Source organism: Phocoena phocoena, chromosome 20 (assembly GCF_963924675.1).
Source record: "Phocoena phocoena chromosome 20, mPhoPho1.1, whole genome shotgun sequence".
Classification (NCBI taxonomy): Eukaryota; Metazoa; Chordata; class Mammalia; order Artiodactyla; family Phocoenidae; genus Phocoena; species Phocoena phocoena.
Window position 1 is genome coordinate 12,514,101 of NC_089238.1, and position 142,991 is coordinate 12,657,091.

General features: G+C 47.8%; 3 protein-coding genes across 6 annotated transcripts; all 3 read left to right on the forward strand.

Annotated features, from left to right (window-relative positions):
- The first annotated feature begins 8,152 nt into the window (after positions 1 to 8,152).
- Positions 8,153 to 47,791, forward strand: FCGBP (Fc gamma binding protein). The gene is made up of 19 exons (XM_065898916.1): positions 8,153 to 8,207; positions 12,663 to 13,012; positions 16,927 to 17,497; positions 19,506 to 20,110; positions 22,612 to 23,179; positions 26,520 to 27,112; positions 28,021 to 28,606; positions 28,714 to 28,913; positions 30,142 to 30,283; positions 32,535 to 32,872; positions 34,248 to 34,821; positions 35,153 to 35,780; positions 36,235 to 36,767; positions 37,846 to 38,417; positions 38,725 to 39,298; positions 40,402 to 40,601; positions 43,503 to 43,886; positions 47,240 to 47,511; positions 47,633 to 47,791. Exons 1-19 carry the CDS (start codon positions 8,153 to 8,155, stop codon positions 47,640 to 47,642), a joined length of 7,755 nt encoding a protein of 2,584 aa, XP_065754988.1. The 3' UTR covers positions 47,643 to 47,791.
- Positions 47,792 to 53,736: 5,945 nt separating this feature from the next.
- Positions 53,737 to 63,671, forward strand: FBL (fibrillarin). 2 transcript variants are annotated; one of them, XM_065898786.1, is made up of 9 exons: positions 53,737 to 53,761; positions 58,533 to 58,718; positions 58,804 to 58,905; positions 58,995 to 59,089; positions 60,105 to 60,275; positions 61,176 to 61,308; positions 62,409 to 62,521; positions 63,335 to 63,480; positions 63,567 to 63,671. In XM_065898786.1, exons 1-9 carry the CDS (start codon positions 53,752 to 53,754, stop codon positions 63,589 to 63,591), a joined length of 981 nt encoding a protein of 326 aa, XP_065754858.1. In that variant the 5' UTR covers positions 53,737 to 53,751; the 3' UTR covers positions 63,592 to 63,671. The 2 variants fall into 2 exon arrangements, with proteins under 2 accessions (XP_065754858.1, XP_065754857.1); XM_065898785.1 differs by having other exon boundaries at positions 53,752 to 53,761; positions 58,533 to 58,772.
- Positions 63,672 to 64,753: 1,082 nt separating this feature from the next.
- On the forward strand, positions 64,754 to 72,507 carry DYRK1B (dual specificity tyrosine phosphorylation regulated kinase 1B). Of its 3 annotated transcripts, none has more exons than XM_065898633.1 (11): positions 64,754 to 64,895; positions 66,147 to 66,310; positions 67,358 to 67,477; positions 67,567 to 67,755; positions 68,141 to 68,288; positions 69,157 to 69,443; positions 70,170 to 70,316; positions 70,398 to 70,538; positions 70,850 to 71,165; positions 71,565 to 71,671; positions 71,767 to 72,507. In XM_065898633.1, the coding sequence occupies exons 1-11, from the start codon at positions 64,820 to 64,822 to the stop codon at positions 72,130 to 72,132; spliced, it is 2,061 nt and encodes a 686-aa protein (XP_065754705.1). In that variant the 5' UTR covers positions 64,754 to 64,819; the 3' UTR covers positions 72,133 to 72,507. The 3 variants fall into 3 exon arrangements, with proteins under 3 accessions (XP_065754705.1, XP_065754706.1, XP_065754707.1); XM_065898634.1 differs by lacking the exon at positions 64,754 to 64,895 and having other exon boundaries at positions 66,248 to 66,310; positions 70,850 to 70,885; positions 70,970 to 71,165; positions 71,767 to 72,132; XM_065898635.1 differs by lacking the exon at positions 64,754 to 64,895 and having other exon boundaries at positions 66,248 to 66,310; positions 70,970 to 71,165; positions 71,767 to 72,132.
- The last annotated feature ends 70,484 nt before the right edge of the window (positions 72,508 to 142,991 follow it).

The window sequence follows — 142,991 nt, forward strand, 5'->3', positions numbered from 1 at the left end:
ACCTCTTATTTGACACAGTACTAGAAGTTCTAGCCAGCTAAAGAAAGCAAAACAAAGATTAAAAAAATACTGATTGGAAAGGAATAAAATTGTCCTTATTTTCAGATGACATGATTACATAGAAAATCCCAAGGATTCTAAAAAAAAAAAAAAAACAAATAATAAACACACAAAAATCAGATGCATTTCTATACACTAACAATGAAAATGTAGAATCCAAAATTGAAAACACAATGCTATTTACAATAGATCCAAAGAAAAATAAAGTATTTAAGTATAAATCTAACAAAACATGTTCAGGATCTGTGTGTTGAGAAAACACACTTTTTGGGCTTAGAATAGAAATGCATTGTCTCACAGTTCTAGAGGCCAGAAAGTCAAGACCAAGATGTCAGAAGGGTTTGGAGAAAGGTTAGTTCCTTTGTGAGGAAGAATATGTTCCATGCCTTTCTACCATCTTCTTATGGTTTTACTGGTAATTTTTAGCATTTCTTGGCTTGTAGATGATGCATCACCTCAATCTCTCCCTTTATCTTCACGTGGTGTTTTCCCTGTGTACATGTTTAACTCTGTGTCCAAATTGCCCCTTTTTATCAGGACACTAGTCATATCGGATTAGGGGCCCACCCTACTCCAGTATGAGCTCATCTTTACTAATTATATCTGCAGCAAGCTTATTTCCAAATAAGCTCACATTCTATGGTGTTGGAGATTAGGGGTTCAACATATGAATTTTGCAGGGACACAATTGAACCTATAACTGATCTCATTTTTCCTTATTAGAAGAGCTATGTGTGTGTACATATGCATATGTGTATATAAGTATATATGAATATATAAAGGACTGAATGGTATACATCAAACTGCTAACTGGAGTTATCCTCTGGGAAATGATGGGGAATGAGGAGGGTAGGTGGGCAATACTTATACTTTTTATCTCCACACTTTGAATTGGTTGAAAAATGTTCAACAAGTATGTATAACTATTGCAAATTTAAGCAAACAACTTAAGAGCCTTTAAGGCACCTTATAGATGTCCTTCAAGGTAGATACTGGGCTTCCTTGGAGAGAAGTGGGAACTACAACGATTAAGTGATCCAGAATTGTTCGACTAATTTTCCATGTGCAAAACAGTAATATTTTATATGTCCCCACCAAAAGGTCTTGTGAGTCAGTGGCAGAGTGGAAATAGCACTGCACCTGGAGCCCAGAGAGCCAGATGGAATTCCATTTCTGGCACTAGCCGGCCAAGTGACTTTAGGTTCTTAACCACCAGGGCATTTGCATTTTTCTCTTTAAATATTTCTGTAAATTTCGGATATGTAGTCCTATGGTCTATATTTATTCAGATCTGGCTAATATATACATGTTGTGTGTCACAGCAATATATGACTAAGCTTAACAATAGCCAACATCACTTTTCCTAGAAAAAGATCTGAACACAGAGACCATTGATCTGAGCTATGTACTTGAAGTACAGCGTATCCATGTTATATGACCAGGCAGCCTGATTCTCCCACTCTGCCTCTGCAAAGTGTCTATACCACCCTCCATTATCGCTATGGGAAGGACAACTTCCACCGAAGGGCCATACAACAGACAGAGCTGAACCCCACAAACCTGTGTCACCCCTCCAGAGCTTCTCTTCATTTCTCCATTCAATCAGGAAATAATTATTAACTACCCACTACGAGCCAGGACTATACCAGGCCCTGGGGATCCACTGATCAGCAAAATGAACACATCCTTATTCAGATTAAGGAAGTCAAGAAAACAATTACAAGACAATGTGAAATGTGTTTTGGTAAAGGAATTACAGGGTGCCAGGGATGGAGAACCCAGCTCTCTGAGTTAGGGTCCCCTAACTCAGTCTTAAAGGTTTTCCAAAAGCTTCTCTTCATAGAATTGCATCAACTCAGCTCTGAAATCTTGAGTTAGATAATTTTGCCCACTACCTGCTGCTTTTCCTTTTTCCTTTCAGTTCCATCTGTGGTTGCTGGAGAAGGGCATGGCTCAGGCAGGAAGTTGTCAAATCCCTGTAGTTCACCTATTCAAGGAAGAGAAAAATGGCATCTCTGACTGGGAGGCATTCTTTCAACTTCCTGGATGGTGTCATGTTTTCACTCTAGGTAGGAGGATCCACTCTGCAGAGTCCAGGTGTAAAAGGGTTTGATCACAAGTCCTGAGAATGATGAGAAATACCTATTCATTCCTCATCAGAGTCAATATCTACCAGAGCCCACTCACTCTCACTAACCATTACATCAAGCACAAAGTGTCCCTTTGAAAGTCTTCAGAGTGCATGTTTATTAGTTTCTTCAGACACAGCACATGCCAAGGTGGCAGGGTTCACATCACTTTTCTATTTTCTCTAAGTCCCCTCAGAATTCTTACTTCCTGTCCCCATAATATTTCTGAAAAAAATTTAAATACTGGTGAAATAAATCCAAGAAAATCTACATAAATGGGAAAAAATAGAATGTTTCTGGATTAGAAGAAAAAAAAAAGGCCAGCCATGAAATGTTACAGATTGATTAAATGAACTACATTAAAATTAAGAATTTTTTCATCATTAAAAAAGTAAAAAGGGGGACTTCCCTCGTGGTCCAGGGGGCCGGGGTTCAATCCCTGGTCAGGGAACTAAGAGCCCACATGCTGTAACTAAAGATCCCACACACAGCAACAAAGATCCCACACGCTGCAACTAATACCTGGTGCAGCCAAATCAATCAATATATTTTTAAGTGAAAAAAGGGAATTTCTTGATGGTCCAGTGGTTAGGACTTGGTGCACTTTCATTGCTGTGGGCCCAGGTTCGATCCCTAGTTAGGGAACTAAAATCCCACAAGCTACACAATGTGGGCCAAAAAAAAAAAAGTGAAAAGATAAGTCACGGAGTGGGAGAAAAAAAATTGCAAAACATTTAACAAAAAATGACTTGTATCCAGAATATATAAAGAATTTGTACAGATCAATAAGAAAAAAACCCAGACAACCCAATTTAAAAAATGGGCAAGAGGGCTTCCCTGGTGGTGCAGTGGTTGAGAGTCCTCCTGCCGATGCAGGGGATGTGGGTTCGTGCCCCAGTCCGGGAAGATCCCATATGCCGTGGAGCGGCTGGGCCCGTGAGCCATGGCCGCTGAGCCTGCGTGTCCGGAGCCTGTGCTCCGCAACGGGAGAGGCCACAACAGTGAGAGGCCCGCGTACCGCAAAAAAAAAAAAAAATGGACAAGAGACTTGAACAAATAGATTACTAAAATGAACAAGTACATTCTTGATTTTTTTCACTAAAAAATCAAGGAAGTGCACATGAAAACCACAGCCCAATACCACTACACCTCTAGAATGGCTAAAATTACAAAGTCTAACAAGGCCAAATATTGGTGAGGCTGTGGAGCAACCAGATTGGTCATACACTGATCGTGGGAGTTCAAATTGAAACATGTTTGGTAGTATCTACTAAAGCTGAGCCAAATGACCCAGAAATGACCATTAGGAACTCCACAGCACATCCCAACAGAAACTGTGCACGTGTGCGTCCGAAGATAGTATTCATTAGCCCAAAGTGGAAACAGTAGAATGGGTAAATATGTAGTGATTTTTTTTTTTTTTTTTTTGGCCGCGGCATGAGGGATCTTCGTTCCCTGACCAGGGATCAAACCCGTGACCCCTGCAGTGGAAGTACCGGGTCTTAACCACTGGACCACCAGGGAAGTCCCTGTAGTGATTTTTAAACAAGCAAGTACCATATGGCAACGAAAATGAACTATAGTTATGTACACAGGATAACACTGAGTGAAAGAATCCAGTCACAAAACAACATAGACATATGATTCCATTTGTGTACAGTTCAAAAACAAGCTAAATAATCTGTGGTGTTAGAAGCCAAATAGTGGCTCCTTATGGGAGGTAGGGAGTGGATAGTGATTAAGAAGGAGAATGAAGAGGGCTGCTGGAATGCTGGAAACATTCTCTTTCTTGACCTGGGTGTAGGTTATAAGGATGTACTCATTTTGAGATCATTCAGTGAGCTACATACATTTATGATTTGTGCACTTACTAACGTGTATTTTATTTCAAGAAGACATTAAAAATATTCTCATGAATCAGAATTAGAATGGTTGCCTACAAGGGGGCCGGGAATGTAAAAATGGGTATAAAAGAGAATAGGTTGGTAGGTGGGTGACAGACATATAAGCAGCTGACTAGGTAGATTAAATGGAGCCTGGGCTAGCAACAATTCTAGAGTTTTGTCTTGTCTAATATGGACACAAGTTACAGGTGGTTACTTTAATTTTAAATGGGTTAATGAAATTAAATTAAAAATTCAGTTCCTCCATTACATTAGTCACATTTCAAGAGCTCAGTAGACACATGGAGCCGTTGCCTTCCACACTGGACAGCACAAAACACAGAAAATTTTCATCATCACAGAAAGTTCTATTAGACAGCATAAATGGACATGGATAAGATCTCCTGGAGAAAAGAGGTAGTTAGAGAAAGAAGCAGAGAAAGAGAATCTAGGACCACCAGTTTTTAAAAATTGCAGTATAGTTGATTTACAATGTTAGGCCAATCTCTGCTGTACAGCAAAGTGACTCAGTTATGCATACATATACATTCTTTTTTTATATTCTTTTCCATTATGGTTTATCACAGGATATTGAGTATAGTTCCCTGTGTTATACAGTAGGACCTTGTTGTTTATCCATTCTAAATGTAATAGTTTGCATCTACCAACCCCAAACTCCCAGTGCATCACTCTCCCTCCCCCCCTCCCTCCTGGCAACCACAAGTCTGTCCTCTATGTTTATGAGTCTGTTCTGTTTTGTAAATAGGTTCATTTGTGCCATATTTTAGATTCCACATATAAGTGATATCATATGGTATTTGTCTTTCTCTTTCTGACTTACTTCACTTAGTATGATAATCTCTAGTTGTATCCATGTTGCTGCAAATGGCATTATTTCTGAGGACCACCAATGTTAAAGGGGTTATTATAGGAAACAGACCGAAGTAACACAAGATCCAGAAGAAAGTGACATCATGGAAACCAAGACATTAGAAATTTTTGAGGAGGAAGCATTCATGTCAAATGTTAAAGAGGAGCTAGAATCAAGTGGCAAGTAAGAGGTGACGAGGATTTAGCAGGACAGTTTCAATGCACATGGAAGTCAGATTGTGGTGGGTCAAAGAGAGATGGGTGGGGAGGTGAAGAACAGGAACATAGCTGTAGCAGGTCTGAAGTTTCAAGAAGGTAAAACAAATAAAGGGAATTTCCATAAAGCAAGGGAGCAGATGGCCAGTGCCGTATAGGAGGAATAAAAGAGATAAGAGATTAGCCTCAGCTCGGGTTCTCAGGAAATGACACGTGCAGAAAATGATGTCTGGGTTCCAGGCATGGAGTTAGCAGGTAGAATATGAAGAAGAGTGTTCCAAGTGGAAGGAACTGCACAGGCAATGACAAGGTGGAAGATGCAGGAAATGGAGCATTAGGGCTTGAGATAGTCCTGCCAAGAGCATGAACTTGCTTTCACAGGGACAGGGAAGCATGGAATTTCCTTGAGCAGGGGAGGAAAAAGATCAAGTTTGAACCTCAGGGAGGTTAGTGGCAACTTGTGCAAGATGAAGGAGCTCCCCAAGGGGGTCCAGAGACCCTTGTGGGATCCAGAGCATGAAAGAACAAAGTTCAAAATTGCCAGAAAATCTGAATTGAGCTGCAGAGTAAATTGTCCCCACCTGTACCCTGGATCTCTAAAACCCAGACAAGCCAGAGGGTCCCAGGGGTCTCAAGTCATATGACCAGTACAGATCTGTCCCCTACAGATCTTGTCAGCAGGGAGAGGATAGAGGGCTTGGACACGCAAACACCCCTTGTTTGAGCTCAGAGCAGGGCTGCCAGTGGCAGGATGGATGTGATTTCGCTGACCACAAGGAAGTGTCCCCACAGGTTATCTCGGGGGGTTCTCAGTGGGGTTTCTGAGAATCGATACGATATGGAGTAGGGTACAGGGTGCGTCATACCATACCCACCCACCACACTCACACCCCTTGGGCTCTGAAAGGAGGGAGAAGGTCCCAGGGGTGTCAAATATTAAATTGTGAGGTTTCCCACCACCGCCGCCCCACTTCTGGGGACTCTGGCCGCAGAATGCAACAATGGGTTTTGAGGAGGGGGAAGGCATCTCTCTGGGGTCAACCAGGGGAGACCTCAAGGCTCAGAGATTGGGGGGCAGAATCACCTCTCAGTCTTACTCTAATTTTCTGCTCCCTCATCCTTTATTTCTCTGAGTGTCTCAGGCTAAACAAGGTGTATCCGACAGAAGATTTTGACATCTTGGTTTGCAATAGCTGTTTCCTCCTTAGGAATCCCAGCAGCCCCTCCTCCCAGTCCTTTTCCTCAGGTACTCAGGCACCACTCCCCACAAAGCTCTCACTCCCCATTGGTCCCCTCACCCCTGCCTTTTTCTTAATATGTCTGGCTCTTATCCAGTCTCTTGTTTACTCACCTCATTTTCCTGGTTGACCTTCTGGCCCGTTCAGCTCTGAGCCTTTCTCTCTCCCTCTGGGAACCTGCCCTGGGTGGGGCTCTAACAGCCCCCATCCACCCCGACCATGCAGAGGCCCAAGCCTTGTGATAAGAGAGGAGAAGTCCTGGGGGCAGCAGCTGCTGGGGTGTTGTCCAAGAGGACACCCAGGCTTTGCAGCTGCTATTTCCAGGGGAGACTCCCCAGGCAATGAGTCCTGGGGCTGGGCGGAGGAGAGCAGGGCCTGGGTCAGGTCAGCCCCTCAGGAGGAATGGACTCCACCTCAGAATGCCCACACCACCTCCCAGCTGTCTCTGCTTCTGCTCCCTGTATGTGACCTACACCCCCAACTCCCATCCCAGGCAGATTTTGGGGTGATGGGGGCACAGAATCACCCAAAACTTGTTCAGCGAGTCCCGTCTCAGGAAAAAAAAAAAAAAAAACACCTCCCAGAAAACAAATTCTTCAGAAAGTGAAGCCCAGTGTCTGCGTGGAACCAGGAAACAGGGGCCTGCATCGTTCTTTACGCACAGCTCCAGCCCCCAGGTGCCACCTGCTCCCCACCTCGAACCACACCAGAAGAGCCTGCCTCCCACCTATACTCCTTGAGAGTTTACAGAGGTCCCTCTGGGAGACAAGTAAGCCCAGTGAAGCTAGTTTTGATGTTCCTATTTTGCAGATTAGGTACCCAGGAGGCCCTGTTGGTCTGGGGATGGAGGTATTGTGTCCCACAACAAAGTCCTGAGTCAGGTGCTCAGGTTCCTGCACACCTCAGACACCTGCCCCCCACCCTGAGTGGTTGGAAAGAGGATATGTGTGGCTGGGGACCAGGGAACAGCTTGTGAGGGGTGGGGACCCGGATGTGGGTCCTTCACTGTTGTTCCTGGCAGGAGCCAAAGGAAAATAATTTAGCCATTGAACCAGCAAACAAGACCAAATGCCACCTTCGACTCCTGCTCCCCACCCCCTGGGGACCCAGCTCCAGGCCCTCAGCACCCTGCTCCCCAGCTGTTTCTCTCAGGGACACCACCCTTCCAGGACTGAAGTTTCCAGCAGGCTCCCCAGGCACAGCCACCAGCTGTTCTCACACCCCTCTCAGGACTCAGGCATTCAAGCTTGCCCTCCACCCTTCTCAGGCCTTCAGGAGCCCCATTCCAGCTGGCCCTGGGATCAGCAGCCTCCTCCAAGAAGTTGGCATCATCTGCCTGGCAGGTGGCCCAGGGCGTGGCCTGAGGAGTCCAGAAACCCCACTATATAGCCCAGCCCAGGGAACCTGGGGCTAGCCCTGCAGCTCCGGGAACCTGCAGGTGAGAGAGGCTGCATCCCCTTTGGAAGTGGGACATCAGGTCCCCTACCCTTGCCCCTGGCTCTAGGCCTCCCCATCCCACTCCCCCCAGACCCACTGGACATCCAACTCCCTATCCTACCTCTGTCCTGCCCTCCCTGCCCAGCCCCCAGGCCCACCAGATGTCCAATTCCCCTTACACACACACTGGCCCTTGGATTCAGCCCACCGCAGCCTTCCTGGTGCCCAGGCAGCCCTTGTCCTGAGACTGGGCCTTTTTGTCCTCTGGCAGGAGGGGCAGACCGCCTCCTATGACCCCCTCTCTTTCTCCACTGCAGACATGGGTTCTCTGCGGAGCTGGTGGATGCTCTGGGCCGGAGCAACCCTCCTGTGGGGTAAGTCAGACCAAAATCCCATCTATGTCCTGGTTCCAGTCTGAAGAACTCTACCTGCCTGGGTCAGCGCCCTCCATTTGAGCCCCCTCCACAGACACATCTCCCAGTGTCACCCCAGGCTAGCTGAGATGGGAGAGGGACCCTTTAAGTCCTGCAGAGAAATGTGGTGGAATTCACCCATTCTCTCTCTGTTCCAGAGGGAAACAGGTAAAAACTTTAGTCCCCAAATTCAAGTAGGTAAGAACTACTACTTTCTTGATTTTCCACAACTCAACTAAAGTTTTGACTTAGAGCCTCATTCTGCTGAGGTGATGGAAAATTTCACTAAAGTCTTTCTTGGCGGGGGGGCTGGGGGGATTTGGTGCCCAATTATCTAGGGTTATGTCCAGAACTAGAGTCTTAGGTAAAGCCAAAGTTTGGGGGGAGGGATGGGACATCCCGGCCCTCTTTACCAGTGAACATCTATTTAGGTTACTTTAGAAACATTCATTGCCCCTGATCCCCTGGCCCCATGGGACACTGGGATGTCCTTTAAGGCTCCCCTTATTCAGCAGACAGTCCTATAACCACCACAACTCTCTCCAAGATCCTGTAAAGTGATCTCTCTCCCTCCCCCTCTCTCTTCTCAGCCCTGGAGAATCTTTTCCTAGATTGAGGTGTTGAAAAGTCCCCACTCCTCTCTATTTCTAGGAGACATTTTGTCCATACTCCCATAATCCCCTTTTCCCCTTCACATACACCCCTAATCCTATGAAGACAGAAATCACAAACTGGCACCTGAACCCAGCCAGTTTGGGCCCCATAGTGCTTACTTAAAACAGTTTTGGATTGGAGATTTCACATGGAAATTCAGATATCCAATTTCTCTTGAAAAAATGGTAAGATCTGACATTTTTAAGAAAGAGCCCATAAGCCATCATCATAACAACAGATTAAAGCTAATAGCAACACCCCACTTTCCATGGCATGTGAATGCTCTAGCTGCACAGTTCTGTTTCACACATTTACATCACTTGCCTGGCCCCGTCAGCGTTTGAGTTTGAGATCCCTGTCTGAAGTGTTCAGGCTTTTGGAAGGCAAAAGCCAGAAAGGCTGGTAGGTGAACACTGCATGAATAAGGGGAAAGGAGAGAGAAGAGAGAGAATAGAAACCCACGTTAGTATTTCAACATGCGACCCAGGCACAGGGTATGAGGTTACTTCTCTGATGGGGAGGATTGGATAAAGCAGACCCACAGCTGCATTTTCTCACCCCAGGTTTGACCCAGGAGGCCTCAGTGGACCCCAAGAACAGCGTGGGGGAGGAATTCCTCACGGCCTTCCTGCAGAACTATAATCTCGGGTACAGCAAAGCCTACCTCTACCTCCTCCTCTCCAGTCTGTCGGACAACCTCACCTCAGTCTCCATCCTCAGCCAGGTAGACGGCACCTCACAGAAGGTCACTGTGGGGCCCGGGCAGTCAGTCATGGTCAACATCACTGCCAAGGCTGAGATGGTCGGCAGCAATACCTTCCAGCGTGCGGTGGTGGTCCACTCTGACCGCACCATCTCTGTGCAGGCAATAAACGCTAAGCCCAACACAGCAGATGTGACACGGCTGTGGCCTGTCCGCGCCCTAGGCACTGAGTACTTTGTGCTCACACCCTCCAGCGCTTCGTCCCAGAATCTCGAGGAGTTTGCTGTGGTGGCGGGTGCAGCCGGTGCCTCTGTCAGTATACAGCTGAAGGGGGCAGTGACATTCCAGCGCAAGTCCTACTCAGCAGGCAGTGTCCTGAGTGTGACTCTGGACCCCTACCAGGTGGCCCAGGTGCAGAGCACAGCTAACCTCTCAGGGTCAAAGGTCACCGCCAGTAGCCCCGTGGCTGTCCTCTCTGGCCACAGCTGTGCCCAGAAAAACACGAACTGCAACCATGTGGTGGAGCAGCTGCTACCCACATCTGCCTGGGGCACCTACTACGTGGTGCCCCCTCTGTCCTTCCAGACCCGCTCCGACCTGGTCTATGTCGTGGCCAGCCAGGCCACGAAACTGACCTACAACCTCGGGGGCACCAGTGGCTCCCGTGAGCTCCAGGCAGGTAACGTGGCAGAGTTTGAGATCCAGCAGTCCCAGCCACTCTACCTGTCTGCAGATGTGGGCATCCAAGTCCTGCTGTTTGGCACGGGTACCACCAAAGATGGAGTGACCTATGACCCCCACCTGGTCCTGATCCCAGACGTAGCAGCCTACTGCCCTGCCTATGTGGTGAAGAGCATGCCAAACTCTAAGTGCGTGGCCCTGGTAGTGGCACCAACAAAGGCTGCTGGTGAGCTGACCATAGATGGGCAGAGGCTGGGGGCCAATCTCACCTGGGCCGTTGTGCCAGGCAGTGAGTTCTCATATGCTGAAGTGGACCTCGGCACTACGGACAGTATCCATGTGGCTGAGGCTACTACCAACTTTGGGCTGCTCACCTTTGGGCTGAACCAGGACATGAGCTTTGGGACAGCAGCTGCTTGCGGCCGGAGTAAGTGATCAGAAATGACCTCTGGCCTTGTCCACCTGGGGACCCCTTTGCCAGCTCCCTTGCCTTTTCCCCTTTCCCACCCTCTCTGTGCTCATCTGTGGCTTCCTGGCTCAGCTGGGCTGTCTCCCACTCACCTGCATCCTCCCTGCCATCCTTCTTTTCCTTAAGGCTTCCCAAGCCCTCCCTGTCCCCCCACCCCCCTGCAGGAACAATACTCTAAGTGTTTAGCAACTGGTATGATCCAGGGTCCCAACCAGTCTGAAGAGATGCCAGTCAGAGCACTGCAGCAGGGTCCTAGAAGCCCCCAGGGTGTCTGGCATCAGCCCTTTGTCTGTTGCTTTTGTGGGGGGTGGCATTGGGGAAAGGTTCCTGCGGAGAGCCAAGGTGCCAAGAGGGAGGGATCTTTGTGGGGGGTCGGGTCAGGTCAGCAGCTTCTCACCAACCAGGTTGGGAATATTTTGTTATTTTACCTACTGACACACAACCATACCAGTTGCTAACTGCCACTCCCCCAATACCTCATATAGGAATGCCAAACTCAGGAGGTCTAGAAGTATAATAATGATGGCTACCATGCGGGGGGAGTATTTCTCAACATACCAGGGTCCACTCTAGGTGCCTTGTATGTGCTAACATAGTTAATTTCTAGGACCTGGCCCTGTGTGTACTTTTGGGCCCAGCCTGTCGAGGAGTTGCCTCCAAGCAGTGCAGCATTTGAGGGCACAGATGCTAAAGCCAGACTTCCCAGGTTCAAATCCCACCTTTGCTTGTGTGACCTTGGGCATGTGACTTCACCTCTGTGGACCTGTTTCCACATCTGTAAAATGGGAATCATAACTGCACCCCTCACAGGGTTGTTAAGTGACAGTGCAGTGAGTTAACATTTGTAGCTCATTTAGAGGCTATCGGGCAAGTGAGTATGGCTACATAAGGGTGAGCTATTATTATGAGCAGACAGAGGGGAAGAGCTTCTGAAGACTAGGAGGCAGGGGAGGAAGAGCTGTTTCTTCCTACGTGGATCCCCTTCCCGAAGCAAGGATCCTAGACAGTAGGGTTCCCAGCACTGGCAAAAATGCCCCTCCCATCTATCCTCCAGGGCATGGAAGCTACCCAACTTCAAAGGGCCACTTCAGGCTTGAATAGTAATGTGGAAGAGGTGGGTGATTGATTGTAATAGGTAATAATTAACCTAATTAACACCTGGGATCAGTTCCAAACCCTGCTTATATTTTAGCTTATTTAAGCCGGGCCATTCCCCCCTCCCCAACTATCCCTGTGAAGAAGGTATTATTATCACCCCCATGTCACAAGTGAGGAAACTGAGACATACAGAATTATAAATTACTTTCCGGTGTCACACAGCTAATTGACTGTGCCAGGATTCTAACCTAGGCAGCCTGACACCACCGTTTCCATTCTATTGAACAGTCTCTGTCTTCCATTTTCTATCTTTAAAAAAGATCCCTTGGGGAATTCCCTGGCGGTCCAGTGGTTAGGACTCCACGCCTCCACTGCAGGGGGCATGGGTTCCATCCCTGGTCAGGGAACTAAGATCCTGCATGCTGTGTGGTGCAGCCAAGAATTTAAAATAAATAAAAAATAAAAACGATCCCTTAGCCTTTTAGCCTGATTGGGAAGGTAGGGGCAAGGGGGAAACAGGGAGAGAAAAGCCACACATTAACCTTTCCATGACTGTTCCTGCCTGGTGGTTCTTCACCACCTTCCAGTTCTTCTGGGCTGAGCTGTGTTTTCTGGGGAACCAGAAAACCTAAGAGAAGTCAGGCCTGAGCAGCTCTCTCCCTCTGAGATTCCAGACCTCAGTCCCCCCACTTCTAGAATGGGTAGTTGTGAGCTAACTGCCCAAACTCCCCCGGGTGGGAGAGCTCCAGGATTCCTGGTAGGGTGGACACTCCTGACTCTTTCTTTGTGGCCACCCCTCTTCCCTCCCCAGCCCTGCTGACCCAGGGGAAGCCCTCCTGCGAAGGCAAGCAGTGCGGTCCCAAGCAGCTCTGCAAGGTGCTGGATGGGGAGGCCAGGTGCTTGGCGGACTCCGCGGCCACCTGCCGCGCCCAGGGTGACCCCCATTACACCACCTTCGATGGCCGCCGCTATGACATGATGGGCACGTGCTTGTACTCGATGGTGGAGCTGTGCGGCGACGACCAGACCCTGCCTGCCTTCAGCGTGGAGACCAAGAACGAGCACCGGGGCAGCCGCAGCGTCTCTAACGTGGGCTTGGTTACCGTGCGCGCCTACAGCCACGTGGTGTCGCTGGCCCGCGGGGAAGTTGGCTTCGCTCGGGTAAGGATCCAGAGGAGGCATCCGGGTTAAAAAGAAACCCATGAGCCACCCAACAAGCAGAAGGAGGAGGCAGTGCCTGGGTGTCAGGCCCCAGACCCCAGCCCTTTGCCAAGGGGTGGAGGGTGCAGAGAAGTGGGCCGAGGGCGTGGGGGCTCGGGAGGGGGGATTTGAAAATCAGTGGCAGAACCTTAAACCCCTTTTGTCCAGCAGTTCGATTTCTAAAAATTTTTAGAATGCTCAGAGATATGGTTAGGGGAAAAAAGTTTATGCCGATGTGTTTATAATAGCAAGAGGAGGGGGCGGGCAGAGAGAGAAAGAAGACAAAATGTCCAACAGTGGGTAATTTCTTAAGTGACCAAACACTAAAAATGTAGTGAGCACCTCCTATGTGCCGGGTTTGTCTCTTAGCACTTTCCATGTGTTAACGCATTTAATGCTCACAGCAATCTATGGGGGTAGGCGTTATTATTATTAACACTTTTGATGAGGAAACTGAGGTCCAGAGAGATGAATGACTTCCCAAGGGCTTAGGGCTAGTAAGAGATGGAGCTGGGAACGCCCCCAGGCTGGCTCCTGAGTCTCTGTCTTAACCTCTAGGCTATTCTGCCTCTGGTGAATGGATTACTACTCAGCCAATATAAATTACAGAAATATAATAACAGCAAAATAAATAGAAACAATAATTTCCCTTTTTCCTACCGTATTATTATGAACATGTTCAAACACCCAGAAAAGTTGAGATCATTGTACAGTGAACACCATTTGCCAATCACCTGGATTCTAAACATTTTACTCTGCTTAGTTCATCACACATCTATCATCTGTACATCCCTCTGGCCACTCAACAATCCCTCTTACTTTTTTTTTTTTTTTTTTTTTTTTTGGCGGTACGTGGGCCTCTCACCGTCGTGGCCTCTCCCGTTGCGGAGCACGGGCTCCTGATGCACAGCCTCAGTGGCCATGGCTCATGGGCCCAGCCGCTCCGCGGCATGTGGGATCCTCCTGGACCAGGGCACAAACCCGCGTCCCCTTCATCGGCAGGCGGACTCCCAACCACTGTGCCACCAGGGAAGCCCACCCTCTTACTTTTTATGCACTTTAAAATAAGTCCTAGACATCAATACACTTCACCCCTAAAGATTTTAGCAAGCAGACCGTTAACTAGAATACAATATTTTCACACTTCTTTTTGCTTACTTTTGAAACAAAATTTAAATGTAATAAAATCTGCAAATCATAAATAAATCCACAAATCAAAACTTAAACATAATAAAATCCACAAATCACTGTTCACTGAGTTTTGACCAATGTGCAAACCAAACCTCTGTTAAGATATAGAAGGTTTGCATCCCTCTAGAAAATTCCCTCATGCCCCTTCCCAAACAATGGCCCACACACTCCTAGAGGCAATCACAGTTCCGATTTTTTTCCACCATAACTTAGTTTTGCTGGTTCAAGAACTTCATAGTAAAGGACTCATCCAGTGCAGGAAGCCTTTAGCGTAAGGCTTCTTTTGCTCAGCATGAGACTTTCGAGTTTCTTCCATGTTGCTGCGATTAATTTTTTTAAATAGGAAAAGAAGTTACAGCTCAAAACAAAAAGGCATGTTGTGAAAGATCCTGCTTTTACGCCTATCTTTACCTGCTTTCCCTGCTCGCCACAGGTAACGGCTTTTACTAGTTTCCTGAGTATTCATCTAGGGTTTCTTTATGCCAACACAAACAATACATTCTTACGTCTCCCCTTTCTTAGCGAACAGTACCGTACTTGTGCTCTGTTCTGAACTTGACTTTTTGCACTGAACAGTGCATTCTGAAGCTGTCTCCTTGTCAGTAGGAAGGGGGCCTCCTCTTTCCTTTCTACAGCTGCACAGTTTGTCATCGGCTGGATGCATCATAGTTCATTTAGCTCAGGCCCCTGTGATTGGACGCCTTGTTCATGCTGGCAAGCAGTACTGCCATGAATATTCTTGTATCTCCCTCGTTTTGTGAGTGTGCAGGTGGATCTGTGACGTTAATAACCAAGTGGATTAAAGTAGTGTTCTTGAAGGCTAGAGAGGTTGAACACAAGCTCAGGGGGACCTCAAATCCTTTGAACTTATGTGCAGAATCTTGCATATGCTGTGTAGTTTTTCAGGGAGAGGCTCCATTACTTTGTCAGATCCTTACAGAGGTCAGTGACCTGACAAAGGTTTAGAGTTCCTGGTAGGATCATGGTAGGATGTCCACAAGAGCTTCTTAGGAGAAAAGAGTTCATGAAATGGTCACTTCAGCATGGTCTCATTATTTTTTTTAAGTATAAATATATTTAAAGGTAGGAAAAAACCTGGCATGATTCATAAATGTGAGTATTTTTTTAACATCTTTATTGGAGTATAATTGCTTTACAATGATATGTTAGTTTCTGCTTTATGACACAGTGAATCAGTTATACATATACGTATATCCCCATATCCCCTCCCTCTTGCGTCTCCCTCCCACCCTCCCTATCCCACCCCTCTAGGTGGGCACAAAGCACCGAGCTGATCTCCCCGTGCTATGTGGCTGCTTCCCACTAGCTATCTATTTTACATTTGGTAGTGTATATATGTCCATGCCACTCTCTCACTTCGTCCCAGCTTACCCTTCCCCCTCCCCGTGTGTCCAGCAGTATGGGTGATTTTCTCTTTTCTCATTTTTGCTCGTGCGTATTTTGTAAGTTTTCTGTGCTGAACAGGCACTACTTGTGTCATTTAAAAATGAAGATCACTGGACTTAGGGGAAAGACAGATTTGAACAGTGGTCCCTGGACTGAGAGCCTGTGAATGTGGACTGTCTCGGTCACTGCCTGGCAAAGACTTGGACACACAGGAAGGCTCATGGAGGCGTTGCTGACTGAATGAACGATCTATCTTACCTTTGACCTTGCTCATGCTGTCCCCTCTGCCTGTTACTCCTTTTTTCATATCCCATCCTCTTGGCTAAGACAAGACTTTGTAAAGAAAGTATAAGAAAGACATGCTTAGGAAGAGGAAAATGGGCCCAGGGGACAGAGAGAACACACTCCTTATCTCCTGGCTGGACTCTCTCTCCACTCAGGACATTTGCAGAGGAACACCACTCCCCCTCCTGGTTTTCGTGGCTACTTCTCACTGGTCCTTTATGGCTCAGCTCAGCTATCTCTTCTTCAGGAAGCCTTCCCTAACCTGAAAGTTTGGGTCTGGCTCTTTTTCTAGGCTCCTGCAGCCTCCTGTGCCTCCACTATCCCAGCCCTGATCACTCTGATCTGTCATTGTCTAGTGACAGGTCTGTCTCCCCTATTGGACTGGGAGCCCCATGACAGTAGGGTCTGGGGTTGTCTTTGTCATCAGTGTATCTCCAGGATCTCCCAGGCCAGGGCCAGGCACAGGGTCAGTGCCCAGTGGATGTTTATTTAATACAGCAGGGGCTTCATTCACTTCCTGAGCACCTGCTATTCCACCAGGTACAGTTCTAGGCACTGGAGATGAAGCAGCTGCCCTGTCTTCGTGGAGCTGACAGTGTAGTCAAGTTAGAGAGGTGATAAACAGATATTTGCAGATGACATTTTAGAAGGTTAGACACTATAGGGAAAAAAGTAGAGCAGGGAAGGGGAAATAGGGAGTCGGGAGGAGTTGCCATATAAAATAAGGTGGTCTGGGATGGGCTCCCTGAGACGGTGACATTTGAGCAAAGTTTTTGTAAGAGGTGAGGGAGTGAGCCAAGTGTATATCCAGGGAAAGAACATTTCAGGTCACGGGGAAGGCAGGAGCAAAGATCCTGAGGCTTGGTCAGTGGCACTAATGGGAGGAAGGGATCCTCACGCAGCTAGAGCAGGGGAAGCAAGTGGGAGGAGATGAGGGGCTGAAGGCCAGACCACATGGGGATCTGACCCTCCTCTCCCGACTCCCTCTGCAGATCGACAGCCAGCGCTCACGCCTGCCTGCCTCCCTGGCTGAGGGCCGCCTGCGCGTGTACCAGAGTGGGACACGGGCCATGGTAGAGCTGGACTTCGGGCTGGTAGTCACCTATGACTGGGATGCCCGGCTGGCACTGAGCCTGCCCGTGCACTTCCAAGGCCAGGTGTGCGGTCTGTGTGGCAACTATAATGGTGACCCCACTGATGACTTCCTTACACCTGACTGGGAGCAGGCTTCTGATGCTGTGGAGTTTGCCAGTAGCTGGAAGCTGGACGACGAGGACTACCTATGTGAGGACGGCTGCCAGAACAACTGTCCCTCCTGCCCCCCAGACCAGGCCCAGCACTATGAGGACAGCCGTCTCTGCGGCATGCTGACCCAGCTCGATGGCCCCTTTGCCGTCTGCCGCGATGCCCTGGACCCCCAGCCCTTCCTGAAGGAATGTGTATACGACCTATGTGTGGCCAGTGGGGATCGGGCCAGCCTGTGCCGTGCCCTTAGCACCTACGCCCAGGCCTGTCTGGAGTTTGGCATCTCTGTTGGGAACTGGAGGTTGCCAGCCAGCTGCCGTGAGTGATACCCTGGTGGGGGCTGGGAGCACATGGTGGGAGGCAGGGGACCCCTTGCATCTGCTCAATATCTGAGCATTTACTGTGGTCCAGCCTGGAGCTGGACCATGCCAGGGACGGAGCAATGGCCAAGATGGCCAGGCTGTGCCCACAGTGAGCCTAAGGTTGGGGCAGACGTATCACACTAGACAGTGACAGTCCAGGGCTGGGATGGGGGAAGTTCAGAGGGGCTATGGGAGACCAGAGAAGCTTCCTGACTCAGTCTGGGGAATCAAGTGGGATCTCCTAGAGAAAGGGATGCCCAATCTGAATCCTGTAGGAGGGATTGGAGCTAGATAGAAAAAAGGGGGGGCAGGAAGTGGGTTCCAAGCTGAGAGAAGGGCATGTGCAAAGACTTGGCATGAGATGTCCCAAAGCAGACATGCGAACATCTCTTCATTTATAACTCTTCCGTGATTCCCCGATGTCTTCTGGATAAAGTCCCAGCTCCATAGCCAGGTATCCATCCACTGAATCATTCATTCACTCATGTATTCATTCATTCAACATGCATTCCCTGAGTCCCTATCTGGCCCCACCCCTGTGCTGACAATGAGCACAGTGGGGACCAAAACACCTGTCTCTGCCCTTGTGAGGCTCCCAGAGAAATGTTCAGGAGGCAGAAAGGCTAGCACAGGAAGGAGGAGGAGGCTTCCAGGCCCAGGCCCATGGCTTGGGACAGGAACTCCAGAGAGGGGTAAGTCTAGGGGAGACACTGAGGCCATTTGGGGATTGTCTGGGTCACTGCTGTGTCCTCACTGCCCAGTAAACACCACTCCCCACCACCGCTGAGTTCCCCAATGCCTGGTGCAAAAGAAGAACCAGTGCATTCACTTATCTACCCATTCATTTTCGAAGTATTTACTGGGCATCTCCTGTGGGCCGGGCCCCGTCCTTGGTGCTGGAGATTCAGCCATGTTTGAGACAGATCAGGTTCCCACTCTCACAGAATTTATAATCCTAGCAGGGGAGACAGAGAGTAAGCAGTAAACTGTGGAATAGCTTCAGAGAGCAAAAGAAACAGAGTTCATGGGATAAGAGCAAATGGGAGACTCATGAAGAGAGCTCAGGGAAGACCCTTGGGAGAAGCTGCCATTGGAACAGAGACCAGGATTAGGCAACAGTGTGAGCTCATAAGGATGCTCTACATGGGGTGTCTCTACATAGACGAGCCTCCTGTGATATTGGGACTATTATTATCCCGTTCTACTGATGGGGAAACTGAGGCACAGAGAAATTGGAGTTGTTTGCTCACAATCACACAGCTAAGAAGGGGAGAGCTGGGATTTGAACCCAGGCCATCTACATTCCAGTAACCTTCTCTTAACCACATGCCATGTGAGGAAAGGCTAATACAGGCACAGGGAAAAGCCAGTGCAAAGGCCCAGAGGAGGGAGTGTGAGGACCAGAGACGATGCCACTGTGGCTGGGGCGGAGTGAGCCAGAGGGAAAGTGAGAGGACATGAGGACAGGGAGGTGATGGGGGCAGATCGTGGATTATGGGAAGCCTCATGGACCAATAGGAGGACTCTGGCTTTTACCCTGAGCGAGACAGAGCCACAAGAGGCCTCTGAGCAAGAGACGGATGTCATCTAACTCAAGTGTTCACAGGATCCCTCTGGCTGCATATGAGGAATAGAATGGGATGCAGGATGGGAGCAGGGGGGAGACCAGGCAGGAGGCTGCTGGGGTGAACAGGACAAGGGTGGGGACTGTGGTGAAAGGAAAAAGGGGCAGATTCTGGATAGATCTTGAATGTGGAGCTCACAGGATTTACCGACATGTTGGTTGTCCAGTGAATAAAGGGGAAGGAATCAACTATATCTCTGAGGTTTGGGGCCTTCGCACCCAGAAGGGTGGAAGTGTCATTAACTGAGATGGGGAGCTCTGAGGAAGGAGCTGGGTTGGGGAGGGAAGTCCTGGCACGTTCTGACTGCGCTGGCCTGACCCCGCTCCCGTGTCCCCGCAGCCCTGTCCTGCCCCGCCAACAGCCGCTACGAGCTCTGTGGCCCCGCCTGCCCGGCCTCCTGCAACCCCGCCGCGGTGCCGTCCAACTGCTCCGCGCGCCCGTGCGTCGAGGGCTGCGTGTGCCTCCCGGGCTTCGTGGCCAGCGGCGGCGCCTGCGTTGCCGCCTCGTCCTGCGGCTGCAACTTCGAGGGCCGCCCGCTCGCGCCCGGCCAGGAGGTGTGGGCCGATGAGTATTGCCGGCGGCGCTGCACCTGTGACGCCGCCACCCAGCAGGTGCGCTGCAGCGACACGCAGGGCTGCCCAGCTGGAGAGCGCTGCCGCGTCCAGAACGGTCTCCTGGGTTGTTACCCCGACCGCTTCGGTAGCTGCCAGGCGTCTGGGGACCTGCACTACGTGAGCTTCGACGGCCGGCGATTCGACTTCATGGGCACCTGCACGTACCTGCTGGCCGGCTCGTGCGGCCAGGCCGCGGGGCTGCCTGCCTTCCGGGTGCTGGTGGAAAACGAGCATCGGGGCAGCCAGACGGTGAGCTACACGCGCGCCGTGCGCGTGGAGGCTCGTGGCGTGAAGGTGGCCGTGCGCCGGGAGTACCCTGGGCGAGTGCTGGTGAGTGATGGGTGTCCAAGGCCGGGTGGAGGGGCAGGGAATTCCCCTTAAAGAGTAGGGGTCTGGCCACTGGGGGAGGGTGGGGGTCTGCTAGAAGACCTTGTGGCCAGTGATTAGGCTTGGGGCCCCCCAGCGAGGCGGTGCTGCCTCTCCCTGGCTGTGTGTGACTTTGTCTCTCAGTGCCTCAGTTTTGTCCTCTGACAAATGGGATAATAAGATGGTGCCTCGCCAATGCGAGCCGCTTCACAAGGTGGTTGTGGAGGTTTGGAGTTACTATTTGTAGGATGTTTAAACTGTTTTTTATTTATTTATTTTTGGCTGTGTTGGGTCTTTGTTTCTGTGCGAGGGCTTTCTCTAGTTGTGGCAAGCGGGGGCCACTCTTCATCACGGTGCGTGGGCCTCTCACTATCGCTGCCTTTCTTGTTGCGGAGCACAGGCTCCAGATGCGCAGGCTCAGTAGTTGTGGCTCACGGGCCTAGTTGCTCCGCGGCATGTGGGATCTTCCCAGATCAGGGCTCGAACCCATGTCCCCTGCATTAGCAGGCAGATTCTCAACCACTGCGCCACCAGGGAAGCCCTGTAGGATGTTTAAAAGAGACATTGGTGCCCAACAAGTGTTCAGTAAATGTTGACTCAATGTTTTATTGTTATGAACCCTCCAAAGTTAAAGATTGGTGCATTTTCTGGAGGAAAATTGATATTCAGAGAGTAAGGTGACATGTGAAAAGTGGGGAACAAAAGGTGTTGGGGGGGTGTTAAAGGGGTGTGGGGGTACTTACAGATAGGCCCACAGGGTTCTGGACAGAGGGTTCTTACAGGGTCCACCACCCAGTAAATTTTATATATATATATATATATATATATATATATATATATAATTTACTTCTATGTGTTAAATGCTTGACATACAGTAACTCATATGTTAATCTCTGTAACAACCTTGTGAAATAGGTAATCTTGTTAGAGGAGAAATCTGGGCACAGAGAAGTTAAGTCAACTATTCAAGGTCACACAGCTAATGAGTGGCAGAGCAAATATTTGAAGCCAAACTGTCTGGCTCCAGAGTCCATACTCTTAACCTCTGCATTCTATTGCCTTTCCTGAAGAAAGAGATGGAACAGGCAGGGATGGAAGTGGATGGAAGACTGTTCCAGGCAGAAGGAACAGCAACTGAAAGGCTCTGAGGCAGGAACAAACATGAGGGGTAGAGGAACAGCATGGAGACCAGTGGGCCTGGAATGGAGAGAGGGAAGGGAGAGCGAGGTAGGAGATGATGTAGGGGATGGCTATGATAGAGGCTTTTGATTTAATCTGAAACCTGAAGGATGAGGAAGAGACCACCAGGTGAAGAGTGGTGGTTGCTAGGCAGAGGGAACAACAGCTGCAAAGGCTGAGGCTGGACTGAACTTGAAGAGTTCAGGAGAACAGCACGGGGCCAAGGAGGCTGCACCTGAAAGAGTGAGCCTGGGGAGATGGGATAGAGAGGTGGGTAGGGGATGAAGTCAGAAAACAGGGGACACGCAGGGCCTAGTGGGTAGAGGATTTGATTTTAAGCTGAGATGTGAAGGGTGATGGGGAGGCAGCCAGACAAAGAATAAAGATGTGGAAGAGGGTAGGTATGTTGCAAGCATAGGGTACATAGCGTATAGCAAGTGCAAAGGCCCTGAGGCTGGGCTGAGCTTGGTGAGTTCAGGAGAATATCAAAATGCCTGCATGGCTGGAGTTCCAAGGGTGGGGAAGGAGGCAGTCCTGAAGAATTAAATTGGAGAGCAGTGAGGCTCAGATCATGTATGGTCTTTTAGGCCATTGTAAGGGGTTTGGATCAAAGCTGATGCCTAGAATACGAAGTAGAGGTGGCCAACTAAAGAGTGATGAGAGGTATCCCGGGAAGAGGTCACAACAAGTGCAAAGGCCCAGAGGTGGGAGTGCACTTAATATGTTCTGGGAGACAGCAAGGAGACAGCAGGGAGCCTGAGTGAGTGATGTGGGAGGTGGTGCATGCACAAAGGTGGACAAGAGCCAAGGTTAAGCAGGATGTTCTAGGGAAGGGGCTTAGATTTAAGCCAAGTCCTAAAGAATGAAGGGGAAGCAGCCAGGAGAAAAGTGGTAGGCGGTGTTCTTGGCAAGGTGAAAAGACCCTAAAGTTAGACTAAACTGGGAGAGTTGGGGGAATCTCAAGAAAGCCAGGGTGGCTACAGCAGAATGAGTGAGGGGGAGAGTGGCAGGAGGTTAGGTCAGGGAGGTAATAGGGAGACAGATCCTGTAGGCTTTGAAGGCCGTGGGTTAGGGATTTGGATTTAAGCAAATACTTGAAGGATGAAGAGAGGTGGATGATTTGCCAGGCAGTGGGAACAGCGAGTGCAAAGGCCCTGAGGTGGATCAAGCATAATGTGCTCAAGGGGATAGCAAGGAGCCCAGAGTAGCCAGAGCTGAGTGAGTGAGGGGTGAGTCACAGGGCCTTGAATACCCTGACCTCTTGGTCCTCCCGCATCTCTACCCAGGTGGACGGCATCCTTCAGTACCTGCCCTTCCAGGCGGCAGATGGGCAGGTGCAGGTGTTCCGCCAGGGCCAATATGCTGTCGTGCACACAGACTTTGGCCTGACTGTCACCTATAACTGGAATGCCCATGTGACTGCCAAGGTGCCCAGCAGCTATGCGGCGGCACTGTGCGGGCTCTGTGGGAACTTCAATGGGGACCCAGCTGACGACCTGGCTCTGAGGGGTGGAGGCCAAGCTGCCAACGCACTGACCTTCGGGAAGAGCTGGCAGGAGGAAACAAGGCCAGGCTGTGGAGCAGCTGAGCCAGGTGACTGTCCCAAGCTGGACACCCTGGTGGCCCAGCAGCTGCAGAGCAAGAAGGAGTGTGGGATCCTTGCCGACCCCAGTGGGCCCTTCCGGGAGTGCCACCACACACTGGACCCACAGGGTGCTGTGCGAGACTGCGTCTACGACCGCTGCCTGCTGCCAAGCCAGTCTGGACCACTGTGTGACGCATTGGCCTCCTATGCTGCCGCATGCCAGGCCGCTGGGGCCACTGTGCACCCCTGGAGGAGTGAGCAACTCTGCCGTGAGTACCGAGAGTGACAACTGGGGGACTCAGCCTTATGTATATTCATTAATGTATAAATATCATTAAGTCATTGAATTCTTATAACAGCCCCATGAGGTACGGGCTATGGTTATACCCATTTAACAGATGAGGAACCAGAGGCTCAGAAAGTTTGTTACATGCCTGGGATCACGACAGCTAGGAAGTCACAGATGCAGTAAATATTTGTAAGATGGCTGAATACATCTGGTGGCCCCAGGTCTGATTCCCATTTGGCAGCTGTCATTCAGAGATGAGCTCCTAAGGATCCCTGCCTGCACATCTGGCAGTTGTCAGGCTGGTTGGTTTGGAGGATCTCAGTCAGGACTGCTTGTCTCTGCTCTGCTTGGTCTCATCTTCCAGCCGGCTAGCACAGGCTTCTTCACACAGTGGTCTCAAGGTTCCAAAGAGCAGCAAGGGCGGACAGCCCCCAGTGGGCAAGCACACTCCAGGCCTCTGCTTGACGTCACATTTGCTAATGTTCCATTGGCCAAAGTCAGTACCATGGCCAAACCCAGAGTAAGGGGTGGCCAGCGTCAGTCTGTCACAATCCCCATCATACATCTCTGCCACAAACATATGCATGAGTGAGCAACATTTAATAGGTTTTAGAAATGCCTGAGACCATAGACTCTAAGTGTTAAAAAAAAAAAGGATAGAGTGAGTTATCATTGCAAGTCTCGTTAGTACACAACTGATAAAAATATTAAACATGGGGCTTCCCTGGTGGCGCAGTGGTTGAGAGTCCGCCTGCCGATGCAGGGTACACGGGTTCGTGCCCCGGTCCGGGAAGATCCCACGTGCCGCGGAGCGGCTGGGCCCGTGAGCCATGGCCGCTGGGCCTGCGCGTCTGGAGCCTGTGCTCCGCAACAGGAGAGGCCACAACAGTGAGAGGCCCACGTATCGCAAAAAAAAAAAAAAAAAATATATATATATATATATATATATTAAACATGTATTGGAAAGACATCTCTTAATGAGATGGATGGCTTTTTCCCCAGTAGTTCATGTCTGTTGTTGGAAGGAGACAGGGTGTAGCATCAATTCTATTTTTCATTTTGTAGATATGATATTACTAGGTGGATGGAAGTGGCAGGAGTTCTGCTAGAGCAACATCACTCCGTTCTTTGAACGCCTTTTGAGCTGCAGGGAAGTTAGTCACACTGAGAGATGCCATAAAACTTACTTTTTATGACTTCTAAGCAGCTGATTCTATGAGGCCCTCCTTCTGTTTTGTCGGGAGCAGAGCTGGAACTGATTTGATACCAGTAATGATTTGTCACCAGTAATGATTTGTCATCCATTGTCTCCATGCTTATGGTAATATTTGAAATTGTCCCTTCGTGTCCCTGGAGGTTTTCACATCCCCACGGCAGCACACTGTGTTAAGATTCGGGATTGTTCTCTTCTGTAAAGTGGGAGAAGCACACTTGCAAAAGGGACAGTGGGAAAGCAGATGCAACTCCATCAGAGGCACATTCTCAGGCTGATCGTTTTTAGGAAGAACTCACATAATTAGAGCCAGGACTTGTGTGGCACACTTCCCACTGGGCAGGTTCTGTTCTAAGGGCTTAACAGCTCTCATTTCATCCTCACCACCACCCTGTGAGGTGGGATCATCAAGGAAATGGAACCGCAGAGATATTAAGTAACTTGCCTGGGGTCACACAGCAGGGCAGCACGATTTGAGCCCAGGCCAGTTGACTCCTGAATTTGTACAGTTAATTGTTGCATTCTATGGCCTCTGTAGTAATTGAGAATCTCTTATTTCCTTAAAACTACTCTTGCCCTTGGACCCCTTGGAAGGTCTAGAAGACTGGGTTGTGAGGACTCAGACACCAGGCAGAGGGAGGCCTGGGGGGTGCCTGAACCCATGTGCCCAGCACCAGCTTCAGCTCTTGTGGGTATTTTGCTATTCTCATTCATCTATCTCCTCCACCACCGCCCCTTTCTTTTTTTTATTTTGTGGAAATATTTTAAAGCAAATTCTAGACATGAATTTTGCCACAAATACTTTAGTAAACATCTCCAGCAGATAGGACTTTTAAGCAACATGACCACAGTGCTGTTATTACCAACAACAAAAATAACACTAATTCTTTAACATCCTCTAAAACCCAACCTGGGTTCGAATTTGCTCAATTGTCTAAAAAATGTGTTTTTTTCACTTTAATTGAATGAGGATCCAGACCGAATCCACACTGCACTGGGTTGGTTTGTCTGTATTCATTTTTATCCTGTAATAGCCCCCTCCTTTTTTTCTCCATCATATTATTATGAAAATTTTCAAATATACAAAAAAGTTGAAAGAACTTTACAGTGAGCACACATATACGTACCATCTAGATGCTACAATCTGTGTTTTACTATACTTGCTTTATCACATGTCTATCCCTCTATCCACCCCTTCCTTTGTTCGTGGAAAAAACAGGTCATTTATTCTACAGAATTTCCTACTTTCTGGATTTGGCTAGTTGCTTCTTCACAGTGTATTTAATTTGTCCCTCTGTCCCCTGATTCTCTTGTAAACTGGATATTAGATCTATAATGGTGCTGTCCAATAGAACTTTGGTGATGGTGGAAATGTTCTATACCTAAGCTGTCCCATCTGGTCACCACTAGTCACGTGTGGCTATTGGGCGCTTGAAATCGAGCTAGTGTGACCAAGGAACTAAATTTTACTATCAATTTTACTTAGTTTTAATTAACTTACATTTAAATGGCCACATGTGGCTATCGTATTGGATGGTGCAGATAGAGGCTTGATTGAGTTCAGTTTTAGGGGGTTTTTTTTGTTCTTTTTTTGTGAGGAACCCACCTGTTTTATAATCTGGGATGACTGGAGTTTGGAGAGAGAAACAGGGATTCTTTTTCATTTTTTTCTTTACCACCTGGCCAAATATTTTAATTTACTATAGAATTACTACCACTACTACTACATTACTGCTTTAGAGTGAAGAAGCTAAAAATACTGCATTCACAAATACACTGCATAGATTACACACACACACACACACATTTGCATGGTTAAAATATGTACCACAGATCCACAACTTGTTACCAACTTGAATAAGGTCATTAAAGACATTACAGATAAACCCAGACCACCGTTAAATTGGAATAGTATCTTAATTATCAGGAGTAGATTAACTGTGATATGTTTGCCAGGCCCCACTGAACAGAGGGTCTCCTTGCCGCTGTACCACTTATACTTGTGAGTGTGTGTGAGCATGTGTGTGTGCATGCGTGGGGGGGGGGGAGGTCCACGGTGTCCCCAGGGAGCAGGGATTCTTGATCCTGATGGCCGCTCTCCCTGCAGCCCTGAGCTGCCCGCCCCACAGTCATTACGAGGCGTGTTCCTACGGCTGCCCGCTGTCCTGCGGAGACCTCCCAGTGCCTGGGGGCTGTGGCTTCGACTGCAAAGAGGGCTGCGTGTGCGATGAGGGCTTCGTGCTCAACGGTGAGTCCTGCGTGCCGCTGCCCTCCTGTGGCTGCGTGTACCAGGGCACCTACCACCCCCCCGGCCAGACCTTCCACCCGGGGTCGGGGTGCAATTCCCTGTGCCACTGTGAGGAGGGTGGCCTGGTGTCCTGTGAGCCCTCCAGCTGTGGCCCACACGAGGCCTGCCAGCCGTCCGGTGGCGTCCTGGGCTGTGTGGCTGTGGGTTCTGCCACCTGCCAGACATCGGGAGACCCCCATTACACCACCTTCGACGGCCGCCACTTCAACTTCATGGGCACCTGTGTGTATGCGCTGGCTCGGACCTGCGGGACCCAGCCTGGCCTGGCCCAGTTTGCCATCCTGCAGGAGAACGTGGCCTGGGGCAATGGGAAAGTCAGTGTGACCAGGGTGGTCACTGTCCAGGTGGCCAACTTCACCCTGCGGCTGGAGCAGACGCAGTGGAAGGTCACGGTGAGAGCAGGGCTGGAACGTGAAGGGAAGGGGCCTGGGGTAGAGGGTGATCTGTGGGTGGAGCATGTGTAGCACTCAGGCCAGGGGCAGGGGGCACAGAGCTCTGAGTAGATGTGGGAGGCATGGGGTCTGCAAAGAGAGGGGGTGCCAGTCAGAGCCTACAGTGGGGGACCAAGACCTTCTCCCATGTGGCTCAGTCTCCACCTCCCTGCCCCTGGATTATCCCCTCCAGACATTTACCCCTTCCACTCCATCTTCCCCTCCTTCCTGGTCCCTGCTTTCATAAGGGTGTTATTACATTGAGACCTGTATTCATTTCCTGAGGCTGCTGTAACAAATTACCACCAACTTGGTGGCTTAAAACAACAGAAATTTATTTTCTCACAGTTGTGGAGGACAGAAGTCCGAAATCAAAGTGTTAGCAAGAGATGCACCGCCTCCAAAGGCTCTGGGGGAGAATCCTCCCTTTCCTCTTGCAGCTTCTGGTGGTTCCAGGTGTTCTTGGCTTGTGGCCACATCACTCCAGTCCCTGTCTTCATTTTCACATGGCCTTTTCCCCTGTGTGTCCCTGTATATTCTCCTCTTCTGTCTCTTTTAAGGACACTTGTCATTAGATATAGGGCCCACCCTAATCCAGGACGATCCCATCTCAAGATCTTTACCCTAATTACATCTGCAAAGACGCTTATTCCAAATAAGGTCATATTCTGAGGTTCTAGATGGACATATCTTTGGGGAACCACCATTCAACCCACTACAAGACCCTATTATTAGGCCCATTTACAAATATGGAAACTAAGACCCAGAGAGGTGAGGTCACACAGATCTTCAGTGTCAGGCAGGGGCTTGATCTAGGGTCTGACCTCTCAAAGTGTACCCTCTGAAGCACGGCATCTCCCACCTCCCAGGTGAATGGTGTGGACATGAGACTGCCCGTGGTGCTGGCTGAGGGCCGGGTCCGCGCCTCCCAGCATGGCTCAGACGTTGTGATCGAGACTGACTTTGGCCTGCGCGTGGCCTATGACCTCGCGTACAATGTGCGGGTCACCATCCCAGGCAACTACTACCAGCAGCTGTGTGGCCTGTGTGGGAACTACAACGGCGACCCCAAGGACGACTTCCAGAAGCCCGACGGCTCACAGGCAGGCAGCTCCAATGAGTTCGGCAGCTCCTGGCAGGAGGCAGTGCCAGGCTCTCCCTGCCTGCCCACCTGCAAGCCCGGTGAAAGCTGTGACACAGAGCTGGAGTGTAAACCTGAACTGCAGGAGAAATACGAGCAGCAGCAGTTCTGTGGGCTCCTCACCAGCCCCACGGGGCCGCTGGCTGCCTGCCACAAGCTGGTGGACCCCCAGGGTCCCTTGAAAGATTGTGTCTTTGATCTCTGTGTGGGTGGCGGGAACGAGAGCATTCTCTGCAGCAACGTTCATGCCTATGTGAGTGCTTGCCAGGCAGCTGGAGGCCACGTCGAACCCTGGAGGACCGAATCTTTCTGTCGTGAGTGAGGGGCAGAGAGAGGGGGAGGTAGAGGCACAGAAGGGGCAGACCCTGGGCCCTGCAGCCTCTCACTCCCAGGGGCTCTGACCTACACCCCCTCTTTGCAGCGATGCAGTGCCCCCCTAACAGCCACTACGAGCTCTGTGCAGACACCTGCTCCCTGGGCTGCTGGGCACTCAGTGCCCCCCCGCAGTGCCCGGATAGCTGTGCCGAGGGCTGCCAGTGTGACTCCGGCTTCCTCAACGACGGCCAAGCCTGCGTGCCCATCCAGGAATGCGGCTGCTACCACAACGGTGTCTACTACGAGGTAGGGACCTGGTCATCCTGGGCAGAGCTGGGGACTGCAAGCTGGACCCCCCTCCCACTGCCCCTTAGCACCACAGCCTGTCCGCTTGGCCTCCTGAACGTCTCTCCCACCCACTCCTCTTCCCCTCACCATGGCCCCACCGTGGTCCAAGTTTGTCCTCTCCCAGCTGTCTCCCTTCCAGCCCTCACTTTTGCTCCCTCTCCTCTACCATCCCCAAGGTAGCAGGTAAGACCCTTCCAAATATGACCATAGGTCCTGCAACTTGAAACCATTCCCTGGCTCCCCAGGTCAAGTTTCGGCTTTGTATCCAGGTCTAGAGTTCGTCTCTGTGATACCAGAGGCTAACTCCCTCTGCTTCCCTCTCCCACTCTCTGAGAGTTACTCCTTTTCCTTTGATTTGAGTGTGTGTTTATCTAAAGTTTGTCTCCCTCAAAGGTCTGAGAGCTCTGTGAGGGCAGGAACCCTCTCTGTTTGCCTCCTCATACGAATAATAATAGTACTACAGCAAACAGGTGTATGGTGCTTACTATGTGCCGGTTACTGCTTGTAAGTGCTGTATGTACAATATATATGAATTTATTTATTTATATATAATATATATACTTTTTATATAATGTTATATATAAACTTTTTATTATAAAAATTTTCACACAGGCAGAAGTCAAGAGATGAGTATAATAAATCTCCATGTACCCATCACTCAGCCTCAAAAATAATCGACATTTTCCCAGTCTTATTTCATCGCTGCCCCCGTTTCCTCTCCATTCTGGGTATTTAAAGGGAATCCTTTTTCATTTCATCTGTACTTTATATGTATTATTAAGCCAGTTATACTTTCATAAGTTGGTGCCATTCTTACCTGAAACTTACAGATGAGGAAACTGAGGCATAATGAGGCTGAGTAATTTGAGCAGAGTGGTGTAACTTGGAAATAGCAGAAACAGGCTTCAGACCCAGGCAATCTGCTCCAGGGCCTTTGCCCTTAATTCCTGTGTTTCTCCCATACAGCAGACATCTAGTAGCTATTTCGGAATAAACAAATGAGTGAGTAAATGAATGAAACTGAATGAATGAATAACTTGGGCCCCAAGGCCATGCTGTGCCTTAGACAAGGGGCCACCCTGCTGGAAGATGTCCCTTTTATGTTCTCCAGACCCCTTTATGCCCGGAACACCAAAGTTGCCAGAGTCAGCTCCCGCCCTGATAGCTGTGCCCTCTGTCCCCACAGCTGGGGCAGACTGTACTCATTGACAGCTGCCAGCAGCAGTGCGTGTGCCACGCCGGAAAAGGCCTGCTGTGCCAGAACCACAGCTGCGATCCAGAGCAGGTGTGCCAGCCCTCGGGAGGCGTCCTGAGCTGCGTCGCCAAAGGTGCTGGGCTGGGGCCAGGGCCGGTGTGGCTGGGGTAACAGAGGACGGGGACGCTGCAGCTGAGGGCGATATGACCCGGCTCTTCACGGTGGGAGGCACAGAGGACTAAGGATTAAAGTCTCAGACCTGGGGACCCCTAAGCTGGGATTCCCAGGGCCAGGGGCAGTAGCCCTTCAGACTGGAAGGCAGGGACTCTTATGGTGGAAACCAGGCTGTGGGAACCCTCAGGGATAGGTTTCCCAGGGCAGATGGCAGAGACCGTCAGTGTAAGGCAGGGACCGGCAAACTTTTTCTCTAATTGGCCAGATGGTAAATTTTTAAACTTGCAGGCCGTACGGTCTTGGTCACAACTACTCACCTCTGCCTTCGCAGCATGAAATCAGCTGTGGACTTTGTCAGTGAATGGGGTGTGGCTCCAATGAAATTTTATTAACAGAAACCGGCAGCTGGAAGTGTATAGTTTGCTGGCCACCGGTATACGGGTGTAGGCTTAGGGTTTCAGACACCATCCCCAAGGAGTAGAGGAGACTGGGACCCACAGGGACAGAAAGCAGAGTCCTGAGGTCTAAGGCAGAGACCCCACCAAAGCCAGGGTCTTGAATACAGGACCCAACTCAAGTGAAAGATCAGGATTTATAGGGACACACTCTCAGACAGGGGACACCTCTCAGGATTAAGTCTAAGCCTCAAAGCCACCCCACAGGACTGACTTCACGGGGTGGAGGGCAGAGAATTATTCCTGAGGATGAAGGGATATACCTCCAGAACTGACTGAGATCTCAGGGCTGATGGGCAGGATATCAGGGACTCCCAGGGACCGGAGTATCTTGGTCAGAGTCCAACAGGAGACAGAAGCCACACAGTAGCTTAAATAGGGAAAGTTTAATAGAATTCTTTGCTTGTAATAGGGATTGACTACTAAGGGATAAAAAGAATGCCGACGAACACAGGAAGAGCAGATGTAGGGAGCAGCCCCTGCCCCCAAAGGTTACAGCAGAGCACCTAAGGAAGGGAGGAATTGGGAAGACGGCCCCCACTCCAAGGCTGAGAGGCAGATCTCATTGGAGGGTGGCAGAGAGGTTGTGCAGGCTGAGCTGGAAGGTGGGAAAACCCCCACTGGGGTGCTGGCAAAACTCACTGGGAAGCCACCTGCCGGGGTGCCTGAGTGACTCGCTGGGAAACCAGCTGGGGCCAGTGAACCTCACCGAGTGGGTGTCCCCCAGGCTGCTGGCCCTGCTTGCTACCAGGAGCCTGGAGAGCAAAGCCCACTGGAAGCAGAGCAGCCCCTTCCTCCTGCCGTGACCCTCCAGCACCTTCTGCTGACAAAACCTAACTTTATTGGTGGATTTGGAGCTAAGGGGCAGTCAACTGAAAACTGGCACAGGGGGAGAGAGAAGGAAGTTTTAAGGCTGGGGTCTTGGGCACAGGGGTTCCAAAAGCTGGGTTCACAGATTCAGTGGCCCTAGGAACAGTCTTGGACAAAGAGACCCTCGGAGGTAAGGCCTGAGAAATGAGATCCCAAGGCCAGGGTCTTAGGCACAGCAACCCCAAGGAGATAGACTCTTGCACAGAGGGATTGCCAGGCTATGAGACTCAGATACAAGGACCCCAGGGTCAGGGTCTCAAATGGTGGGACCTCTGGGGTTAGTTTCTCACCAGAAAGTTCCTGAAGTACCTTGGTCTTGGGCACAGAGACCTCCAGGACCTGGGTCTCAGGTGTGGTGGCCCTCAGGAGGCTGGGAGCTCAGGTGTGGGGGAACCCGGGCCCGAGGTCTTGGACACGGAGAACCCTGGGCTGTGGATGTCCTCATGGATGCCCACAGGGCTAGCATCACAGACACAGGGACTCCTGTGTCTCTGGTCTCAGACCTCGGTCCTCTGGGGCTGAGATCTCAAGCAAGGGGACCCCAGGGCCTGGGTTTCAGATGTAGGGACCCTAGGACCTGTTTCTTGGCTGCAAGGACCTTGGGGCCTGGGTCTCAGACAACAAACAGCAGGGCCTGGGTCTCAGATGTGGGGACCTTTGACAGGGTCTTGGACACAGAGTTTCAGACGTGGAGGGGTGCCCAGGGCCTGGTCTCAGAAATGGCAGACTGTAGGGCCTGCATCTCAGATGGGAGGAACCTGGAATCTGGTCTCACCCCCAGTTGCCCTTAGAGCCAGTATCCCTCGCACAGATTGGGTCAGATGCTGGGAAGTAGCTGGCCGTATGCTTGGCAGCCCCTCAAGGTCCTCTCTCCTCTGCCCCCAGACCCGTGCCATGGTGTGACGTGTCAGCCACAGGAGACATGCCAGGAGAAGAATGGCCAGGGTGTGTGCATGCCCAACTACGAGGCCACGTGTTGGCTGTGGGGTGACCCACACTACCACTCTTTCGATGGCTGGAACTTTGACTTCCAGGGTACTTGTAACTATGTGCTGGCATCAACCAGCTGCCCAGGGAGCAGTGCCCAGGGCCTGACATCCTTCACTGTCACCACCAAGAATAAGGACCGGGGAAACCCCTCTGTGTCCCACGTGAGGCTGGTCACCGTGACCATCCTCAACACCAACATCTCCATCCACAAAGGCGAGATCGGCAAAGTCCGGGTAAGGATGGCCCCTGAGCCCCCAGGTAGGGTGGGAATGGTCCTGCCAGCCACAGTTAGGAGCTCAGTGCTCTCTCTCTTCACTTAGGCCTGAAACAAAATGGCAGCAAGAGCAATAATAATTACAAAAAATCATCACCCCTCTATTGGGAATTAAATGAGTCTAGCCCTTTGTTAAGGGCTTTAATGTAGGACTTAAATTTTGCCTTTTTAGAATATGCCTTTTTAGAGATCTGGTTTTGAATCCAGGCTCTCCTTATGAGCTGTGTGATGTTGGGCAAATGACTTGACTTGGTGGGCCTCAGTTTCCTCATCTGTGAAATGGGGATCATAGCAGGCCCTGCCCCACAGTGAGGTGATGCATGTAAAGTGCTCAGCTGAGGGTCTGACCCAGGTAAGCACCCTTGACTGCTTGTGAGGGAACAAATGAGAGGCCCAGAGCCTCCGACATGAAGAGAAATTGAGAGAGATGGAGAGAGAGAGATGGACTGCCCAGAATAATGGAGATGCAGATTAATGTCAGCTCACAGGGAGAGAATGAGGTACGGAACAGAGCAGGCCCTCAATGAACGATGGTGAGTGAGTGGAAGAAATGCCCAGACACACAGACATGCACAGGAGATGATGAGAGAGGGAGGGACTAGGTGAATGAGACCCAGAGAAAGACCCAGAGAGATGGACCTAGAGAGAGAATGTCACACCACACACACAGATGCAGAGAAAGAGAGTGCACACACAGACACACACACACACACACACAGATGCAGAGAGAGATAGTGCACAAGTGAGAAAGACACAGAGAACGGAGGGGGCCCAGAGAGAGAGACAAATGAGAGAAACTCATAGAGAATCCGGAGAGAGAGAGAGAGGTCTAGATACAGAAGGAGGGAGAGAAACAGAGAGAGAGAGGGAGAGATGAGGGAGGGAGACAAAGATCAAAAGAGAAACCCAGGGCTTCCCTGGTGGCGCAGTGGTTGAGAGTCCGCCTGCCGATGCAGGGGACATGGGTTCGTGCCCCGGTCCGGGAAGATCCCACATGCCGCGGAGTGGCTGGGCCCGCGAGCCATGGCCGCTGAGCCTGCGTGTCCGGAGCCTGTGCTCCGCAATGGGAGAGGCCACAACAGTGAGAGGCCCACATACCGCAAAAAAAAGAGAGAGAAACCCAGAAAAAGCAGCAGAGTGGGCTTTCATTCTCCAGGGCCTGGACTAGAGCAGATGTCCATAATGTTTGTCAAATGACTATATGACCAGCAGTCACGGGGAAGGCCTTGGCAGCTCCCAGCCACAGCAGGACGAGCGAGGGAGGCAGGGGGCCAGAGCCGGGCTTCGGCATCTCCAGTGACCTATGTTTGCCTCCCTTCCCCCTCTTCCCCCAGGTGAACGGCGTGCTGACGGCATTGCCTGTCTCTGTGGCCGGTGGGCAGCTTTCAGTCACCCAGGGCGTATCGAGAGCGGTGCTGGCCACCGACTTCGGGCTGCGGGTCAGCTATGACTGGGATTGGCGAGTGGAGGTGACGCTGCCCAGTAGCTATCACGGTGTGGTGTGTGGGCTCTGTGGGAACATGGACCGTAACCCCAGCAACGACCAAGCCTTCCCTAACGGCACGCTGGCTCCCTCCATACCCGTCTGGGGCGGCAGCTGGCGGGTTCCAGGCTGGGACCCACTGTGCTGGGATGAATGTCAGGGGTCCTGCCCAACATGTGCCGAGGACCGACTGGAGGAGTACAGGGGCCCCGGCTTCTGTGGACCCCTGGCCCCTGGCTCCGGAGGCCCCTTCGCTGCCTGCCATGCCCACGTGGCCCCTGATAGCTTCTTCAAGGGCTGCGTTCTGGATGTCTGCCTGGGCGGTGGGGCCCAGGACATACTTTGCCAGGCTCTGGCTGCCTATGCCACTGCCTGCCAGGCTGCTGGGATTGTCATTAAGGACTGGAGGACGCAGGCCGGCTGCGGTGAGTGTTGGGGGACAGAGCAGAAGCTGGGGGCAGGGGTCCTGTCTCTTTGGGGCTGGTCTGGTTTCACTCCAGTCCTTCTGGGTCTGTTTGTTTGGTTTTTTCTCTCTGTCTCTCTGTTTTTGTTATTGTCTCTCAGTCTCTTGGCGCTTGTCTCTGTGTCTCCCTTTGATTGTCTCTCATCCTCTCTCTCCCTGTCTCTGGGTCTTTCATTGTCTCCTGCTCTGTCTCTCGTGGTCTCTGTCTGTCTCCTCCTACCCTATCCTCAGACCCCACCTCCTGACACCATTCTCTCCTTTTCTTTCCCTCCCACTCCTTCATCCACCCACAGAGCTCTCCTGCCCAGAAAACAGCCACTACGAGCTCTGTGGCCCACCCTGCCCAGCCAGCTGCCCGTCTCCTGCACCCCCCACCGCCTCTGCCCCATGTGAGGGCCCCTGCACCGAGGGCTGCCAGTGTGACTCAGGCTTCGTGTTGAGCGCCGACCGCTGCGTTCCCCTGGATGGTGGCTGCGGCTGCTGGGCCAATGGCACCTACCACGAGGCAGGCAGCGAGTTTTGGGCTGATGCCACCTGCTCCCAGCGGTGCCACTGCGGGCCTGGCGGTGGCTCACTGGTCTGCAAGCCTGCCAGCTGCGGGCTAGGTGAAGAGTGTGCCCTATTGCCCTCAGGCCAGCATGGCTGCCACCCTATCAGCACAGCTGAGTGTCAGGCCTGGGGTGACCCCCATTACATCACCCTGGATCGGCACCAGTTCAACTTCCAAGGCGCCTGTGACTACCTGCTGAGTATGCCCTGCCACAGACTACCCCCGGGGGTAGAGAACTTCACAGTCACGGTAGCCAATGAGCACCGGGGCAGCCAGGCCATCAGTTACACCCGCACTATCACCCTGCACATCTACGGCCACAGCTTCACCCTCAGTGCCCGCTGGCCCCGACAGCTGCAGGTGAGGGGTCAGTGGGCCAGGCAAGAGCATGTGCCAGCCCTGGAGTTGCCTGGGACAGTTAGGGGTCTGCCACTACTCTGATTGCCTTTCACAGGTTAACAGGGCAGATGGAGGGATCGAGAGAGAGTATAGGCCTTGGAGCTGGATGGCTTGGAGTAGTGGCTTCCCCATCTTTGAGCCTTAGTTTATTCCTCTGTAAAATGGGTCTAAGAACAGTACCTGCTTCGGAGGGTAGTGTGAGGAGCCAGTGACATCGTGCCTATAGTCACTTATTATTAGTACTACTATTATAATTACAAGGGGGGAGGTCACGTGCACAGGGACCCTACCCACCACCACCACCACCACCACCACCACCCCCCCCCCCCCCCCCCCCCGCCACTAGATAGTGGAGTCAGGATTCGAACCTGTGCCTGCGACGTTCACCACCCCCACTCCCACCCCGACCCTGTAGGTGGACGGCAGGCTGGTGGCGCTGCCCTTCCAGCTGGACTCGCGCCTGCGCGCACACCTGAGCGGCGCCGACGTGGTGGTGACCACTGCCAGGGCGATCTCACTGGCTTTCGACGGAGACAACAACGTGCGCCTGCGCGTGCCGGCGGCGTACGCGGGCACCCTTTGTGGCCTGTGCGGGAACTACAACCAGAACCCCAACGACGACCTGAATGCGGTGGGCGGGAACCCAGACGGCTGGCAAGTGGGCGGCGCCGAGGGCTGCGGGGAGTGCGTGCCCGGGCCGTGCCCGCAGCCCTGCACGCAGGAGCAGCAGGAGCCCTTCGGCGGTCCGGACGCCTGCGGCGTGATCTCTGCCCCCGACGGCCCGCTGGCTCCTTGCCACAGCCACGTGCCGCCCACGCAGTACTTCCAGGCCTGCTTGCTGGACGCCTGCCAGGCTCAGGGCCATCCGAGAGGCCTCTGCCCTGCCGTGGCCACCTATGTGGTAGCCTGCCAGGCCGCTGGGGCCCAGCTTGGCGAGTGGAGGCGGCCGGACTTCTGCCGTGAGTACTGATCCATGCATGGGCCGCATAGCAGGGGTCTCCCCTCCTCCCCCCTTCCCAGGGCTCTAAGACAAGAGCCTTCTCCTCGGTGGGCTTAGGCACCACCCTGCCTCCCCTGAGCCCAGATATCTCCTGTGAAAGAAACACCTTGGCGTTCACACACTGAAATATACCAGGTCACGTTCTGCAGTGGTAGAGACTCAGATACACGTGGTTGGAAACCCTGCATCCAGTACCCTCTCAGGATTCATGCGCTTAGATAGACTGGGGTGGCTGACCCTGTCCAAGCTACACAGCTAGATAACACTTGGTCAGGTAGACTCTCTCAGCTACCCCTGGTTAGAGAGACCTAGAGAGTTACACCTGGTCAGATGCCCCTAGACGGTTTTAAACAGGGAAATACACAGGGTCGGATAGAACTGGTCCCGTAACCTCAGACAGAGACTCCTCTGGTCAGAGACACTTGATCACATTTACACTGAGACACACTTAGGCAGATATACCCACGTAGAATCAGGACCCTGACATAGCCCCAGGCAGATACATACAGATTCATGGTCAGATAGTCCTGGGCAGTTCCCCTCAGACAGATCTCCTGGTCAGATTTATCCTGTCAGCTTCACCCAATCCACATACATGTGGTCGGAGTCACACACTGACAGACCCTGTCGTCGAGACCGTGAGAGGCTCCAGGTCAGACACTGACAGTCAAGCATACTCGTGTGGATTCATACCCCAAGGTACATCCGGCCAGATTCACACCCTGAGATACAGTTGGTTCCTGCATATCTTGGTCAGATATATGGGGTTGGATTCACCCAGTCAGATCGACTTGATCTTTAGAAACACTTGATCCGGTTGACACACTACCTGGGCAGAGAGACCCCAGATCCCCACACTGAATCCCCCCGTTAGATGTAGTGGATCAGACACCCCACTCAGATCCCCGGACAGATTCACTCACTGCACATTCACTCTGCAGAACATACAGATTCACCTGGGCAGGTTCTCCCGCTCTGTGCCTCCCCTGTGTTCCTCCCTCGTGCCTGCCTGGCTCATTCCCCTCTTGTCCCCACAGCCCTCCAGTGCCCGGCCCACAGTCACTACAAGCTCTGTGGTGACTCCTGCCCTGTGAGCTGCCCTAGCCTCTCAGCGCCCGAGGGCTGTGAATCCACCTGCCGGGAGGGCTGTTTCTGCGACGCTGGCTTTGTGCTTAGTGGAGACACCTGCGTGCCTGTGGGCCAGTGCGGCTGCCTCCACGAGGGCCGCTACTACCCGCTGGGCAAGGACTTCTACCCGGGTCCTGAGTGTGAGCGGCGCTGCAAGTGTGGGCCGGGCGGCCAGGTCAGCTGCCAGGAGGGCGCGGCCTGCGGGCCCTACGAGGAGTGCCGGTTACAGGATGGCGTCCAGGCCTGTCGCCCTACAGGCTGTGGCCGCTGCCTGGCCAGCGGGGGCGTCCACTACATTACCCTCGATGGCCGTGCCTATGACCTGCATGGCTCCTGCTCCTATATCTTGGCCCAGGTCTGCCACCCACAGCCTGGGGACGAGGACTTTACCATTGTGCTTGAGAAGAACGCGGCTGGAGATCCCCAGCGTCTGGTGGTTACTGTGGCTGGCCAGGTTGTGGGCCTGGCTCGAGGGCCACAGGTAAGTGGACGTGGCCTTGCCCTGGGGGTCTGAGGGCAACCTGGCCCCACCTTGGAGGCTCTGAGGGGGACAGGGCCCACCCTGGGGGTTTTGAGCGAGATATGTCCCTGCCCCACGGGGGACTGAACAAGACACAGCCCTGCCCTGGGGTCTCTGAAGGGGACACGACCCTACCCTGGGAAGTCTGGGGGGGGACATGGCCCCACCCCAGTGTGACTGAGAGAGAGACAGCTGCATCCTGGGAGTCTGAGGGAACTGCCTTACCTGTGCTTCTATGAGTCCCTGACGCATCTGACCCTCCATCCAGGTCACTGTGGACGGTGAGGCTGTAGCCCTGCCTGTGGCTGTGGGCCACGTGCGGGTGACCGCCGAGGGCCGGAACATGATCCTGCAGACCACCAAGAACCTGCGTCTTCTCTTTGACGGCGATGCCTACATCCTCATATCCATCCCTAGCCCCTTCCGTGACCGGCTTTGTGGCCTCTGTGGGAACTTCAACGGCAACTGGAATGATGACTTTGTCCTGCCCAGTGGCGCCATGGCCCCCAGCGTGGATGCCTTTGGAGCCGCATGGCGGGCACCTGGCTCCTCCCAGGGCTGTGGCGAGGGCTGTGGGCCCCAGGGCTGCCCCCGGTGCTCAGCAGAGGAGACGGCGCCGTATGAGAGCCTTGAGGCCTGCGGGCGGCTCCAGGATGCCAAGGGCCCCTTCTCGGCCTGCCATGCAGCTCTGAGCCCCTCTGAGTACTTCCGCCAGTGCGTCTATGACCTCTGTACCCAGAAGGGCAACAGTGCCGCCCTCTGCCGCAGCCTGTCAGCCTACACAGCGGCCTGCCAGGCAGCTGGCGTGGCCGTGAAGCCCTGGAGGACAGACAGCTTCTGCCGTGAGTGTCCATGGGCCCCTGGGAGGACTTCAGCCCAGGCTCGGGGGCACCCTCTGGCCTGCTCCCTGTCCTGTGTACATCTCAGGAGTCCCCAGCTCCTCCCACGGCACACCCTGCTGGCTTCCCTCCTGCCTGGCTGACCGGCCCTTCTCAGACTCCTTTCAGGGGCCTGCTCTCCTGAGACCTCAGATACAGTTCTTCTCAAGGCCCATCCTGAACCTTTTCTGTGGTGACCTTGGAGGGTGGGTCGGGCAGGTCAGAAGCTCACACAATAAAGCCTGAGTCTGTGGCTCACCCAGTTCCTCCAGGATGGGACCATAGCCCCTCAGATCCTTTAAGACAAGGCTGCAGCTCCCTCAGACGCCCAGCCCAAGACTGTACCTCTTAGATACCCCCAGTTAGGGCTTATCTGTTTCCTTCAAACCCCCAGGACAGGGCCATGTCTCCTTGGACTCTTCTGGACAAGGCAGTGGCCACTCATGCCCCCAGGGCAGGGCTGTGTCTCCTTCATTCTCCTCAGGGTAGGACCTACATCCAGGCCCATACCTACCCTTATAGCCTTAGATTTGTCCTCGGTGCTGGCAGTAGACACTGCCTGTCTCCATGTCTGACCTCTCTCCTGACTGCCAGCCTCATGGGTCCAGTGACCTCCTGGACACTTTGCACTTGGTGTCCTCAGGGTCTCTCACACACCTCCCGTGTTCCTGTATGACATCAGCATTTCACCCCAAACCTGATCCTCCTATTCCTGATCCTGGTCCTCATCGCGGGGCAGCCACACCATGCACCAGTTGCTTAGCCAGAGCCCAGGCCCTCACTCTGGTTGCTTCCCCTGGGTCCTCACAGCCCCCATCCTGGCCCTGACCCCTCTGCCTGTGCTTGCCGCATCCCGGCCCTGACCTTCTGTCTGTATTTCCCCAATGCAGCCCTGATCACACTGGGCCATCGCTATCTGTCCCACTGACAGATAGGGCAGGGCCTGGAGCTGTCTTCATTGCCGTGTCCCCAGCACCGGCAGCCCAGAGCTGGGTGTGCAGTAGGCCCCATTCATTATTCAGTGGCCGTGTGCAGGCATGACCCGACCCTGCCTTCTCTCTCCGCAGCGCTCCAGTGCCCTGCCCACAGCCACTACTCCATCTGCACGCGCTCCTGCCAGGGCTCCTGTGCGGCTCTCTCTGGCCTCACGGGCTGCACCACCCGCTGCTTTGAGGGCTGCGAGTGTGACGACCGCTTCCTGCTGTCCCAGGGTGTCTGCATCCCTGTCCAAGACTGCGGCTGCACCCATGACGGCCGATACTTGCCAGTAAGCAGGAGCTTGAGATGGGCAGGGAGGGTGGAGGGGCTTGAGGGGGACTCAGAGTTTCTGTGCTGACCCCCTCGAGGATGGGAACAGAGAGGCTGCCACCACTTCCCTGCTGTGTGGCTCAATGTTAGTAACGTCCCTGTGTTAGTTTCCTGTGGCTGCTGTGACGAATGACCGCAACTCGGTGCCTTAAAACAAGAGAAATTTATTCTCGCACAGTTCTGGAGACCAGAAGACAGAAATCAGGATAACTGGGGCAAGATGTCGGCAGGGCGGCACTCCCTCCAGAGGCTGTAGGGGAAAAGCTGTTCCTTGCCTCTCCCAGCGTTTGGTGGCTGCAGGCATTCCTTGGCTTATGGCCACGTCACTCCAATTTCTGCTTCCATGTCGCATTTCCCCTCCTCTTCTGTATGTGTCATAAAATTTCCCTCTGGCTCCTCCTTATAAGGATACACTTGATTGTATTTAAGGCCCACCCAGGATAATTTCAGCATCTCAAAAATTTTTAATCACAACTGCAAACACCCTTTTTCCATATAAGGTAACATTTACTGGGTCTAGGACCTGATGTCTTTGGGGTGGCCATTATCGGGCCTACTACAGTCTCCTTCCTGAGCCTCATTTTCTCCATCTGTAAAATGGGGTTAGTCATCATCCTTGCACCATAGTTGTCTGAGGAATTGGGGGTGATTGTGCTTGAAAGGCACCCACTGAGCACTGGGCCTCACCCTCCATGTTCATCACACTCAGTAAAAATAATAGTAATTTATAGGGCTTCCCTGGTGGCGCAGTGGTTGAGAGTCCGCCTGCCGATGCAGGGTACACGGGTTCGTGCCCCGGTGTGGGAGGATCCCACATGCGGCGGAGCGGCTGGGCCCGTGAGCCATGGCCACTGAGCCTGCGCGTCCGGAGCCTGTTGCTCCGCAACGGGAGAGGCCACAACAGTGAGAGGCCCGCGTACCGCAAAAAAAAAAAAAAAAAAAAAAAAAAATAATAGTAATTTATAGCAGAGCACAGCTACAGTCATTTAATAATGGGAAGCGAAAGTTAATAGTTGATTTACTTTTGTGATTGATATTTTTTGAGCCCTTACTATGCACCAAGTTTGTTATAGACGTCATTTGATAGTCACAGCGATTCTACAAGTCACGTACTATTGTTATTTTCCCCATTTTATGGATGACAGAGAGAAGTCAGCCCAAGGCTACCCGTTAGCAAGTGGGGAGTCTGGGATGCACACCCCAGCAGCCTGGGCTCACCTTCTGAACTACTAGGCTGTCCTGCTTCTTCAAAAGCACATTTATCAAATAAAGGAAAGATGGATTACCACATCCCTTCCCTGTTCCTCCCAGTTTTATTAACAGCAGAAAGGTAGGCTAGAGTGTCTAGAAGTGCAGGACTTCTGCAGAAGAAGATGCCAAACTACTCCTACTCCTTCCTTCAGGCCTCACCGCCTACAGGAAGCCCTCTCTGATCCCCTAGGTGGGGTTAGGCTCCTCCTCTGGACCCCCACAGACCCCTGTGCTTCCCCATGCCAGCCTTGACCACGCTGCCCGTGCTAGAAGGTTTCTTGGATTTGTGGGTCTGATATTCAGGGGAGAGGTCTGGGCTGGAGACATAAATGTGGGAGTCATCAGTATAGAGATGGTAATTTTTTTAAATTAAATGTATTCATTTTGTTTAAAGTTCTCAAACTTTTATTTTTAAATAATTCAAATTTAAGAAAAATTGCAAGAATAGTACAAAGAACTCCTGCCTACCCTTTACTCAGGTACTTCGAATGTTGACCTTTTTTGCCACTTTATCATCCCCTCTCTCTCTCTCTCTCTCTCCATATATATATATGTTTGTATGCATACACACATACTGCTTTTTCTGCACCATTTGAGAGTATGATGCAGACATAGTACCCCTTTACCCCTAAATACTTTTGCAAGGATTTCTTAAGAATAAAAAAACTCATTTGATCTGACCACAGTACAATTCAAAGTCAGAAAATTAATACTGACTTGATACTGTTATCTAACGTAAAGGTTTTATTTGAATTTCACCTGTTGTCTCAATAATGGTCTCTATAACAATTACCCACACCCGACCCACACCCTGGGCCAGGGTGTAGCTGAGGATCAGACACTGCTTTTAGTCTTCATGAGATTTGGTGAGATCACCAGGTAGTAAATGGTAGATAGAGAAAGAATAGATCTGAGGACTAAGCCCTGGGCAGGATAGTGTTCAGGATTTGGGAGATGAGGAGGAACTTGAAAATGCAGTGAAGAAAGAACAGCCGGTCAGACAGGAGAAAACCAGGAGAAAGTCCATTTCCTGGAATTGGGTTTCCAGAGCCCTCTGTTCTAGGCTGGGGGTGCCAGGACTCTGGAATATCTCCAGTGCCCACTCCTACCTATATCAGTTAGCTTTTGCTGGGTTGCAAACCACCCCCAAAACATAGTGGCTTAAAACAACGGTTTGTTTAGTTCACAATTCTGCAGCTCTGCAGTTTGGGCTGGGATCAGCAGGGCAGTTCTTCTGCCACCCCTGGGCTCACTCCTACATCTGTGGTCCCCCAGTGGGTCAGCTGAGGGCTGGCTGTCTCTCTTCCACGGGGTCTCTCATACTCAGGCAGGCTAGCCTGTGGTGTCTGGGAAGGGTTCCGAGAAAGAGAGAAGAAATCTGTAAGGTCTCTTGAGGTCCAGGCTTGAACCTGGCACAGCGTTGCTTCTGCTGCATTGTAATAACCAAGGCAGAGTCTGAAGCCCAGCCCAGATTCGTGAGGAAGGGGAAACTCCATTTCTTAATGGGAGCTACTGCAAAGTCACTCTGCATGGGTCCAGAGGGTTGACGGGTTGTGTCTGTTTTTTCAGTCCACCGCACCACTGTAACCTGGCCCCTTTCTGTGCACAGGCGAACTCCTCCCTGCTGACCTCAGACTGCAGCGAACGCTGTTCCTGCTCCTCGAGCACCGGCCAGACGTGCCAAGCGGCCAGCTGTCCGCCAGGCCGCGTATGCGAGGTCCAGGCTGGGGTCCGGGACTGCTGGGTCTCCCGTGGCCTCTGTTCCCTCTCTGTGGATGCCAACCTCACCACCTTCGATGGGGCCCGCAGTGCCGTCAGCTCCCCCGGCGTCTACGAGCTCTCTTTCCGCTGCCCAGGACTACAAGAGACCGTCCCGTGGTACCGTGTGGTCGCTGGTGTCTGGCCCTGCAATGGCAAAGCTGCAGTTCCGGGCTACGTTCACATCTTCTTCCAGGATGGACTGGTGACTGTGACCCGAAACAAGGGCGTGTGGGTAAGCCTGGACACAGGGGGCATGTCTCCCCTGGGCTTTGTTCTTCCTGTTGCAGTGTCCCTACATTCCTGGCAGCCCATCTGCCTTGCTGTCTGTTTTCTTTACAGATCTCTGCAGTTTGTTTCTCTGGATTTCTATTTGTGTCAGTACTTCAAACTTAGTCCCTCTATTCTGGCTGAGCTCTTGAAGAGCAAAAGCACATTCAAGTAACTTACTAGTTTTGATTTTAGTGTTAACCAAGACTCTGTTGGTTGCAAGTGACAGAAAACCAAATTCAGAGTGCCTTGAGTAAAAATGAATTGATTGGCCCACATAGCTAGAAAATCCAGGGACAGAGCCTCAGGAGTGGCTGGATCCAGGTGCCTGGCAGTGTCATCGGAATTTGTACCTCTGTGTTTTAGACTTGCTGTCCCCCAAATCAGCTTCATTCTCTGTGACTCCCCACAACATACTCATGAGACAGGGACTATTATTATCCCCATTTTACACAGAGGGGAAACAAGGGCCCCGGAAGGTGACATCATTTACCCAAGTCACTCAGAGAGTACCCGGGAGATCCAGGCTTTGAACCCACCGGCACCCAGGCTCTGAACCACTTCGATGGGAATGGAGTGTGGTGGTGACTGTGTGGATATAAGGGACCAAGATGGATTCCAGGTGCAGTGCTCAGTGGGAGCACCCTTTGGACTCTATCAATCCCAGGCCACTCGACCCTTCCCTCAGCCGTCTTTCAGCTTGCTCTTAGGGCCCCCTCAGGCCTGTCATTGTTTGCCTCATGAGTCCATTCCAGCCCCAGTGGGTTCTCCCTTCTGCCCCTTGACTTCTGTTGACTTACCACTGCCTGGCATTTACCAAAACCCACAGTTCTCACCACCCCAATTCCAAATTTCTAGAGAGAGAATCTGGCCGAACTGAGGGCTGATGCTGACTCAGAGTCTAATCATCCGTGGCCCAAGTAATAGAGCCTAAGACCCAAACACAGATGTCAGGCTGCCCTGAAGTTCCCATGTCTCTGTTTCCATGACCTGTTCATTGACTGCAGAGACATCCACTGGTGTCCTCTGGGTCTAGTGGGGCGATAAAGCCAATGCTCCACACACTCCTCCCCCAACGAATGGTCTGTCTACATCCCTCCACCAAGGCATCGAGATGGTCCAAGACTCAGCCCTGCTGAAAGCAGGGAAGCTTGAGTTCTCTTGTTAGTGTAATCTGGACCAGTCCCTCTTTTTCTCTGGCCTCTGGTTGATCCATAATTCAGGTGAACAGACCCCTGCTCTTGACCTTCCCTTGCTCCTCTATCAAGAAACGATTCTCTACACAGCAGATGTTCTAGAAATGTGAAGCAGATCCGGGCATTCTGCTGCTTAAAACTCTACAGTGACTTCCCAGAACAACATTCCAAACTCAAGCCACCTCCCTTCCATGGCCTTGTGTGATCGGACTGCTGCCAGCCTCACCAACCTCATTTCCTACAGCTCCTTCCCTCATTGGCTGTGCTGATAATAGGCCAAGCTGGCCTTTATCCTATCCATACAGCAGAGCAAGCTTGTTCCCACCTCGGGGCCTTTGCATTCGCTGTTCCCACTGCTGCAATGCAGATCTTCTAAGAGTTCGCTCCTTCTCATCCTTCAGACCTCAGTTCTGGCATTGCTTCTACCGAGAGGCCTTTCCCAACTACCTGTGGAAGCTCTGACTCCATCCCAGCCTCAGTGCTGTTACTCTGTTTTATTTCCTTCAAGTGCTTATCACTATCTGAGGTTATCCATTATTTCTTTGTGTTTGTTGCCTTTCTCCATTACTAGAATACAATCCTCAGATGGGCAGGGATCCTGTTCATCTTGATCATCACTTTGTCACCAGTACCCAGATCAGGGCCTGGCACCAAGAGGGTACCCAGGAAAAGTTTGGTTTTGTGAATACATTCATCCCTGTTCCCTCCACACCAGGCCATGTGCTGGGTAACACAGATAACTCAGACCCAGTTCTTATATCGTCGAAGCTTGCAGCCAGGTGAAACTTTCCATCCATCTCTCCAACTATCCTTCACTGCATCCATCCCTCCTTCTCTCCTCCTTCTACCTCTCTTTCCTTTTTCCCTCTCTTCCTCACCCCTCCCCTCCCTCCATTCCTTCCTTCCATCCATCCATTTATTCACCCACCCATCCATCCATCTTTTCAGACCTATCTACCTGTCTTTCCAGTCTATCTACCCAACTCTCCAATCATCTGGCAGAGGAAGAGTCACATAAAAAAGCATTTAGAAAAAAAGAACTTTTCTTTGAAACAAGGCTTGCTAGGGAATCTAACTTCAGAAGGGTTAACTCGTCGAAGAAAACAGACAACAGGACTTCCCTGGTGGTGCAGTCGTTGAGAATCCGCCTGCCGATGCAGGGGACACGGGTTCAAGCCCTGGTCTGGGAAGATCCCACAGGCCGCAGAGTGACTAAGCCCGTGTGCCACAACTACTGAGCCTGCGCTCTAGAGCCCGCAAGCCACACCTACTGAGCTCGTACGCCACAACTACTGAAGCCCATGCACCTAGAGCCTGTGCTCCACAACAAGAGAAGCCACCGCGATGAGAAGCCCACGCGCCACAACGAAGAGTAGCCCCCACTCGCCCCAACTAGAGAAAGCCCGTGTGCAGCAACGAAGACCCAATGCAGCCATAAGTAAATAAATAGATAGATAGATAGATAGATAGATAGATAGATAGATAGATAAATTTATTTTTTTAAAAAGAACCAACAGACACAGTTATTTAAAGGGAAAAACTCACAAGGTTACTGAGTCCACAGCCAGTGATGGAGAAATATAGTCGTTTTCTCACATGATCATTATACTTGCTAGGTCATTACTTGTCTTCAGACATCAGCATTGAAAAAATAAGGGATGAAGCTGCCTTGTTAGGGAACCAGTAACTTACAGGAAATGCTCAAGTGTTCTTTTCTTTTGTAAACTAGAATCAGACAGGATGATGCTGGGATTTGACTGATTGTTTGTTTATCTATCTGGTACAAGTGCTTCCCCCCAACCCCGGCCGCCCTTGGAATGTTGTGTGCACGCCCGCTTATGCATTGATCCCTCTGTTCATCCATCCGCTCTCTGTCCTTCTATCCATCCATCCACATCTCCAGCTACCTTAGGTCTCCATCTCTGCATTTGGTGCACTCATCCAGGTCTCCATCTCTCCATTTGGTGCAATCATCCAGGTCTCCATCTCTTTCAGAAGCCGCATCTCTGCTTCCACTCCTTGAACTTGTTGTCTTCCTTGGGCTCTCCATCCTAGTAATACCCCAGCTCTCCTGTGGTTCCAGCTCACCTCTGTGTTTCACCCACCCTTCCCCAACCACCAGGTGAATGGTCTCCAAGTGGATCTACCAGCTGAGGTGTTAACATCTGTGTCCGTGAGTCGGAATCCTGATGGCTCCGTGCTAGTCCAGCAGAAGGCAGGGGTTCGGGTGCAGCTTGGCACCGATGGGCAGCTAGCTGTGGTGGTCGGCAATGACCATGCTGGGATGCTGTGTGGGGCCTGTGGAAACTTTGACATGGACCAGACCAATGATGGGCATGACTCCCAGAAGGAGACAACACTGGAGAACTGGAGAGCACAAGACTTCTCCCCATGGTGAGGAATGTAGCTTGGAAGCCAGGCTACTTGGAGCAGGGGCACCTGGGTCCTCATGGGAAAGGGGCAGTCGGGATGGGTGCTCAGTCTACAAAAAGTGCTAAGTGTCTGTCTCTTGCAGTCAGGACTGATCGGTCATCCACCGGGAATGAGGACTTCAGGACCTGAGCCCCCTGGAGGTTGCAATAATTGTCACTGTATGTCCCTCATCCACTCTACCCCTTTGCTGAGCCACTGAGGCCAGCTGGAAAGCGTTGAATAAATGTCTTAAGCTAAGCTGTACACCAGTGTACCTGTCTCATGTCTTCTCATCCCTGACGTTCCTTCCTGCACAGCAGGTGTCAGATGCCTGGGGAATCTGGCACGTGATGAATATTTGTTGGCAGGTGAGGGGATGGTTGGATGGAGATAGATGGGTAGATTGGGAATAAGATGGGTGGGGAAATGGGAAAATGGAGAAATGGAGGATTAGAAAAATGGATGGATGAGAAGATGAGTAATTGGAGGGAAGAAGTAGAAAATGAAAAGAAAGATCAATAGATTCTGACTTTATCATTTATAACCCTGGCACGTTAATGTCTCTGTCATTCGGTTTCCTCATACGTTTTAGTCCACTCAGGTTGCTGTAACAAAATACCATAAAATGGGTGGCTTATAAACAACAGAAGTTTAAATTTCTCACAGTTCTGGAGGCTGGGAAGTCCGAGATCAAGGCATCAGCAGATTCGGTGTCTGGTAAGAGCCTGCTTTCTGGTTCATAGGTGGCTATCTCATGCGCCCTTGGTGGAAGGACAAGGGTATTCTCTGGGCCTCTTTTATAAAGGCACTAATCTCATTCACGAAGGCTCCACCCTTACGTCCTATCACTTCCCAAAGTCCCCACCTCCAAATATTATCACATTGGAGATAGGTTCCGACACAAGAATTTTGAGGGGACACAAACATTCAGCCAAAAGCATCATATTTAAAGTAGAGCTAAGGATGGGACTTCCCTGGTGGTCCAGTGGTTAAGACTCTGCACTCCCAAAGCAGTGGGCCTGGGTTCGATCCCTGGTCAGGGAACTAGATCCCGCATGCCACAACTAAGAGCGTGCATGCTGCAATTAAAGATCCTGCATGCCACAACTAAAGATGCTGCATGCTGCAACTAAAGATCCTGCATGCCACAACTAAGACCCGGTGCAGCCAAATAAATAAATAAACATTTAAAAAAATAATAAAGTAGAGCTAAGGATAGTACCTACCTCTCAGAGTTGGAGCAAGGATTTAATGTGTTCATCCAAACTACAAGTCAAAAATTGAAGTCTCTCTTCCCTTTGAAACCTGTCTTGTGCCCTGCCTGCAGTCGTCTTCCCTACCTCAGTGAATAGCATTTTACCAATCCTCAGTCTAGCAGCCAGAAAATGGGGAATTGTTCTTGCTTCTTCCCTCCCCTTTGCCATCTATTCAGTTCATCAACAAATCTTTCTGGATGGTATCAAAACACACCTGAAATCTGTCTTTCTTATTGTGCCCACTGTCACCACCATCCTCACTCATGTCAACAGTAGCGTACCATCTGCTCTTCCCTGCCTGTAATTCATCCTCACAGCCACTAGATGACTCTTCTTTACATATAAATAGGACCACTGGCTATAAATTTATCTTGTCATAAAATCAAATTCCTTCACCTTGTCCTACAAGGCCCCTGTTAACCTCTTCTGACTCATCTATCACTGTCCTTCCTGCTAACTACGATCTGGGAACCTGATCTTTCAGGGTATTGAACATGCCAAAATTTTTCACTTCATTCCTTTGCGACAAGCTGTCATCACATGACTAGATGCTTCTCATCCTTCAAATGTCCACTTACATGTTGCTACCTTAGAGAGGGCTTCCACAACCACCTCACTTAAAGTGAATTCCTCTGTTCCTTTCCGTCCTTAACCTGTGGGGTCTGATGCAACTCTGGGTAGTTAGTGTCCGAACTGAATTAAAGTATAGGTCAGCAGGTGGAGTCTGCAGAGAACTGGAGAATTGCTTGGTGTGGAGATACGTTTGGTGTCAGAAGTGAAGTGTATGAGCACAAAAACAGTTTTCTTTTACGGCATAGGAGGTAACAGGTGCCGTGGCCTGGTAGATACGGGGATAGGAGGATACTGCAGTTCTCTTATGATTGCTTGTATGTTCTCATTCAAGTGGGAAGCGAGGTCATCAGCTAAGAGTAAGAAAGAAAGAGTAAGTTTTGAGGTCTGATGAGAAGAGAGGGCGTAAAATAATCCTTCAAGAAAATGAGCCCAACTGCTTAGGGAAACAGTGTGTCAATTTCTTAAAAAGGTAAACATACTCTGATCACGTGACTCAGCCATTTGACTCCTGGGACTCTTCTCAAGAAAAATGAAAGCATTTGTCCACACCAGTACTTGTAAGTGAATGGTTATAGCAGCATTAATAACCTGCACACTGGAGACCTCTCGAATGCTCGACAGGTGAACAGACAAACGAAATGTGGTATAGCCATACGATGGATCCTCAGCAATGAGAAGGAACCAACTACTGATACATGGAACCATCTGGAACATGATGCTAAGTGACAAAAGCCAGACGCAGAAGGCTACATATTGTCTGGTTTTATTTGTATGAAATGGAATGATGGATCTGTTCTGAAACTGGATTGCGGTGATGGGCGCACAACTTATACATTTACTAAAATGTGCGGACCGATATACACTTAAAATAGGTGGATTTTATGGTATGTAAACGATGCCTTAATCAGGCATTTTAAAATGAGCACATTTCCCATACTATTAAGAAAAAAAGGAAACGAGAGAATGAATTAATTAGGGACATGTGATAGGATGGCTGGGCCGCATTAGGGCCCACTTGGGTTTGTGGTCGTGAATCCGAAGTGAGACCCACTCTGGCAGTGGGTGTGGGTTTTTCTCCATCCATATTCAGCTTCCAGTGAGCAGGTGCGGAGGAGGTGGAGAGTGGACTTAATTGGGTGCAAAAGATAAAGTTAGAAGTTTGAGGGTGGGAGCAAAGGAGAGAACACTGGATGAGGAATCGGGCTGGGTGGTGAGAGTACTGTGGTCACAAGCGGGTGAGAGGCAGGGAAAAGGAGGTCAGCTCATGGGGGTGAAGGATCCTTGGAGCAATAGGTTTAGAGGGAGTGAGCTGGAAAGACAGGAGGTGATGGGAAGACAGTGAGATGCATGGAACTGAGACTCTGCAGGGGCTGTGGTTTTGTGGTTGCCACTGTACGGGGGTGGGCCTTTCTCCCCCATTGGCCTGGGATCTCGGGGCTGCCACAGTCATCATTGTGTCCCCAGCACAAAGTCTAAGTGTGGGAAGGAAGTGTTGGGTGGAGGACGAGATCGCTAGAGAAGAGGAAGACAAGGCATCTCGAGAGGCCAGAACGGTCAAAGGTTCATCTACCTGAATTTGGAAATCACCAAGAATTATGAGGGGAGCAGCTTGTGTGGCAGTGAGCCTGGAGCTAAAAAGATGCAGTGAGGTGCAGTGACTTGGGAGTTGATAAAGCGGGTTACAAGAATGGGAGCAGGTGCTGCGTATAAACTTCAAAGTTAGGGGCTTAGAGAAGAGGCAGAGAATGGTTTAGAAGCAGCAACGAGGAGCACGGAGGAGCTTACGCTATCTAGAGGCCCAGGGGGATGAAGGCTGAGGAAGAGAAAACAGCCTCTGCTCAGAAGGGCTGCATGGAAAGACATGTCTTCATGGGAGAGCTAGGCTGTGGTCAGAGCAGCAAGGTAAAAGGAAGGTTCAGAGGACATGGGGGACATCCGATAAAGCCCTCAGTGCTTCCTCCATCCCAGCCCTGACCATTCTGCCTGTACTTCCCCCATTCTGGCCCTGACCCCTCTGGGCTGCCACTGTCTGAGGACCAGGGGACTGGAAGCTCCAGGAAGCCTGGACTCTTTCAGTCACCATTGTGCCCCCAGCACAAAACCAGAAGGCACCCCCTAATTACTCACTGGTAGTGGCCATTTCAGGTTGCAAGTTGGCAGGTGAAATACCTCAGACCCAGGAGACAGTGCCAGGATTCCAGAATACAGTCTGCACTGTACACTGAAGATTTTCATCCTTTAGAGAAAAAAACGTTTTTAATTGGAAGGCAAACAGTAAAATCCACCAGTAGGAGGTAACATCACCCTGAATTGGAGCCATCTGAATTATTACATAGCTCCTGGAAATCCAGCATAGACTCAGCAGATTTTCCATCTTAATATGTAAACAGGGCTTCCCTGGCGGCGCAGTGGTTGAGAGTCCGCCTGCCGAGGCAGGGGACACGGGTTCGTGCCCTGGTCCGGGAGGATCCCACGTGCCGCGGAGCGGCTGGACCCGTGAGCCATGGCCGCTGAGCCTGCGCGTCCGGAGTCTGTGCTCCGCAACGGGAGAGGCCACAACAGTGAGAGGCCCGCGTACCACACACACACACACACACACACACACACACACACACACGCACACACACAAAATATATATGTAAACAAATTTTCAGGAATGTTTCTGAGACCCTTCACAGAGAACTCAAGATAGCATAGGTTCATTCGTTCCTTCAACAAACATTTACTGAGCACCCACTCCGTGCCAGGCCCTGTTCTGGGTACAAAGTGATACAACAATGAACAGAACAGACCAGTGGATTCTCCTGGAGGTTGTTAGTAACTTCTCTTAGTAGCACTTGTTTTGCTTTGTGGAATGAATATGAGGATGAATATTCAAATTATAAAATTACCAAAAAATTCTCAGTATTTACACAGAATCTTCTCCCTCCTCCCTCCTTCCTCTGCCTGCATCCTGATCTGGTCCATCCTGTCTCCTACCTGATCCACTGCAGCAGGCCCCTCCTTGGTCTTCTTGCTCCCACCCTGCTCCCTCACTCTGTTTCCCACATGCAGCCAGAGTGACCCAAGTCAGATCATATCCCTTCTCTGTTCAGGACCCTCCATCTCATTCAGGGTAAAAGTCAAAGTTTTCACCCCAAGGTCCCACATAATTTGCCTTGTTAACCTCCCTGCCCTCATCTCCTCCCACTCTTCCCTCCTCACTCTGTCTCGACCACATTCCTCAGTGTTTCTGCAACCCTCCTTACTTTTCCTGGCTCAGGGCCTTTTCACCTAAAATCCTAGCTGCCTGGAACTTTCTTCCTCCAGATAGGAGCATGCCTCACTCCTTACCGGATGGGGCTCCCCTGGTGGCACGGTGGTTGAGAATCTGCCTGCCAATGCAGGGGACTCGGGTTCAAGCCCTGGTCCGGGAAGATCCCACATGCCGCAGAGCAACTAAGCCCGTGTGCCACAACTCCTGAGCCCATGAGTCACAACTACTGAGCCCACGTGCCACAACTCCTGAAGCCCGCACGCCTAGAGCCTGTGCTTCGCAGCAAGAGAGGCCACCGCAACGAGTAGACCCCGCTCACCGCAACGAGAGAAAGCCTGCGCACACAGGATCCAATGCAGCCAAAAATTAATTAATTAATTATTAAGAAAAGTCACTGGATGCATTCCTTGACCACCTCGTAAGCAGTTTCACACACACACACACACACACCCCCACACCCCCGTCCCAGCACCAGTCCCTATCCCCCTTCCTGCTTGTTATTTTCTCCAAAGCACTTATTGCCGTCTATCATTCAGTGTGCTTTTAATAACTTGTCTGGTGTCTGTTTCCCCCACTGGAAGATGAGCTCCAGGATTTGTGTGTCTTGTTCCCTACTGTATTCCCAGTGCCTAGAACAGTGCCTGGTACATTCAGCCGCACAACAAATGGTTTTCCAATGTATGAATGGGAATCCAGAGTCGGCCCTTGTTCTTGGGGATGGAAATGGATCAGGGAAGGCTTTTGAGTGTAGAGGGAATCTTAGGGAGCTAACTAGGAATAGAGAAGAGAAGCAGAGGGCATAGCCCGTGCGAAAGTTTGGGGATAAGCCCTGATTACTGGGGTGATCGCACCAGTAAAAGGGAAGTGGGGAGCCTATTTAGAGTAGCGAACGCTGCACAGGTCAAGGCAGCTCCAAGGACGGTCGAGGGGGCTGTGCCCTGAGAGGCGCAGAAATCTCCGCCCACAGCGCGCACACCAGGCTCTGGGCGGGGCTGAGGCTCCGAGGGGCGGGGCTGCGTGGTTGCATCACGCAGTGTACGTCGCCGCGCGCGTGCGCTCCTTTCCACGTGCGAAAGCCCCGGACGCGTGGACTCGGGGAAGCCGCAGAGTACTGAGCCGTGGAGCTCCACGCTCGCTATGAAGCCAGGTGGAGGCCGGGGTTGGGGTCGGAGCTCAGGACTGGGATCCGGCGGGGATCGGGGTGCCGGGCCGGAACGGAGGGGCGGGGTCCTGGCCTGGGGGCAAGGATTCTGAGCCCTGGATCCGGTCTCTTGTGGGGAAGGGGTCTTGTTCCGGTCTCTTGTGGGGATGGGAGGGCTTGGTTCCGCCCTGTGATCGAACCTCAGCCTGGGGTTCGGGTTCCTGGTCTAGAGGTTTGTGATTGACTTCTCAGAGGTCACGGTCGTTAGTAGAGAGTCTTGGGCGTAGAATTGGGGGTGTCCTGAACTGGGATTCGTTTCATTGAGGCAGTCATTAGGGGTCTTGGATATTGGGCCGCGGGCGGCAGTCGAGGGTACTGAACCAGAATCTAGATCCAGTCATCTGGGGTCTTGGATCTCTGGGCGTGGGATTTGGGGATTTGTCCTGATTGGGAGGCGGAGAGCCCCCGGTCTTGGGTGCGGGGGCTGGGTCTTCTAGGACCCCATATGCTCCCCAGTCGCTGCCGCAACAGCAGTACCCTTGGCTTCAAACCTAGCTTCTCAGAGAGGGCCGGCATAGATGAGTATTCCCGGCTTGCCCTCCCTGGCCCACTTTCCCGCTCTCTACTCTCCGGAGGGGGGCGGGTCCCTGAGAATGGAGTGGAGCTCCTGGGCCTAGTGATTCTCAACTCGCGGTGAGAGGTGAGGTGAAACTTCACACGCCCAGTATAGGATTATCGTGGGGTGGGCAAGGGAGGTAATCACAGGGCGTGAGTGGTTTTATTCATTCCGATTTTACTCGAGATTTTGATGAACCCTCCACACCTCCCTCCTAGTGGAATGATGAGAGTCCTGGCTTTGACAGCAGAAGGGCCTCAGTTCAAAGTTTCAATCCTAACTATGCTTAACTTACTGTATGACCTTGGGCAAGTGGCTTTACCTCTCTGAGCCTCAGTTATCTCATCAATAAAATGGCACCCAGTTCTAATTTAGTGAGAGCATGTTAAGAAAAAATAGCACATGGTGGTAATCATTTTGCAATATATGTGTATCAGATCAACAGGTTGTACACTTTAAACTTACACAATGTTACAGTTTGCAGTTACGTCTCATATAGCACGGTGCTTGACATGTAATAGTATTTTCTCTAATTGTTATCTTTATCTTTCTTCTCAAGGGGAGCAAAATTAGGGTCCTTCTCCCTGGTGTCTCAGCTCTTCCTAAATCAGGTCGAGCCCCTCTCCCCTCCCCGCAACTTGCTCCCCTGGAGTTGGGGAAATCTTCTGCCATGACTGAAAGGGTCTGTTTCCTAGTACAGGTTTCCTTGTTTCCTTCCTTCCCCCCACACTTCAGCCTGTGGAGAGATGGGGTCATCTGGCGGGGGCAGAATTTGTGGGTCCATGCCCCCTCTCAAGTTCCCTTTCTCTTCAGTGTTTATGGATCTACTGGTGGAATAGGAAGTGCCAGGCAGTGTGGCTCCCACTGAGACCCGGGCAAGCCTGCAGGCATCCTGTGCTCTGATTGTGCCAGGAATGGAGGATACGCCTTCCCAACCCTTCCCTCACTGTGTTAGGATAAGAAGTTGTAGAAGTTGTCTGGAGTCAGCTCTTTAGCGAGGATTTTAGTCTGGTTGAGAGAGGAAGCCTTTGGGAGATTTTGAGCGGGGACCTGATGTCAGTCAGACTTGACTGAGACCTTTAAAAGGATCCTTCTTGCTTCTGTGTGCAAAAGACTTTAGGGGAACAAGAGTGAAAGTAGACACATCAGTGGGAAGTTTGTTGCTGTCATCTACTAGGAGATGATGTGGCTTGGACCAGGGTGGTAGCAATGGACTTGGCTGACAGATTGTCAGGGAATATATTTTGAAGATAGAGCCAACAGCTTGTATGTGGGTGTGAGAGAGAGGGGTCAAGGACAATGAAGGGTTTTGGCGTGTGTAACTGGAGGGGTAGAGTTTCCAGTTTTGAGATGGGGAAGGCTGTGGCAGGAGAGCAGTTTTACACTGTGGTCGGGGAGGGGGTCTGTGGACCCTCCAGCCAAAACTTATAGATAAAGGTATGTGAATGTGCGTTTTTCTGAAGAGTGGGTACTTTCAGTACATTTTTCTAAGAACCCCAGGACCTGAAATGGATTAAGATATGTTTTGAGTATCATGCCCGCTGTACCCCATGCTGTGCCCACACTTTCTGGGTCTCTGTTCTATCAGGCCTGTGTTGAGGGTCTCTTAGGCCTAGTGGTTTCTCCCCTAAGTAGGAAGGAGGAGGGACTCATTCTCCTGAGTTTGAATAATATATTCAAACTGTGTGCGAGGTAGCATATTGTGTGTGTATTGTCATTTAATCTTTACAACTCTACGAGGTGGACACGGTGTTATTTCCATATCTCCTTCTTACAGGTGAACTTTTCAGGATACCCACAGACCTTCCCTACTCTCTAGGGTCATGAATGGCATGGCCGTCTCCCTGTAGTCAATGCCTGAGCTGCTTGAGGGAGGGACTGGGGCTCTGGTCACCATCTGATCACCTGCTTCCTGAATGAACAGGGTGTTTTCTTCATGAGACAGAACCCAAGGGTTTAAGAGTTCTCAGCCCATTTACTATCTGTTGAGCCCATACTTTGCGCCAGGTGTTGTGCAGGATGCAGTGATGACCCACACAAACATCTCTGTCCATTTGGAGCTTGATTCTAGTGGGAGAGGCAGGCAGTAATAATCCTTAAGATGCCATGTATGATAACTGATAGGAAGAAAAAGCAAGCAGAGTAAAGGTCAGGTGGCCAGAGAAGGCCCTTCTGAGGAAGGAACATTCGGTCAGAGACCTGAGTGCAGTGGGGTGGGTGAGTCAAGCAATGTCCTCTGGACCCAGGCAGTGGGAACAGGAGATGCTCAAGGTTTAGAAGCTGGAAAGCGAGTTTGTTCTTGGGGAGGAAGAGCACGGGACCCAACATAGAGAAAGGTCAGAAAAGTCAGCAAAAGCCAAGCCCAATGGTGGTGATTGTTTGGGCTGCACGTTAGAGTCACCTGGGGAACTTTAAAAAGCCCCCTGGGGCTTCCCTGGTGGCGCAGTGGTTGAGAGATCGCCTGCCGATGCAGGGGACGCGGGTTCGTGCCCCGGTCCGGGAAGATCCCACATGCCGTGGAGCGGCTGGGCCCGTGAGCCATGGCCGCTGAGCCTGCGCGTCCAGAGCCTGTGCTCCGCAACGGGAGAGGCCACGACAGTGAGAGGCCCGCGTACCGGAAAAAAAAAAGCCCCATGCCCAGGCCTCCACCCCAGACAATTTACTTGAGAATCTAAGCAACAGCCCTGGGCAAGGATGAGACCCACCGATTTCTAGCTTTGGAAGCCGGAGAAAGGAATTTTGATTTCAGTTAGAATGTGATGGAAAACCTTTGAAGGGATGTGGGCAGGGGAATGATGAGAGCTGATTTGCTGTTTTGCAAAGGTCAGTCACCAGCTGCTGTGTGGGCAGTAGACTGCAGAGGGAGCGGGAGACCAGAGGTCAACAACTCTTGGTGTAGGAGTTTGAAAACCGTTCATTTTTAACAACTAAATTAGGACTAGCTATTCAGAGTTCTACGTTTTCATCTCTAACACCATTAAAACGAATGAAGCCTTCATATGGTGGGAATACAATGCACCTTTGCAAAAACTTTAGCAAAGTTCATTATTGAATAGTTTACATCAAGTGACATCATTTTAAACCATCACTAATTTTCACACGAACGATTGTTTGATAATGCAGTTTTCTGAAAGTACTGCAGAGCTTTTGAAGCCATCACAGAAGAGTCAAATACTGAATCTGTTAGCACCAGGAGAGTTCTGTCTGCTTCAGACACTGTTTTGTGCTCAGTGAACAATGTTTGCTCTCTCCTGAAGTGATGAAAATAAAGTCTCTGACTGTTTTCTTTTCCCTTCAACTTCCCATCTTGTTGACAAGCCCTAAACTGCTATGATCAGTCGCCCATCCATAAAGGACAGTTTTGGGTTTTGCTCGTTTTTCCCTCCTGAGTTGGGAGAGACTTGTGCGTGCTTGGAAGCAGGGGGATCAGTTAGCAGGAAAGATGTGATGTCGAATGCCTCCCCTCTGTTTTGGGGTTGGCGCTTTTCTGCCACACACGAGGGCAGGAGTGGGAGGGCATGAAGAAGTTTCCAGGGCCCGGGGGACCCTACTGCCACAGTGCATGTACACACACAGTGCACAGTCTTCTTCAGACTAATTAATATTGATAATAGAACAAGATCCTGTGCATTTACTAACCAACCGAGAAAAGCAGAATATTGACAGTAAATCTACCTCTGTCTATGTTTTCCTCCCCTATCCTAACCCCATAACTTCTCTTTCCCAAAGCCTAATATCGTGAGTTTCACATTTATCATTCTCTTGCCTCTTTTTGGGGGCGGGTGGGGCGTGGATTACCACGTATATCCACACCGCATAGCACCTCTTAGTTGTTGCTGGCCTTTATAAAGAGGATATTGTGTTAGATGTGGTTTTCTAGGGCTTGCTTTTTCCCTTACCATGATTCTGAGATTTATGTCTCTGTTGCGTGGATCTGTTGATCCTTTTCGTTGTTGGTCGGGAATCGTCCCTCTTTCATTTGTCCATTCTGCTCATGGACGCTCAGGTTAGTCCGTTGTTCCGCTGCTGTGGACACATGTGGGCACCTCTCCTGGCGCCCGCATGCACACGTTTCTCTCCCGAGTGGAGTTCCTCGGCGTAGGAGTAACTTCTCAAGCTCCATGGCCCCGTTGATGGTTCTTGTTTCTGTTTCCACCACAGGTTTCAGCCCCCGTGGGGGCGGCTTCAGTGGCCGAGGTGGCTTTGGTGACCGTGGCGGTCGCGGCGGAGGCCGTGGAGGCTTTGGCGGAGGCCGTGGAGGCTTTGGCGGAGGCCGTGGAGGCTTTGGCGAGGGCCGAGGCCGAGGCGGAGGCTTTAGGGGCCGTGGGCGAGGAGGGGGAGGAAGAGGTGATGGAGGGGGCTTTCCCTGGGCTTGGGGAGTGGGGAGGGAAGCATGGTGGGGTCTCCCTCGCACTGCATCTCTGCCTTGTAGGTGGCGGGTTCCAGTCTGGTGGCAGCCGGGGTCGTGGTCGGGGAGGAAAAAAAGGAAACCAGTCGGGGAAGAATGTGATGGTCGAGCCTCATCGGCATGAAGGTGAGTGAGGAAGGCAGGGAAGCCCCTGGGGTTAGGGGTGGGGTGTGGCCCACCGGGGTGTTCACCCCTGCTCTGATCCCCTCACCCAGGTGTATTCATTTGTCGAGGAAAGGAAGATGCACTGGTCACCAAGAATCTGGTCCCTGGAGAATCGGTTTACGGAGAGAAGAGAGTCTCGATTTCGGTGAGACCTGGGCGCCTGGCTAAGCCACCAGAGCCCCAAGCTGACGGTGTAACCGGCTGCCTGGTCTCCCTGTCCCCACCGTCTGTCCTCCACGTGACAGCCAGGGGATCATCTTAATCCATAAGTCAGATCATGCACCCGCTCCTCAGATACCTTCTGTGATGGCCCGCTGGCTTCAGGTTAAAGTCCCGAGTCCTCCGTGTGGCCTGGAAGGCCCTGCACCTTCTAGCCCCGCCTCCCCACTGTCTCCACCCACTGTCCCCCTAACCTAGTGTCTTCCAGCCACGACGACAGCCTTGCTGTTCCCTCTGCCTGGAACACTCTGCTCCCAGCCCTGTGCATGGCTGGTTCCTTTTCATCACCAGCAGCTCTGGGCAGGTGTCACCTTGTCTCTCTCACAAGGCCCCCTTGCACCACCCTGTCTATCAAAAGCTGCCCTCACCGCCTTCCTGCTGGCTTTCCTGCTGCCTGGAATGTGCGTCCCCAGATAATTTGAGCGGCCCCTCAGCCTCAGGTCTGCTTCAGGTGTCTCCTCCTTGGCTCTTCCCTGGCCACCCTTTCTCATTTTCACCTGCCCTCGCCCTGCTCCCCATGCTTCAGATCTTCCTTCCTGGCTTGATCTTCTCTCCTTAGCCCCGTCACTAGCTATTGTGCCATGTGTGTTAGTTCAGCGTATCCTCGCTCCTCGAGGGCGAGGCCTTTGTCCCCTTCACTGTGTTTCTCCATTTCCTAAGCATAGGGGCACGGTCAGTGTTTATAGAGTGAATGCATAGGTCTTGCCTTGCTGTTACCTGGGATGATCTTGTTCGTTTATTGTCCCTGTCGCTGCCCCTGAGTCAGGAACCTCCATGAGAGGGCAGGCCCTGCCTCTGCCATGGCCACAGATGTGTACCCACGTTCGTTTCTTGTACGATGACTGGGCGCCCCGTCCCTTTTGAGGGCCCAGGAGTTAAGAGCAGTGCGGTCTTACAGAAGAGCCTGGCACTGACTTCTGTCCCCATCTCTCCCGGCCCAGGAGGGAGATGACAAAATCGAGTACCGCGCCTGGAACCCCTTCCGTTCCAAGCTGGCGGCAGCAATCCTGGGCGGCGTGGACCAGATCCACATCAAGCCAGGGGCCAAGGTGCTCTACCTTGGGGCTGCCTCGGGCACCACCGTCTCTCACGTCTCTGATATCGTAGGCCCGGTGAGTAGACAGATGGGGGCAGGAAGGGGTGGGAGGGAGGGAAAGGCCACCTCCTCTGCCAGCCTGGAGGTCAGAGGCCCTGGCCACTTCTCTGCACCGTGTGGCTTGGAGCCAGGCCCTTCCTGGTCACAGTGCCTGTGAGTGAAAGGAGCGGCTTGAACCACATCATCCCCAAAGCCTCATTCAGCCTCACTCCTGAGTTCTCGGCCTGGAGGGAAGGGGCGTGGGTATCGGGGTGACCAGTGATAGAGGGGCCCAGAGCTGAGAGTACATTTGATTTGATTGCCCTCTTTAAAAATTGATACCCCCCAAATCTGGTCTTCTGGTTTCTCTTGAAAGAACAGAAGACGTCAGTTTCTGGGCCTGTGTTTCTGTGTGGCTGGACAGGCTCCCTGTTGAGGGGGCACCCATGCATCGCACTTCATGACACCTCACTCAGCTACAAGACTGTAGGCTGTGTAATTTAGTGGTTAAAAACCCCAGGCTCTGGTGCGGGCTCTTAACAGTGAAGTGGCTTTTAGCAAGTTACTGTCCCTCTCTGAGCCTCAGTTTACCCGTCTGGAAAATAGGGTCATTGTGAAGATAAATGAGTTAAATCCTGTAGAGTGCCAAGAGCAGTGCCTGGCCCATCGCAGATATTCGTAGCTGTTACGATGTCATCTCTGTGCCCTAGCTTCCTCATTTTAAGCCTGAATTGGGGGCCTGGGCTCTCAGATCAGGCAAAGCAGGATTGAATAACCCTTGGACCTCAGTTTATTCATCTAAAATGATAACAAGTCATTAAATGGTAGGGTTTGGATTTGGGGATTTGAAGAGATGCATGCAGTATATGGGCCAAAGTAGGCACTCCATACATGAGAACTAGTATCGTTGTTTTTGTTTGACTTTGATTTATTTTAGGACGGTCTGGTCTATGCAGTTGAATTCTCCCACCGTTCTGGCCGTGACCTCATTAACTTGGCCAAGAAGAGGACCAACATTATTCCCGTCATTGAAGATGCTCGGCACCCGCACAAATACCGCATGCTCATCGGTGAGGGGTCTGGGGTTGGCTCGGGTGGGGTGGGACAGGCCTCTCCAGGTTTCCTGGAAGAGGCCTCCAGAGCCCTGATTTGGATGGAATTGGAGTGGATGAACAGGCCTCTTGAGTCTGCAGAAATGAAAAGGGTCGGGGGAGCCAGGTGAGGTTGTGGAGGTGGCAGTCCTGCTTCAGGGCCTGGGATGTCTGGAGGGCCAACCTCCTTTCCTCCAATCTCCTGCCCCTCCCCCTAATCTCCCCCACCCCAGTACTTCCTGCCTCCCTGCAAAGTGTGGTACCTTTTATACTACCCCTGACTTATGCATAAAAGCCTGCTTTGACGGTCCTCATCAGCACCGTCTGGGGAGATCATAACCCAGAAAGCACAAACAGAGTACGGCCTGGCCCAGAGGGGCCCATTGTGAATGTAAATAACTTTGTTTTAAAAACAAATTCAGAAGCATAGTGTAAAAATGGAGTGCATTATAAACCACCCCCAGAGGTAACCAGTATGAACAATTTGATGTCTGCTTTTCCTGATTTTAAAAAAGTCAGTTTTCATTGCACCATCTTTTCATTCTTTTAAGTTTTTTATTTTATTTTATTTTATTTTATTTTTAATTACTGTGCCTTAAAAGTACTACTTTGCATTCCCCCTGGTTTTTCTTTTCGTGAGTTTTCTCCCCTGTGCATTCATACCTTACCCTCTGTCCTGCAGCTTGTTTTCATTTGACAATCCTGCAGATGCTCTTGCCTGTAAGTGCTCACCTTCACTTGTCTTTTTGATGACGTGTCTGTCTCCCCCGCCCAGACCCGGGAGCGTCTCGAGGGCAGGGTCCAGGTCTGACTCGTCTCTCTGTCCCCCACGCCCGGCCCAGGGCTGGCCACAGAGTAGGTGGCAACATGGTTTACAAGAGGAATGAATGAATGGTGTGACTGTGGGTTTTGGACCCATCTTGGGGGCACTGTGGAGGGAGGGGGATCAACAGGAGGAAGTGAGACTGGAGGCCGGGAAGACTCTGCCAGGAACCTGCTGGTGTTGGGGCACAGGCCCCATGGGAGGAGCTGGGAAATCCAGTGGATCCAGCTTTTAACCGCTACTTGTTTCTCCCTAGCAATGGTGGATGTGATTTTTGCTGACGTGGCCCAGCCAGACCAGACGCGGATTGTAGCCCTGAATGCCCACACCTTCCTGCGTAATGGAGGACACTTTGTGATTTCCATTAAGGTGCGGGGCTTAGAGGAGTCCTAAGATGGGGTGGCAGTATCTTCTCTATCTGTAACTGCCAAGCAGCCAGTCAAAACAAGGAGGCCTCCATCCCCCAATCCAGTCAGTCTATTCCCAGCTCCCTATAAGCCACCCAATCAAATAGCACATAATGAAAAATGTCTACAAAAGTAAAAAGCTTAGAATTTAAAGAGGCCATAGACTGTAGCGATTAAGTGCATGATCGCTGAGTCTGAATATCTTGAGTTTGAATTGCATCTTGCTGTGTGTCTTTGAGCAAGTTACCTAACCTATATGCCTGTTTCTTCACTTGCAAAATAGCAATGTTAGTCCTATCTCTTTTAATGTTGATGTAAGGACTAAATGTCTCAATATGTATGGAGTGTTGAGAACAGAACCTGGTGTGAAATAAATACCAGATAAATGCTGGATGCGTTTTAAAAAATGTTTCATTTTGAAGTACAGAGGCCTCTCCATTGTCTTCAACCAGATTCACCATTGTTTTCTGCAGCCTTTGCTGCATTTGTTTTAGCATTCTCAGCTGCATTATTGCTATTGTTAAAGAAGAGGAAGTAGAAAAAAGAAAAACCCGGAGTGTAAGATTTAAACACTGGCTTTTAGAAAAATAGGGCTCTGTTGAAGGCTTCCTGTTCCAATCCAAACCAAATTGAAAATTTATCTAACGAAGTCTTTCCCTACATTCCCAAAGCCTAGTCTCCAATGAAAACAAATTCTATTGGTTTAAAGAAGCACAAAAAAAGGGAAAGCAGCCTAAAGCCTTGCTGTGGACTTCAAATCCTCTTTCTTCTGCAGGCCAACTGCATTGACTCCACAGCCTCTGCAGAGGCCGTATTTGCCTCTGAAGTGAAAAAGATGCAGCAGGAAAACATGAAGCCCCAGGAGCAGTTGACGCTAGAGCCATACGAAAGAGACCACGCTGTGGTCGTGGGTGTGTACAGGTGAGCAGGGGGTCCAGTCAATACTTGTTAGGAGTGCCCCACAGTGGTGATGAGCCCTGAGTCCCCTCATCTCTTTCCTCTCACAGGCCACCCCCCAAGGTGAAGAACTGAAGCCCAGCGCCATCAGGATCGCGAGAGACTGTGTTGCTACTGTTAACACGTGTGTTTTTCTATTAAAAGACTCATCAGTCTCTCCCTTTGCCCCTGATTGCTTGGCGACCTCGATCAACAGGGCGCATGCGCCCTCGGTCAACTTGCGTGGTGGTGGGGGCGGGCGTTTTCATCCGGTCATATAGCGCATGCTCCTACCTTAGCTGCCTCCTGCGCAGCCGTAACGTGGATTTCGGCGCTTGGGCGGGGTTGGTTGCTTTCTGCGTGTAGATCCCGGTAAGCTCTTCTGAGCGCAGGCGCGGAGTGTTTCCCTGGGTCACGTGAGGGGGAAACAGGTTGGGGGGGCGGGAGGCGGAGTCCGGGGCGGGGGGGGGGGGGGCCGGTTTGTTGTGGTCGCCATTTTGCTGGTTGCATTACTGGGTAATCGGGGCCCTGGCTCGCCGCGTCTGCCGGATATCTTCAGCCAGTGGGCAGGACTGAGCTCGGGCTTCCCGAGCAGTTTGAGTTCCCTTGCCCGCGCCCTCAGGTAACGACGCGGCTACGGGCGGGGCAGCACGCGCTCTCGGGAGGGGGGTAGTACGGGACCCGCCCTGCCCGCGTCGCCGCGAGATTTAGCATGAGGCCGAGGGAGAAGAGGAGGGGGGCGGTGGGCAGGTGCAGGCCTTGCCTGGCTATTCTTAGTCGGATTCCTGGAAGGGGCCGAGCCCCGAAGTAGCAGTCTTGGGAGGGAGACTGGGAGGGGGTTGCCGGGCCTCGCTCCCGCTCTTTGTTTGGTCTCGGCTCCGCCGGCCGCATCCTCGTCGCCTAGCAACAGCTGTCCTGGGCTGTAATTGGTTGAGCTCTTGGCGGCAGTGGCCAATGGCAAGGTTGTTGCCATCGTAGGTGTGGACTGCCAAACTCTGTCCGGCCCCGCCCGCCGGGGCTCCGCTGGCCCCGGCGGGCCTCCAGGGTGGGAGGCGGGACGCTGGGGTCCCCTGGGGCGGGTGGCTGAGCTGGGCGGTGCTGGCGGGGCGAGGGTTAACCCGCCCCTCCCCCGTCCACCTGCTTTCCCCTTCCCCCGCGTGCCCCGGGCTGACCCTCGTCCCCTCCTCTCCCCGCCCTTGGCGGGGCGGCGGCTGCTGTTGTCACCCACCGAGCCGCCTGTCCCGCTTGTCCTCCCCGCCGCGGGGCTTGCCGGGCCGGCCGGGCCGGGACAGGCGGCCGATTTCTCACCACAGACACCGCCGCCATGCTGGCCGCTCGCCCACCCCACTGGGGGCCCCACCGCGCCCCAGCCCCCCGTGGGCGCGCCAGCCCCGACCCGGGTAGGGGGTGGGGGCTGGGAGAGAGGGTCCTGGTGTGGGAGGGCCCCGAGGAAGAGATTGTTTTGTGGGGGAGCTCCGAGAGAGAGGAGGGGTCGTGGAGTGGCAAGGCTTGGCATAGGGGAAGAGGATTGACATGGGAGAAGGCCCGTGGGGAGAGGATTTTGGTGTGATAGATGCTCTGGAAGGGGAGAACTCTGTGATATTTGGGGAATTTACCTATGGGGGCCTTCTAGGAATGGGCACAATTGTGGATTGACCCTGGTGTAGAGGAGTGACTGGAGAAAGGATCCTGACAGGACAAAACGATTAGGGAGGGTGGGGGTAGGAGCCAGGGTAGGACCATCCACAAGGACCATCCACTAAACTGTGGGAAGGAATGCCTCCCCCTTGCTTCCATCAGAAGGAGTGGGCCTTGATTGGGGGTGGGCGGGGGCTTGGAGTAATGTGGGGAAGGGCCCTGATGTGGCATGGGGGAACTGGAATATGGTTTGGGAAATTACGGAGGGGTGGTCCCCAGTGGGAGGAAATGATAGGGAAGAGGTCTTAGCACCATATGGGGAGGGTCCCCTGGGAAGGGTGGACCCTGGTGGGTGAGAATGCCATAGGGTTAGGACCCTGTTATGAAGGGGTCCTCAGATAACCTTGGTGTGATCAGGAGGTCCCTGAGGATCCTGCTGTGGTTTGGAGGGGGCCCAGAAGACTCTCATGTGGTTTGGGGGGATCTTAGAGTTCTCTGGATTGGGGCACCAACTGGGAAGGGTAGATCTTGAAGTGGAGGGACCTTGCTGTGGTAATATGAGGTCATGACGTTAGGGAAGACTGCAGGATGGTGGGATCTTGTGTGGGGAGGGCCATGAGTAGAAATGGGGAGAGAAGAGTGAACCCTACTCCCTATACTGTCTGTGGTTTCTTTCTTCTTCTCTTCCTCCCCCGCAATTATTCGTGTCTTTCTGTCCTTTCCTGTCATGGCCCACATCCCTGCCTGGCTCCCAATCATTCCCTTTTCCATGTTCCTCTCTTTGTGCTGCCTACTTCATTTATTTGGTAATCATTTGTTGGGGACTCCGCTGTGCCCCACCTCTACCACTTCTCTCTGTCCCCTCTCTTCATTGCCACCTGCTGCTGTGTTGTACCCTTTTCTTCCTCACTCTGTGCCCTGACTTCTCTGTGTTGTCCACCTCTTTCCCGCTTGGTACTGCCCAACACATCCCCTTGTTCCATGTTGTTCCCCCGCCTCCCGCCTGCTCTCAGGTCTCAGCGGCGGTGGCAGCCGAGGTGCAGGATGCGAGAAGGCGCCCCCCGGCCGGGCTCCCGCTCCAGGCCTCACTCCCCTGCGGCCCTCTGAGCCCACCATGGCCGTCCCACCGGGCCATGGTCCCTTCTCTGGCTTCCCGGGGCCCCAGGAGCACACGCAGGTACGCGTTCAGCTGGATCCTCACCTGCCTGGGGGTCGGGGGAGGCTGGGATAGAAGGATCTTGGGGCCGAAAAGATGGTGTGGTTGCCCAAGACAGTCTCCCAGGAGCATGAAGGGTGCCATGGGAGTGGAAGGTATAGAGGAGTTGCTGGTGGAGTCAGGGTTTGGAGAGCCTGGGTTCAAATCCTGGCACCACTGTTATATTACTTAGGTTCTCCACGTTTCAGTTTCCTGTTCTGTCAAATGGGGCCTATAATGATACCTACCTCACAGGGTTGTTGTGAGGATTAAACAAGTTAATGAAATGCAATTGGAAATGCAGAGGACCCTGTCTGGCACATAGTAAGCACTCAATAAATGTTCATTAAGGGGAAAAAAAGAAGTCCAGAGTGAAAGATCTGGAGGGGTTGAAAGGGAAGAAGGTTGAGCTGCAGGGTCCTGGAGCCAGCAAGGCCTGGGGGCGCAGGGTAAAGACCTTCAAGGGTAGACTGTTAAGGCTCTAAACCGTAGAGCTGGAAGCAGGATGGAGTAGGTGGTCTAGGGTGCTGGACCCAGATCCAAGATCCTTAGGATGAGGAAACTGGTCAAAGATGCATAGAGTGGGGGGTGAGGGTTAGGAAGGCCCCTAGGGATGAGGATAGAGCAAGATAGGGAGCTCCTCAACATGGGATACCCAAAATGGATGGTCTCAGGTGAAGGATTGGGAGGGTCAGAGCCCAGGTTTCCTATCCGATCTCTCCCACTGAGGTTTAGAAAAGAGTAAAGGTATGTGATGAAAGAAGGGGGTAAATAGTTCACTTCATTCACTCAGAAGATTTCTAATGAACACCCACTATGTGCCAGGCCTGCTCCAGGCACGGGAGATAAAGCAAGAGCAAGGTAAAGTTTCTGCCCTTGGGGAGTTTCTGTTCTAGTGGGGTTGTCAGACAGTGACCAACTAAAGAATGTGTGTGGAAATGATGCGCCAGCTGCCCACTGTGTTCTCCTCCTTGAGGTCAGAGGTGAAGGCCTGTCCTCAGTGCTCACCCGTCACCCCGCCTCCCCCAGGTATTGCCTGATGGGCGGCTACTGCCGCGGAGGCTGCCCCTGGCCTTCCGAGACGCGACCTCAGCCCCGCTGCGCAAGCTCTCCGTGGACCTCATCAAGACCTACAAGCACATCAATGAGGTGGGCAGGGGGTGAGGGACACTGGCTGGGTGCTGAGGGGTCCTGGCATCGGTCACTCATCAGTCCTCATCTCCCGGCCGGCCGGGCAGGTATACTATGCGAAGAAGAAGCGGCGGGCCCAGCAGGTGCCACCTCAGGACTCGAGCACCAAGAAGGAGAAAAAGGTCCTGAACCACGGTTATGACGATGACAACCATGACTACATCGTGCGCAGTGGCGAGCGCTGGCTGGAGCGCTATGAGATTGACTCACTCATTGGCAAAGGCTCCTTTGGCCAGGTGCGGGATGCCCCCCACCCGACCCTGATCCAGGGCTTAGGAGGTACGGGCACCCACTGATATTGACCCACACAGCCAGTGGTTCAGTGGCTTCAAGTTCCATGCTGGGCCACTCACCCCAGTGCAATCACTTGGTTACCTGTGCCTCAGTTTCCTTTTCTGTAAAACAGTGCAAATAACAGGACTCTCCACATAAGGTTGTTGTGTTATCTCATATCCAGTGTTTACACTCGTGTCTGACTGTTGGTGAGCACTCAAATTGAGTTATTAGTGTTACTGATGGCGATACTGGTGGGTCTCCTTACTGGAGGGAGAAGAGTGGTGGTACCCGGCTCTGCCCTCCACGCCCTCGTTCCCTCACTTTGTGGCATGCCTGTGGTCACAGGTGGTGAAAGCCTATGATCATCAGACCCAGGAGCTGGTGGCCATCAAGATCATCAAGAACAAAAAGGCCTTCCTGAACCAGGCCCAGATTGAGCTGCGGCTGCTGGAGCTGATGAACCAGCATGACACAGAGATGAAGTACTACATAGGTGAGGCCTGGGGCAGAGCTGCCTGGGGATGGGCCACCCTCGGTACAGGAAGGGGCTGGTGTCTTCAGGGCAGGGTTTGGTCTGTAATTCCAGGACATCAGTGATTTCTCCTGCCGCTTTCAGGATGTCTACCCTATTCACGTGAGAACGCTGGTCAGAGTTTATCCGGGTGCTCACTAAGGGTCATGCTCTGTTGTGAGAACTTTACATAAAGTCACTTGTTTAACCCACACCGAAGCCCCATTATCATTGCCCACAGCTTGGAGATGAAAAAACAGAGGCACTTAGGGGCTGTCACTTGCAGAAGGTCACAGTGTTTGTACTCAGAAGAGCTATAATCTGACCAGGCAGTGGACTCCAGAGCCTTTACTCTTAACATCTATGCCAGTCTTTTTCCTCTTTCCTGTACTGATTCCTCTTAGAAAAAGCAAGTGGATTTAAGGAATGCATTTCTTTTAAAAGGAAAATATACAACCTTACAGTAAATGGAAAGCAAGCATCCCTTGTCACAAAAATAAACAGAACTGAGACTAAAACAAGATTATAAAATTAAATGAGGAAGTGTAGGATGGTGTTAAAAACCCATCAGCACCAAATGGAAACTTTCTCTTTGGTTTAATCAGGAAGTTTGACAGAGACTTGAAAAGAAAATTAACTTCCTGTGTGAATCAAGTTATAGACATATAAAAACATCCTGATTAGCAGCTGGTAACTGTGGGCACACCACAGTTTGGCCTGTGCTCCAGAAGCAGAGACACAGATCTGGTTCCAGCCTCTCTCCTTATGAGCATGGGCCACAGGCTGCCGCTGGCCCTCCCTGAGCCTCAGTTTCTTCTCCCTCGGCCCATTTCCGTCCTCTTCCCGGCAGTGCACCTGAAGCGACACTTCATGTTCCGGAACCACCTGTGCCTGGTGTTCGAGCTGCTTTCCTACAACCTATACGACCTCCTGCGCAACACGCACTTCCGTGGCGTCTCGCTGAACCTGACGCGGAAGCTAGCGCAGCAGCTCTGCACGGCGCTGCTCTTCCTGGCCACGCCCGAGCTCAGCATCATTCACTGCGACCTCAAGCCCGAGAACATCTTGCTCTGCAACCCCAAGCGCAGCGCCATCAAAATCGTGGACTTCGGCAGCTCCTGCCAGCTTGGCCAGCGGGTGCGGCCCCAGGGTGGGGCCAGTGGTGTGGGTGTGCCCAGGCTGTGGGCGGGGCCAACTAGTGGCCTGGGGCCAAGGGGCGAGGCTAGGAGGGGATGGGATCGTGCTGTGCAGCTTGGAGTGGCTGATGCCTGAGGGATAGTGCTTGGGATGGGGGTGTGTGCGGGTACGGAAGGTGGGGCCAGTGGGGGAAGGAGAGGGCCACAGGGTATACTGCCGAAGGAAAGAGGAGTGGAGCCTGGGAGAACAAGCCAGTTTTGAGGCTGCCAGATTGTAGGGTTGGAGAGGAGCAGTTGGGTGGCCTTGAGCCTGGCATGGCAGTTTACAGAGTTTTGTTTACTCTGTGCTCTTAAAGCTGGGGATGGAAGGGGGTGGGGCTCTTCAGCTTTGCAGCTTCCTGTGAACTGGCATTTAAGATGATGCTGGTAGTGGTTTGAAAAGTGTCCAGTTTGGGAGGGTGGGAAGGGCCTAGGTTTACAGACTCCCAGCCTCTGGTGACCAAGAGGGGCTCAGGATCAGGCCAGCAGAAATGGAGATCAGGATCAGATTAGGCCAGTAGAGTGACTCCTGGAAAGCTGGTGTTGATAACATCAGGGTTTAGAGACCCCTGTCCCCAGTTTTGGGGGCAGGAGACCTGTCCTTAGTCAGTCCTCCTAGCTGTGGGGGTGTCACTGGTGCGAGTTGGGGAGGCGGGACCTCTGACGATTGCCCTCTCTCCTCCTCCAGATCTACCAGTACATCCAGAGCCGTTTCTACCGTTCGCCCGAGGTGCTCCTGGGCACACCCTACGACTTGGCCATTGACATGTGGTCCCTGGGCTGCATCCTGGTGGAGATGCACACTGGAGAGCCCCTCTTCAGTGGCTCCAATGAGGTGTGCTCCTGAGGAGGGGGTGCGCTGGAGGGGGTGGAGGCCTGGCCGGCCTGATGATCCTGACTGCCTGCCTGCTCTCAGGTGGACCAGATGAACCGGATTGTGGAGGTGCTGGGCATCCCACCAGCCCCCATGCTGGACCAGGCACCCAAGGCTCGAAAGTACTTTGAGCGGCTGCCTGGGGGTGGCTGGACCCTGCGAAGGACAAAGGAACTCAGGAAGGTGCGGCCCCTGCCCCATGCCGCTCCTCCTACCCCGGTGGCCCCTCACTCTCACACTTGGGGCTCCCTGCTCCCTCTCTCCCTGCTTCCCCTCCCTTGTGTCTTTCCCTTCCTTCCTCTTCCCTCCACCCCGTCTGTCCTTTCCTTCCTCCCCCACCCACCCCATCTCTCCTACTACCTACCCCACAACTCTTCTTAGCTCCTCTCTTTCCACTTTCTCTCCTGTGCCTCTGTTTCCCCGTGTGTGTCTCCCTGCCCCTCCTGCCCACTGACGGCCACTCTCTTGCCCCCCCTCCCACCTCCCCCTGCCAGGATTACCAGGGCCCCGGGACACGGCGGCTGCAGGAGGTGCTGGGCGTGCAGACGGGCGGGCCCGGGGGCCGGCGGGCGGGGGAGCCGGGCCACAGCCCCGCCGACTACCTCCGCTTCCAGGACCTGGTGCTGCGCATGCTGGAGTATGAGCCCGCCGCCCGCATCAGCCCGCTGGGGGCTCTGCAGCACGGCTTCTTCCGCCGCACGGCTGATGAGGCCACCAACACGGGCCCGGCAGGCAGCAGTGCCTCCACCTCGCCCGCGCCCCTCGATACCTGCCCCTCTTCGAGCACCGCCAGCTCCATCTCCAGCTCTGGTGGGTGCTCAGTGCCAGATGGGGTAGAACAGGGGTCGGGGCAGCTCTGGCTTGGCCTGATCTGGGGGGGACCTTGTCACTGGGCCTTCACCTAGAGCTATGAAACTGCATGATCCTCAACTCCAGAATGGGTGGGGTAGGCGAGCTCAGACTGGCCCTGATTTGGTCTCTGAAACTGAGCTTGGGTTCAGATCTCTAAAACTGGTTCTGACTCTTTGACACCCCAAACTGAACTCTGACCCCTGATCTCAAAATTGGGTCTGATCCTTCGACTGGGTGCTGGCCCCAAAGCCCAGACCTGGGCCTGGGCCTGGACTGTGAACCAGACTCGGCCACCTGAAAACTCAGCCCTACCTTTCCTCGCTTAAGGCCTCTCCTCTCTTCCCCTGGCACTTCCAGGAGGCTCCAGTGGCTCCTCCAGTGACAACCGGACCTACCGCTATAGCAACCGATATTGTGGGGGCCCTGGGCCCCCCGTCACTGACTGTGAGATGAACAGCCCCCAGGTAATGGGACCTTGGGGACTTTGGAAGTGGGTGGTGGAGTGTCTGGGGCTTCAGGACCTAGGTCTCCATCACCAACTGTTCCTTTGCTCCTTTAGGTCCTGCCCTCCCAGCCACTGCGCCCCTGGGCAGGGGGTGATGTGCTGCACAAGACACATCAGGCCCCTGCCTCATCACTGCCAGGGGCCGGGGCCCAGTTACCCCCTCAACCCCGATGCCTTGGCCGTCCCCCGTCACCAACCTCACCACCACCCCCGGAGCTGATGGATGTGAGCCTGGTGGGCGGCCCTCCGGACTGCTCCCAGCCTCACCCAGCGCCTGCCCCCCAGCACCCGGCTGCCTCAGCCCTCCGGACTCGGATGACAGGAGGTCGTCCACCCCTCCCACCCCCCGATGACCCTGCCACTCTGGGGCCGCACTTGGGCCTCTGTGGTATACCCCAGAGCACGGCAGCCAGCTCATGACCCTGCCCCCTCCCTGGGGCCCCTCCTGAAGCCATACCCCCCCCCACCCAATCTGGGGGCCCTGGGCTCCCATCCTCATCTCTCCCCTTGACTGGAATTGCTGCTACCCAGCCGGGGTGGGTGAGGCCTGCACTGATTGGGGCCTGGGGCAGGGGTTCAAGGAGAGGGGTTTAGGCTCACCTCCCCACTAAGGACTGGACCCTTGGTCCCTTCTCTCCCCTTGTTTTCTATTTATTGTACCAAAGACAGTGGTGGTCCAGTGCGGGGAGGGGTAGATTCCCTCTCACCCCAGGGCCCTAGGAGGGGGTGGGGGCAGGTAGGGGGAGATGGCCTTGCTCCTCCTTGCTGTACCCCCCAGTAAAGAGCTTTCTCACATTCCCGCCTGAGCGTTTGCAGGCCCTCGGCTCCCCTCACCCAGCCCTCAGAGGCGTGGTGGGGAACGGTGTTTGGGGAGGGGGGGGTTGCTGGAAGAGCTTTGTCGTGTGGGATGAGTCCCTGGTCCCTGGGGAGGTTATGACTATTGATGCAGGCATGGGACTGCAGGAGGTCTGGGGCTGTGGAAATCTAGACACAAATCCTGGATAGGATGCTAGCCCACACTTGCTTTTTCTAGGGTAAACTGAGACCTTGAAAGGTAAAGGCCCAGCCCTGGCCTGTCTCTGGGAAACATCAGGTTCTGCCCTAATAAGCCAGGGCTTCCACAGAGTCTGCACAGGCATGGCTCATTTTGCCAGTCATCCGGTAGGTGCTGAGTGCATGTAGCAGGCCTTATTGGTGCCACCTGGGGAATGGCAGGCAGGCAGTGGGTACGGAATTTACCCCCCACACGTCTTGTCTCACTCTTCGGAACCATTGCGGAGCAAAGCATTTTAAGATTCTCAGGCAAAAAGAAAGTCCCGGGGTTCCAGGTAAGTGGGCCTGTTTCCATAGTAATTTGGAAACTTCTGTCTCTAGCCGGCCAATCAAGAGCCGTCAGGTTCAAAGGGTATCGTCCTCCGCCACCGGGGCGCGGGGCTTCCTGGGAAATGGAGTTCTATTTGGAAATTTCTTCTCCCTGTTTTCGTCGCTGAACTACAAAGCCCAGAATTCTTTTCGCTCACGTGTTTAGGGGCGGGTTCTCAGCTAGCCAGTGGGCAGTCAGAAGCAGCCGGGGCCCGGATGGTTAAGGCGGGCTGTAGAGGAGGCGAAGGCCGTGATTGGGTGACTTTGGCCAGACTCTGCGGGAGTATTCAGTTCTCTTAAGTCTTGCGGAAGGTGGGTGACTGTGCTGTTCCGGGAGAGCGTGCAGGTTAGGCGTTCATAGTTACCGAGCAGGAGGTAAGCGCGGAGGCCCGAAACGGCTCCACCACGTGGGGCGTCACTAGCCTCTGTGTTGGGCCCGGCTCGCGGGAAGCCCCAGTCAATAGGAGAGACGGGCAAAGGCCCCGTTACGGGCCTGCGTGTGTTCGCTAACGGAGGCAGCGTGAAACGCGGAGAGAACCCAGGCCCGGCACCGGTAGGGAAACCTTGCCGGGGGTGGGGGGAAGGTGCTGTCTGAGCTGAGACCTGAAGACGGAGGGACGTTTGGGGGTGGCGGTGGTGCGGTGGAATGGCTTGCGCAAAGGCAACGATGAGAAATAGCCTGGTGTGTGAATGACCTGCAGGTGGTTGGTGTTGGTGGAAGTCTTACTGAAAGTGCTGTGTGAATTAGATTGTGGAAGATTTTGTTGGCTCTTTAAGGAGTTTGGACTTTGTCCTGAGGGCAGTGAGGAGCCACGGAGGGTTTTCCAGAAGGGAAGGGGCCCAATTTGCTGCCAGCTGGGAATAGATTGACGGGGAAAAGACTAGGGTCTGGGAGCCCAGGATGGCAGCTGTGGTATCCTAGGCAGGAGATGTCGGGGATGGAGCAGGGCAGGGGCCTTGGATGGGAGGGGAGGATGAGTGTCGGTGGGGGAGACTTCCAGAAGGCTGAGTTCACAGGCTGTGTGGGAGAGGGAGGCGAAGACGGGCACGAAGGGAAGAATCTCTCTAGCACTGTGGGACGGTGCCTGACATATCAAAAATGATTATAAAACTTTTTTTGAATGAACGGTCATAGGAAGCAGGTACTACTATGATCTCCCTTTTGCAAATAAGATTACTAATGGTAGAGAAAATTAAGTAACTTGCCCAGGATCACATGGCTAGGAAGTGGAGGGCTCAGGATTTGTGTGTGAACTATTGACTTAGCAAGGTGCAGGATGAACCTCAAGACAGCAGCAGGAGTCAAATCATGTGGGTCCTGTGAGGAATTTGTGATGAGCATGGAAATGTATATTCCCAATTTCTATTTCTAGCCCAGAACCCCTCTCCTGGCCTGTTGACTGACTGCCAACACGATAATCTCCTGGATATCTAGAGATACTGAGAGTAATCTTTGCGAAATTGAACTCCTGGTTTTTTCCCAAAAACGTGTACCTCCCACATTCTCACTAAATGCCACCTCCATTCTTGTAGTCCTTCAGACCAAAAGCTTGGGAGTTGTCCTTGATCCCCTGTCTTTTATCCATGTCTGGTCCATCAGCAAATACCTTCAAAGTATATTCAGAATCGGACCATTTCTTCCCACCTCCACTCCTGTCACCCTGGCCCTGTCCACCCTTATCTCCTGCCTAGACCTCAGTGGTCTATTTGCTCCCCACTGTCTGTTTCTCACATGCAGCCAAAGGGACACTGTGGACACCTGGGTCTGGTCACATCCCTCCCCTGCTCAGTACCCTGTGGCTCCATCTCACAGAAAGTAAATGCCACGTTCCTCTCCATGGCCCGCAAGGCCCTGCATTATCTGTCCCTGTTGCCTGTCTGACATCATCTACTCCTTTCTTGTTCCCTCTGTTCCAGCCACACTGGCCTCAGGGCCTCTGCACTTGCTGTTCTCTTTATGTTGAACATTCTTCTGCCGAATAGTCAAGGCTCACCACCATCTCCTTTAGGTCTTTACTCAGATGTTACTTTCTCCTTGAGATCTTTCCTGACCACCCTTCTAGAATGGTGCCACAAATATTTGTATCTGGGCTTCCCTGGTGGCGCAGTGGTTAAGAATCCACCTGCCAATGCAGGGGACACGGGTTCGAGCCCTGGTCCGGGAAGATCCCACGTGCTGCGGAGCAGCTAAGCCCGTGCGCCTAGAGCCTGTGCCCTGAAACAAGAAAAGCCAATGCAGTGAGAAGCCCGCGCACCACAAGAGCAGCCCCTGCTCGCTGCAACTAGAGAAAGCCCGCACACAGCAACAAAGATCCAACGCAGCCAAAGATAAATTCATTAAAAAAAAAATTCATATCTGTCTTCCCTTTAACTTTTTCCTTAGCATTAATCATATCACTGCTTAACACGGTGCATAATTTATTTATCTTGTTTATTGTCTGTCTCCCCCCCACCCCGACGTAGTAGATCATGAGCTTCAATGAGGGCAGGAGCTTTTGTCTACTCCATGCTTCTTGTCTAACACCTAGAAGAGCTCTTGACATGTAGTACAGGCTCAATAACTATTTACTGAATGAATGGATGGATGATTTCAGTAGTACAATTCCTGATCCTAGCATTCTAGGGACTCTGTTGATCCCCTATGCACAGAACCTTAAGGGGCTGCCTTAACGTTTTCTGAGGTCTCAGACATTCAACAAACATTTCATATTGCCTCTGCTTTGTGCTCAGGATTGAGGATACAGCAGAGAACAAAGCAGTTTCCCTGTCCCCAGACAGCTCACAGTCTCCGGGGTGGAGGTTCAGATTGTCAGCTTCTCACGCAAATATGAAATTACAAAGAAAGGTAGAGTGTCATAAGAGCACTTGACAGGAAGTCTAATCTGGATCCTAGGAAGTGAGGTTTGAGGTGATGGGGTAGGCATTAACTCTCTTTAAGAGGTAAGTGTGTGTGTGGTGCTGGGAACCTAGAGGCTGAGGGAGAGCAAGAGGCCAGACCATGTGGATCCTGTAAGGAGTTTGTGTCCTTACCCCCACGTGCAGTGGGAAGTTGTAGAAGAATTTTTTTTTTTTTTTTTTGGCCTCCCCACGCAGCTTCCTGGAATTCCCAAGGAAGTTGTAGAAGAATTTTAAACAGTGGAAGCAGGCATGGTCAGCTACCAGTGTTAAAAACTCCCTCAGGCTATCGTATGGGGAATTGGCTATTGTGTGGGGATTGAGGATTGAAGTAGACAGACCAGTGAAGAGGCTGTTACCATGAGATTAAAATGGCTGCTATTAAAGGCGGCCACGTGTTCTTTCCTGTTTCTCCCATGAAGAGGTGGAGTCTCCTCCTCCCTTTTTATCTGGGCTGGTCTGTGAGTTGTTTTGACCCACAGAATGCAGTAGAAGTGATGCTCTGCTGGTTGGGAGGCCTGGGCCTTAAGAGGCCCGGCAGCTGTGCTTTTTTACTCTCTTGGAGCCCTGGGCTACCGCAGAAAGAAGTCCAGCTCCCCCAGTGGAGAGAGATGTGGAAAGAGAGAGGCCCAGTCATCCCCCAGCTCTTCCACCGTTTTAGCCGGTGTGCTAAATCACACATGAGCGATGCCATCTTAGATAGTCTAGCCCAGCTCCCAGCTGACACCATGTGGCGTTGAGACGAGCCATCCTGAGTTAAAGCCTTGTCTAAACTACAGAATCAGAAGCAAATAAGTGGTTGCTATTTTAAGCCACTGTGTTTTGAGGATGACTTGTTACCCAGCAATAGCTAACTGAAACAAACAAATGTTTTTTGAGATCTTAACCATCTTATGTATTAGCTCATTTAATCCTCATTAGTCATTCTATGTGGTAATATTATTATTGCCTTTATATGTATGAGGGAACCAGGGCACAGAGAAGTTAGTGGAGTGCTAGCAAGATACCTGACACATAGTAAGTGCTGAGCATGTGACAGCTGTTAGCAGCAGCACGTTCATCAGCCTTAAAATTTCCATAATTGTTAAAGAAGTGATAGTAAAAGGAATTAGAGCGTTATTAACCTAGTTACTAGTGGTGTGATTTTAAATAAGTGACTTCACCTTTCTGAGGTTCCATTTCTTCACTGTAAAATGGAAATTAAAATACTCTTCATCTCAGAGGACTATTGTGAGGAGCACAGGGTCTGACGGGGGGCAAACATCTAATATACAGCAGGGATGCTGATTACTACAAAGCATGCATCCAGGTGTGTTGTGGCCACAAGGATGAAGCTATTTTCTTGGAAGGCCTAGTGGAGAAACAGAAAGGCATCAGGTCCTTGGTGATGTTGTCAAGTGCTGGATCAGGCTTCACCTGAAATGAGTTACTTCAGGACTTTCTTATTAGGGAATCCAATAAATCTTTTTTTTTTTTTTTAATCATTTAAGCCCAGTTGAATTGGGCTTTCTGTTACTTGGAACCAACATCCTGATTCCTGGGTTCTGTTATTTGTTGATTCATCAGATATGGAATACTGTTTAAAGTACTGTTTTAGGTGCTGGTATTATAATGGTGAACAAGACCCTCAAAAGCCCTGTCCTTGTGGAACTTACGTTCTAGTGGGGAAGGTAGATGATTTTTTTAAAATAAATTTATTTTATTTATTTATTTTTTGGTACGCGGGCCTTTCACTGTCGTGGCCTCTCCCGTTGCGGAGCACAGGCTCCGGACGTGCAGGCTCAGCGGCCATGGCTCACGGGTCCAGCCGCTCCGCGGCACGTGGGATCCTCCCGGACCAGGGCACGAACCCGTGTCCCCTGCCTCGGCAGGTGGACTCTCAACCACTGCGCCACCAGGGAAGCCCTATTTTATTTTTATATGCGTTGGGTCTTCGTTGCTGTGTGCGGGCTTTCGTTGCGGCGAGCGGGGGCTACTCTTCATTGCGGTGTGCAGGCTTCTCATTGCAGTGGCTTCTCTTGTTGTAGAGCACGGGCTCTAGGTGCTCAGGCTTCAGTAGTTGTGGCTCGTGGGCTCAGTAGTTGTGGCTCGTGGGCTCCAGAGTGCAGGCTCAGTAGTTGTGGCTCGCGGGCTTAGTTGCTCCACAGCATGTGGGATCTTCCCAGACCAGGGCTCGAACCCGTGTCCCGTGCATTGGCAGGTGGATTCTTAACCACTGCGCCACCAGGGAAGCCCCAAAGGTAGATGATTTTTAAAGATTAATATTAGTGATACGAGCTATGAAGGCTGAGGGTAGGGATAGAGAGTGACAAGAGCTGCTGTTTTAGGTGGAGGGGTTCAATAAGATATCCTTGAGGAAATGTTATTGGAGGAGGGACCTGACAAAAAAGGAGGAAGCCAGCTATGCACCTGTTTTGGGAAGAAGGACATTCCAGCTGGATAAAACAGCAAGTTCACAGGCCCTGAGGTGTGCTCGGTGTGTGGGAGGAGCAGAAAGGAGTGAACTGGACCAGACTGAGCCCGTTGAGCAGGAAGGAGATGAGGGCAAGGGGGCATGCAGGGCTGGATGGGCCTTGGGAAGGCCTTGCATTCGATTGGCAGTGAGATGGGAAGCAGTTGGAGCGTCCTGAGCTGAAGAGTGACGTGATCTCACGTCCTAGTGGGATTCCTCTGGCTGCCCTGTGGGCACCAAGGTGGACGCAGCTGAGAGACGATGGTGGCTTGGCCGGCATGGTAGCAGTGGAAGTGGGCGGATCTGGTTGGTTTGGGGGTGGAATTTGAAGGAAGGAGTGGGCAGGACTTAGGTGTGGGGGGAGAAAGGGGCGTCAACGACTCTAAGCTTTTTAGCCTGAGCTGTGGGGCGGGGGCTGAGGGAGCCTGTGGACATGGTAAGCATCCCAGCGGGATGAGCGTCGCCACGATACAGGAGTCTGGCATCCAGGGGCAAGTTCTGGGCTGGAGATATAAACTTGGGAGCCGTTGGCATTTTCATGGTAGTGAGGCCCAGGATGAGATCACTACGGAAGGGAGCATGGATGGAACCGAGGTCTGCGCGTGGGAACAGCGAGCTCTGTGAGGAGGTTACTGCAGTCGTCTAGGCGAGAGATGACAGTGGCCCGGACCAGGGCATAGGCAGGTGTGAGCGGTCGTCTGGATGCATTTTGAAGGCAGAACCCACAATGGATTGGTTGCGGGTGATGACAAAGAAATGGACCAGGGCCTCCTGAGAACAGAATAGAGTCAGAACGTGGGGCAGTGACTCTGCTTCCCTCCTTTCCCAGGCCCTGTGGTCTCTGCTGCTCTTTGCATCTGCTGCTTCCTCTGTTTGTAGGCAGCTGCAGTGCCCCACAGCCCTTCTGTCCCCATTCCAAATTCCCCCAGACAGAACTCGGATTGCTGGCGTCCAGCATCCAATCTTGCTCAACCCGCTGTAGCTGGAGGATTCCTACAGTGATGTCTGTCTGCTGGGAAGGGCTGTGGACTGGGCGGTCACCTCACACATTCACACAGTATCCCTGATAGTTGGTGTATTATGGGCAGGCGTTGGGCGTGATTTGACCCTGTTTTGGTAGGTGGGTGGGACAGACCCTTTACATAGCCTTAGACTCGTCCTGGGTTGGGTGATGGGGCAGGGGAAACCAGGAAGGTGGGGTCCGGCAGGCTCTGGCTCAGAAGGGTTAGGGTCGGCTTGGGAAGGTGGTGGGGATCCAGCACAGCTTCTGCCACCTGTGGGTGCTCCCACAGTAAGGGACACACAGCGATGACTGAAACAGCCTCCATGCTGTCCTCACAGAGCACACATCGCGGGGGGACAACCCCTTACCAGATGGGGTCAGGGCGGGAAGGGGGAGCCCAGAGGAAGCACCTGACCTAGTTGAAGGTATCAGGGAGGACTTCCTGGAGTAGAGACCCCATGAGATGAGACCTGAAGAGTCAGATGAAGGGAGTTAGGGACTCTGCTGGTGACTGCTTGTAGCCCAGTTAGTAGATACTTAAAAAAAATTTTTTTATATAACTTTAGATTTACAGAAAAGTTGCAAAGATTGTACAGAGACCTCCCATATACCTTACACTCAGCGTCCTCTAAATGTTAGCATCTTACTTAATTGCAGTACCTTGTCAAAACTAAGAAATGAACGTTGATTAGTGTCCTACTACTGAAACTCCCGACTTTGTTCATATTCCGCCCATTTTTCCACTAATGTTCTTTTTCTGTTGCAGGATGCAATCCAGGGTACCCTGTTGCGTTTATTCATCCTGTCTCCTTGGTCTCCTCCAATCTGTGACAGTTTCTCAGTCTTTGTTTTCCTTGACCTTGACAGTTTTGAGGAGCACCGGTCAGGTATTTTGTAGAATGTCCCTCAGTCTGGGATTGTCTAATGTTTTTCTCATGGGTAGACCGGGATTGTACATTTGGGGAAGAATATCACTCAGGTGATGGTAACCCGGATCACTTCATTACAGCCGTGTCCGCCAGGTTTCTCAGCTGTAACCTGACAGGTTTTCCCTTCCCTTACGCTGTTTAGAAGCAGGTCACAAAATCCGGCCCGTAAGCTCCAGTTCCTGGAGGGAAAATATGAAAGAATTTGTGTTCATATTGTCAGAACCACTACAGTAACTGATAAACACGGGAAGATCCTTTGAGGCTGTGCAAATGTCCTATTTCTCCTCAAAGTTCCACCCACTAATTTTGGCATGCAGCTGTGGACCGTGCCTGCAGAAATCATTACTGTGGTGTGTTCTAATGACACTTTTCTATTTTTCTCATTTCTCCTACATTAATTACTGGGAATTCTTCTGTAGGAAGGTTTGTCCCTTCTACCTCATTTATTTTATTTGTACAGTCATTAATTTATATCAGTATGGACTCATGGGTATTTATTTTATTCTTTGGGTATAACCCAATACTATCATAATTAACTTTTTCACTCAAATTGTTCAGTTTTGGCCCTAGGGGCTCTTTGAGTTTGGCTCTGTATTTTTTTTTTTTCCTTGAGCACTTCCTTACATTTTGGCACTGTGAGATGCTCCAGGCTTACGTTGCATTTTCCTTGCCCCAGCCCTAGAATCAGCCCCTTTCCAGGGAGCCCTGGTTCCTTTGATACAGAATGGTATTAGACACCAAGGTCTGGACACTGAGTGTGGTCATTGCTGCTGAGGTCTCCTATTTCTAGTCCCTCTCAGCTGACAGAGCTGGGGAAAATGTTATGTGTACAAACCCATGTATACACACGTCTATACTTCTGTGTGTGTGTGTGTGTGTGTGTATATATAGATATAGATATCTGTGTATAAAAATATACCTCAGTCCATACTGCTATCTCTGACTAATCCAGCTCCAGAGGATTCGTTCTCACCTTCCCCCCTCGTTTTCTTTGTTAACTTCTTTCTCTGGCAATGAGAAACCTGGCTCAGTGGGCACTTTTTGGTGTTCATCTTATGGGCCATCTTGGCAGGAATTGGCAGTGTTGGCCATTCCCACCTTCCGTGAGGATACTCTTTCCTGGGTTTCTGTGACAGTCCTGTCCCCTGGTTTTTCTCCTGTGTCTTGCTTCTTTGCAAGAAGTTCTGTTTTCGCCGACCTCTTAACTCTGGCGGGCTCTTCTCCCCTTCCACCCCGGGCCATCTTACCCTCTTCTGTGGTCTGTTTCCTGTCTCTGTGCTGATGATGTCCACTCTCTGCCCTTAGCCCCACCTCCTCCCTGGGCCCCAGACCTCAGGGTCCTGAGGCCTCAAGAAGCCCTCTCTCCCCATCCTGCCCTCAGGCCGGGTGACCCCTGAGCCCCCAATACTCACCGTGTCCCACATTGCAAACCTGCTCCTCCTCTTGGTCCCTATCTTAGGGGTGGTCCCTCTACACCCCAGGCTCCCAGAGAGAGCCCAGGGCTGCATCCTTGATGCCTCCCTCCCCATCCCCACCCTGCAGCCCAACCCATCATCCTCCAGAGCTTGCCCACTAGGACTCCTGGACGCTTCTCCCACCTGCCCCTTCTCACCTTTCATGGCCCTGCCTTGGTCTAACCCTGTCCTATCCCACCTTGTCTCTGCCTGGCCTCCCATCTCACTGTTTAACCCCCCTCCCACATGACAGCTGAGGGATTTTTGTGAAAGAGAACTGATCATGCCCTCCCTGCTTGAAGCCTTTCCATGTTTCTCCAGAGTCCTTAGGACCCAGTCCTAACTCCTTAGACTAATAATGCTGAAGACTTGGTGTGATCTGGTCTCTGACTGTCGCTCAGCCTGTCTCCCTGACCACCTGAGCTGCAGACACACTGAACTTCCTCTCTTACCTTGAGCATGGCCGGTGTTCTCACCTGGGCCTCGGCACGGGCCCTCTCTTGGCCCCAGCAACCTTCAGCCCAGCCATTGCTGCGCAGTCCACACACCTCCCACTTTCTTCCCACTCGTATTACCTTGAAACACTCCCAGACATCATCTGGAAAGATGATGAACGAGATGTAACCAGTGGTCATTTCTGAGTGTTGGAAGTAGGGGAGTTGCAAAATTTTTTTGCAACAAACACGTTTTCGCTGACTACTAAACATAACACACCAAGAGCTGTTGTGGGAGACAGAGTTAACTAAACAAGAAAAAAGTCACATGCTGTTTGAGCCTAAGAGGAAGAGACCTCTCAAGAATCATTTGTATTACCTACAGAATCCTGCCAGGCAGGAAGAGAACAGAGGTGTGCTTCTCAGCACAGTGTACAGTCACCCCAGACCGGACTTCGGAGGAGTGCCTGTAAGATTCCTTTCGAAATCACATCAACTTCGGGAACTTTCTACCGTCAGTTTTCACAGTTACCATTATAGACAGAACTTATGTCATTTAGACGGTGTTTGACAAGCATTTGGAACAACTGACTTGTAGGAAAGGACTTTGTACGTCTCAAGGGAGGTTACTAAAGTACGTTGGTGTTGGGAGCATTCTTGTCTTATCCTCTGCTATCAGTGAATTCTGTGTAAAGGAACTATGGATGCATCTGCTTTGAGACCTTTTGCGGCTTCACATCTGGCTGGCACGTGCTTTAATAATCACTGCCCACGTTTACGTGGCGCTGCTTCATGCCAGGCACCAGTGTACACCCTTTGCATGTATGAATTCAGTAATAACCTCACATGGCCCTTAGGAGGCAGCTGCTGTCATCATCCCGGTTTTTCAGTGAGGCGTTTAGAGTTTAACTCAGTTGCTTCAGGTTCCGGAGCTAGTTAAGTGGCAGGACTGGGATTTGAACCCAGGAATACCGTTGGTTCTGTTTGTGCCTTCAACCCCCTTCCTCCTGGACCTGGACTCCATTCTTAAAGGAGAAGCTCAGGTTCTTTCTTTTTTTGTTGTTTTTTGTTTTTTGGCCTCGCGGCATGGCTAACAAGATCTTAGTTCCCTGATCAGGGATTGAACCCTGGGCCCTCTGCCGTGAAAGCCCGCAGTCCTAACCACTAGACCTCCAGGGAGGTCCCTGAGATGTTCACAGTTCTGAATACTGCAATTTCTTCTTTTCAGAAGAGGTTAAATGACTTTCTTTTCTAGTTGCCAAAAATCTGTTTTCAACATCCCCAATTACTTGCAAAGAGAAACACTTTTTCTTTTTAAGGGAAAATTTCAAACATGCACAAAAGCAGAGAAGTCTAATGAACACCCATCACCCAGCTTCAGCAGTTAACCAGCATGCGACCATTCTTGTTCCATCCATATTCTGCACCTTTTCCTCCCCTGCTCAGTTAATTTTAAAGCAAATCCAGGTATGTTATATTAAAAGACATTGCCTGGGGCTTCCACTAAAAGACATTGCCTGGGGCTTCCCTGGTGGCGCAGTGGTTGAGAGTTCGCCTGCCGATGCAGGGGACGTGGGTTCGTGCCCTGGTCTGGGAAGATCCCACATGCCGCCGAGCGGCTGGGCCCGTGAGCCGTGGCCGCTGAGCCTGCGCGTCCGGAGCCTGTGCTCCGCAACGGGAGAGGCCACAACAGTGAGAGGCCCATGTACCGCAAAATAAATAAATAAATAAATAAATAAAATAAAAGACCTTGCCTCTAAAGAAAAGGGGACCCACAGTTCCCTGCCCCAAGTCCTCCCCCTTCTGGCAAACTGAACACCTTCCTGATTCTCTCTTCCCCCTCCCCTCATTTTCCAAATGCAGACACACCTGTGCAGGATGTGATACTATCACTGGCTCCGTCCCTGGCTCTCCCATTTCCTGAAACCCTACCCGCGCCGGGCATTTTTCCACGTTTCCCTGAAGCCTGAAAACGGCCCTCCTAGTGACCGTGGATGGCTGGTGCTGCCTGGCAGGCCCATCCCCTTCAGAGGGACATTTAATCTACGTGTGGCTTTCTGCCGTGATAGTGGCCTCTTCCTTATTTGGGTTATTTTCTGGATGCCCCCTCCACTCAGGGCAGGTCAGGCCTCCTGTAACACCCCTTGCACTCTGTAACTTCAAGCACATTATGTTTAACATAGTCGAAATGAAACAGGGCTTTGGGTACTTATCTATTAATTGCCTGGGAGCTCCATGACTCAGGTCTGTCTCGGAGACCTGAGCATCACCCAGCACAGGGCCTGGCACACAGTAGGCGCTCAGTAACAGGAATGAATGAATGATTGCCAAGGTCAATATCTGGGCGTTTATCATGAGGGCAATAGGAAGCCACAGAAGTGTTTTAGGGAGAACTGGACCCATTTTTCTCAAACTACTGTGCATATAAATCCCGTGAGATCTTGTTAAAACGCAGATTCTGAGTCAGTGGGTCTGGGGAGGGGCCTGAGGTTCTGCATTCCTGACAAGCTCCCAAATGATGCCAATGCTCTGAGTCACAAGGCTCTTGCTGTGCTGTTCAGTAAGGCAGCCACCAGCCACGTGTGGCTGTTGAGGATTTGAACTGTGGCTGGTGTGACCTGCTATGTGTTCTAAGTGTAAAATACCAGCCAGATTTCAAAGACTTAGCACAAAAAAGAGAATGTAACATATCTCATTAATAGTTTTTATATTGATCACATGTTAACATGGTAATATTTTGGATATATCAGGTTAAATAAAATGTTATTAAAATTCACTTTACCTGTTTTTGGTTTTTAATGTGGCTACTAGAAAATTTTAAATTACATCTGTGGTTCTCATTATGTTTCTCCTCTTTCTCACCTCTAAGCATTTGTACATGCTTTTCCCTCTTTTTGAAGCACCCCCCCCCCTTCTCCCTACCTCCTCTTCACAACTAATCACACACATCTTTCAGGTCTCAAGATGTCTCCTCCTCCAGGAAGCCCCCGTGATCCCCCAGGGTGGGTCAGGTATCCGTTTTGGGCTTCTGCTCTCTGGGTTTCCCCCATCCCAGCCCTGACCATCTGTGATGTCAGCGTCTAAACGTCTGTCTCCCAGAGATTGGAGACAGGATGGCGGAGTGGAAGGACTTGAGCTCACCTCCTCTCAGAAAACATCAAAATCACAACTGACTGCTGAACAACCATCAACAAAAAAAGACTGGAACCTACCAGAAAAGATATTCTACATCCAAAGACAAAGAAGGAGCCTCAAGGAGACAGTAGGAGGGACACTTTCACGGTATAAATGTCTGTCTCCCTCTTTAGAAAGATAAATCCATGAGGATGGGGACAACGTCTCTTCTGGTCACCACTTTTATCTCCAGAACCTGGCACAGAGTCAGTAGTATCTGTTAACTGAATTAAGAAATGACAAGTAAGAAGATGTGGGTCGTGTGCACTTGTAACTTGAACTGGACCATGAAGCCCACTTTCGAGGCCTTGTTTAATGTGCCCTGACATCAGTGCAGCATTCTGAACTGCTTTAACTTTTACTGGGTGTACAGTAGACATGTTGTGAATCTCATCAGCACATGCACCAGGCGAGATGTCCAAGAAAGTACGTAATAGCACTGACAGCAAAACATCGGAAACAAACCTGATGTCCACTAAAAGGAGAATGGATCAATTGTATCTTCACGCAGGGGAACAGTATGCAGCAGTGAAAAGGACGGAACTACAGGCGTGCAAGAAACATAATGTGTGAAAGGAGCAAAATTCAGAAGATTTCATATAGGATGATACTATTTAATAAAGCTCAAAACCAAGCACACAGAAACATTGTTTAGGCATTTGAAAATATGTGATAAAACTGTATCTTAAAATAGCAAGGGGGAGAGGGAATCTTTTGGGATTGGTTGTGCTGTGCAGTTAAAATGGGTATATTTTATTGTGCATAAATTATACCTCAGTAAAGCTGAATTAAAAAGGAGAGTGGGCAGAACAGACTACCTGTTGTGCCTCTGGATATACTGTGTAAGGAGGTGATGCTGGGGGCATATGCCACCATATGGTGGCTCACCTACCTGTCATGCTGAGGAGGTCAGGCAGAAGAAAGGACCCGAGCCACTTAATCACTGAGCCAGGTAAGGGACTTTGCTTTCTGTGCTATGTCTCCAGTTCCAGTTCCATGCCTGGTGATTATTTGGAGCTCAATAAATATAGGTACTTTTAAGTAAAATTCTTTTGGAAGTAAAATACAATTTTCTTAACTGTTTGAATTTTAACAACCCCAAAACACCCTGCCTCTGGATCCAGCGCCTGCTGTGTGAAGTAACGCATTTCCTTCTGATTCAGGCCCTTTTGACTTGGATCCTCTTATCTGTAGCCAAACACATCTTAACTGGTGACCACGTGGTGAGTTAACTGCTAACATCGTAGGGGTGTTAAAAAACAAACTTTATGGGGGGTGGGGTGGAAGGGAGGCTCAAGAGGGAGGGGACGTATGTATACATATAGCTGATTCACTTTGTTCTACAGCAGAAACTAACCCAACATTGTAAAGCAATTATGCTCCAAGTAAAAAAAAAATAAAGACTTAAAAAGTATTTCCCTGGGTAAATTGAAATCTAATTGGCACTATTTAAAAATTCATGAATTGGGCAGCATTCTATACGGCAGACAGATATTCCTGGAAGTTACACAACATGGAAGGCTTTTACAGTAAGGAGGATGGGACAAGGAAACGAAGTTATCAGCAAGGAGAAAATGAAAGTTCATTGGTGGAAAACAAAAGTTCAGGTGGCACTGGCTTCTCACTGGCTGAGCTGTGGTGTTTTCCATTGGCTGGGCTTGTTGCAAGACAAGAAGGAAGTCTTCCTTCCCCCTGCTAGGGTAGTAAGTAGTGGTGCTTCCTGTTTGGGAGTGCAAGGTACCTCTCTTCCTGCTGGGGTCAGTAACTGGCATCTTCCTGTCTGGGTAATTGATACTCCTCCTGTTTGAGATAACTGACAACGAGTGGTAGGGCATGAGACCTCCCTCTACAGGCCTCTCTGACTCCAATTTTAGTTGGTTTCCTTTTATTAATTTTCACAGGGGATACCTACTGCGTGTCAGGCCGTATGTGAGGCCCTTACCTGCATGATTTCTTTGAATCTTCACAACACCCCTGTGAGGTGTCGTGGGCCCTCAAGGAGACTACAGATTGTCAGGCTTGATCTTGCCTCCCATGATGCCTCCTGGGTCTAGACACACTGCTGTGTCCGCCCATCACCTTCAAGGAATTCCAACACTGCAATCACATATTCACGAGCTCAGCCAGCCTCCAGAAGCATGAGTGATAACAGTAATCAGTTACCACTGTTTTCTGTCACTACGTTTAGGGAGGTTGGTTAAGCATCAGTAGCTAACTGCTACACCCCCTCTCCCCAAGGATAACCACTGTGCTGACCTGACCTCTAATGCTGTAGATTATTTTTTTCCCCAATTCTTTACTTTGTATAAATGAAATAATAAAGTGTGTCAACCTCCGGGTTTCCTCTTTTATCATGATCTCTGTGCTTGGACCCATCTTACGAGAGTTTAAGGAGTGGGCACACACTTTGGCTTCCTGGTGCCCCTTCCTTTGAAGGCGGTGTAGTGGACATTGGTTATATTGGCCTGTCCAACATCCATTCATATTTCTGGTTGCAGCACCCCAGATTATCCCTCACTCTTCATCTGTGTGTTTGGGGGGCAGCAAAGTCCACCTGCTAGTTCTCTGGGGATGAGCCCATAACCTAGGCCTGGCTAAAGAGAATCTTCCATCTCCCTGACCACAATGACTGTTCAGAAATGGGCCTGTGATCTGAACCTGGCCAATGAGAGCCAGGGTGGGCTTCTGCTGAACTAGTAGGGAAGGGGAACTCCTTTTATCATATGGTTTCCCAGCTGGTAGAATCTAAGGCCAGAGCTGCTAGGGGCCCATTGTGAAAGGAGAGCTTGCCTGGGAATGAAGACAACACAAGAAAGGAAGGCAGAGCTGGGAGATAGAGAATCCTAGCTACCTCCTTGGCCCTGGGTCCACCTGTACCTGAAGGCAAACTTAACCTGTTTCAGTTAGATCAGTCTATGAATATTTTTTCTGCTTAAGCCAGTTTGAATTTGGGTTTTCTGTTATTTGTAGCGCAGAGTCCCTGCAGGGGGTTATGCACATGGAGTTGTTTAAAAAGACCCAGTCAACGTTTCCATTAGCTGGACCCAGTGCTCGTGTGGAAAAGGCAGTGTAACAGTACAGAAGTTCTCACACTGTGAAATCTGGACCAGGCCCATCAGCATCACCTGGGACCTTATGAGAAATGCAAATTCTTGGGTTCAACTTTAGCGAATCACAAACTCGGAATGGGTTCCGGCAAGAGTGTTTTGAGAAGCCCGCCAGGGGCTGTGTGCTAGTCAGAGCATCACCACAGGTGAGCATGGTGGGAGAGAAAGCACAGGCTTGAGGTCCAAGTTGTGTCTTTGCCTCTCTCTGTCCGGCCCTCTGATTTCAGGTGAGTTACATAAATCACCCTGCTTCACATTTCCTACCTGGAAAATGGTGCACTTCTATCTGATAGTACTGTTATGTAGGCCAGTGAGTTAATAGAGGTAAATCGTTCAGAATAGCGCCTGGCACATAGTCCACGCTCATTAAAGTTAGATCCATGGTTTTCAGACTTCGTTGGACATTAGAATCACCTTGGAGGGCTTGTTAAAACATTGACTGCTCGGCCCTCCCCTCCCCTCAGAATTTCTGATTCTCACTAAGGGAAGCCTGGAAATTTGCATTTTTAACTAGTTCCCAGGTCAAATTGATGCTGCTGGTACAGGGGACCCTGCTTTGAAAACCACTGCGTTAGATGCTACTGCTAGTGGTCTCCAACTCCCTTTCTGGTGGTTCGGCAGTCACCTCAGGTGCTCTGGAATCGCTCTTTTCCACTGACTCAGGCTTCTTTCTCCTCCTCTCCCTCCCCTCTGGCATCAGTTTTGATAGCTGGATTCTCTGTGCTGGTAACTAGAGCTCTGAGCCCAGCTTTCCGCTGGGAGTGGCCCCAGCCTCCACCTGTTCAGGGAACCTGATTGATGGTTCCTTCAACCACAACTGCTCCTTTTTTGTCTGCCTTCAGAACTGTCTCCAGCCTGCTTATATAAGCGGATCCCTTTCCTTCTAACCTCTAGTAGGCTGTCCAACCCCCATCACAGGCATTTCTTTGCTTTGCTAATAAAAATGGCTTTAAATGCAGAGCCAATTAAGCTCCCCTCCAACAAGCTCCTCTATAACTTGACCTGTTAGCTAGAGCAAGAAGGTCAGTGTGGCTGGAGCTGAGAGTGAGGGAGAAGGATGGCAGGAGATTAGGTCAGACATACAGGCAGAATGTAGATTGTACAAGGCTTTATATGTCATGAGAAGAACTTGGACTCTAACTTAATAGTAGTAAAAAATTTAAATCATTAAAAAAACTTGTGACATATAGTATATCTGTGTGTATATACACAATTTATACGTGTATACAGTTGAAAAAAATTACACACTGAACACACGTGTAGCCACCACATAGGTAAGAAATGGGACATTGCCAGTCAAAACCTTCCCTAACATTTGTGGATCCTGGACCAACAGTGCAAATGGAGGCTCCCTACCTATAGTTCTCACCCTGTCTTCCCATTCCTGTCTACATCCTGAACCCTTGTGGGGTCATCCATGCATGTGTGAGGGCACCCTAATCTGTATGGTGGAGTTGGTCCATCTCAGATCACCTCTTGCCCACCCTTTGGATCTAGAGGTGTGCACACCAGCATGACCTGCCCTGCGTTTGGGGGCGAGAAGGACTATGACAAGGTCCACCCAGGTGCTGGAAGCAGGTTCAGGAACACTTGGGTAGAGGATTCTAGAGAATTGGGTCCTCTGTGCATGGCCTGGAACTGCATTATCCAAGAAGGTAGCTGCTAGTCACATATGGCTATTTCATTAATAAAATGAAATAAAATTTAAAATTGAGTTCCTCAGTTACGCTAGCCACAGCTGGCTAGTGTCTGTTGCACTGGACAATGCAGATACAGAATGTTCTATTGGACAGTGCTGGTTGGGAAGGAGGAGTGGTTTGGGTTCCATAAGACAGGACAGTATGACTCCCCCTACCCCCCACAACTGGTAAAAAGGTCAGGCAGGAGAAACTGCCTGTGAGAGAAACCAGATGTTGGATTTAACAGACAAAGTCTTCAAAGTAGCCACTATATAAATAGGTCCCAATAACTCAAGGGAATCATGACTTAAAAAGTAAAAGTAACGTATGATGATACCGACTTACCACATTTAAAATATCAGTAAAGAGTTAGATATTATAAAATAGAACCAAATGGAAGTTTGGAGCTGAGAAGTGCATTAACTGAAATGAAAAAATCAGTAGATCTGAGCTGACAGGAGAAGAGATATTATGTATTCTAAAGAACAAAGAGAGAAAAGAATGAACAAAATAAACAGAACCCAGAGAAAAGTGGGACACCGTTTAGCAAAACAGTATACACTTAATGGAGTGCCAAAAGGAGAGGAGAGAGGGAGAGAAGAAAAATTGTTCTAAGAAATAATGGTGTATACACACACACAACACATGCATACATACATACATGTACATATAGTATTGTTGGGCCTATAACATATAGAATGGTAATATAACTGCCAACAACAGCACAAAGGAAGTACATTAAAGCAAAGTTGTATTGGGCTAAGGAGAGGACTCCAGATGGTAATTTGAAATGAACAAGAACAAATGAAGAGAACAAGAAATGGTAAGAAGGTTAATATAACAAAAGCTATAAATATATGCTTGCTCTTCTCTCTTCTCTCATCCTCTTTAAAAGACATAACACTATATAAAGTAATAATTAAAACAACGCATTCTTGGTAACATTTATAGATGTAAAATGTATACCAATAATACAATACAAAGGGGGGAAGGTAATAGAATTCTACAGGAGGGACTTCCCTGGTGGTGCAGTGGTTAAGAATCCACCTGCCAGTGCAGGGGACACGGGTTCGAGCCCTGGTCCAACAAGATCCACACGCCACGGAGCAACTAAGCCTGTGCCCCACAACTACTGAGCCTGCTCTCTAGAGCCTGCGCCCTGCAACTACTGAAGCCCGCACACTCTAGAGCCCATGTGCTGCAACTACTGAAGCCCGAGTGCCTAGAGCCCATGCTCCACAACAAGAGAAGCCACTGGAATAAGAAGCCTGTGTACCACAACAAAGAGTAGCCCCCACTCACCTCAACTAGAGGAAGCCTGTGTGCAGCAATGAAGACCCAACGCAGCCAAAAGAAGAAGAAAACGAAACTCTATAGGAGCAATGTTGCTATAGCTCACTGGAATTAAGTTAGTATAAATCTGAAGCTCATTCTGATTAGTTAAGATGTATATGGCTGGGGCTTCCCTGGTGGCGCAGTGGTTGAGAGTCCGCCTGCCGATGCAGGGGACACGGGTTCGTGCCCTGGTCCGGGAAGATCCCACACACCGCGGAGCGGCTGGGCCCGTGAGCCATGGCCACTGAGCCTGCGCGTCTGGAGCCTGTGCTTCGCAACGGGAGAGGCCACAACAGTGAGAGGCCCGCGTACCGCAAAAAAAAAAAAAAAAAAAAAAAAAAAAAAAAAAAGATGTATATGGTTAGCAACCACTAAGGAAATCACTCAAAAAAATTAATGAAAAGAAATTAGTAAAGAAATTTAAATGCTACATTAGAAAAGATTCACTTAATGTAAAAGAAACAGTAAAGGAAGAATAAAGGAGCAAAACAGGCATGAAACACATAGAAAATAAAAAGTGAAATGGCAGATATAAATCTAACTACACCAATAATAACATTAAAATTTAATAGATTAAAACTATCCAATCAAAAGGCAGAGATTGTCAGGGAAAAAAAAAAGAATGCACCAAGATCCAATGATATTGTGACCTATAGGAAACACACTTTAGATTCAAAGATACAAATAGACCAAAAGTGATAGAATGTAAAAGGTATATCATGTAAACAGCAACCATAAGAAAGCTGGAGTAGCTCTACTAATATCAGATGAAATTGATTTTTAAAATGTTACTAAATAAAAGTAAAGAGGGAAATCTTATAATCAGGTCAATTTATCATGAAGATATAACAATTATAAACACCTATGCACATAACAACAGAGCTCTGAATACAGAAATGAAAGGAGAAAATACAGAAATATAGGTCAATGGAACAGGATACAAAGCCCAGAGATAAACACACACAGTTATGGTCAACTAATCTACGACAAAGGAGGCAAGGATACACAATGGAGAATAGACAGCCTCTTCAATAAGTGGTGCTGGGAAAACTGGACAGCTACATGTAAAAGAATGAAATTAGAACACTCCCTAACACCATACACAAAAATAAACTCAAAATGGATTAAAGACCTAAATGTAAAAGACTGGACACTATAAAACTCTTAGAGGAAAACCTAGGAAGAACACTCTTTGACATAAATCACAGCAAGATCTTTTTTGACCCACCTTCTAGAGTAATGGAAATAAAAACAAACAAATGGGACGTAATGAAACTTAAAAGCTTTTGCACAGCAAAGGAAACTATAAACAAGACGAAAAGACAACCCTCAGAATGGGAAAAAATATTTGCAAATGAATTAACAAAGGATTAATCTCCAAAATATATGAACAGCTCATGCAGCTCAATATCAAAAAAACAAACAACCCAATCCAAAAATGGGCAGAAGACCTGAATAGACATTTCTCCAAAAAAGACATGCAGATGGCCAAGAAACACATGAAAAGCTGCTCAACATCACTAATTATTAGAGAAATACAAATAAAAACTACAATGAGGTATCACCTCACACCAGTTAGAACAGGCATCATCAGAAAATCTACAAATAACAAATGCTGGAGAGGGTGTGGAGGAAAGGGAACCCTCTTGCACTGTTGGTGGGAATATAAATTGATACAGCCACTATGGAGAACAGTATGGAGGTTCCTTAAGAAACTAAAAATAGAACTACCATATGACCCAGCGATCCCACTACTGGGCATATACCCTGAGAAAACCATAATTCAAAAAGACACATGCACCTCAATGTTTATTGCAGCACTATTTACAATAGCCAGGTCATGGAAGCAACCTAAATGCCCATCGACAGATGAATGGATAAAGAAGATGTGGTACATATATACAATGGAATATTACTCAGCTATAAAAAAGAACGAAATTGGGTCATTTGTAGAGATGTGGATGGACCTAGAGACTGTCGTACAGAGTGAAGTAGGTCAGAAAGAGAAAAACAAATATTGTATATTAACGCATATATGTGGAATCTAGAAAAATGGTACAGATGAACCGGTTTGCAAGGCAGAAATAGAGACAAAGATGTAGAGGGGAAAAAAATACACAATTCAACAATAATATTTGGAGACTTCAGTACACCACTTTCAATAATAAATAGAACAATTAGGCAAAAGATCAACAAGGAAATAGAAGATTTGAACAATACTATAAACCAGACCTAACAGACATCTATAGAAAACCAGAATATACATTCTTCTCAGGTGCATATGGAACATTCTCCAGGATAAACCATATGCTAGGCCATAAAACAAACCTTGATAAATTTAAAGAGACAGAGATAATTCTCTGATGACAATGGAATGAAATTAGTTATCAATAACAAAAAGAAATTTGGGAAACTCACAAGTATGTGGAAATAAAACAATATTCTCTTCAATAACCAAGAGAAATTAAAGGGAAATTAGAAAATACTTTGAAATAAATGAAAATGAAGACATCATATACTAAAATTCATGGGATGCAGCAAAAGCAGTGCTTAAAGGGAAATTTATATTTGTAAATATCTATACTAAAAAATAATTATTGCAAATAAATAACTTAAACTTGCACCTCAAGACACTGAAAAAGAAGAACAAACTATACTTATAGCAGCAGAAGGAAGAAAACAATAAAGATTAGAGCAGAAATATGTGAAATAGATAATAAAAAAATAATACTGAAAATCAGAAAAACCAAAAGTTGGTTCTTTTAAAGATCAAGACAGGAACACAACATTAGCTAGGTATACCAAGAAAAAAAAGCAAGTAGACTGAAATGATTAGAATTAGAAACAAAAGAGGGGACATTATACAAAGCTTACAGAAATAAAAAAGAATATTATGAACAGCTGTATGCCAATATATTAGCTAATTTAGATGAAAAACAAATTCCTAGAAAGATACAAACTACTGAAATTGAGTCAAGAAGAAATAGGGCATCTGAAGAGACCCAAAGCAAGTAAAAATATTTAATTCATAATCTAAAAACTCTCCACAAAGAAAACCTAGACTCAAATGGCTTCACCACTGAATTTTACCTAACACTAAAATAATAACTAATACCAGTTCTTCACAGATGTTTCCAATAAATAGGAGGGAATACTTCCCAACTCATTCTATGAGTCCAGTATTACCCTGCTACCTAAGTTAGACAAAGATATCACAAGAAAAGAAAACTACAGGCCAGTATCTCTTATGAATACAGATACAGATGCAAAAATCTTCAAATACTAACAAACCAAATCCAGCAACATATAAAAATAACTACACATCAAGAACAAGTGGGATTTTCCTCTGCCTTCTAGCTCTGGCTGGAAAAGATGGCTCCATGTGGGTTTCCCATTATTGCTCCACAGAAGGAGAAGTTGATCATGTCCAACACTTTGCTGCTTTGGGGCCAGTATCTAGGCCAAGAGCAGAGGTGTGATCCACACCCAGGATTGACGGTTAGGAGCTTTCCTGGATAGACCTGGGTATTGTGTCTTAATGGCTGGCCTATAGCCAATTACAAATTTTCTGACATAAAACTGGAATCAGACAAGACTCAAGCCACTTTTCAGCATCTGTAGGAAGTAGGTCATGAACTCTCTGCTGTTTGCCACTGTGTATTACATCCATCAGCTTATAGGCAAACCCTAACTATTCTGAATAAAATTTGCATTGGGACACACACACAAAGAACAAGTGAGATTTATTCCAGGAAGTCAAGATTCGTTTCACATCCCCAAATCAATTAACGTAATACACCACATCAGTAGAATAAGAAGCAAAGACCACATGACTATCTCAATAGATATAAAGAAAATATCTGGCAAAATCTCATTCATGACAAAGACCCTCAGCAAGTTAGGAATATATGGGGACTTCCTTAACATGGTAAAGGCATCTATGAAACACTTAAGCGACCTCATACTTAGTGGGGAAAGACGGGATGCTTTCCCCCTAAGATCAAGAGGAAGGCAAGGATGTCTGCTTTCACCACTTCTATTCAACATGGTACTGGAAGTTCCAGTTGGAGCAATTAAGGAAGAAAAAAAAAAAGCATCAAGATTGAAAGGAAGAAGTAAACTGCAGATGACATGATCTTGTACAGGCATAGTTTGGAGATATTGTAGATTCACAGTGTAGTGTGTGAACACACCTAGAGACAGAGCTTTGTCTATGGCTGATTGCCCACAGGGTTACCAAGATCATTCAGTGGAGAAAGAATTGTCCCATCAACAAATGGAGCTGGGACAACTGCATGGTCACACAGAAAATAATAAAGTTGGGCCCTTACCTCATACCATATTAAACAATTAACTCAAGATGGATCAAAGACCTAAATGTAAGAGGAAAAACTGAAACTCAGATATGACACCAAAACCACAGTCAACAAAAGAAAAAATTAGACATCATCAAAATAAAAAAATTTTGTGCTTCAATGGACACTATCAAGGAAGTGAAGACAACCCAAAAAATGGGAGAAAGTATTTGCAAATTATACATATAAAAAGGGGCTTGTATCTTGAATATATTATATAAAAAACTTAAAGAACTCAATAATAAAAAAGACAAACCCAGTTAAAAATGGGAAAAGGATCTGAATAGACATCTTTTCAAGGAAGACATACAGAAGACCAATAGGCACATGAAAAGATGCTCAACATCATTAGTCATCAGGGAAAAGCAAACGAAAACTACAATAAAGTACCATTTCACACCCACTAGGGTAACTATAAATAAAAAGTCAGGGCTTCCCTGGTGGTGCAGTGGTTGAGAATCTGCCTGCTAATGCAGGGGACACAGGTTCGAGCCCTGGTCTGGGAGGATCCCACATGCCGCGGAGCAACTAGGCCCGTGAGCCACAACTGCTGTGCCTGCACGTCTGGAGCCTGTGCTCCGCAACAAGAGAGGCTGCGACAGTGAGAGGCCCGCGCACCGCGATGAAGAGCAGCCCCCACTTGCCACGACTAGAGAAAGCCCTTGCACAGAAACGAAGACCCAACACAGCGAAAATAAATTAATAAACTCCTAAAAAAAAAAAAGTCTGATAAGTGTTGGTGAGGACGTGAAGAAATCAGAACACTCATACACTGCTGGAGGAAATGTAAAATGGTGCTGCGGCCACTTTAGAAAACAGTCTGGGAGTTTGTCAAATGATTAAACATAGAGTTATTACATGACCCAACGATTCCACTCCTAGGGATATACCCAAGAGAAAAGAAAACTATGTCTACACAAACCCCAAATGTTTATAGAAGCATTATCCATAGTAGCAAAAGCTGGAAACAACCCAAATGTCTACTAACTGATGAATGGACAAACTAAATGTGGTATATCCATACGATGGAATATTATTAATAAAAAGGAATGAAGGGCTGACACATGCTACAACATGAATGACCCTTGAAGACATTACAGTAAGGTTAAAAAAAAAAAGCCAGATGCAAAAGGCCTCATGGTATAATATTGTACAATTCCATTTATATGAAATGTACATAATAGCCAAATTATATATACATATATATATTTATATTTAGAGAGAGAGAGAGAGAAAGAGAGAGAGAATTGTGGTTGATTCGGACTGGGAAGGATGGGCTAGAGGGTGATAGCTAATGGTATGGGGTTTCTTCTTGAGGTGATGAAAATGTTCTAGAATTGACTATCATGAAGGTTTCACGTATCTATGAATATACTAAACACTATTGCATTGCACACTTTAAGTGGATGAATTTTACAGCCTGTGAACTCTATCTAATGAAGCTGTTTTAAAAAATGAAACAAAATGTGATATCACTGCACACCTGTCAGAATGGTTATCATAAAAAAGACCACAAATAACAAATTAGGGGGACGATGTGGAGAAAAGGGAACCCTGTACATTGTCAGTGGGAATGTAAATTGGTGCAGCCACTCTGAAAAACAGTATGGAGGTTCCTCAACAAACTAAAAATAGAAATAACATGATCCAGCAATTCCACTCCTGGGTATACATCTAAGGAAAATGAAAACATTTACTCAAAAAGATACATGCACCCCAATGTTCACAGCAGCATTATTTACAATAGCCAAGATATGGAAGCAACCTAAGTGTCCATCAACAGATGAATGGATAAAGAAGATGTGGTGGGAGGGGATCAAGATGGTGGAGCAGAAGGACATGGAGCTCAGTTCCCCCCACAAACACATCAAAAATACATCTACGTGTGGAACAATTCTCACAAAAAACCAACTGAAAACTAACAGAAGATCTCCTGTACAGCCAAAGCTGCAAGGAAGGTCTCCAAGTAAGCAGGTACAATGGGGGGAAAAAGGCATCAGGACAGGACTGGTGACACTGGGAGTGATCTGTAAGGGAAAGAAGGTCAACATGGGCAGCCCCTCACCCTGGGGAGCCCCCTCGTGTGCTGGAAAATCTGCTGGGACAGATAGAGGGGCTGGAGAAGTCTAGATTTTATCCGTGAGGAGTGCGTGTGTGCTGACTTGCACACCCATCAGGGCAGAGAGAGATCTGCGCCTTGCCGCACTTCCCAACCCAAAGGGGCAAATGCCCTGGCCCCGCTCACTCCACGCTACAGTCTGGCACAATATCAGAGCAGAGATTCGGTCTAGTACTGCAGAGACAGACTGGGCTACCTGGAGTGTGATCCGGGCTGAACCACAGAATCCACTGTCGGCACATGTGTGGGCTGGTGGATCAAACCAGGCAGACATTGTCAAGGCAAGCACCGGGCAGAGCCACAGATAGGCACAGTGGCTAAAGAGCTGAATCTCAGGCATACAGGCCCTGGGAGAGGACTACATCTAGCTGCATGGAGACAGCCTGGAGGGCATGGGATGTGGTGATGGTGGGGAACTGTGGAGCCCTTTGTCAGCACACACACGGTGGGAGTGGGTCTGGCCCTGGCAGTCATTATTGGCACACACGCTGTGCAGTGCCACAGAAATGCACAGCAGCTGGATGCTGAGTCTCAGGTGGACAGGCTCTGGGCAGGAGTATGCAGTGGTTTCCAGGCAGGAACTCTCTGACTCTGCCCACTCCACACCACAGCTTGGAGCCAGATCTGGAAGAGGTCTGCACAGATGCAGCCCAGATCCCAGGCAGCAGCACAGCCACCTTGATTCCTGCAGCAACAGTGCTCCAGCTCTGAGCCCCAGACTATTCCACACCATAGTCTAGCACTAGGTCTGGGATGAACACAATGGAGAAAGGTACATGAACCTGGGCTGATTCTGAGAAGAACCGCAGGACACCTGCACAGGTGGCACGCAGGTTCACTGTGACCACACGGGACTCACTTGCTGCAGCAGTCACCTCCTTTGGGGCATGGCATGCACTCAAGAGCAATGGAGCCTGATAGAACCTAACCCTCAGGCCTTCTACTCCAACAACTGGGGAGTAGAACCTGTCCCCAGTGGTGGTGACAACCATGGAGCCAAGAGGAGGCCCCGCCCAACATACAGCACAGGCTCTGGACACCAAAACACCAATCACACCCCAATCAAAGGGATAGCATCCAGCACACTCTGAGGAAAGATGTGGCTGTCATTCAAACCAAAACCAGCCCTTGCACCAAAAATACTGGATTCACACAGTCTACACAGGGATGCTCCCAAATAGAAACACCCCTTTGAGACCACAGCAGATAACTTTTTCTCCTAAATTCATAGAGACAGGAAAAATTAAGTAAAATGAAAAAGAAGAGGAACTACTCATAATTAAGAGAAAAAGAGAAATCCCCTGAAAGAATAATGAAAGAGACCTCACCAGTCTACTAGACCCCGAGTTCAAAAAGAAGGTAAAAATACTAAAGGAATTAAGACAGATTATCGAGAGAAATGCAGATCACTGTAACAAGGAAGTAAAAACTATAAGGATGAACCAATCAAAATTAGACAACTCAATTGCCAAGGTAAAAACCAATCGAGAAGCAATGAATAGCAGACTAAATGATACAAAAGAACAAATAAGTGATCTGGAAGATAGAATAATGGAAATCACCAAATCACAAAGACAAATGGAAAAAAAATCTATGAGATAATATAAGGTTTGCAAATCTACACATAATAGGGGTTTCAGAAGGAGAGAGAGAAAGGGAGATAGAAAATGTATTTGAAGAAATTATGCCTGAAAACTTCCCAAACCTAAAAAATGAAACAGATATCCAGGTACAGGAAGCAAAAAGGGTCCCAAACAAGATGAACCCAAACAGATCTACATCAAGACATATCATAATTAAAATGGAAAAGTTAAAGGTAAAGAGGATTCTAAAGGCAGCAAGAGAAAAACAAAGCCAGTTACAAGAGAACCCTCATAAGGCTATCAGATGATTTCTCTGCAGAAACTCTGTAGGCCAGAAGGGATTGGTATGATATATTCAAAGTCCTGCAACCTAAGATACTCTACCCAGCTAGATTATTATTTAGAATAGAAGGAGGGCTTCCCTGGTGGCGCAGTGGTTAAGAATCTGCCTGCCAATGCAGGGGACACGGGTTTGAGCCCTGGTCCGGGAAGATCCCACATGCCACAAAGCAACTAAGACTGTGCACCACAACTACTGAGCCTGTGCTCTAGAGCCCGTGAGCCAAAACTACTGAAGCCCACGCACCTAGACCCTGTGCTCAGCAACAAGAGAAGCCACCACAATGAGAAGCCCGCGCACTGCAACAAAGAGTAGCCCCTGCTCACCGCAACTAGAGAAAGCCCATGCACAGCAACGAAAAGCCAACGCAGCCAACAGGAGGAGAGAATGAATTTCTCAGACAAGCAAAAACTAAGAGAATTTGGCAATACTAAACCTACCCTAAAAGAAATATTGAAAGTTCTTCTCTAAATAGAAAAGAAGCAAGGATCTATAGGAAAGGAAAAATCACAGTAGGAAAGGCAAATGTATAAAAGGATTGAAGATCACTTAAATAAGCCAGTACGTGGATTTTAAGAAATAATAAAAAATTATAAAAGTGATTATACCTACAATTAACAGCAAAAGGATAAGCATGAAGATGTAAAACAGGATATAAAAGTCACAAAATGTGGAGGAGGGGAGTATAAAAATGTAGATCTTTTAGAATGTGTTTGAACTTCTATGACATCAGTTTAAAGCAAGTAGATATAGTTACCGCTCAGCATACTTGAAATCCAGGGTAACCACAAATTAGAAACATACAAAAGATTAACAAAAACCAAAAAGAAGGATCTCAAGCATACTACAAAAGAAAACCCTCAAACCACAAAAGGGAAAAAAGAAAAGAAATGAACAAAGAAGAACTACAAAAACACTGGAAAATAAGGTTTAAAATGGCAATAAGTACATACCTCTCAGTAATTAAAAGTCAGTAGACTAAATGCTGTGATCAAAAGACAGAGTGGCAGACTGGATTTTTTAAAAAGACCCTTCAATAGGCTGCCTACAAAAGACTCATACAGACTGAAAATGAGGGGATGGAAACAGGTATTCTATGCAAGTGAAAATGATAAAGCAAGGTAGCAATACTCAAATTAGCCAAACTGGCTTTAAAACAAAAGCTATAATGAAAGCCAAAGAAGGACATTATATAATGATACAGGGATCAATACAAGAGGATATTACACTCATTAACATACATACACCCAATACAGGAGCACCTAAATATATAAAGCAGATACTTACAGATGTAAAGGGATAAATTGATGGGAATACATTAATATTAGGAGATTTTAACACCCCACTGACATCAATGGACAATTCATCCAGACAGAAAATCAGTAAGGCAACAGAGGTCCTAAGTGACACAACAGACCAGTTGCAATCAACTGATATCTACAGGACACTACATCCAAAAAACCCAGAATACACATTCTTTTTTTTTTTTAAACAAACTTTATTTTTTAGAACAGTTTTACATTTATACAAAAAGCGCAAAGAGTTCCCATATACCCTAAGCCCAGAAGTAGTGTGAACACTATAATTAATATCTTACCTTTGTATGGTTACAGTTAAGGAACCAATACATTAGTCTCAACTAAAGTCCATACTTCATTCATATTTCCTTAGTTCTTAATGTCCGTTCACTGTTCTGAACACCAGACTTTTTTTTAAACATCTTTATTGGAGTATAATTACTTTACATTGTTGTGTTAGTTTCTGCTGTATAACAAAGTGAATCAGCTATATGTATACATATATCCTCATATCCCCTCCCTCTTGCGTCTCCCTCCCACCCTCCCTATCCCACCCCTCTAGGTGGACACAAAGCACCGAGCTGATCTCCCCGTGCTATGCGGCTGCTTCCCACTAGCTATCTATCTTACATTTGGTAGTGTATATATATCCATGCCTCTCTCTCACTTTGTCGCAGCTTACCTTTCCCCCTCCCCGTGTCCCCAAGTTCATTTCTACGTCTGTGTCTTTATTCCTGTCCTGCCACTGGGTTCTTCAGAACCACTTTTTTTTTTTAGATTCCATATATCTGTATTAGCATACGGTATTCGTTTTTCTCTTTCTGACTTACTTCACTCTGTATGACAGTCTCGAGGTCCATCCACCTCAGTACGAATAACTCAGTTTCGTTTCTTCTTATGGCTGAGTAATATTCCATTGTATATATGTGCCACATCTTCTTTATCCATTCATCTGTCGATGGACACTTAGGTTGCTTCCATGTCCTGGCTATCGTAAATAGAGCTGCAATGAACATTGTGGTACATGACTCTTTTTGAATTATGGTTTTCTCAGGGTATGTGCCCAGTAGTGGGACTGCTGGGTCGTGTGGTAGTTCTATTTTTAGTTTTTTAAGGAACCTCCATACTGTTCTCCATAGTGGCTGTACCAATTTACATTCCCACCAACAGCGCAAGATGGTTCCCTTTTCTCCACACCCTCTCCAGCATTTATTGTTTCTAGATTTTTTCACGATGGCCATTCTGACCAGTGTGAGGTGATACCTCATTGTAGTTTTGATTTACATTTCTCTAATGATTAGTGACGTTGAGAATCCTTTCATGTGTTTGTTGAAAATCTGTATATCTTCTTTGGAGAAATGTCTGTTTAGGTCTTCTGCCCATTTTTGGATTGGGTTGCTTGCTGTTTTGATATTGAGCTTCATGAACTGCTTGTATATTATGGAGATTAATCCTTTTTTTTTTTTTTTTTGCAGTACGCGGGCCTCTCACTGTTGTGGCCTCTCCCATTGCGGAGCACAAGCTCTGGACGCACAGGCTCAGCAGCCATGGCTCACGGGCCCAGCCGCTCCGCGGCATGTGGGATCTTCCTGGACCGGGCACAAACCCATGTCCCCTGCATCGGCAGGCAGACTCTCACCCACTGCGCCACCAGGGAAGCCCTGAGATTAATCCTTTGTCAGTTGCTTTGTTTGCAAATATTTTCTCTCTTTCTGAGGGTTGTCTTTTTGTCTTGTTTATGGTTTCCTTTGCTGTGCAAAAGCTTTTAAGTTTCATTAGGTCCCATTTGTTTATTTTTGTTTTTATTTCCATTTCTCTAGGAGGTGGGTCAAAAAGGATCTTGCTGTGATTTATGTCATAATGTGTTCTGCCTATGTTTTCCTCTAAGAGTTTGAGAGTGTCTGGCCTTACATTTAGCTCTTTAATCCATTTTGAGCTTATTTTTGTGTATGGTGTTAGGAAGTGTTCTAATTTCATTCTTTTACATGTAGCTGTTCAGTTTTCCCCGCACCTCTTATTGAAGAGGCTGTCTTTTCTCCACTGTATACTCTTGCCTCCTTTATCAAAGATAAGGTGACCAAAGGTGCGTGGGGTTTCTCTGGGCTTTCTATCCTGTTCCATTGATCTATATTTCTGTTTTTGTTCCAGTACTATACTGTCTTTTTTTTTTTTTTTTAAAGAAGATGTTGGGGGTAGGAGTTTATTAACTTATTATTTATTTTTGCTGTGTTGGGTCTTCGTTTCTGTGTGAGGGCTTTCTCTAGTTGTGGCAAGCGGGAGCCACTCTTCATCGCGGTGCGCAGGCCTCTCACTATCGCAACCTCTCTTGTTGCAGAGCACAGGCTCCAGACGCGCAGGCTCAGTAGCTGTGGCTCACGGGCCTAGTTGCTCCGCGGCATGTGGGATCCTCCCAGACCAGGGCTCGAACCCGTGTCCCCTGCATTAGCAGGCAGATTCTCAACCACTGCGCCACCAGGGAAGCCCCTATACTGTCTTGATTACTGTAGCTTGGTAGTATAGTCTGAAGTCAGGGAGTCTGATTCCTCCAGCTCCATTTTTCGTTCTCAAGATTGCTTTGGCTATTCGGGGTCTTTTGTGTTTCCATACAAGTTGTGAATTTTTTTGTTCTAGTTCTGTGAAAAATGCCATTGGTAGTTTGATAGGAATTGCACTGAATCTGTAGATTGCTTTGGGTAGTATAGTCATTTTCACAGTGTTGATTCTTGCAATCCAAGAACATGGTATTTCTCTCCATCTGTTTGTATCATCTTTTTTTTGTGTGTGTGTGGTATGTGGGCCTCTCACTGTTGTGGCCTCTCCCGTTGCGGAGCACAGGCTCCGGACGCGCAGCCTCGGCAGCCACGGCCCACGGGCCCAGCCGCTCTGCGGCATGTGGGATCTTCCCGGACCGGGGCACAAACCCGTGTCCCCTACATCGGCAGGCGGACTCTCAACAACTGCGCCACCAGGGAAGCCCTCTTTGTATCATCTTTAATTCTTTCATTGGTGTCTTATCGTTTTCTGCATACAGGTCTTTTGTCTCCTTAGGTAGGTTTATTCCTAGGTATTTTATTCTTTTTGTTGCAGTGGTAAGTGGGATTGTTTCCTTAATTTCTCTTTCAGATTTTTCAACATTAGTATATAGGAATGCAAGAGATTTCTGTGCATTAATTTTGTATCCTGTTACTTTACCAAATTCATTGATTAGCTCTAGTAGTTTTCTGGTAGCATCTTTAGGATTCTCTATGTATAGTATCATGTCATCTGCAAACAGTGACAGTTTTACTTCTTTTCTGAGTTGGATTCCTTTTATTTCTTTTTCTTCTCTGATTCCTGTGGCTAAAACTTCCAAAACTATGTTGAATAATAGTGGTGAGAGTGGGCAACCTTGTCTTGTTCCTGATCTAAGAGGAAATGGTTTCAGTTTTTCACCATTGAGAACGATGTTGGCTGTGGGTTTGTCATATATGGGCTTTATTATGTTGAGGTAAGTTTCCTCTATGCCTACTTTCTGGAGGTTTTTTTTTTTTTATCATAGAATACACTTTCTTTTCAAGTGTGAATGAAGAAAAAAAAGGGGCAGGGGGATTCCCTGGCAGTCCAATGGTTAGGATCTGATACTTTCACTGCTTGGGCCTGGGTTCAATCCCTGGGTGAGGAACTAAGATCCCACAAGCCATACGGAACGTTCTCTAGGGTAGATCACATACTAAGTCATAAATCAAACCTCAACAAATTTAAGAGGATAGAAATTATTTCAAGCATCTTTTCTGTTCAGAAAAGTAATAAACCAGAAATTAACCACAGAAATAAAAATGGGAAAAAAACACATGGAGACTAAACACTATGCTATATAAAAAAAACAATGGGTCAACAATGAAATCAAAGAAGAAATCAGAAAATACCTCAAGACAAACAACAATGAAAACACAACCTTATAAAACTCTATGGGATCCAGCAAAAGCAGTTCTAAGAAAGAAGTTCAGAGAGATATAGGCCTTCCTCAAGAAACAAGAAAAATCTCAAATAAACCACCTAAACTGCCACCTAAAAGAATTTTAAAAAGAAGAACAAACAAAATCCAAAGTCAGCAGAAGGAAGGAAATAACAAAGATCAGAGGGGAAATAAATAGAGATAAAAAACAATAGAAAAGATCAATAAAACCAAGAGCTGATTTTTTGAAAAGATAAACAAAAATCAACAAATCTCTAGCCAGGCTCTTTAAGAAGAAAAGAGAAACAACCCAAATAAGCAAAATAATAAGAAGAAATAACAACCAATACCACAGAAATACAAAAAATAATAATAATAAAAGAATACTATGAACAGTTATCTGCCAAAAAAATTGAAAATGGACAAGTTTCTAGAAACATACAGCCTGCCAACACTGAGTCAAGAAGAAACATAATTTGAACCGACTAATCACTAGAAGTGAAATAGAATCTGTAAAAAAGCAAAACAAAACAAAAACAAACAAAACAAAAAACTCCCTGCAAACAAAAGTCCAAGACCAGATGTCTTCACTGGGGAAATCTACCAAACATACAGAGGAGAACTTATAGCTATCCTCCTCAAACTATTCCAAAAAATTAAAGAGGAGGGAACACTCCCAAATTTATTCTATGAAGCCACCATCACCCTGATACCAAAACTGGACAAAGACACTACAAAAAATGGAAATTGCAAGGCAATATCTTTGAGGAATATAGATGCAAATATCCTTAACAAAATATTAACAAGCCAAATCCAACAATACATAAGAAGGATCATACATCACGATCAAGTTGGATTCATTCCAACTTGCAAGAATGGTTCAACATATGCAAATCAATGTGATGCACCACATTAGCAAAAGAAAAGACAAAAACCACATGATCATCTCAATAGATGCAGAAGAAGCATTTGATAAAATTCAACATCCATTCATGATAAAAACTCTCACCAAAGTAGGCATAGAGGGAACATATCTCAACATAGTAGAAGCCATTTATGACAAACCCACAGCTAACATAATACTCAATGGTGAAAAACTGAAAGCCTTCCCACTAAATTCAGGAACAAGACAAGGATGCCCAACTCTCACTACTTCTATTTAACATAGTATTGGAAGCCCTAGCCACTGCAATCAGACAAGAAAAAGAAACAATAGCTTTCCAAATTAAAAGCGAAGAGGTAAAACTGTCATTATTTGTAGATGACATGATACTCTTTATAGAGAACCCTACAGACTCCACACAAAAACTACTAGAACTAATAAATTAATTTAGCAAGATTACAAGATACAAGATTAATATACAGAAACCTGTTGCATTTTTTAACTGACAATGAAATATCAGAAAGTTTTAAAAAATCCCATTTAAAATCACATAAAATATATACCTAGGAATAAACTTAACCAAGGGGGTGAAAGATCTATACACTGAAAACTATAAAATATTGATAAACGGAATTGACGATGATTCAATGAAATGGAAAGATATCCTATGCTCTTGGATTTGAAGAATTGGTATTGTTAAAATGGCCATACGACCCAAAGCAATCCACAGATTTAATGCAATCCCTATCCAAATACCCATGACATTTTTCACAGAACTAAAACAAATTATCCTAAGATTTAGATGGAAACACAAAAGACCCAGAGTTGCAAAAGCAATCCTGAGGAAAAAGAACAAAGCTTGAGGTATAACTCTTCCAGACTTCAGACCATACTACAGATCTATAGTAATCACAACTGTGGTATTGGCACATAGATCAATGGAACAGAACAGAGAGCCCAGAAATAAACCCACACATCTACTGTCAATTAATCTTCGACAAAGGAGGCAGAATATACAGTGGAGAAAATCCAGTCTCTTCAACTAGTGGTGTTGGGAAAGCTGGACAGCTACATGTAAATCAATGAAATTAGAGCACTCTCTCATACCATATACAAAAATAAACAAAATGGTTTAAAGACCTAAACATAAGACAGGACATCATAAAATTCCTAGACAAGAAGATAGACAAAACATCCTTGCACACATTGTAGCAATATTTTCTTAGATCTAGTATGATATCACTTACATGTGGAATCTAAAAAATAAAACTAGGGGTAGGAAATTAAGAGATACAAACTACTATGCATAAAATAAATAAGCTACAAGGATATATTATACATCTTTAAGGAATGATGAATTTGTGCTCCAACTTCCTATCCTTACAGCTTGAGGAAGCTGGAGGAAGGAGGGAGGTGATTGAATTTCAGCCCTCTCCCTTTAATTTGCAACATTTCTACATCTTTTGAGATGGTCAAATGTTATTGCATCTTTAACCTATAAATGTGCTGGAATGCATTGGCAAATTTTCTAATGTTGAGATATTTCTACATTTCTGAAAGCAACCTTATCGTTTATTGTGAATTACTGTCTTAGAACACTGCTGAGGGCTTCCATGGTGGCGCAGTGGTTGAGAGTCTGCCTGCCAATGCAGGGGACACGGGTTCGTGCCCCAGTCCGGGAAGATCCCACATGCCACGGAGCGGCTGGGCCTGTGAGCCATGGCCGCTGAGCCTGCGCATCCAGAGCCTGTGCTCCACAACGGGAGAGGCCACAATAGTGAGAGGCCTGCGTACCGCAAAAAAAAAATTGCTGAGTTCAATTTGTTAATATTTTATTGGAAAATTTTCGTCCATTTGTGAGTGCCATTGCCCTAGATTTTAATTCTACTTTATTTTTCTAGATTTTTAAAGAGAATTATGCCAATGATTAAAATGATTTGAGCAGTGTCCTTTCTTTTTCTATTCTCTGGACCACATTCTATAACACAGGAATTCTTTCTTTGAATGTATAATGAATTGGCTAACAAATCATCTAATGTTTTTCTTTTTACTTCCTTTATAACTTTGGTTATTGTTCTATTCAGATTTTATACTTTTTCACACATCTATTATTGTCGTTAATACTTCCATGGAGAAATTCCATTTTCATTTAAATTTAATTTTTTTGGTATAAAGTATCCTTTGCCCGGCTAGGGCCTTTAGAGATCCAGCCCTCGTCCTGATTGGACATCAAAGGTAAAGGGTGAGTCTTAAGCCCTGAGCAACAATGCTGGAAACACAGCAGGAAACTTGAATAGAACATCCCTGTGGAAAGCAGGTGGTTGGGTCTCAGCCGGTGTCCACTCGTGTTTACCGACCAGTTTGTGAACCTGAGAAGCATTGGTCCCTGTGCAGAGGTCGGAGGAGGGTGCCCACCGGCAGGAGATGGAATAGAGTACCACACCATCACTAAGCAGGATCTTTCATGTTCTACCCAAATGGCGCCACCTGGAGCTCAGTGTTGGTAGTGACCCTGGAGATAGGCGACATAGTGTTCATTCACTCTCCCAAACTCTCAGAACATTTCTTGGGTCCGAGGTCTCTACAGGTACCCTCCAGGGTCACACTACCCATTCACGGTTCCAACATCCCCACGCCTATTTAGCTGCATGCAGGATGAGAGGCAGCTCACCAATTCTTTGGAAGACAGACCCTCTGTAACATGAAGGGAACTGGTTAAATAGTGGTCTCTCCCAAACCCCACCCCCACTTTTTTTTAAAAGTGCAACACAGTGATGCGATATTTATATACACTGTAAAATGATAATCAGGATAAGCCTAGTTACCATCTAGACTTTTTTTTTTTTCGGTACGCGGGCCTCTCACTGTTGTGGCCTCTCCCGTTGTGGAGCACAGGCTCCGGACGCGCAGGCTCAGCGGCCATGGCTCACGGGCCCAACCGCTCCGCGGCATGTGGGATCTTCCCGGACTGGGGCACGAACCCGTGTCCCCTGCATCGGCAGGCGGACTCTCAACCACTGCGCCACCAGGGAAGCCCCACCATCTAGACTTTTGTAGTACAAAGTTATTACAACATTATTGACTATGTTCCCTATGCTGTACATTACATCCCCGTGACTTATTTATTTATTTATTTATTTTTTTTTTTTTTTTTTTTTTTTTTTTTTTATGCGTTACGCGGGCCTCTCACTGTCGTGGCCTCTCCCGTTGCGGAGGACAGGCTCCGGACGCGCAGGCTCAGCGGCCATGGCCCACGGGCCCAGCCGCTCCGCGGCATGCGGGATCCTCCCAGACCGGGGCACGAACCCGCGTCCCCTGCATCGGCAGGCGGACTCTCAACCACTGCGCCACCAGGGAAGCCCCTATTTATTTATTTTATAACTGGAAATTTCTACCTCTTAATCTGTCTCACCAATTTCATTCATCCCCCCACCCACCTTCGCCTCTGGCAACACCTGTTTGTTCTCTGTATCTGTGAGTCTGTTTCTGTTTTGTTTGTTCGTTGGTTCTGTTCTTCAGATTCCACATACAAGTGAAATCATACGGTGTTTATCTTTCTATGTCTGACTTATTTCACTTAGCATAATACCCTTTGGGTCAATCCATGTTGCTGCAAATGGCAAGATATCATTCTTTTTATGGCTAATATTCCATTGTATACATATAAGACATCTTTATACATTCATCCACTAATAGACACTCAGTTTGCTTCCATATCTTAGCTATTGTAAATAATGCAGCAATTAACATAGGAATGTGTATATCTTTTTGAGTTAATTCTTTTGTTTTCTTTGGAAAAATACCCAGGAGTGGAATTTGTGGATCCTATGGTAGTTCTATTTTTAATTTTTTGAGGAAACTCCATACTGTTTTCCAAAGTGGTTACAGCAATTTATATTCTGACCAACAGTATATGAGAGGGTTCCCTTTTCTCCACACCTTTGCCAAAACTTGTAATTTGTTGTATTTTTGACAATAGCCATTCTGACAGATATGAGGTGATATCTCATTGTGGTTTTGATATGGATTTCCCTAATAATTCGTGATGCTGAACATCTTTTTATGTGCCTGTTGGCCATCTGTATATCTTCTTTGGATAAATGTCTATTTAGGTCTTCTGCCTATTTTTTAATTTATTTTTTTAAATTAAACTATGTGAGCTGTCTGTTTATTTTGGATGTTAACCCCTTATTGGATACACTGTTTGTAAATATTTACTCCCAGTCCATAGGATGTCTTCTCATTTTGTTTATGGCCTTCTTTGTTGTGCAAAAGCTTTTAAGTTTAATTAGGTCCCATTTGTTAATTTTTTTTTTTATTTCCATTACTTGGAGACAGAGCCAAAAAAACATTGCTGCAATTTATGTCAAAGAGTGTTCTGCCTATGTTTTCCTCTAGGAATTTTATAGTATCCAGTCTTACATTTAAGTCTTTAATCCATTTTCCATTTATTTTTGTCTATGGTGTGAGAAAGTAGTACAGTTTCATTCTTTTACATGTAGCTGTCCAGTTTTCTCAGCACCATTTATTGAAGAGACTGTCTTTTCTCTATTACATCCTTGCTTCCTTTGTCATAGATTAATTGGCCATAAGTGCATGTCTTTATTTCTGGGCTTTCTATCCTATTACATTGATCTATGTGTCTGTTTTTGTGTTGGTACAATACTATTTTGATTACTGTAGCTTTGTAGTATAGTTTGAAATCAGGGATCATGATACCTCCAGCTCCATTCTTCTTTCCCTACAGCTCCATTCTTCTTTCCCAAGACTGTGTTAGCTATTTGGGATCATTTGTATTTCCATACAGGTTTTGCAACTTTTTGTTCTAGTTCTGTGGAAAATGTCATTGGTGTTTTGGTAAGGATTGCACTGAATCTGTAGATTGCCTTGGATAGTATGGTCATTTTTAAATTATTGATTCTTCCAATCCTAGAACATGGTATATCTTTCCATCTCTGTCATCTTCGATTTCTTTCATCAGCATCTTACAGTTTTCAGAGTACAGGTCTTTTGCCTTCTTAGGTAGGTTTATTTCTAGGTATTTTATTCTTTTGATGCCATTGTAAAAGGAATCTTTTTCTTACCTTTCTGTAAGCTCATTACTACTGTATAGAAATGCAACAGATTTCTATATATTAATTTTGTATTCTACCACTTTACTGGATTTACTTATTAGTTCTAATATTTTTTGGTGGCATCTTTAGAATTTTTTTATATATAATATGTCATCTGCAAACAGTGACAGTTTTACTTCCTCCTTTCCAATTTGGATTTCTTTCTTTTTCTCATCTGATTGCTCTGGCTAGGACTTCCAGTACTATGTTGAATAAGAGCAGTGAGAGTGGGCATCCTTGTCTTGTTCCTGACCTTAAAGGAGATGCTTTCAGCTTTTCACCATTGAGTATGATGTTACCTGTGAGACTGTCTCTATGACCTTTATTATGTTGATACATTCCTTCCTTTCCCAGTTTGTTGAGACTTGTTTTCATAAATGGATGCTGATTTTTTGTTTGTTTGTTTGTTTGCAGTACGCGGGCCTCTCACTGTTGTGGCCTCTCCCATTGCGGAGCACAGGCTCCAGACGCGCAGGCTCAGCGGCCATGGCTCACGGGCCCAGCTGCTCTGCGGCATGTGGGATCTTCCCAGACCGGGGCACGAACCCGTGTCCCCTGCATCAGAAGGCGGACTCTCAACCACTGCACCACCAGGGAAGCCCCTGGATGCTGATTTTGTCAAAAGTTTTCTTGCATCTATTGAGATGATCATATGATTTTTATTCTTCAATTTGTTAATGTGGTGTATAACACTGACTGATTTGGATATTGAACCATCCTTGTATCCCTTGGATAAATCCCACTTGACCATGGTATATGATGCTTTCAATATATTGTTGAATCTAGTTTTCTAATATTTTGTTGAGGATTTTCGTATCTATGTTCATCGGTGATATTGGTTTGTAATGTTCTTTTTTTGTAGTGTCTTTGTCTGGTTTTGGTATCAAGGTGATGCTAGCCTTGTAGAATAGTTTGGAAGCATTCCTTCCTCTTCAATTGTTGGGAATAGTTTGAGAATGATAGGTGTTAACTCTTCTTTAAATGTTTGGTAGAAGTCAGCTGTGAAGATGTCTGGTCCTGAACTTCTGTTTGTTGGGAGTTTTTATTTTATTATTATTATTACTGATTCAATTTCATTACTGGTATTCAGTCTGTCATATTTTTATTTCTTCCTGATTCATTCTTGGGAGGTTGGACATTTCTAGGGATTTAACTATTTCTTTTAAGTTTTCCATTCTATTGGTGTATAATTGTAGTAATCTCTTGTGATCCTTTGTATTTTTGTGGTGTCTGTTGTAACTTCTCTTTCATTTGTGATTTTATATGAGTCCTCTTTTTTTCTTGATGAATCTGGCTAAAGGTTATCAATTTTGTTTACATTTTCAAAGAACCAGCTCCTAGTTTCACTGATCTTTTCTATTTTTTTGTCTCTATTTCTGCCCCAATCTTTATTATTTCTTTCCTTCTATTAACTTTGTTTTGTTTGTTCTTTTTCTAGTTCCTTTAAGTGTAAGGTTAGATTGTTTGAGAATTTTGTTTTCTGAGGTAGGTTTGTATTGCTATAAACTTTCCTCTTAGAAAAGGGAACCCTCCTACACTGTTGGTGGGAATGTAAATTGGTGCAGCCTCTATGGAAGACACTATGAATGTTCCTTAAAAAACTAAAAGTAGAGTTGTCATATGATCCAGCAATCCCACTCCTGGGCTTAGATCCAGAGAAAACTATAATTCGAAAAGATACATGCACCCCAATGTTCATAGCAGCACTATTTACAATAGCCAAGATAGGGAAGCAAACTAAATGTCCATCAAGAGATGAATGGATAAAGAAGATGTGGTATATAAACACAATGGAATACTACTCAGCCATAAAAAAGAATGAACTAATGCCATTTGCAGCAATATGGATGGACCTAGATTTTATCATGCTAAGTGCAGTAAGTCAGAAAGAGAAAGACAAATACCATATGATCTCACTTATAGGTAGAATATAAAATATGAGACAAATGAACTTGTTTATGAAACAGAAATAGACTCAGACATAGAAAACAAACTTATGGTTACCAAAGTCGGGGAGGAATAAATTAGGAGTTTGTGATTAGCAGATACAAACTACTATATATAAAATAGATAAACAACGAGGTCCTACTCTATGGCACAGGGAACTATATTCAATATCTTATAATAAACCATAATGGAAAAGAATATATGCACATGTATAACTGAATTACTTTGCTGTAAACCAGTAACTAACAGCATTATAAAGAAACTATACTTCAATTAAAAAAACAAAGTTTTGTTTTAGAATTGCTTTTGGTGTGTCCCACAGATTTTGGATTTTTGTGTTTCCATTTTTGTCTCTAGGTATTTTTTGATTTCCTGTTTGATTTCTTCAGTGACTCATTGGTTGTTTAGTAGTATATTGTTTAGCCCTGTGTTTATGGGGGTTTTGGGGGAGTTTTTTGCAGTTTTTTCCCCTGTAGTTGATTTCCTGTATCATACTGTTGTGGTCAGAAAAGATGTTTAATATGCTTTAAGTTTTCTTAAATTTATTGGGACATTAATATAGCCTAGCATATGATCTATCCTGGAGATGTTTCACGTACTCTTGAAAAGAATGTGATTTCTGCTTCCTGGACCTGGGTGTCTGTTTCCTTTCCCAGGTTAGTTAAGATTTCAGCTATTATTTCTTCAAATACATTATATGCCCCTTTCTCTCTCTCCTTTCTCTTTCTGGGACCCCAAATGTTAGGCTTGATGTTGTCCCAGAGGTCTCTTAAACTATCCTCATTTTTTTCCCATTATTTTTTGTTCAGCTTGGGTAATATCCACTACTCTGTCAGATTAGGGGGTCATCTAATCTACTGCTGATTCCTTCTAGTGGGTTTTTTATTGCAGTGATTATAGTCTTTAGCTCTGTTTTGATTCTTCTTTATATTTTCTAACACTGTTAAACTTCTCAGTGTTCATCCATTGTCCTCCTGAGTTCATTGAGTATCTCTGTGATCATTACCTTGATCTCTTTTTCAGGTTGATTGCTATCTCCACTTCACTTAGTTCTTCTTCTGGGGTTTTATCCTGCTCCTTCATTTGAAACATATTCCTCTGTCTCCTCATTTTGCCTAGTTCTTTGTGCTTATTTCTATGTATTATATTAGGTAGGTTGATTACGTTTCCCAGTCTTGGAGAAAACATCCTATTGTGACCAGCAGCATACTCCCTGCTGGTCACCAGTGCTATATGCTCTAGGGATGCCTCCTACGTGGGCTGTGTGTGCCCTCTGTCACGGTGGGGCTGACCACTGTAGGTGTCTTGGTAGGTGGGAGTGGCCCCTGGCCTGTTGGCTTCCAGGCTCTGACTTGTGTGGTGACTGCCAGCCCACTGGTGGGCAGGACCAGGTCCTAGCACAGCTAGCTGCGTGGTCCAGCAGGGTCCCGAGGCTGGTGCCAGCATGCTGGTGGGTGTGGCCAGTCCTGGCATAGTTGACTGTGGGGCTTGGGGGGTCCTGGTCACCCCCACCTTTTAATGTTTTACTTTTCTTCATTGTCCATACAACAGAATAATAAGGATACCTGTGTATCCACCATGCAGTTTAAACAATACAATTGTGTTTTGTTTATTCTCTTTTAAAATTTATTTTCAAGATAACTAACATGTTATATTAGTTTAGGTGTACAACATAATGATTTGATATTTGTATATATTGCAAAATGACCACTGCAATAAGTGTAGTTAATATCCATCACCATACATAGTTATAAACCTTTTTCTTGTGATGAGAACTTTAAAGATACTCTCTTAGTGACGTTCAAATATACAGTATAATATTATTAACTACAGTCTCCATGCCGTACATTACATCCCCAGGGCTTATTTTATAACTGGAAGTTTGTGTCTTTTGACCACCTTCACCCATTTTGCCTCCTACGCCCACTCACCACCTTTGACAACCACCAATCTGTTCTCTAGAAATACTTTTGGTTTTAAATTTCAGAAGTAATCTATGCTTACTTCTGAAAAAGTGTTTTACATCGCAGCAAACCTCCAGCCTCTGGTCTCACACTCCAGCCACAGAGAACAGTGTGTTTGCAAATGTGTACTCACTTAAAGGCTGGGGTGGGGAGGCAGGTTACATAGACAAGACCACCCTGTCCACACGTTCTGCAGCTGTTCCTATCCTGGCGGATGGCTGTACCTTGGGGCTCCTCGGGTCAGCATCTGCAGCTTTACCACCTTCTTGTTTAGAGTTGCACAGCGTTCGATGTTCAGAGAAGTTTTCACCCTTTCTCTTTTTTCATCCAGCTTTAGTGCCTAGGCATTTCTTCCTATCAGTCACTTATGTACTATTATTATTTAAGGGTTATAAACTAGACAGGAGGTCCCTGATCAAGCTGCACTGTACAGAGAACAATGAAGTGAGAAGTCGTTTCTACAGCCAAGTTCAGGGATTAGCCAGCAGAACCCAAGGCCACTGCACTCACTAAGCTCTCTTGGGGAAACATTCATTCCATTTTAATCAAGCTGGACACTTATTTTGTTGTTTTCATTTTTTTGTTTTGGTTTTGTTTTTTTAGTAGCTATTTTTAGGTTTACAGATAATTGAGCAGATAGCACCGAGTTCTCAAGTATCCTTCACACAACCCCTAAAAGCTTCTCCTATTATTAAATATATTACATTAGTGTGGTACACTTGTTATAACTGATGAAACAATATTGGCACACTGTTATTAACTAAAGTTGCCTTAGTTGTACAACACTCTTTGTGTTGCACAGTCTGAGTTTTGACAAATGCATAGTATCATGTATCCACCATTACAGGATTATACAAGATAGTTTCAGTGGCCTAAACATTCCTTGTGGGACACCTATTCACCTCTCCTCTCCCCCACCCAAACCCCTGGCAACCACTGATCTTTTTACCACCTCTATAGTTTTGCCTTTTCCAGAATGTCATATGGTTGGCATCATTCAGTAAGTACCCTTGGGACTTCCCTGGTGGTCCAGTGGTAAAGAATCCGCCTTCCAATGCAGGGGACGCAGATCCCACATGCTGCAGGGCAACTAAGCCCGCGCACCACAATTACAGAGCCCACGTGCCCTGGAGCCCGCGCACCGCAACTAGAGAGAGAAAACCCACACTCCGCAACCAGAGAGAAGCCCACGCGCCACGACGAAGAGCCTGCATGCCTCAACGAAGCTCCGGCCTGCGGAACTAATACACGACGCAGCCCAAAAAAAAAAAAAGGTACCTTCACAGATTCACAGACTGGCTCCTTTCGCTAAGCAATAGGTATTTAAGGTTTCCCCATGTCTTTTCATGGCCTGATAACCCATGTTGTTTTTTTTTAAATCACTGAATAATATTCCATGATATGGATGTACTAAAGTTTATTCTTTCATCTACTGAAGGACATCTTGGTTGCTTCCAGTTTTTGGCAATTATGAATAAAGCTCCTATAAACATTCATGTGCAGTTTTTGCATGGACATACGTTTTCCATTAGGATAAATACCTAGGAGTTTGACTGCTGGGTCATATACTTTGTTTAGCTTTGTCAGAAATCGCCAAACCGCCTTCCAAAGTGGCTACATAAAAGTTCCTCACATTTTACCTTCTTGCTAGTATTTGGCATTGTCGGTTTTTAAGTCACTCTGATAGGTATGTAATGGTTATCTCACTGGTGTTTTGATTTGCAATTCCCTAATGATATATGATGTTGAGCATTTTCATATGCTTATTTGCCATCTGTATATCTTCTTTGGTGAGGTGCCCAGATATTCTGGCCACTTTTAATTTGGGTTTTTGTTTTCTTATTGTTGAGTTTTTTAAAATAAATTTATTTATTTTTGGCTGCATTGGGTCTTTGTTGCTGCACGTGGGCTTTCTCTAGCTGAGGTGAGCGGGGGCTACTCTTCATTGCAGCGCGCAGGCTTGTCATTGCGGTGGCTTCTCTTGTTGCGGAGCACAGGCTCTAGGCGCGCAGGCTTCAGTATCTGTGTCACGCAGACTCAGTAGTTGTGGCTCACGGGCATAGCTGCTCCACGGCATGTGGGATCTTCCTAGACCAGGGCTCGAACCAGTGTTCCCTGCATTGGCAGGCGGATTCTTAACCACTGCACCACCAGGGAAGTCCCTATTGTTGAGTTTTAAGAGTTCTTTGTAGAGGGGGATCAAGATGGTGGAGTAGAGCTTCCCTGGTGGCGCAGTGGTTGAGAGTCTGCCTGCTGATGCAGGGGACATGGTTTTGTGCCCCGGTCTGGGAAGATCCCACATGCAGCGCAGCGGCTAGGCCCGTGAGCCATGGCCGCTGAGCCTGCGCATCCGGAGCCTGTGCTCCGCAACAGGAGAGGCCACAACAGTGAGAGGCCCGCATACCGCAAAAAAATAAAAAAATAAAAATAATGGTGGAGTAAGAGATTGTGGAGTTTAACCCCCTTCACAAACACATCAAAAATACATCTACATGTGGAACAATTCACATGGAAAACTAACTGGAAACTGACAGAAGAACTGCTACACAACCAAGGCTGCAAAGGTTCCCACATAATCGGGTAGGATGGAAAGGAAGGCATCGAGTTGGGACCTGTGCCCCTGGGAGGGGATTAAGAGGAAAAGGGAGATCACACAGGCAGACACTCACCCTGGGGAGTGAGTTGGTCGAGCCACAGACTGGACCTCCCAGTCCTGGGGTCCTGCGTGGAGAAGACAAGCCCCTGTGGCTGCTTGGAGAATCGCTGGGATAGATACAAAGGCTGGAGAAGCCCAGAATCCACTCATGAGGAGTGCGTGGGAGCCGGCTTGCCACTAGATAGGGCGGAGGGAGGTCTGGCCCAGTGGCTGCCACCTTGCCACGTTCCCAAATCCAAACTAAGCGAACCCCCTGGCCCCACTCACGTCATGCCACAGCTTGGCACTGGATCTAAGGCAGCCAGGTCCTGGGACAAGACTTGAACTGGGGATGCAGAGGCAGCCTGGGGGCCCGGGGAGCAGTCCAGGTGAGGCAGCAGTAGCCATCGTTGGCACTTACTAAAACAGTGCCACAGATGCAGCCAGACCTCACAGCTGCACAGCCACTGGAACGCCAGTGACCACCATGCCATGATCCCCACTCCCAGCTGGGCGAATGCTTGGGCTCCACACCAGAACCTTGCACGAGAGCTGGGGCAGCCACAACAGGGGAAAAGATGCAAACTTGAACTGCACCCCAGTGGAGCCGCAGGTGCCTACACCCTGGCAGCAAGGTGCTGCCTCCAAGGCAGCACCCTGGACCTCTAAGCGCACAATCTCCACTTATTTCAGCACTCCCCTCCTTTGGGGCAGAGGCCCCAGAGTGGGAGAGAGGACAAGAAACACACTTCAAGGGGACAGAGCCAGCTTGAGCCTGACCCTCAAGGCTTCCACTTCAGCAACTTGGGAGCAGACCCCAACTCTGAGAGGTCGGCCACAGCCACGGAGCAGGGAGGAAGTTCGGCCTCACACTTCGTGCAGGCTTTAGCTCCCCCCAACACCACCCACACCCCTTTCAAGGTGACAGTGCCCAGCACACGGTGAGGAAAGGCGTGGCCAGCACCCCCATCGTATCCAGCCCTTACAAAGGCATTGGGCACACACAGTCTACATAAGACACTCCCACACAAAAACACCAACTTTAAGACCACAATAGATACCTATTTCACCTAAACTCATAGAGCACGTTAAATAAAATAAAAAGGCAGAGAACCTACCCTCAAGCAAGAACAAGATAAAACCTCTGATAAAATAGTGAAACAGAAATAATCAGTCTACCAGAAAATGAATTCAGAAAGTTGGTAATAAAAATGAATTAAGAGAATTGATCTAAGCACAGATCCTTTTAACAAGGAACTAGAAACTATAAAGAAAATCAAAAATAGGTCATTCAATTTCTGAGATAAAAAAAAAGCACTCTAGAAGCAGTGGATAGCAGACTAAATGACACAGAAGAAAGCACAAGTGACCTGAAAGGTAGAATAATGGAAATTGCTCAACCAGAACAGCAGAAAACAAACGAAAAACCAATAGCAACACACGAGATGTATGGGACAATATAAAATGTGCCAACCTACCCATAATAGGAGTTCCAGAAGGAGAAGAGAGAGAAGAGATTGAAAACATATTTGACAAAATTATGGCTGAGGGCTTCCCTGGTGGCGCAGTGGTTGAGAGTCCGCCTGCCGTTGCAGGGGACACAGGTTCGTGCCCCAGTCCAGGAAGATCCCACATGCCGTGGAGCGGCTGGGCCCATGAGCCATGGCCGCTGAGCCTGCGCGCCCGGAGCCTGTGCTCCGCAACGGGAGAGGCCACGGCAGTGAGAGGCCTGCGTACCGCAAAAAAAAAAAAAAATTATGGCTGAAAATTTCCCAACCTAAAGAAGGAAACAGATACCCAGGTACAGGAAGAATAGAGGGTCCCAAACAAGATGAACCCAGACACACACCAATGCATATCGAAATTAAAATGGCAAAAGTTAAAGATCAAGAGGATTCTAAAGTCAGCAAGAGAAACACAAAGAGTCATATAGAAGGGAATCCCCATAAGGCTATCAGCTTTCTCTGCAGAAACTTTGCAGGCCAGAAGAAAGTGGCATGATATATTCAAAGTGCTGAAAGGGAAGAACCTGCAACCTAGGAAACTCTACCCAGCAAGATTATTATTTAGGATAGAAAGAGAGGGACTTCCCTGGTGGTGCAGTGGTTAAGAATCTGCCTGCCAGTGCAGGGAACACAGGTTTGATCCCTGGTCCGGGAAGATCCCACATGCTGCAGAGCAATTAAGCCCGTGCGCCACAACTACTGAGCCTGCGCTCTAGAGGCTGTGAGCCACAACTACTGAGCCTGCACCCCTAGAGCCCATGCTCTGCAACAAGAGAAGCCCGTGCACCACAATGAAGAAAAGCCCCGGCTCACCGCACTAGACAAAGCCAGCACACAGCAATAAAGACCCAACACAGGGCTTCCCTGGTGGCGCAGTGGTTGAGAGTCCTCCTGCCGATGCAGGGGACACAGGTTCGTGTCCCGGTCCGGGAAGATCCCACATGCCGCGGAGCGGCTAGACCCATGAGCCATGGCCGCTGAGCCTGCGCGTCCGGAGCCTGTGCTCCACAACAGGAGAGGCCACAACAGTGAGAGGCCCGTGTACCACAAAAAAAAAAAACAAAAGGACCCAACACAGCCAAAAATAAATTAATTAATTTAAAAAAATAGAATAGGAAGAGACAGAAAGAATATCTCACACAAGCAAAAACTAAAAGAATTCAGCAATACTAAACCTACCCTAAAAGAAATGTTGATGGGTCTTCTCTAAATGGAGGGAAATAAGTGTCAATAGGAAAGAGAAAAAATTTCAACAGGAAAGGTGAATATATAGTAAGGACTGAAGATCACTTAAACAAGCCAGTGTAGATGGAAAAAACAAAAAAATTGTAAAAGCAACTATAACTACAATAAACAGTAAAAGGATAAGCATGAAGATGTAAAATATGACATAAAAACACAAGATGTGAAGGAGGGGAGCAAAAATGGAGATCTTTTAGAATGTGTTTGAAATTAAATAGTTACCAGTTTAAAGCAAGTGGGTATAATTATGGGTCAATATATATGAACCCCATGGTAATCACAAATCAAAAACCTACAATAGATAGACAAAAGCCAAAAAGAAAAGAACTCAAGCATACTACAGAAGAAAATCATCAAACCACAGTGGGAAAAAGAAGAAGAAGTGAGCAAAGAAGAACTACAAAAACAACTGGAAATCGAGGAATGAAATGGCAATAAGTACACACTGATCAATAATTACTTTAGCTCCGCCTGCGACCCTCAGGTGGGTTGACGTGAGGGTCCCTCTCAAGCCAAAAAGCCAGGACCTTTGCACAGCTCTGTCAACTCCAGCGGGTCCCCGCCCCCTGGGGACCCCCACCTCCACCCCAGCCATGGGAGGGGCTCACTGGGCCGGTCCTTACCTACACAGATGGTGCAAACATTCTGAACAGTGTTGTTTTTGTATCAATATGTTTGTGCAGTGATGAATGTATATATTTCTCAGACTTGGGGTGAGTGAGCAGCAACCCGGCTCTGCCACCGCTCGCTCCTGCCAGAACAAGCCCACCACCGGGGCTCCTCCAGGATTGCAAAAAAGGTAAAGAAGAAAAGACAAACCTTTAAGCAAATACAAATCTCAGAGACTTGCAGCATAGCCATACACCTCCACCTGTGAAACGAACAATCTGGACCCAGACGGACTTTCAGAACCTCACACAGCCGTGTGTGTTACCACCGTTGGTCGCCAGTTGGGGGCTCTGGCCTGTCTGTGGCCTCCACCCCAGCCCCACCCATCAGTATTCACTGGACTGGCCGTGTGTAGGAGTGCAATTGGGGTGGGCTGGCTGGGCAGGCCGACCCCAGCCACCCTCCCCACGGCCGACCTGAGTCGGGGTGAGGCCTGGGCAGGCGGGAGGGCAGGGTTCAGGGCAGAGGTGGCCGCATCCGTCCCATCCCCTTGGCTTGGGTGGGGGGGGGGGCAAAAGCAGAGGCGCCAGGCCTCAGAACAGACCAGGGATCCTAGCCCTGCCAGCCCCCTGCAGGGACCAAGGCCCTCGCTCTTCCCCAGAGCCAGGGTGGGCATCATTGGACATGTGAGCCCGATGCCAGGAGGGGGTGGTGGAGCAGGGCCTGACCACAGCCTCAGTTTGACATTCCAAATCAGGGGGTGGGTGTGTGCTGTGGGAATTGAGGCTGCCCGGGATCCTCTGCCTTGGACCACCCCCCCCGGCTTGTCACCCCACTTTAATCTTCTACCGGGGACCCCTACCCCTACCCCACCTTGCTATTTATTGCTGTAATTTAGTGACCTCAAATATGCTGTACAACAGACCTCACTCAGGGCAGGGAGGATCCCCAGGGCTCCCCCTCCTCCATTTGGCAGGGCCCCATGGGACCAGGTGCTGAGGAGAACCTCTCTATCCCCCCACCCACCACTTGCTTTCCCCCTCCCCCGTTGGGGGACCAGGTGGGGCACTGGCCTGTTCACAAATACCTCGAGGGGGAGGGGGAGGGATGGGGTTATAGCTGTTTTGTTTAATGGGAACTGGAAGAGGGATCATGTCCTGCTATGTGCCCTTCCCTGGAAGGGGGGGGACCACCATCGCATTCCTGTACTGGCCACTGCCACTGTCAGTCATCACACTGAGTTCACATCCCTCCAGAGTTTGGATAAATTCAGGTCAGAGCTGCAGGTATGTAGCCCTCAAGTGTCACAGTAAAGCAGTTCACCCATCTCTCCATTCAGAAGTGTGCAGTGTACAGTGATGAGAAACCGTTATTTTATGATCTTTTCATTAAAAGCTTGATTGAAAAAAAATAATTACTTTAAATGTCAATGGGCTACCTGCTCCTATCAAAAAATGTAGGGTGGCTGATTGGAATAAAAAAAAAAACTTGCTCCCTTACAAGACTTGCTGCCTACAAGAGACCACTTCAGGGCAAAAGACACACACAGACTGAAAGTGAGAGGAAGGAAAAAAGATATTCCATGCAAATGGAAATGACAAGAAAGCAGGGGTGGCAATACTTATATCAGACAAAACAGACCTTAAGACAAAGGCTGCAATGAAAGACAAAGATATCATGATACAGGGATCAATACAGTAAGAGGATATTACACATGTTAACATATACATATAACATACCCAATACAGGAGCACCTAAATATGTAAAGCAAATACAAAAAGCTATAAAGGGAGAAATTGACAATAATACAATAATATAATAGTAGGAGACTTTTAACACCCCACTGACATCAATGGAAAGATCATCCAGAAAGAAAATCAATAAGGCAACAGAGGTCTTAAATGACACGATATGCCAGTTGGACTTAATTGATATCTACAGGACACTACAACCAAAAAAGAACATTCTTTTCAAGTACATATGGAACATTCTCCAAGATAGACCACATACTAGATCACAAAACAAGCCTCAACAAATTTAGTAGGATAGGAATTCTATCAAGCATTTTTTTCTGACGAGAGTATGAAACTAGAAATCAACTACAGAAATCAAAACAGGAAAAGAACAAACATGTGGAGACTAAACACCATTGTACTAAAATAACAATGGATCAACAGCGAAATCAAAGAGGAAGTCAGAAAATACCTCACGACAAATGAAAATGAAAACACAATTTTTCGAAATCTATGGGATGCAGCAAAAGCAATTCTAAGAGGGAAGTTCAGAGTGATATAAGGCCTTCCTCAAGAAACAAGAAAAAATCTCAAACAACATAACCTATGACCTAAAATAATTAGAAAAGAACAAACAAATCCCAAAGTCAGCAGAAGGAAATAATAAAGGTCAGGGAGGAAATAAAATAGAGATAAAAATAATAGAGGGGCTTCCCTGGTGGCGCAGTGGTTGAGAGTCCGCCTGCCGATGCAGGGGACACGGGTTCGTGCCCCGGTCTGGGAAGATCCCACATGCCGCGGAGCGGCTGGGCCCGTGAGCCATGGCCGCTGAGCCTGCGCGTCCGGAGCCTGTCCTCCGCAACGGGAGAGGCCACAACAGTGAGAGGCCCGCGTAACGCATAAAAAAAAAAAAAAAAAAAAAAAAATAATAGAGAGATCATTGAAACCAAGGGTTGTTTTTTCTGAAAAGATAAACAAAATTGATAGACCTTTAGCCAGGCTCACCAAGAATAAGAGAGGACCCAAATAAGAAATGAAAGAGGAGAAATAAGAACTGATACCACAGAGATACAAAAAGTCATAAGAGAATACTATGAAGTTATATGCCAACAAATTGGACAAATTAGAAGAAATGGACAAGTTTCTAGAAACATACAGCATGCCAAGACTGACTCCAGAAGGAACAGATAATTTTTTTTTTTGGAACAGATAATTTGAACAGACCAATCGCTAGAAGTGAAATAGAATCTAATTTTTAAAAAAACTCCCAGCAAACAAAAGTCCAGGACTAGATAGCCTCACTGGGGAATTCTACCAAACATAAAAACATAAACATGTAGCTATCCTTCTCAAACTATTCCAAAAAATTGAAAAGGAGGGAACACCCCCAAATTCATTCTACAAGCCACCATTACCCTGATACCAAAACCAGGCAAAGACTCTACAACAAAAAGGAAATTACAGGGTAATATCTTTGATGAATATAGATGCAAAAATTCTCAACAATGTATTAGCAAACTGAATTAGACAGTACATAAAAAGGAACTACACCATGATCAAGCTGGATTCATTCCAGGGTCACAAGTATGGTTCAACAAATACAAGTCAGTCACTGTGATACACCACATTTTAAAGGAAAGAAAAATCACATGATTATCTCAATAGATTCAGAAAAAGCATTTAACAAAATACAACATCCATTTATAATAAAAAACTCTCATAAAAGTGGGTGTAGAGGGAACATATCTCTACATAATAAAAGCTATATAATGGGATTTCCCTGGTGGCACAGTGGTTAAGAATCCGCCTGCCAATGCAGGGGACACGGGTTGGAGCCCTGGTCCAGGAAGATCTCACATGATGAGGAGCAAGTAAGCCCACGCGCCACAACTACTGAGCCTGCGCTCTAGAGCCTGTGAGCCACAGCTACTGAAGCCCGTGCGCCTAGAGCCCTTGCTCTGTCACAAGAGAAGCCACTGCAGTAAGAAGCATGCGACCACAATGAAGAGTAGCCCCCGCTCACCACAACTAGAGAAAGCCCACGCGCAGCAACAAAGACCCAACGCAGCCCAAAAATTAAAAACAGAAAAACTTTTTTAAAAAGCTATTTATGATAAACCCACAGCCAACATAATACTCAATGGTGAAAAGCCGAAAGCCTTTCCAGTAAATTCAGGAACAAGATATGGATGCCCACTTTCATCACTTCTATTTAACATAGTATTGGAAGTCCTAGCCACAGCAAATCAGACAAGAAAAAGAAATAAAATGTATCCAGTTTGGAAGGAAAGAGATAAAACTGTCACTATTTGCAGATGACATGATACTTTATATAGAGAACCCCTGAAGTCTCCACCCAAAAACCATTGGAAGTAATAAATGAATTCAGCAAGATTGCAGGATACATGATTAATATACAGACATCTGTTGCATTTCTTTACACTAATAATGAAATATGAGAAAATAAAGTTTTTAAAAGTCCCATTTAAAATTGCATCAAAAAATACCTGAGGAATGTGGTAGTTGCGGTGGGCGGAGGAGAAATATTCTATAGTCCTATGATTAGGTCTCAGTCTTTTAGTGACTCTATGATTCTGGACTATAAACTTCACAACTATTTCTCAGATTCCACCCACCCTTAGGTTGGACAAGATGGCTAGAGTGGGCTGGAGTAGGCATTTCCCTTCTCCCATGCGGCTCCAGCCAGCTGAAGTTGGATATTTTCTTCCACCAGGTTAGTGAGACTCTGATAATACCCTAGCAGGTAGGGCTCTGGCTAGTTAGGTTTGCCCTGAGGGCAGGCCTTGTTAAGAACAAAGTGCTCTAGCATATTTCAAAATGGTTCCAGGAGTTCCCTGGTTGCCTAGTGGTTACTGCCATAGCCCAGGTTCAATCCCTGGCAATCCCTGGTCAGGGAACTGAGATCCCACAAGCTGTTCAGCACAGCTGAAAAAAAGAAAAAAAAAAAAAAAAAAGGGAATTCCCTGGCAGTCCAGTGGTTAGGACTCAGCACTTTCACTGCCAGGGCCAGGTTCGATCCCTGATCCCCGGATGGGGAACTAAGATGTTGCATGGCACGGCTGAAAAAAAAAAAAAAGGTTCTTTTCTCTTCCCCATGCTAGAAGCACAAGGGGATTTTCCTCCACATTTAATGTGGGAACCTGGTCAAACTCCTCGAGGTAAATTCCACAATACTATAGCAGCCCCGTTATGACTGGGTCCCCCCTGGAGTTAACTCCCAGATTGTGCAACTTGTCCTCTAACAGTTTGTCGGCTACAATTTAGGTTTTCCTACCCCAGCACTGGTTCCCATGTTAGTTTCCCCTAGTCTCTGTTCCAGCAAGCAAAGACTTCATGTATTCGCCTGTCTCTCCAATCTTGGGAGCAGCAGTATGCCCTGTGTCCTCCCCTCTCTTATTTTTTATTATTTTTACTTTTTAAATTATTTTTAAAGGTATTTTTAATTTTTTTAATTAATTAATTTTATTTTTAAATTTATTTTTGGCTGCATTGGGTCTTCGTTGCTGCACGTGGGCTTTCTCTAGTTGTGGTGAGCGGGGGCTACTCTATGTTGAGGTGCACGGGCTTCTCACTGCAGTGGCTTCTCTTGTGATGCGCGGGCTCTAGGCCCACAGGCTTCAGTAGTTGTGGCTCATGGGCTCTAGAGCGCAGGCTCAGTAGCTGCAGTGCACGGATTTAGTTGCTCTGTGGCATGTGGGATCTTCCCAGACCAGGGCTCAAACCTGTGTCCCCTGCACTGGCAGGCAGATTCTTAACCACTGCGCCACCTGGGAAGTCCCTCCCCTCTCTCATATATTCAGGAAGAGTTGTTTGGTTTTTCAATATGTTCATCTTTTCACTTTTTGTTAGGATTGATCGGCAACTTCCAAGCACCTCACATGCCAATAAGAAACAAATTCTGAGGTCTGCCTTTTTATAATTAACATATCACATTCTTTCCCCCTAGACCATACTCTGTGTCCTCCCCAGAACTATTTCCTTCCCCAGACAACCTGAGAGTTCTTAGATCAATTTAGCAATTTTCTTTGTCCATTTCCTGATTGAATTCATCAAATTCATCAATTATGACCAACTTCAGCAGAAAGCATTCAAATAACAGGTAATAAGATTTAATGAAAGAGGTAGCAGATCCACTTCAGGTGATCCTACCTGGACAAGGCTAGTGACCACCCACTGCCTCCCCCATAGGTGGGAGATACCCAGAACTGAAGAGGGGGTGCTGTGTGTCTGAGTTCATGAGGTGGGGCCAGGAACAAGACATTAATTATGAAACTGAGCAGGAACCTGCAGGATACCCCCAGGCACAGACCCCCCCCTCATTTTCCCTGCCTCCTGTTTGCAGTAAAGCTTTAGTCTCCTACGTCTTCCCCCAGTCCAAAGAGCAAATTTCATCAGAGAAGTGAGAAAATGCAGAAACAAAAACAGGCAAGCAAGACAAAATAATAATAGTTAATACCCATAAAACAAAGTCAAGGACCTTTAGTTCCTCCTAAAGGGCTATAGATGATATCCTGAGCCATATGTATGAGTAGTTTTGCAGATACTAAAACCCTACCAGGTGGAAGACGTTAACTGCCTGCTGACCACAAGCACATAGACCTCACACCAGCTGGAGCGAGAAGGTTGATGATGTTAACTCCTGAAATACCACCCCGTTACCAATGAATCAGAAGAATGCCCATGGGCTGATCAGGGAGCCTGCATCCCTCTCCCTCATGCCATCTTTAAAAACTCTTCCCTAAAAGCCATCAGAGAATCCAGGTCTTTTAAGCATTCACCTGGCAACAAACACTGTACTTTGCTTCACCACAACCCAGTGTCAAGAGATTGGCTTTGCTACACATTGGGCGAGTGGACCCAAGTTTGGTCCGGTAACAATTACAATGCATGAAGTTCCGTACACACAAGACTACGTATGCAATATAAATCATACATACAAAATTAAATAATCATATTTTTAAACGTAATCATTTGCAAGATTATGGAGTACCTGCCTCATACTGTTGCTTGGCCTCTGGATTCAGCTTTTAAAGAAAACACCGGCCTCAGGAAACTCAGAGCCTGGAAAAAAAAAAAAAAAGAACCATTTGTACTCACAGAAATACTGGAAAGTCTGATAACCACTATAAAAATGTACCATAGAACCTAGCTGCTCAAAGTGTGGTCTGTCGACCAGCAGCATCTGCATTACCTCGGAACTTGTTATAAATGCAGAATCTCAGGCCAACGGAATCACCACACCCAAGAAATCAGTATCTGCAGCTTAACAGATTCCAGGGAACTTAAAGGTACATTTGAGTTTAAAAAGCACCATCAGGGGCTTCCCTGGTGGTGCAGTGGTTGGGAGTCCGCCTGTCGATGCAGGGACACGGGCTCCTGCCCCGGTCCGGAAGATCCCACATGCCGCGTAGCGGCTGGGCCCGTGGGGCCATGGCCGCTGAGCCTGCGCGTCCGGAGACTGTGCTCCGCAACGGGGAGAGGCAGCAGCGGTGAGGGGCCCGCGTACCGCGGAAAAAAAAAAAAGCACCGTCAGAAGAGATACACACGGATAAAATCTGTCTTTAACCCTGAAACAGTTCTGTCTCTCTCCCTTGAAACTTTCTCAAGTAGAATCTCTCCCTTTCTCACTCCTCTTACCTCTGAAATGGGAGCTGGGTTAAAAGTTCTCCTCCACCTGTTGTGCATTCTAGGTTTCTCCCCATCTTTATGCAAAATACCACATTCCCTATACCTTTACGTGGCGCACTATTCCCCGCCCCCACCCCACCCACGCATCACAGGCTTTCCCATACCACTAAGTGAGTTGAATTCAGGTGGGTGATGAGTTTCTCTCTCTAGCCACTCAACTCAAATAAATGACCTCCTTTCCCAGCCTCTTGCATACACACTCAGGACCATTGTTGTCACCTGGAGCTAGTCCCAGGTGTATTGTTTTCACTTCAAACATCCAAGTCTGAGTCAATGTTGACCCTTCCCACTGACAAATCCCAGCTGCTTCTAGTCTGTCTTTTATACCCTCCAGTCCTGCCACCCCTCATTACTGTCTTTCCCCCTTTCATTCATGTATTTCAGTCCCTCCTTCTACCCCCCCATTCTGATGGGGACCACATCTCCATTCTAATTCTCCCCTCTTTTCTTCTCTCCCTCTCTTCATCCACTCCTCTTATGCATAGACTTTTCAATGCACTTTTGCTCACTCTTGTCATGGTCAAATTCAGTATGTCTCTCAAACTTCAGGTTGGGGGAGCCTAACTCAATTTATAGCTGATTTTGGAAGCGGAAGATGTGACACATTGTACAGGGAAGAACCAGGATTGTAACAATCTCTTCTTCTGCAGTCTCCTTCAAAATTTCTCCTTATAACCCATAATTCTGTTCTGCAATTCTCTGATTTGTCTGAACTTCTGTACTCTTTTCCAGGTACTTGGGCGCTCAGTTGTGATATTGTTATTTATAATAAGAAATATATATTTTGTCTTAGTCTCTGCTTCTGACACAGAGCTCCTAAAACCCTTGGCATTTCCTGTGATGAGAGCCATAAAGGTGCTTTTCACTGTGTTCATGAGGTGACTTCTGGAGGGTATCACTTTGGGAAGTATAAACATTTTAACAATATTAATTCTTCCAATCCATGAATGCTGGTTATCTTTCCATTTAAATATGACTTCTCTAATTTTTATCAATTTTTTATAAATTTCAGTGTTCATGTGTTTTTACCTGTTTGGTTAAGTATATTCTTTTTTTTAAAATAAATTTACTTATTTTTGGCTACATTGGGTCTTCATTGCTGCACGCGGGCTTTCCTTTTTTTTTTTTTTTTTTGCGGTACGCAGGCCTCTCACTGCTGTGGTCTGTCCCGTTGCGGAGCACAGGCTCCGGACGCGCAGGCTCAGCGGCCATGGCTCATAGGCCTAGCTGCTCCGCGGCATGTGGGATCTTCCCGCACCGGGGCACGAACCCGTGTCCCCTGCATCAGCAGGCAGACTCTCAACCACTGCGCCACCAGGGAAGCCCAGGGCTTTCTTTTTAGTTGCAGCAAGCAGGGGCTACTCTTCGTTGCCATGCGCAGGCCTCTCATTAAGATGGCTTCTCTTGTTGCGGAGCACGGGCTCTAGGCACGCGGGCTTCAGTAGTTGTGGCACGTGGGCTCAGTAGTTGTGGCACACGGGTTTAGTTGCTCCACGGTATGTGGGATCCTCCCGGACCAGGGCTTGAACCCATGTCCCCTGCATTGGCAGGTGGATTCTTAACCACTGCGCCACCAGGGAAGTCCCAGTTTCCATTTTATTCATCCCATTTCTTGAAAACCACCTGATGATTCATAAACTGGTCCCCATACTCACAGAGGGCAAGGAGAGACTGGAGAAAAATGTAGATCACGCTAGATTGGTGGGTGACAAGTCTAATGAGCCAAGTAACTTAGTTAAAAGGCTTGTCCTGGGTGGACACAAGACAAGTAGATCCCCACACCCACCCAGCAAATCTTAACATGTTTATACAGAGGACTTAACTGGGTTCAGTCACATACTGACTTCGGATGGTCTCAGCAACAGCTTACTCTCTCAAGGCTGTGTTCTTGCAGAAGCTTCCACTATGGGAAATGTGGGCAGAATGTACATTCCAAGGACAGAAGACGGGGTGAGGAGTCTCTCCTTGGCTGGGTCCGTCTCACAGGTCACATCCTCTGGATTACTTCCTCCGACATCACCTAAGCATCAGCGACGTGGGTGTCCACGCAGTAGGTGAGGGCCAGTGTTTGATGAAGTTGCAGCATCAGTTCCTGCTCTTGAGGGCTCAGGCGTGGACTCTGCACAGCTCCATCAGCTGGGATTAGCATATGGGAAGACTCAGGGAGTCCTCCGTGGCAAAACTGCGGGTATCACTGACAGCCACAAGGGCTGTTTGGTACTCCTTGGTGATAGTGGATAAGGTCTTCCTGCTCTTCTTTTCTCCTCCAGTGCGAGGTCACAGCCAAAGGGATCACTCTGGGCAGCAAGATATGTGGGATGGGAGGATGTGGCGACACAGGGAAAAGGCTTCTGTTTCCTATAGGGACCGTCCTGGTTCTTCTGTGCTCCACACAGACACTGCTGCTGCTGCTTCTTTTTTTAATATTGAAGCACAGTTGATGTATAGTATTATCCAAATGACAGCTGTACGATACAGCGATTCACAAATTTTAAAGGTTATACTTCATTTATAGTTATTATAAAATATTTGCTATATAACCCATGTTTAATGATGCTCCATACTCTTTCCCACTGTGGCTGTACATTTCCCACCAACAGTGTATGAAGGTGCCCTTTTCTCCATGTCCTCGCCAACATTTGTTATTTGTGTTCTTTTAGACGATGGCCATTCTGACAGGTGTGGGTTGGTATCTCATTGTGGTTCTGATTCGTATTTCTCTGATGACTAGCCATGTTGAGCATCTTTTCATGTGCCTGTTACCCTGCCACTTCTTAATTGAACTCCAGAGCTCTCCCAGAGCTATTTTCATCAGTGGATAATTACTAAATCACTGTTTTTTGTCAGGTACAAATGCTGGGACCACCTAGTCCACTATGTTGTTAATGTCACACTCCTAAATGCTTTTTTTCTTTAGGAGATTAAGACGGTCCATGGGAAATAGGTATTTTTACATGGTATTAACGGAGCTAGCTCAACTGGAACAAGCTAGGAAAACTAGTTGATTTCTGCTATTTCTCCAAAGACACCTGATGACTGTCCTTTATACTGAAATTTGGTTAAGGAGGCACTCAGAGGACAGAAATTGCTGGTAATGATGAAAGAGAGAAGGATTTATTCTTTCAGAAAAAAAATAAATTCCTGGGCTGTGACCTGTTTACACTGAAGTGGACCCATTAAAGGTGTTTAGAAATGTATCTCAGTTGATCAAGATCTGGATCACAGAACTTTCTCAGGATCCATGGATGTGTTTGCCATCACTATGGAGACCAGTGCCTGCCATACTCCCTCAACTGGAGCACTTTGGGAAGAGGTACTGATCTAGACTGCTGGAATCATCCTCAGGTAAGACATATAATTGTATAAGTTGATCCATGTCGTAAGGAATGGAGGCCCAAGGAGGATCAGAGTCGCTGAAACTTATCTGTTGGAGATCGTCAGGCAGAAAATCACAGGATGAATTGCGTGGAGTGGTGGCAGCCCCTTCATGTTGCTCAACACGAAAAGCCTTATGTAGTTCATGATAGGAAGCATCTGAAATGCTGCGACTCATGGGATGAGTGTTTCCTGAAGTGCCAGGTAAGGGCATCTCTTCCCCTTTCACTGAAATGACCTGTTGTGGGTCTTCTAGTGACAGATTTCGCTGAGATTGATCCTCCTTCCTCCTTTTGACACGCTGGTTTTTAAACCAAGTCTGGGAAGGGAAGAGATGAGCGGGTTAATAATAAGGGGGGATGTGTCCAAAGGGGAATCCTCATGTACCTCAGAAATTAGGTTGCTTTGGTGTGTGAAAGTCACTCTCACATGTCTTCATAGTTATTTGAATGAGGAAGGTTCTTTCTATCCTCTCTGTCCTGGGATCCAGGGGGCAAAGGGAGTGTAGGATTGTGCTAGCAATAGGTAGAATAGGACAGAACACTTTAAGCCTTGAACAGGAGGTATATTTAAGAAAGTGGGTTTTGTCTTGGTGGATACTCTGGGTTCTCAGAGAGAGGATTCTGAAGTCTGAGAATATGCAGAGGGATTCTAGCTTGGGGTGCCTTCAGGATTCGTTCAGGGGTTCTTATGCCCTGAATATTCTGTGGGTACTTAGCTGCAAGGCATGTAGATAATTGTGAATGTCATGATTAAGGAGAACCTAGAATAAACAGGAACAGACCCAAATGGGAGTATCTGAGATCCATCACCAAAGGATATCATCTAGCATTGTGGGCCTGGAGTCAGAAAGGCCTGGGTTCAAATTCTAGCTCTTGTGTTTATAATCCTCGGAAGACCATTCCTCTCTGTGACCCTTAGTGTTCTTCAATAAAAGCGGTGGTCATGCTTAACATCTGTTCTGGCGCACAGCAACTTTTCAAGCAATCAGAATTATACTGATGACTAAATGTGTGTGAAACTCTGAGTTAGGTGTGCTATCTGGCTATATAGAGACAGACTCAGGGACATACCTTTATGACTGACTCATCAAGATGAATATTTGAAGAAAGTTCTTTTATAATGAACCAATTTGGGTACATGGTCTTTTCAAATGTATCTTTTAGTGCTCCAAGCTGTTCCCGGCTGAATTGTGTGCGGCATCGGCGAGCTGAATTTGGATTTCCTGTAAAAAGAATAGACAAAAATCTTTCATAAAAGATATATCCAGGGCTTCCCTGGTGGCGCAGTGGTTGAGAGTCCGCCTGCCGATGCAGGGGACACGGGTTCGCGCCCCGGTCCGGGAAGGTCCCACATGCCGTGGAGCAGCTGGGCCCGTGAGCCATGGCCACTGAGCCTGCGCGTCTGGAGCCTGTGCTCCGCAACGGGAGAGGCCACAACAGCGAGAGGCCCGCGTACTGCACGAAAAAAAACCAAACAAAAAAAGATATATCCAATAATAAAGGTAGTGGATAAATCACAAGTAGTAAAATTGATTCAAAATTAATTTTGAGTCCAGAGATACATAAAATAAAAAGATGTAAAATGTGTCATCAAAAATATAAAATGTGGGGCTTCCCTGGTGGCGCAGTGGTTGAGAGTCTGCCTGCCGATGGAGGGGACACGGGTTCATGCCCCGGTCCGGGAAGATCCCACATGCCACGGAGCGGCTGGTCCCGTGAGCCATGGCCGCTGAGCCTGCGCGGCCGGAGCCTGTGCTCCGCAACGGGAGAGGCCACAACAGTGAGAGGCCCACGTACCGCAAAAAAAAAAAAAAAAAGATATATATATATATATATATATATATATATATATATATATATATATATATAAAAAACATGGGAGGGGGAATTAAAAATATAAAGTTTGGGATGTGTTCAAAATTAAGTTACTATCAACTTAAAAGAGACTATCAAATACATAGTATATTATATATGTGAACCTCATGGTAACTACAAAGCAAACACTTAAATACCTAAAGAAAATGACAAAAGATATAAAAACACTAAAGAAAACAATCAAACCACAAGGGAAGAGAGAAAGAGAAGAAGAAAGGAACAGAGAGGACTACAAAAATAGCCAGAAAATAATTTTTAAATGGCAATGATTACATACCTATCAATAATTACTTTAAAGGTAAATGGACTAAACTCTCCAATCAAAAAACATAGGTGGCTGAATGGATAAATAAAAATTTAAAAAAAAAGAAGCAAGACCCTTCTATATGCTGCCTATAAAAGACACACTTCAAAACTGAAAACACTCACAGAATGAAGTGAAGGGATCAAAAAAATATATACCATGCCGACGGGAAGGAAAAGAAAGCTGGGGTAGCAATACTTATATCAGAAAAAATAGACTTTAAAACAAAAGATTGTAACAAAAGACAAAAAAGGAATTATAGAATGATAAAGGGGTCAATCCAACAAGAAGATATAACATTTGTAAACATTTCTGCCCCCAACATAGGAGGACATAAATATAGAAAGTAAATATTAAAGAAATAGAGAGATACACAGCAACAATAATAGTTAGGGACTTTAATATTACATTCTTAAGGAAACTACTTTCAAGCTAAAATTCTCTATGCAGCCAAATTTATCCTTCCATGTGACAACAGGATAAAGACACTTTCAGATGCTCATAGGTTCAACCAGCTTATCTTTCGTGTACTACACGAAGATATAGTCCAACCCAGCAAAATAAAGAACGGTGGGTCAGGGAGGAGGAATGTCCCTGGAGGTCCAGTGGTTAAGAATCCGTGCTTCCAATGCAGGGGGCATGTGTTCGATCCGTGGTTGGGGAGCTAAGATCCTGTGTGTCAGGCAGTATGGCAAAGAAAACAAAAACAAAAGGCGGGGTGGGGGGGGGGGATTTGTGTGGAAGAAAAGAGGATCCACACAAAAGGTTAACAAGGGGAATTCCCAGGTTGATTCCTATACACCAGGCCTGGAAAGCAAGCACCTGTGTAAAAGACACAATAGGCCCCAAATGTGCTAAGCCCCATGTCAGCAAACCAAAACTTAATACTTAAACCTAACTCTAGTTTCAGCCCCTCTCAGGAATGTGACCTTTAATCAGTCAATCTAGAATTTCCTGGCCAGCACTAGTGAGCTAATCTTCCCTCAGAGGTGACCCCGTCTTCCCCCAAAGGTGACTCTGCCTGAAATAATCCTTTCTTTTATTTATGACTTCCTTGTCTCACCCCTTTCTGCCTTTACAAACCTTCATTTTGGGGCTTCCCTGGTGGCACAGTGGTTAAGAATCCACCTGCCAATGCAGGGGACACATGTTCGATCCCTGGTCCAGGAAGATCCCACATGCCTCAGAGCAACAAACCCGTGCACTGAGCCTGCTCTCTAGGGCCGGTATGCCACAACTACTGAGCCCGCGTGCTGCAACTACTGAAGCTTGCGTGCCTAGAGCCCATGCTCCGCAACAAGAGAAGCCACCACAATGAGAATCCCACGTACCGCAATGAAGAGTTGCCTCCGCTCTCAGCAACTAGAGAAAGCCCGTGCGCAGCCAAAAAGCAAAACAAAAAAAACCTTTCATTTTGTACAGCTCCTCAGAAGCTCCTTCCTTTTTCCTAGATGGGATGTTACCCAGTTCATGAATTGTTATAATAAATAACAATAATAAAAATAATAAAAATAAATAAATAATAGAGCCAATTAGATCTTCAAGTTTTACTCAGTTGAATTTTGTTATTTAACACACCATATAAGAGACAATCAGGAAAATGGGTTCAATTGATTACCTGATGGGTTTGGGTCATCGGGAAAAAATATTGAATATGCCATAGGCCAAATTGATAAATCACACAGTTGAAAATTAAGAAAGATGCATCTTGAGCGTATGAGGAAAAAAGGAGAATATTAACACCTCAAATTGTGAAATTTATGTTACGGGAGTCAATCTGGTATAAATTAATTCTGCAGGGAACAATACTTACATAAGTCTGATTAAAATAAATTGATATTGACTTAATCAAAATATTTTTAAATTTATTTCTTGGCCGCACCATGCAGCATGTGGGATCTTAGTTCCCCGACCAGGGATCAAACTTGTGCCCCCTGCTTTGGAAGCATGGAGTCTTAACCACTGGACTGCCAGGGAAGCCCCCAAAATATTAATATTAAAATATTATTAAATTACTTTAACTAACCAATAATCAAGTGTTAAATTATTATTAACCTCTATTAGTAAGGTGTATAGAGTGAAAATGAGGAGGGATGTGGCTATGGATCTAAAATCTTCATCTACCAAACTGAGAGGACAATATATAAAATTGATGAATGAACTACTATTTTCATTAGTTCAGTATCAAACAACAGTGATGGAACATGTATCAGAAGAACCAGTTACAAGTTTTGATGAGTGGGCCTGTTGAGGCACAATACTGCTTTCTTCTATTATTAAAAGAAAATTGTCTTAAAAAAACAATTTAAGGGCTGCCCTGGTGGCGCAGTGGTTGAGAGCCCGCCTGCCGATGCAGGGAACACGGGTTTGTGTCCCGGTGTGGGAAGATCCCACGTGCCGCGGAGCGGCTGGGCCCGTGAGCCATGGCCGCTGAGCCTGCGCTCCGCAATGGGAGAGGCCACAACAGTGAGAGGCCCGCGTACCGCAAAAAAAAAAAAAAACAACAATTTAAGGGGACTTCCATGGGGGTCCAGTGGTTAAGACTTTGTCTTCCACTGCAGGCGGTGTTTGATCCCTGGTCAGGGAGCTAAGATCCCACATGCCTCCGGGCCAAAAAACGAAAACATAAAACAGAAGTGATATTGTAACAAATTCGATAAAGACTTTAAAAATGGTCTACATTTTTAAAAACTTTTTAAAAATCTTTAAAAATAAATAGTTTAAAAAGAAAATATGTATACAATTATATTCACATCCCTGGACAAGAAGTAGACTTCTAAACTAGGCTTTCCAAATACAATAATAAAAGGGAAATGTTGATAAATATTCCAACATCAACATTTAAAATATCTGGGCAATAGAACTCATGAGTAAATTTAAAAACACAAGCCACAGATTGGGAGAATATATTTGCAACAAATATAAGAAATACATTATTGGTGTGTAGAATAAAACAAAAATGTTCTACTAAGCCTCAAGGTAAAAAAAAAACCCACAACACTAGAAAAATGGCAAAGAAGAGAAGTGGAAAATCAGCATAAGAGAAAAGCAAAACTTAAAAATAGACTTTAAAATAGAGTGAAGAGTCTCAATTTCACTGGTTAATAAAGAAATGGAATTGGATCAAATTTCAAGTACCCACTATTAAAAACAAAACCCCCCAAATGGAGTCACTTATGCTAAATTCGACATCGTCAAACAGAGACTTAATTTAGTTTCAGCTCTCCCAGAAATGGAATCTTAAACAAATCAATCAGGAATTGCTCAATCAGCACTAGTTAGGTAACTGCCTGATAGACTCCTGCCACCCCATAAAGGGAAGTAACCCTGCAATAATCAATCTGATTTTTTGCCTTGTATAACTTACTAGTTCCCGCTCCCTTCTGCACATAAAAATCATGCATTTTACACAGCTCCTCGGAGCTCCTTTTGATATGCTAGATTGGATGCTACCTGATTCATGAATCGTTGAATAAAGCCAGTAAGATCTTTAAAAATTTACTCAGTTGAATTTTGATTTTTGAATACCACCAAATGGTTGACATTTAAAAAGTATGCCTGTACCAGGTGTTAAAAAAGGTGGAGAAACAAAAACTCACATTACTGGTGGTGTAAATGGGGAAAACATTTGTATTCTACTACAAGTTAATCATTAAAGGGATGTTAAATTATACATAATAGCCCATCTCTGGGAACCCTGCCTCCCAGGTAATGATCATTAAGCTAAAATATCTTTGTTTAGCTCACAGGAAACATCCTAACCAGGTCAACCTGTAAATGACTGCAGGAAGGAAGAAATTAACACATCTGCTCCTGAGGCGATGGAAACCAAGAAATGTTTGACTTTACTCCCTCGCCTTTTAGCATAAAAGAAGCCTGAACTCAGGTAAGGTGATTCTTTGGGACATGGGTCCACCATGGTGAGTCCACCGTGGTAACTCCACCATCTTCTCCGTCTGCCGGCTTTCTGAATAAAGTCGCTATTCCTTGCCCCAACAAGTCATCTCTCGATTTATTGGCCTGTTATGCAGCGAGCAGAATGAGCTTGGACTCCGTAACAGTGGTAGTCCCGTTACAAATTGTTTTTCAAATGCTCCCTGTTGGTATAACCCAGTGGTTCCCCAAACTGACAACCCGGTGTTGGCAAAGCCCAGGGGCTACCACAAAGTCTCACCCCTCTCACCTTACTTTATCACAACCCAAACACTCAACCTCTAGCATCTTAAGCATACATTGCCTTTGCCCCAGCTTACCTGCCATGGTATTTTTTAGAAGTGCAGTGATTTAACCAGGTGTTTCCTGACTCTGAATTGTCGTCTATGTGTCTGCTGGGCTTAGAAGCCTAATATTTAAGCAAAATTTTAACAAAATCAGGTCTCTGCCCTACCCCTCCCTAATGCCACACCCTCCAATCATCCACTCAACACATGCTTATTGAGAACCTATTCTGTGCCTGGTGCTGTGCAGGGTCCTGGGAATAAAAGTGTGAGTCCAGATTTAATCTCTGACCTCAAATAGTGGAGGAAAATAAATGAAAGTCAAGGAAGAAATGAATAAAATGTTCAAAATTGTCACTCAGGACAAAAGAGTAAGTAAACAGGGTGCTGGGAGAAAGAATAAGTTTTGTAAGACACCTGAAATCGGACGGTGAAGAAGGGGTTCTGTGGGTGGGCAACTCTTGGCCTGACCTGGGGTGCAATAATGAGGTGTCTAGGGGACAGCTTGTGGAGGAGATGGACTGTCAAAGCCCCTGATATCCAGTTCTGCCCAGCTTTCCCACACGAGACAGCAGCAAACTCGGGTGAAGAACTTGGCAGGGCTTAAATCATAGAGGAGGTCCTCATAACGTACATTAAGGAGTTTGGATTTTGGACAGTCAAAAGCTCATGAAGAATTCTAAGCAAGGGAACTTAACATACGAATTGAATTTAAAAAAAATCATGCCTCTCAGGACTTCCCTGGTGGCACAGTGGTTAAGACTCTGCCCTCCCAGTGCAGGGGGCCCGGGTTCGATCCCTGGTCAGGGAACTAGATCCCGCATACATGCTGCAACTAAGAGTTCGCACACCACAGCTAAGGAGCCGGTGAGCCGCAACTAAGGAGCCCACCTGCTGCAACTAAGACCCAGCGCAACTAACTAAATAAATAAATTTAAATTTTTAAAATAAATAAATAAAAATAACCATGCCTCTCTCTTGCCTCTTAGCTTCCCTTTCACTGGCCCTTTGTTCTTCATTTTTCTTCTACCTTCATTTATTTATTCTTCCTCAAGACATTTTTCTCTATGATGGGTCTTACTCATGTATTTTGGTGAATATATGTAAGCATTTCTGTAATTTCTGAGGCGATTTTCCCAGGATCCAGACTTGGAGCTTACTCTTTCCCAAAGGCCATATGTACCTTGTTGAACTTATTTTTTAATATGTACTCTGTTGAACTGGTCATTGGAGCCTCCTATAGTCTAGATATCCAGGTAGGGCTTGTAGTGGTTTTTTGTTTGTGTGAATAAACATTTTATTATGGAATAATTTTAGATTCATAGAAAAGTTGCAAAGATAATACAGAGTTTCCATATACACTTCATCCAGCTGCCTCTAATGTTAAGATCTTACATACCCAAGTACACTTGCCAAAAGAAATTCACATTGGTATGTTATTACTAACTAAATTTCAGACTTTATTTTGATTTCACCAGTTTTTCCACTAATGTCTTTTTTCAGACGTTATTTTTTTTTAGAGCAGTTCTAAGTTCCACACAAAATTGAAAGTAAGATACAGAGACTTCCCATAAACCCTCCCCATTATTCATGCCCCATTAGAGTGGTACATTTTTTATAATAGATGAACCTACCCTGACACATCCTAATCATCCAAAATCCATAGTTTACCTTAGGGTTCACTCTTGGTGTTATACTTCCTATGGGTTTGGACACATGTGTAATAACGTATCTTATGTTATAAGATATTATAACATATTTTATATAACATAATAATAAAATATTATGCAGGGGATTTTCACTGCCCTAAAAATCCTCTGTGCTCAACCTACTCATCTCCCTCACCCTGGGGACCACTGATAATTTTAGTGTCCCCATAGTTTCACCTTTTACTGAATGTCCTATAGTCAGAATCATACACTATGTAGCCTTTTCAGATGGGATTCTTTCACTTACTAATATGCCTTTAAGGTTCTTCCATGTCTTCTCATGGCTTCGTTCACTCATATTTTTAGCACTGAACAATATCCCAGTTGTCTGGATGTACCACAGTTTATTTATCCATTCACCTACTGAGAAACACCTTGATTTCTTCCAGCTTTTGGCAATTATAAGCTATAAGCTGCTATAAACATTCATGTGCAGGTTTTCTATGGACAGAAGTTTTCAACTCCTTTGGGGAGACATTTAGGAGCACATGGTGAATCACATGGTGAGAATACGTTTAGCTTTGGAAGAACACATCAAACTCTCGTTCCAAAGCGGCTGTACCATTCTGCACTCCCACCAGCAATGAATGAAATCTCCTGTCTCTCCACATCCTCACCAGTATTTGGTGTTGTCTGTGTTCTAAATTTTAGGCATACTGAAAGGTTTGTGGTGGTGCATTGTTGTTTTAATTTACAATTCCCCAATGATATTTGATGTTAAACATCTTATTATAGACCCATCTGCCATCTGTGTATCTCCTTTGTTAAGGCATCTGTTCAGATCTTTGGCCCTTTTTTTTTTTTTTTTTTTTTTTTTGCGGTACGCGGGCCTCTCACCGTTGTGGCCTCTCCCGTCGCGGAGCACAGGCTCCGGACGCGCAGGCTCAGCGGCCATGGCTCACGGGCGCAGCCGCTCCGCGGCATGTGGGATCCTCCCGGACCGGGGCACGAACCCGCGTCCCCTGCATCGGCAGGCGGACTCTCAACCACTGCGCCGCGCCACCAGGGAAGCCCTTTTGGCCCATTTTTAAATTGACTTGTTCTTATTGTTGACTTTTTTTTTCAATGATGTGTTTATTTAATTAGCTCAATCACATCCCCTTTTTTTTTAACATCTTTATTGGAGTATAATTGCTTTACAATGATATGTTAGTTTCTGCTTTATGACACAGTGAATCAGTTATACATATACTTATATCCCCATATCTCTTCCCTCTAGCGTCTCCCTCCCACCCTCCCTATCCCACCCCTCTAGGTGGTCACAAAGCACAGAGCTGAACTCCCTGTGCTATGCGGCTGCTTCCCACTAGCTATCTATCTTACATTTGGTAGTGTATGTATGTCCGTGCCACTCTCTCACTTTGTCCTGGCTTAGCCTTCCCCCTCCCCATGTCCTCAAGTCCATTCTCTAGTAGGTCTGTGTCTTTATTTCCATCCTAGGTTCTTCATGACTTTTTTTTTAGATTCCATATATATGTGTTAGCATACGGTATTTGTTTTTCTCTTTCTGACTTACTTCACTCTGTATGACAGACTCTAGGTCCATCCACCTCACTACAAATAACTCAATTTCGTTTCTTTTTGTGGCTGGATAATATTCCATTGCATATATGTGCCACATCTTCTTTACCCATTCATCTTCTTTACCCATGTCCTGGCTATTGTAAACAGAGCTGCAGTGAACATTGTGGTACATGGCTCTTTTTGAATTATGGTTTTCTCAGGGTATATGCCCAGTAGTGGGACTGTTGGGTCGTATGGTAGTTCTATCTTCAGTTTTTTAAGGAACCTCCATACTGTTCTCCACAGTGGCTGTATCAATTTACATTCCCACCAACAGTGCAAGAGGGTTCCCTTTTCTCCACACCCTCTCCAGCATTTATTGTTTGTACATTTTTTGATGATGGCCATTCTGACCGGTGTGAGATGATAGCTCATTGTAGTTTTGATTTGTATTTCTCTAATGATTAATGATGTTGAGCATTCTTTCATGTGTTTGTTGGCAATCTGTATATCTTCTTTGGAGAAATGTCTATTTAGGTCTGTTAGGTTTATTGTTGACTTTTAAGAATTCTTTTATTTTGGACAAGAGTCTTATCAAGATATGTGTTCTGCAATTACTTTCTCCCAACCTGTGGCCTGTCTTCTTTTTCTCTTGAGAGTTTGCAGGGGTTTTTTTGTTTTTATTTTGTTTTGTTGTTTTACCAGAAGAGAGACTTTTTTTGGCCAGTAGTTCTCAAACTTCAGGGTACATGAGAGCCACCTAGAGGGTTTATAAAAACACATAAGGCTGGGTCCCACCCTCAGAGTTCAGTATATATTGGGTTGGTCAAAAATTTCATTAGATGTTGTGGAAAACCCAAACGAACTTTTTGGCCAACCCAATATATGTAGATAGGGACTAAGACCCACAAATATACATTTTAAGAAGTTCCCAGGGCTTCCCTGGTGGCGCAGTGGTTGAGAGTCCGCCTGCCGATGCAGGGGACACGGGTTCGTGCCCCAGTCCGGGAAGATCCCACAGGCCACGGAGCGGCTGGGCCCGTGAGCCATGGCCGCTGAGCCTGCGTGTCTAGAGCCTGTGCTCCGCAACGGCAGAGGCCACAGCAGTGAGAGGCCCGTATACCGCAAAAGAAAAAAAAAAAAAAAGAAGTTCCCAGATGGGCTGATTTATTGATCTGGGAAACACACTTTGTTGACCATTGTTCCTAGCAATCCCAGGGTAGTCTTTACATATATGTGGAGACCTATTGGTGACTTCCTGGTTGTACTATAAAGCCTTAGGACAACTCTATGTCTGTTATAAATATTTGCAACATCGAAATTTGATGGCAGTGTTTTCTTTTAAAGAACCATTTTAATTTAGGTCATTGTAGAGTCTAGAAATTTTAGGAATACTCAATTACCTTCTACTATAATATAATTTAATTTCAATGTTTTGTGAAATTGTGTGCTTTCCATAATTTGGAGAGAATTTCGTTTAGAAGGGGTCATTTGCAACCC

What these genes read in the sequence shown, in the direction of transcription:
- FCGBP (XM_065898916.1), top strand. Translation starts at nt 8,153, where the DNA reads ATGGGTTCTCTGCGGAGCTGGTGGATGCTCTGGGCCGGAGCAACCCTC. An exon ending in GAGGACAGACAGCTTCTGCC is followed by an intron (nt 39,299 to 40,401) that starts GTGAGTGTCCAT and finishes CTCTCTCCGCAG; the next exon opens with CGCTCCAGTGCCCTGCCCAC. An exon ending in ATGACGGCCGATACTTGCCA is followed by an intron (nt 40,602 to 43,502) that starts GTAAGCAGGAGC and finishes TTCTGTGCACAG; the next exon opens with GCGAACTCCTCCCTGCTGAC.
- DYRK1B (XM_065898633.1), top strand. Translation starts at nt 64,820, where the DNA reads ATGCTGGCCGCTCGCCCACCCCACTGGGGGCCCCACCGCGCCCCAGCC. An exon ending in CCTACAAGCACATCAATGAG is followed by an intron (nt 67,478 to 67,566) that starts GTGGGCAGGGGG and finishes CCGGCCGGGCAG; the next exon opens with GTATACTATGCGAAGAAGAA. An exon ending in GGACAAAGGAACTCAGGAAG is followed by an intron (nt 70,539 to 70,849) that starts GTGCGGCCCCTG and finishes TCCCCCTGCCAG; the next exon opens with GATTACCAGGGCCCCGGGAC.
- FBL (XM_065898785.1), top strand. An exon ending in AGAAGAGAGTCTCGATTTCG is followed by an intron (nt 59,090 to 60,104) that starts GTGAGACCTGGG and finishes CTCCCGGCCCAG; the next exon opens with GAGGGAGATGACAAAATCGA. An exon ending in CAAATACCGCATGCTCATCG is followed by an intron (nt 61,309 to 62,408) that starts GTGAGGGGTCTG and finishes GTTTCTCCCTAG; the next exon opens with CAATGGTGGATGTGATTTTT.